General features: G+C 39.9%; 9 protein-coding genes and 1 non-coding gene across 37 annotated transcripts; 5 read left to right on the forward strand and 5 right to left on the reverse strand.

The window, feature by feature from the left end:
* Positions 1-9,478: 9,478 nt before the first annotated feature.
* Positions 9,479-11,615, forward strand: LOC107224627 (guanine nucleotide-binding protein subunit beta-like protein 1). Its single transcript, XM_015664763.2, has 4 exons — positions 9,479-10,091; positions 10,273-10,451; positions 10,552-10,885; positions 11,028-11,615. The coding sequence occupies exons 1-4, from the start codon at positions 9,945-9,947 to the stop codon at positions 11,331-11,333; spliced, it is 966 nt and encodes a 321-aa protein (XP_015520249.1). The 5' UTR covers positions 9,479-9,944; the 3' UTR covers positions 11,334-11,615.
* An 83-nt stretch (positions 11,616-11,698) lies between these two features.
* Positions 11,699-18,159, forward strand: LOC107224628 (coiled-coil domain-containing protein 149). 4 transcript variants are annotated; one of them, XM_046733971.1, is made up of 11 exons: positions 11,831-12,039; positions 12,144-12,322; positions 12,484-12,724; positions 12,991-13,157; positions 13,273-13,345; positions 13,452-13,536; positions 13,603-13,747; positions 13,849-13,949; positions 14,117-14,194; positions 15,890-15,895; positions 16,661-18,159. In XM_046733971.1, exons 1-11 carry the CDS (start codon positions 11,971-11,973, stop codon positions 16,795-16,797), a joined length of 1,281 nt encoding a protein of 426 aa, XP_046589927.1. In that variant the 5' UTR covers positions 11,831-11,970; the 3' UTR covers positions 16,798-18,159. The 4 variants fall into 4 exon arrangements, with proteins under 4 accessions (XP_046589926.1, XP_046589927.1, XP_015520250.1 ...); XM_046733970.1 differs by lacking the exons at positions 15,890-15,895; positions 16,661-18,159 and adding an exon at positions 11,699-11,824 and having other exon boundaries at positions 11,931-12,039; positions 14,117-14,806; XM_015664764.2 differs by lacking the exons at positions 15,890-15,895; positions 16,661-18,159 and having other exon boundaries at positions 14,117-14,806.
* On the reverse strand, positions 14,706-16,703 carry LOC107224621. 2 transcript variants are annotated; one of them, XM_046733969.1, is made up of 6 exons: positions 16,494-16,703; positions 16,131-16,403; positions 15,713-16,029; positions 15,447-15,612; positions 15,159-15,349; positions 14,706-15,061 (listed from the first exon to the last, which is right to left on the reverse strand). In XM_046733969.1, the coding sequence occupies exons 1-6, from the start codon at positions 16,701-16,703 to the stop codon at positions 14,860-14,862; spliced, it is 1,359 nt and encodes a 452-aa protein (XP_046589925.1). In that variant the 3' UTR covers positions 14,706-14,859. The 2 variants fall into 2 exon arrangements, with proteins under 2 accessions (XP_046589925.1, XP_046589924.1); XM_046733968.1 differs by having other exon boundaries at positions 16,131-16,703.
* On the reverse strand, positions 16,771-43,226 carry LOC107224625. 4 transcript variants are annotated; one of them, XM_015664761.2, is made up of 11 exons: positions 43,067-43,226; positions 42,507-42,906; positions 42,199-42,429; positions 41,717-42,132; positions 41,031-41,622; positions 40,810-40,957; positions 40,488-40,716; positions 40,094-40,395; positions 39,949-39,986; positions 20,126-20,129; positions 16,771-16,970 (listed from the first exon to the last, which is right to left on the reverse strand). In XM_015664761.2, the coding sequence occupies exons 1-11, from the start codon at positions 43,090-43,092 to the stop codon at positions 16,840-16,842; spliced, it is 2,517 nt and encodes an 838-aa protein (XP_015520247.2). In that variant the 5' UTR covers positions 43,093-43,226; the 3' UTR covers positions 16,771-16,839. The 4 variants fall into 4 exon arrangements, with proteins under 4 accessions (XP_015520247.2, XP_046589916.1, XP_046589917.1 ...); XM_046733960.1 differs by lacking the exon at positions 20,126-20,129 and adding an exon at positions 20,878-20,883; XM_046733961.1 differs by lacking the exon at positions 20,126-20,129 and adding an exon at positions 30,838-30,842.
* Positions 27,261-36,363, reverse strand: LOC107224624 (SAFB-like transcription modulator). Of its 4 annotated transcripts, none has more exons than XM_015664760.2 (15): positions 35,987-36,362; positions 35,398-35,485; positions 35,148-35,311; positions 34,693-35,037; positions 34,554-34,578; positions 33,358-33,505; positions 32,223-32,263; positions 31,824-32,092; positions 31,522-31,690; positions 31,157-31,410; positions 30,474-30,976; positions 30,204-30,380; positions 29,918-30,054; positions 28,580-28,736; positions 27,261-28,428 (listed from the first exon to the last, which is right to left on the reverse strand). In XM_015664760.2, exons 1-15 carry the CDS (start codon positions 36,107-36,109, stop codon positions 28,260-28,262), a joined length of 2,769 nt encoding a protein of 922 aa, XP_015520246.1. In that variant the 5' UTR covers positions 36,110-36,362; the 3' UTR covers positions 27,261-28,259. The 4 variants fall into 4 exon arrangements, with proteins under 4 accessions (XP_015520246.1, XP_046589912.1, XP_046589913.1 ...); XM_046733956.1 differs by having other exon boundaries at positions 30,204-30,383; XM_046733959.1 differs by lacking the exons at positions 27,261-28,428; positions 28,580-28,736 and adding an exon at positions 28,885-29,395 and having other exon boundaries at positions 30,204-30,383; positions 35,987-36,363.
* LOC107224629 (condensin complex subunit 2) lies at positions 36,458-46,075 on the forward strand. 3 transcript variants are annotated; one of them, XM_046733964.1, is made up of 2 exons: positions 36,458-36,727; positions 43,915-46,075. In XM_046733964.1, the coding sequence occupies exon 2, from the start codon at positions 43,924-43,926 to the stop codon at positions 45,982-45,984; it is 2,061 nt and encodes a 686-aa protein (XP_046589920.1). In that variant the 5' UTR covers positions 36,458-36,727; positions 43,915-43,923; the 3' UTR covers positions 45,985-46,075. The 3 variants fall into 3 exon arrangements, with proteins under 3 accessions (XP_046589920.1, XP_015520251.1, XP_046589919.1); XM_015664765.2 differs by lacking the exon at positions 36,458-36,727 and adding an exon at positions 43,574-43,724; XM_046733963.1 differs by lacking the exon at positions 36,458-36,727 and adding an exon at positions 43,578-43,728.
* Positions 37,334-39,696, reverse strand: LOC107224626 (CAAX prenyl protease 1 homolog). Its single transcript, XM_015664762.2, has 7 exons — positions 39,402-39,696; positions 39,081-39,227; positions 38,809-39,012; positions 38,186-38,701; positions 37,967-38,110; positions 37,570-37,855; positions 37,334-37,459 (listed from the first exon to the last, which is right to left on the reverse strand). The coding sequence occupies exons 1-6, from the start codon at positions 39,504-39,506 to the stop codon at positions 37,631-37,633; spliced, it is 1,341 nt and encodes a 446-aa protein (XP_015520248.1). The 5' UTR covers positions 39,507-39,696; the 3' UTR covers positions 37,334-37,459; positions 37,570-37,630.
* A 185-nt stretch (positions 46,076-46,260) lies between the features above and the next one.
* On the forward strand, positions 46,261-46,332 carry Trnae-uuc. Its single transcript has one exon. It is a non-coding gene; the product is annotated as a tRNA-Glu (tRNA).
* Positions 46,333-46,821: 489 nt separating this feature from the next.
* LOC107224622 (WD repeat-containing protein 7) lies at positions 46,822-64,610 on the forward strand. Of its 16 annotated transcripts, none has more exons than XM_015664749.2 (25): positions 46,822-46,972; positions 47,598-47,773; positions 48,152-48,384; positions 48,496-48,638; positions 50,603-50,793; positions 50,933-51,078; positions 53,561-53,587; positions 55,273-55,363; positions 55,427-55,838; positions 55,924-56,144; positions 56,231-56,450; positions 57,052-57,166; positions 57,252-57,457; positions 57,551-57,688; positions 57,897-57,965; positions 58,826-58,927; positions 59,499-59,711; positions 59,798-60,062; positions 60,151-60,370; positions 60,460-60,682; positions 60,816-61,153; positions 61,244-61,567; positions 61,666-61,758; positions 61,847-62,044; positions 62,127-64,610. In XM_015664749.2, exons 2-25 carry the CDS (start codon positions 47,609-47,611, stop codon positions 62,310-62,312), a joined length of 4,539 nt encoding a protein of 1,512 aa, XP_015520235.1. In that variant the 5' UTR covers positions 46,822-46,972; positions 47,598-47,608; the 3' UTR covers positions 62,313-64,610. The 16 variants fall into 16 exon arrangements, with proteins under 16 accessions (XP_015520235.1, XP_046589905.1, XP_015520237.1 ...); XM_046733949.1 differs by having other exon boundaries at positions 62,130-64,610; XM_015664751.2 differs by having other exon boundaries at positions 60,460-60,673.
* A 17,513-nt stretch (positions 64,611-82,123) lies between these two features.
* Positions 82,124-91,869, reverse strand: LOC107225896 (homeobox protein GBX-1). Its single transcript, XM_015666512.2, has 3 exons — positions 91,555-91,869; positions 90,540-90,842; positions 82,124-84,419 (listed from the first exon to the last, which is right to left on the reverse strand). Exons 1-3 carry the CDS (start codon positions 91,856-91,858, stop codon positions 83,812-83,814), a joined length of 1,215 nt encoding a protein of 404 aa, XP_015521998.1. The 5' UTR covers positions 91,859-91,869; the 3' UTR covers positions 82,124-83,811.
* Positions 91,870-104,116: the final 12,247 nt, after the last annotated feature.

Consider the following 104,116-nt stretch of genomic DNA (forward strand, 5'->3'; position numbering starts at 1 on the left):
AGAGAAAATATCCCGCAGGAAGTCGTTGCTAAATCGAGAGTTCTTCAAATCTGGTAATCAACACAAAGACCGAACTGTGCGGTGAAAGCTTCTTGACGCTGAAGGTACCAGTGCTTTTGCGATTAATCGATCAATTAATCGATCGTCTTACCGATTAATCAATTAATCAAAGCCGCCCCATAATAATTCTGCGGGTCAATTATTTACTCGTATCTGACCGACGTGAACAGAATCTGAGTCAGGACTCACATATGTATACGGAATTCGTTTACGTGGGTCAGATACGAGTACAGTTCGAAATAGAGTCCCTACAAAACAGAGTCCCGTTAATCGATTCCACCTTGGCCGCCATCTTCCTGCGAACCGAAATTTTGAGAAGTTTTAAACACGTTATAAGTAGCTAAAAACGCTGAAGTTAAACGACGAGCATATTACAATATTAGCTTATAATATGTTCAGTCATCAACATCAAAGTCTCTGCATACTTACGTGTGCTTGAAACTTGCCACAATTTCGGCTCGTCGGAAAATGGCGGCCAAGATGGAGGCGATTGGCCGGACTACGTATCGTAGGGGCTCTAGTTCGAACGTGGTAAACGAGCTGCGAATCGCGTACCGATTGACCTGCAGAGTTATCAGGAGAGAACTTGGACGAACCGATTGGTCGAAAAAGCGATTAATCGGTTAATCGATTGATTGATTGGAAAGCGGACAAAATTCGAGATGGTGAACGAAAATGAACCAAGAACGTGTAATTCCGGTTTTTCGACTTACAATCAGGTAAACTGCATATGCCGCCGCCGCCTTCGCTGCGTGGGCCGGAATGACAATGTTGAAACGGCTGGTTATGTACGGGGCGGAAAATGGGCCACCGGGTGAAGGTCGTCGGCATGGTTGCCCGGGAGGCAGCCACCCTGTAATACCCAAGGGCTTTCGCAGGGTTGGACCACGGGTAGGTGTATCACCTTATACCTTACCTCGGTGGAAAACAAGTTGTCGGGGGCTCGGCTGGGCAATCCGTCCGCATCTTCGGCCACGACTTACCGGCCTCTTTTTATCTCATCTTCCTTTTCCTTCATCCCTTTAGCCCGAAGTTCGCCTCTACAGCCGCCCTCTACCTCCCCCTTGGCTCCGCCGCGATGTCTCTTTTTCTCCTTAGCGACGACAACCCGGATGACCCGGGCGAAGAAGCTTAGCCGGGACCCTGCACCGCTGATTCAATTCAACGCCCGTTTCATCCCCGAGGACAAAAAAAAAAAAAAAAACAAAAGAAAAAATAATCACCCGACCATCCAACGTCCGGGATGATTTTTTTTAAATTTAGTTACCAACAGGTCCTCGGGGATATAAATTTTTATACATACAAATACGAGCTCTTCTCTTTTCAACCGTCTTCGTATTATATGTGACGAACTGGTACTTGCAATTATCAAATACTACGTACTTGAAAGCGAGAGGTAATTCGAAAAGTTAAAATTCTCAAGATTCTCGCTATGTTGGGATGTGTGAGGAAAAATTTGCGAAATTATATATTGTGAGTTTGGTAAAACAGGTCTCTCTCTCTCTCTTTCTCTCTCTCTCTACACGTTGACTGAGAAAAAAAAACCAAACAATCAGCGGTAGGTGTGACTACAATTTGTACCAATTCTCCCCGTGCAATGTATTTCATTTCATCCCCGGAGCGATGCAGGCCCTACGCTCACGTTTTTCACCAAATAAATCCTCGCGCTTGACATACAACCGAGGATATTATTATAAACGTACGAGATATATATATATATACATATATATATATTGATTGCATTACTTTACCTTTTCATTTCTCTCTACCGAGATTTCAAAGTGTTTTTACCCTCACGATAGTTAAAATTTCAATCCTATTATCGTAAGACAACCCAGTTATTTTTTATTTTTATTTTTATTAAATTTATTTCACACACTTCTTCGTACAGTAAAATCATCGGACGGTATTTTATTTGACAAGTGTATTATGAACAGTTTCGAAATTTGTCTAACAAAACAACGAGTTCAACCGTATGGAATTGTTTAAGTTTGTTTCAAATGTCTTCGCCATAACTTCCGCCGACTGCGAACGAGCAATTGAATTAGGTTTACGAACTGCACACAGTGAAAATAATATATCCATTACAAGCACAGAGACGTACGTCTAATCATCGATTGTCAGGGATGTCAGTTGTATTCCTCTGTACGCTCTGTTGATCCTTTGAATCGTGCGGCTTCCGTTCATCCATTCATCCATTCATCCATCCATCCATCCCTCGCTCGCTTATCGTTTCCCTTTCCCATCACTGTTTCCAATTACAGGACTGAGTCTATTACTGCGTTACATAATTTCCACCGCACAATATCCAGCTTATGTTAGAAAAGGGCGAGGGTTAGGTATACTGCTGAAGCGGGATATGTGTAATAAGGCCCTTACGCGGCGTTGTCATTTTTTTATCACAAATTTCAGAGAAAAAAGTCACGCAACGATTCGGAAAATTTAACGTTGCGCACGCAGCTGATCGTTTCTCGTCCATTCCGTGGTGTCATTTCGATTGCGAATTACTTTTTCATCGCTACGACTCTTGCTTTTCAGTTTTCTTTTTGTCTTTTTCAATTTCCTTTCTTTTCCTTTGCAATATAGCGACTGGAACGCGTCACCCAACCGCGAACGAGGCAAAAGGATAATTACGCGAAGGGGCGGGGGTGCAGGGAAAGGGCAATTATGAACCGCCGAGCACGACACACCCTCGAGACTGCTGCATGCACCCGTTGTATTAATCATATCTTTTTTAAAAATCGGCCGCTCGTTATAATTTATACACGTATATGTATACTCCTACGTCTCCGTGTATTATAAGCTATTTTATCCAGGGTATGCATGACGTATCGTAGCGCGGGTCTAATGGCGTAAGGTCGTAACCACCAGAAACGCGATCTTAGTGGCAGAAGGGCGGATAATTTGTTTATTTTTTTTATATATATATATATATATATATATTTTTGTTTTTTTGTCATTCTTTTTTACCATTCGCTCTCAAAATGGCCAAAACGTATGATTCAATTAAAACCAAGCGTTTGAGAATATACAGGGAAAAGGTTGTAGGATAGGCAGACACAACTTTTTTCCGTTAATCGTACGTGACAAAAAAAAATATATGAAACAGTTACAGCAGTTTTTTGTTTTACTTTTGCAAACGCTTTGAAAACCATTGAGACGAGTACGTCGATTTTCTGAGTGTCGATTATCCGAATCGTCAATTATCAAAATGATAGGAATAACAATAGTAATTTTTGTCGGTTACGCCCTTATGCAATTATCGTAGTAGACCATTTTTTCGATTTTTATCAGGACCAATAAGTCGTATCTACCAGCACATGCGACCCTTTGCTCCTAGTTGAAATTTTATTCAATTTCAACGTTCCTGACCATATTTTTATGTATTAAGCCTAGATACGATCAACAAAAAAAAAAAAGGAAAGAAAAGTATAAGCCCTTTTCCCTTTTTTCAACAGCGAAAGGTGGTAAGATAGCGCTTACGACCTTACGCCATTGGACACGCAAGAGTATACGTGTTAAAAGCAATACAATTTTCGAGAACAGTAATTAATTTTCGTTTTTTCATCATGGTATATTATATAAATTATGTATCTTTCTTTCAACAAAAACACGGACAGTCAAGTTTTAATACAGTGTTTAGTAAACGGAGAAGCAACGGAACAGGGCTTTCTCGAATTCTGGGATAATTATTTTGTACAACGATACGACAGCTGCAATTATACAATGTGCGTATTGTGATTTATAAAACGGCCGTTAATTCAAAAATTGACCGAGAATACGCGATGCGGGTAATATTATCACGCGTTAACTTCTCTCAAAATGTTTTCTCTTTCATTATATATTGCGCCTCAGCCCCAGCCGTCAAAGATTTGGTACGACGAAAGAAAAACGCAAAAGAAAATGAGTAAATAAAAATAAACTAAAATCACAACAACGCGAAAGCTTTGCGAGGATGATGAGGTGAAAGCATGAAAATGTAATCCGTTTACCCGTCGGAGGATATATACGGTTTTCTTTCATCCATTTTTTTTTCCTCTTCTCTTTTGGTGGAAAAAGTACGTACATGCACGTACAGGCTAGAATAGCGAAAGTATTTTAAAAATCCCTGTCACATCCCTCGCACGCAACAATTTTCTCATTTTACCGCTCACAGCATCTTTGTATATTATATATAAATTTTCAGGATTCGTTCCTACCGTTATAAGCAAAAACTCTGCCACATTTCAAATCGGTCTCTCAATTTATACCAAAGTCATGCAAAACGAAATAACTGATTATAAAAACTACGCGTACCTTACGTTTAAGACTTTCGGAGCTTTGAGGCACGTGTTCCAATTGACGCAGAGGCTTGAAACTTGGCACAAATTTTCTTTGAATGGTTTGGAACAGATCTGAGAGGCGCCGTCGAAATGAAAATTTTTCCGACCCCCAACTAAGGACCACCCTAAATTGTATAAATGTTTAACGTACGCACGTGTGCGAGTCTACCCGCCAGCCGCAGGTTTTACCGTTCAAAAATCTCATTTCCCAACTCCTCGCTCTCTGCTCTAACGTCATCCCTTTACGCTGTAAGAGCATCGGTGAAAATCCACTTATGCATACACACGTGAATACGCCATAGCGAAGATTTTATTACAGCTGTGCGTTGCAGCACGACGCATGGGAGATGAATTTTTGACGCGTCTCACGGCGAAGTTCCGATGAAAATTTCAATCCTTTGTTATTTACACTCAATTATTCAATATTCCACGGACGATGCGGGGGGCGAGGCATAATACGCTATGTATTATATACCTTATACAAGAAATTGGAAGAAGAAAAACTTTACCGTTCAACTATTACGGACTGTTACATCTACGGTATATACCTATAATAATATTTGCGAATTGCGTGGGATATTTATGGAAAATGTTGGTATACAATTGTAGTCAGAAATAGAGAACCTCCCCTTCCCGTCCCCGCCAGAGTTTCGGGAGGGTCGCGAAAACGAGGCTCGGTGGAAAACACGCGAGAATGACGTCAGTCGTAGGGTTTGAAAGTTTTCCTCTTTTCCTCATCTACCCATATACGACAGTCGTTGTTGCTGTTGTTATTATTAATAACGCAATAATCAAGTAGTGACAATAATCAACACGATCGCGAACCCGTTTTGTGTCTCTGACACGATTATAAAATTCGTCGACTTTTTTTTTCCAACAACTTTGTCACGTCACGTGCACCTTATACGTATTATATCCAAGTACGATTTGATTTGTTCCTCTAATTTTTATTTTTCATACACTTACGCTTCTACCGTTTTATCATTTTTCCTGGTAATTATTTAAGCCGAGCAGGAATGTTGAGGTCGTGCCTCAGGCTCGTTAATTTAACCTTTCCTCCCTCCCTTTACTCCGTATAACAACTACATATACATAAACGTGCCGTTTTACTTACTGTATTGTACCGTTATACCGTCAAAGCAGAACGAGTGAAACGACCGTCGTCGGTGCTTCTTTCCTTATTTTTCCGTTGTTCGGTAAGCGGAAAGAGTAAACATTTTTTTTTTTTTTTTCTTCTTCATTACCATTCATATTTGTCATTTTCGTTTCTCGTTTCGGTTTTCATTTTTCTCCCCACGACCGACTCGACTCGACGAGAAAAATAACAAATAAACATAACAGGAAAATCATTATTAACTTACGATATTGATATGAGTATGAGGAATTCCACGCGAATCCAACCAACGTCTGACCCTTGCCATTTTTTATATTTTTTCAAAGATATTTATTTTTCACCAATTGTTCCAATTCCGACACCGTACCCCGAGGTTCTTCCGATTTTTCATTCAACCGGCTAATTATTTATAAATATCGAAAGTCTTGTAAAAAATCTATTTTTCAAAATCACTCAAAGTATTTATAAATAATTGAGCGGTTGAAAAAAAAATTGTGAAAAAATTCAGGCTACTGTTTCACAGTTGTGACAATTGCATAAAAAATTTTAATCAATAACAGAAACGGCGAGGATCAGACGTTCCTCGGATTCGCACGGAATCCCCCATACGTATTAATTTTTTCTTCTTCTCAGGTCTCATCCTACGTGTATAATTGCGTTATTTTTCGTTCAACCTTACTCGCAATTTAGAACTTGACGCGTCGAAGATCTCTCGACAATTCGAAAGAAAAATATGGAATCACAAGTTGTTATAACGCGTGGCCGAACACGCGCCGTCGGAGTTGATAACACGCGGCGTATTTAACGAGCAGCCAGCAAGTAGACCGAGTCGACGCACGGTCAGCCCCGTTAGCTTCCTCTTATCAAGCAAAGGCGTCGAGGGTGCCACCAGGGCTGGTGCTACGCGCTCTGCGCTTCGGTAAATCTGTCGGGGTCCAGGTTGCAGAAATTATACACCACCGGGGGACGTGCGCGAATTTACACTCACCCCATTCTCCTCTACCCCTCGAATACGTCATCGTTAACCGTCATTAGCCACTACTTCGTCCTTAGACTGACCTCGAAACGAGCAACCATATACATATATATATGTGTATACATGTATACCCTCGTTTCACGCGGCAAACGGCAGGGATATACATCGTTGCAATCATTTTCTTCCCCATTTTCGCGATATCCGTAACAACAAAAAAAACAACAACATCAACGATCCCGTATCGGTTTCGAGTTGTTCTTATTATACACCGAGGTTTTGCGTTGCGAAGAGAAAGAAGAAAACATGTATATTACTCGATTCGATATTCAAAAATTGTATATGCATGTACAGTAAATGCGTTACAAGGTGATAAATTATCGAAGAAGAAAACCTCCGGAGAACCTTCTCCATTATCCATGGTACATGTGTATACGATTGTGTGTACGTATATACTTACGTACGTATATAAGGTCTGTGTTACTGCACTGTGTGCGGGAACGTATATTTATGTAAGTGTGTGCGTATAGCCTTACAAATGGACCGCGAAGAAGAGGATATCAGCATTCAACTCTAGGTCTTCGTACACCTGCAGAGCGGTTGTGCGCACGGCGTCGGATGATTAAGATAATTGATGACGCGCGTCATTATAGGCCCCGCTGGCCCGTGGACAAACATATTAATAACCACCCCCGCGGGGCGTCGCGACGCGCCGGGAGCGATGCTGTACCTGGTGTGTGTGCGTTTATATACGTATACATGTATACATATATATATATATACGCGCACCTACGCAGGTATACCGAACCGCAAGCATTATGCGATATGCGTTGCCCGATGCCTGCGTGGGTGGCACGGAGGCGAGGACGCGAGGAAGATGGGGTTTTCCTAAACCTGAAAGATGGAGCCTGCTCGGTGCGGGGGCGAATTGTAGATGAGGGGGATTAAGGTGGCCGAGGGGGGGATATAAAACCTAATTCTCTTATCTATTTTTCACAATTTTTATGCCAATGCTATATCCCGACCACGTCGCCCACCCGCTTTCTTCCTTGGCTTTATACTCTCTGAAGCTTTACGGGTATTTCCCTGTATACCGCGAGAATTCCATGTAATATATACGTTATAACAATAATGACTAAAGTAATTTTAGAGCTCCGCGTCTCAGGTCTTTTCGTTACAGTTGCAGCACTTTTGTGTATCCGTATGCGTTATAGTACCGAAGAAACGACATATATGTATACCTGTATATACTTAATCCACAATGAAAAATGAGTTTGGGTATATAAATTATATGCACACACAGAGTGTTTCGCAAGACAAGAATTGCGTGGTGAAGAAAATGGCCAGCTGCAAGTTTTATAGTGCGTAGCAGATGGTGGTTATTTATCTAGGCTTCTATGTTTTACTTTATTTCCCACTGTTTTTATTTATTTTCTTTTCTGTTTTTTTTTATGGCACTTTGATCGTTGAACAAGAAATACAGCAATGATAATACATAAGCTTTTGAAAATTCGTTGACGAAAATGCCATCCGAGAGACAATACAATAATATATTATGTGTAGTACTTCATATTTGGGTATGTATACGTATACATATAAGCGGGTAAAACTCTGCAGTCACGCGAGAAGTTTTCTCCTTCATTTCCATACGTATGTACGTATTATGCGTAGGATTATATACATATTGCGTAGTTTTCTGCGATTCGTTGCAAAAAGATTCGAGAACCGAGAATAGAGGTACTTTATAATGCTTACGAGACGCCTCTTCTACACAGCCGAAAATATATTCTTCGAAATTTGTGCCGCGGATGCAAGGTGTACCTACGTTTAAAAGAGATTTTTCTCTTCATTGTTTGAAATTTGTTTATACATTTTGTGCTGCTTGTAAGAAGTTTGCAATTCAGAGAGGTAAGAATTTAGTTGCGATAAATTGAAAGAAACATCTATATTTTTCATTTTTCGTACAAATTTCTTTCACCTTTCATCAAATCAATGTCACATGGTGCGATTCCTATTTTTCCTTTAATTCGTTGTACGTATTCGTATTGCCTCATTGCCTCAGGAAATTCGGCTCTTTCCTTTCCTCAATGGTCTAAAATCATACCTATTTTTAGGAGTTTTATTTAAAGAAAATGAAAACACTTGGAGCAATTTGAGTCTGAGGGCTTCATTGTTTATAGTTTCAAGAACATTTTAAAATTTTTTCATTGAAATTAATAACAAAATGGCGGTACGGCGCACATAAGTAACGAACGACTCCGAACTCGAGGGCTTTTGAGGTGGCGCATTCTAACAGATGGAAAGAACTTTTTCAGTTAAAAATCCCCTTTCGGGTTGCAGCTCGTAGTCCAAATGTTGAAATTTTTTTTTTCTCGACACACACAACTAAGGATAAAAAATTGTTCAAAAAATTTACATAAAAAAATTTCAGGATTGAAATTCAAAAATCTAGCAGCCACAAGCTCGAATCGATAGACAAGTTTTAAAGTTTGTGTCAAAATTTCGAGTCAATCGGATAGAAAATAAACTTGCGTCACCGGATTGAAAACGTGGTCGTTCGCTACTTATACGCCCCATGCCGCCATTTTGTTATTAATTTCAATAAAAAATTTCTGTAATGTTCTCTTGAAACTACAAATAATAAAGTCATAAAATTCAAATTGCTCCAAGTATTTTCGTTTTCTTTATGATCAAAAAAAACTCTCAAAAGTAGGTATCGTATTAGAGCGTCGAAGTTGCGACCCCCCCCCCCCCCCCCCCCCCCCCCAATAAATTTTTTGTTATCAAAAAATCTTATTGGATCGCGTGTCAAACGGCTCCGCCGACAAAGAAGCTACCGGACTGCTATCACGGCTTCCCACACGACCCCGGATCCAAACGTGGGACTCCGGCAAGCCTCCCGCTGCCTTTGTAAAATACTGATCGGCGGGTGTCGGGTCGTTGAGCGCCATCTGTCGATGTAATCGAGTACCACTCGGAGATCTGGTAGATAGAGGAGAGCCCAGCTGATCGCAGTTAAATGGCGTTTTGTAAATAGAAGACGGGAGGTCCTGCCGACGCGTCCATTACATCAAAAATAAAGAAGGACAACGGGGGAACGAAAACGGACGCAAAAAACAGGAAAAAATGGTTTGACAGTATTTCGAGTTGAAAAATTTGTGTTTATGTTACTCCCGGTTTATTCCTTGACAATTATACTTACGAACACCCGGCCTCCTCTCATCAATTATTGCGATCAACATGAACTGTTGACGAGTTTTCGATACAGCAGCTATTATTTCAACTCACGCACACCACGCATCCGTCAAGTCAACAACGGCGACGTCGAGTGCCTCCCGTCTTCTAAAATCACCTATTTCCACGACGCGCATTTCAACCAACCGTCCCCTCAATCCTTCGACGACACGTAGCTCTTTGGCTTTGTCGCAACGCAAACCCTCAACGCGGATCCGTCGCCTCCTCTGCGCCCTCTTCGATGGCCATTCTACCTCCGGACCCAGTTTTCCTTCTGCGGGGACCCGACACCGGACCCGTCCACTGTCTCCTCTTTCGGGTATCGCCCTACGTCGAGCATCTCTACGCCGGTGCCGAGTCCGGAACCGTACACATCTGGGATCTCAGGGTAACATTGTCGCCTTACTCACCTTTTGTTTGGACAATCGTCTCTTCTTTTTTGTTTTTTTCTACTCTCCGACATTCATCATTGCCGATGTTTTCACACTTGCCGCCAAGTGGCAAGACGAAACACTTGAATCTATCGCGTTACGTCTTTTTTTTTATATACAATGTTGGACCGCTTACAGAAAAGCAGAGAAACGTCGAGGCTAGTTGTCGGACCCGAGCCATGTCTGGCTCTTCGCTCTATTCTCGACGAAACTCTGGTTACGCAAGGGAAGAATGGGACATACAAAGTATGGAAGGCTGATGGTTCTAATTGGATCCATGAGGAGACTTTGGATAGCGGGCATATTAGCTTTTGCCGGTATTTGTTAATTGATTAGCTTCGTTTTTTATTGTTGAACAAAAAAGTCCCCAAGATGCAAAATAATGTGCTTTGTTTGTATTCCAATTTTATTTGGCAGGTGTCAAACGCTCTCGTCGGATCAAATATTAATACCTCTTGAAAATTCTGTGATTGGTGCTCTCTCTCTGAAGACCTTGGATGTAGCGTACAAGCTCGATCCTCATCAAGTTTCTTCTCCGAAAGCACTAGGCGAAGTGATGTCCTTCAAGCCTCTCGATGTTCAGGGAAAAAAATTAGTTATCGTCGCCTATGAAAGCGGACAGATAGCCGTGTGGGATTTGAACGCGAGAAACATTCTCAGCTGGTTTTCTATCGAAGAATGTCCACTCACCGTGGATTTCGACGTTAACCTAATGCGAGGAATAGTCGGTAGCGTTACCGACAAATTACAGGTAGACAAGAAATGGGGATGTTGAAAAGAATTGTAGCTTTAGCAGTAGCTTGCCAAATGAAAATTTTTTGTTGACCAGGGATCAGAGTTCACTCGTTCCGTATCAATGTTAACAAGTAATAATTCTCCCTTCCTCGTAACAGGCTTTTAATTTAACCAAGGCTCACACTATGAGTCTGAAATCAACAATTCCACTGAAGAACGCTGGAACCTCGGTAGCAGTTATAAGGCCGGATACAAAGGTGTTTGCAGCTGGTGGATGGGACGGCCGTCTGAGAATCTTCTCGTTCAAAACGTTGCGGCCCCTCGCGGTGCTGGATCAGCACAAAACGTCGGTCCACGACATCGCATATTCGGACTGTAAAGTCGAGGCATGGGGTAGTAAATGCCTCATGGCTGCGGCCGGGAAAGACGGCGCTGTGTCTCTCTGGGATCTCTATAACAATTGAAGGAAATTCGCCTGTATAATTTGCGAGTGTAATTGTTTCTATACAATTAAAATAATGAACGAAAAAGGAAAGAATATAGTTTTTCTTGAAGAATGTTTAGATATCACGGCAAAGGCATGACTGCATCGTTAATATCGAACTACTGACGACTACTTGAATATCTCGACGAAATACCTCCAATAATCCTAAGTACCTAATTGATGAAAGTTGTGAAGAGAGGAAAAAATTCAAAATTTATATTATCAATGCGAATTTTTGGAAAAATATATTAATCTTTCCTGATGCATTGTGTTTTCAATTTTGCTTTTTCTTCGTCGTCTAAATCTAATAATGCGCTTTACGCTTTAAGGTTTTGAAAAATGAGGATCCCTGTTATTGCTACTATAAGTTTTTTAAATTTTCAAGATCCAAAGCTGCTGTTCAAAATCCGGTCAGTAAAACAGGGTCGCTCACTCGATAACCGTGAGGGCACAGCGATAACAGGGATAACAGTAAGGCAAACAGCTCGAAACTTAACCTCAATGCGTTATTCCTCGATCTATGGTGCTTTGCAAAATAATCGCACGTGATAATCTTTCACATATCTTATTCCCTAAGGCTTATCGTGGAGGATCGTGGAATTATTAAATATTGAAAAATGTCATCTCTACTCGAAAGTCAGACGCAACTTGCCAGAGAAAGTGATGAGTCTCTTAACGAAGCTGACGTAAATATTCTTATACTGTTAAAAAGCTGTTAAAAGTACACATATGTCAAATCCATTGCAATTTTACTGACTTATCACATTATGAAATCGATTATGTATTGCAGGATTTCGCATTATCCAGAAAACTGAAAAGCAAAATTGAGGCATTTGCGGTGCTCAGTCAAGAATTAGATAAATGCAGAAAGCAGCGTGATCAATTCAAACTGATGGCTGAACAGATACAGGACAGATTTTTAAAACTCAAAACAGATTCCTTGTCTAAGACTGAGACTGCATCGAATGGGTTGGTATTAATTTAAAAAACAAGACAAGCCTACACTAAGAGCACGTGTTTAATGAAGACGACAGTATTGAATCTTGTGAAAAAAAAAAAAGTAAATTGGAAACTCATCGATCCACAGTAAAGTTCAGTTAGAATTATACAGTTTCTATTTCTAATCTTAGAACATTTAGAATTGATGACGATTCACGAGCAATCGAACTCTTGGCAGAAGTCAGAGAGCAAAACAAATGTCTGCGTCTTCAGGTGAAGACCTTACGACAAAAACTGGGGGATGCGCAAGGGGATATTAAAGTATTAAGAACAACTTCTCACTGCAGCATTGATCAGCCAGAGACGCAACTCGCCCCTGCCGTTCATCAGAGAGAAGAGATGATAGAGCAATTAGAAAAACTTAACATTAAAGTAAATCCTGCAAATTTTATAGTTACGATTTAGTAGGCTGGTAGCAAATCGCTTTTTGGCAATTCAGATGGTCTTTAGTTTTTGCTTCAACTCAGAAGCCGAATTATTTTTTCACTTATCGCGAATAACTCGAACGTTACCAGCCTGGAATTAAACACAAAATTGTAAAAGTCCCTCCTATGATCAAGTACCTACGTACCTAACATGACTTTGCAGCAACACGTTAAATATCTACTCGATGATCATATTTTTTCTATTCCCCGTAGTGCGCTCAACTACAGACTGATCTTCAAACTCTGCTCGACGAAAAGCATGAATTAGAAATAGAACGAGACGCGTTTAAATGCAAGTCACATCGCCTGAATCACGAATTGTCCAAAGCTCTGAATGCTACAAAGCCAGTCGATCTGGATTCTTTGATCAACGAGAATAGGTATATAGATGAAAAGTTATCGAAACATATTAAACGCTGATAGGACAATAGTGTTGGCACATTTCTTACAATAACACCGCAGTCACAAAATGTATAAAATATATAATTTTGGCAGGTATTTGCAAGAGAGATCGCAACAATTGCTAGAAGAAAGAGAACTTGCTCAACAATCTCTTGCCAAATATAAGGTACATCTTTTTGCAAATATAGCATTACATACTTTGTGCCTTATATATTTTCTGTTTCTAAAATCATTAGCTAATGTTCGCAATATTTTTTAATTACTATTTTCAGAGCATGTTGGATAGTAAAAGAATAAAAGGAACAATAAAACTGGGAGGAAATTCAGCTGCTGGAACTATCATGACTCACAAGCAAGGTGATTCGTGTTCCGTAAATAGACTAACCGCCCATACTGTTCTAATAACTGAATATCTCTTGTTAGTTGAACAATTACTGCAACAGGGATCTCAGCTACCCGCTCAAGCTTCGGCAGCAGCCGTGAACGATCTTCGACGGCTTTGCACAGCCTTACTCGAAGCCTTGAATGACAAAACGTTGGCTCTGGCTCATCAGAAGAAAGCAAACAAGTGAGTGACTAAAATTATAGTTCAGATAACTGTTGTTATCGGTTTACAACCACCAAATCGAATTCTTATCGTGTTACTTGAAAATCGTTGATATTGTTTAGGATTTTGGCGCTAAGAATATGCGAATTGGAAAATACAGTTCAATCGCCAACATCAAAATTGCTCGAAGGATACGCTGGCTCAGATGTGGATACAAGATTAGGTAGATCAATTATTTCGTGAATATTATTGGGCAAAAGAAATGTTTGCCAAAGTTGAAAAACTTGAAAGTACATCAAAGTCGATTTCGTGCATTTGAATGAAGAAATTCTATAACCCTTTGTAATATTATGCTTCGAATATTGCCACATTGTTTCTGAAATTTTTCAGGATTCGAGGGCTATGATGAATACAGTGAATGTACCAAAACGATGAGTTCAAAGATAGGAAAAGGCAGAGACGAAGAGCAAGATTTAGAAAGAAGCAATAACATACCAAAAGATAAGTTATCATACACAGAAACTCATTTTCCGTCTATAGACAGTCCGAGGGGAATAGAATTGCCAAAAAACCTAGATGCGCTGGTTCAGAAAGCTTTGATGAATTTAAATGGAGACACTAAAACGAATCTTGGTTCATGAAAACTATGGAAAGTTGACTGAAATTTTATGGAAAGTTTGAGATTGTTACAAAACCCATTCCATGCCAATTATTATCGATTCAATTTTATACGAAATTTGGTGCACTGGTTCGGAATTAGCATTCATCTCTTACGTCGTAAAGAGTGGAATTAACACTTCGACTATTCCGGGACTAGAGCCAGGAAAATTAGGTTTAGTTGAGAGAAATCGGGTGAGACAAACATTCATGAACTTTATTTACCACATCATCGATGAAGCGTTGCAACATTGCACATTTCAAAGCTGATTTGTATGTTTGTATTTCATTTGCTAGTCTGTTTTTTTTTTTTTTTAAAGTACTGTGTTACTTTACCAAAGATTTATGATTAGTTATAGAAGTGTAAATGAAACCAATGTTTTATCAAGATAGAAATAAAATAGGTGCGTCTTATTACAACTAGCAATGTCTGTCGGGTACATAAAGGTTTCTTCTTTATTAGTGGTGTGGATAGATTATCTCGTGCATAACGCCGCAGTGCCAAAATAAGCCGGCTGGCAGTAGAACGATCGAACAAGATAACGTCGTTCTCGCAAATACTTTTGATGCAACACACAGTCCAATTGATCCAACCACATATTGAAAGCAATATGGGCACCTGGTTTAGGTTTTTGGGGCTTTATCTGCTGTTCCGGCGTGTGTTGTTGACCATACGCCCTTGAGTGAGAAATTAAACGCGACTGAGCGAAGCTATTCTTTACTTACACCTTAGGCATGTCTGATTAACAAGCTCATACATAGAAAAACTACTTACATCATGTACGTTTTTCTTTCCCTCAGTTTGATGTCCTTCTGCCTTTTCCAGACTTTAAAAGCTTGGGAATTGGCAGAACGTTTCTCATTTGACTGAATTTTTTTGGATTCTATATGCGCCAACACCCGTTTCTTTGCATTAATCAATCGCCTCTGTCGAGCATCTTGCTGTCTTCGCCAGTATAGGTATGCCTGGGGGATGAAAAATTGAGAAATATCATTCGTACCTAGGCGAATAAAACAAAAATTTATCTGAGTTCAATTTTTACTCTAGATGAAGAGATTTCACCTGACTTGCAGCCTCCCTTTTTTCCATTTGCCTAGCCTCAGCGGCTTGCTTGAGCTGTTTTACCTTCTGTTCTTCTCTGATGATTTGCTGATAAGTGTTGGTCTTTGCTTTTTTCCAATTTTCGAAAGTTATTTCCCCCTTACTTTTCAACTGCACCAGAGTTTCCCTAAATTGATGAACGAGAATCAAACCGCTGGTAGAAAAATATCTCAAAGCATCTTAAAACCAGTTTGAGAATTAATTTAAATGGATTCGCTTTAGCTTACCTTGTTTTCTCTACTTTCTTCTCCATTTCACGTGGAACTTTTTTGCTCGGTGAGCTGTTCGGACGTTTGATTATTTCAATTATTTCTACGTTATTCCATGCGTCTCTCTTGGTGTTTATTTCTTCTTTGCTCTTTGTCTCAACACTGACAACTTTGCTCGAGGCTCGAGTTAGATCTGTCGTGGTATGATGATTGGTCAACCTCAGAGCGATATCTGATAAGCTGCCGATGTCTGATGATCGTTTGACTGCTTGTGAAACAGTCCGACTAGTGCATTTTGGTCTCCTCACAACACGCACCACTGGGGCCTCCAGAACCTGCAGTGTAAAGTTCAACATCGTGAAATGTAGATTATCACAGAGTGTTTTCAAAAACCATGGATTACAGCAGATCAATTAAGTGCAAAAGATACACATACATCACTAGAATCCTCTCCATGGGATTTGCGATCGACAATTTCATCCTGAACACTGTTTGCAGCTGCTTCGTGACCTTCATCTTCAATACCTGCAGCGCCAGACTCTAACGAGTGTGCAACGACGAATTCGTCATCCTGACATGTCTCTTCTGATTCAGAAACATCAAGTGTGCAAGAACACGTTTTGTAAGAACTTGTTTTTTTACACAAATCACTCTTGCAGAGAAAAGGATCGACAACATCGTCATTCGCAAAAATATTGACAGATTCAGTCTGTGGAATGAAATTTTTCCCGTAAGACTTGGTCCATGGTATACAGTTCTGCATCCTGTAAATAGTCGTACACTCATGGCTAAAACGAACCTGGGAAACCTTTGCTTCTTGGATAAGTTTATCAGTATCAATTTCAGCCTTTTCATCCTTCAAGTCTTCCATTCTCTTGCGATAATACTCCTCGAATACGGCTTGATGCAGTTTTGCGACATGGTCTGAAATATAGAACCACCCGTAAAATGTATCTTCTTTCGAAGTTGGGAAAGAGGAAAGTTTTACCGCTGTCTTCCAGGACTCCATCGATCATTTGCTTCACAATTTTTCCCAAATTTTCAACAGATACACTTCTCACTTTTTTCTTAATCGCCGGCATGCTTGCTATTGCTGGACTTGATCTACAATGGATCACCAAATAATGTACGTAAAACGATTTACTCTACTTTGTTCCCATGCCGCAACAATGTTCGAGTAGTCGATTTAATACACACACGGATTTCCTGACTGACTGACGTATCAGAGGTTTTTCTTTATTGGCTTTTCTTCTGACAAAGAGTGCGAAGCTCTTCCCTATAAGTTTTAACCGTCGCCTACACTTAACAAATCGAGACGTTTCTCCTTCAGATTTTAAGCGGCTTGTAGAACGGCGTCCCTGTACGTTACCCTGGATTACAGCAATAGAATAATATTTGACTAAAATGTTTGAGAAACTTCAAAAGCTTGCTTGGTTTCTCAATCTCTTGATGCAATTTGAGACGAAAAGCGTAACGGAGAATACCTCAAAAGTAATAAATGGTTAAAATAATCAAGACTTGAGGGTTTCATTGAGATTACTATACTGTACCTTATCTAATCGCTTGAGGCGGGTTTTATCCATGTGACCTACACCACATCTATCCAATAAGTTTTAGTTTGCTCATAATATTTGTCTATTTTCTACAGTTTTTCGTTTTTTATTTTTCTCAAATCCTTTTACTCATAATTATTTTATTGCGAGATTTAAATACTGTATTTGATTTCCTTACTTCAAAACTACTAACTTTAATTATGGGAATGTAAGTATATGCATGTAGATACGCGTCGAATGTAAACAACATCATTCTGCGTAATTCAATTTTTCTCAACTACTCGTTTGTTTAAAATTTTAATGATATATTCAGTTCGGCTAGTTGTATGTATATCAAATCAATAACTAAATGGAATAAATTAGATAACAGTATGTACTATATCGCTATGCGTGTCAAGTTGCAGCGTTGTAAATTTATATGGCGCACACTGAACTTTCGAATCAGCCTTATGTTACGTTCAAAAACCACCCTGCAGTTAGGATTAATATTACAGTAAAAAGTATTCATATATTACTCAAATTAACTTCTATGAAACATTTGAAACACTTCATCAAACACGTTTTATCGAGAGCACGAAAAACGATGCCTAATCCTATATATATGTACATATAATTAGTTACAGTACTTTCATGTGATTGTTTAGCCAGCATCAAATTAAATCAGCTGTACTTTACACGGTTGTCAAAAATGCAGGCTGCTTCTACTTGCGATCATTATTATAAAATCACATCGAAGCCGAATTATATTGTTGTCGATTGTTTAACAGATATAAAAATTAACTACAGTAGCGACACGTTTGATAATCGAAGCAATAAATTATATCTTCATTAATTTTCCGCAAGCACGATATTTCGTGGATAGAAGAGATCTTAAGTTTATTTCTCATCACGTCGCTTCGGCAAAACATAATTCTTCAACCAGAAAAATCTAGTTCGCCATGGAGGCTCTCTGACGAGGTTCAGAATATCCAACGATACTCAGAACATAGTAGATTTCAATAAATATTTTCCTTTATCCAGTCAATGTATTCGGTAACACGAGTATATACTCCTGGATATCCGGGCTCCCCGCATTTATTTCCAAATGAAACAATACCGACTTGCATCCAACGACCTTCGGTCCTGAGCATAAGTGGACCGCCAGAATCTCCCTGGCAAGCGTCTTTGCCTCCCTGACTGAATCCCGCGCAAAGAAAGTTGCTGGTTATCGGCTGGAAGTAGGCGGCATTGCAATCCTCGTTTCTCCAAACAGGCAACACAGCTTGACGCTGGACCGTGCTCTCCTTACCACCTGCCGAATGTTTTAGTGTTATTTCGAACAGTGGCAAAGTTTCTTTGAAAATTACCGTAATACGTTGTCCCCCAGCCCACCACGGTTGGTCTGGCACCGGCGAAAGGCTCTCCTTTGAATCGCGCAGGAGGCAGACAGAGCGGTGTTATATATGGAGTTTTCCTAACGGGTCTGTTCAGCTCCAGTATCGCTATGTCGTTGTAGAATCCAACCCTAGAGAATTTCGGGTGCGCTCGAATTTCCTTCACCTTGTAAGTCTCCGGTGTGGAGGGTTCGTCGTCACGTTCCAAGTCAATGTCACCGAGACGAACCGTAAATTGTCTCGCCGCAAACCTGTGGGAGGTAAAAAGTTATTCAGTTCCATACTTGTCGCGGACTTATACTTACAATCGGTCGAACATGAGGAATAATTGTAATTACGGTCGCTGCCGCTGATCCCTTGTGCAATGGGCGGCGGTCAAAATGTGTCGAGGACCCACCAACGACCCTCCGCACCAGAATTCTGTGCGCCTCGCACCGTGTAGGAATATGGCAGCCATCCATGGCCACCGCCCCGGCAGAGCTTCCTCTCCACCCACGACTCTGTACTTGCCGGCATTTCGTACTCCGCATTCTGAAAATATTGTCTAGTGAAGTAGGATCCTCGAGGAATTAATCACAAAGATTGCGTCTCCGTTGAAATATCAAACTTTGCAACTTTCTTCTATTCATCAATTTTTTATCGATTAGTCAGGGGTTTTCACTGTTCAACTACTACCTTCGTCGTCTTGGATATAGTTGTTATCTATTGTATCTATAATCTCAGAGCCAGTTGTATTACTCGACGGAAATGATTCGGGAGTAGAATCCGTTGTCAAAGGGGCCTCGGAAGTTACTGGGAGAAGAGGGATCGGCCTGGGAGTCGACGGTCTGGTTGGACGTTGATACGGTGGCCTCGTGGGGCGCGTACCACTACCGCTGCCAGGATAGGTGCCGTCGGTACTTGTAGGTCTGAAAATACGAAGCGGCGAATCAGTAACGGGCAAGTTCAACGGATACAGTATCGAGAAAAACTTTGTTCCCAACTTGCAGAGTATATTTTTACTTACCTTTCATCAGGCTGGGATCCGCCGTTCATAGGACAGCAGACTCCGGGCACAAATAAGCTTTTGAAGCACAAAGATTGCCTGAGTTTAGTGAGGTCCAAAAGAAGCTGAGGACAGTTACTCAAATCCTGACATTTCCCTGGCCCTCCCTCCGCAGTCGTGCATTCGGACGGATTCGAGGACGAGTCTTTGTTGGCGAGTTCTTCGCTTAGCGGGTGTAGCTGTGTAGTTGAGGAACCGCCAAGTCTTATAGGCATCGTCACACCACGAACCAGAGGAGCTATGCTGTCAGTTACGTTTCTGCCAAGAATGTTTTTCGATATCGTGTATATGGCTGACGGCAGCTCCTTGGGTGGATTGTCCGACGATTCTACCCCACGTGTCATGTTCACTATATAACTTCCTACTGTGTTTAGCGCGCCCAGAGTTTCAGATATCGTCACTAGGGGATCGCTCTGCTCCGTTTCTCTCGTCGCCTGGATGTAGTACGTAGACGGCGGACGATCCTGCGTGTCTCTTCGCAGGATTACTCCCCTCCTCGGTCCGCCGTCCCAGCCCGGAGAGTCTGGTGCCCATCGTCTGACCGGTGTCGAGTATCGGGATTCTTGAAATCTGTAGCCACCAGGTGCTGTTTATTGAAATTTATACACGCATTGGTCATTTTTCATCGATTGTCAGGTATTCGAAGGGTTGTTACAAATAACTTGTCGTTAACGAGAAGGATATTCTGAAAATAATGCTTGAAGTTGAAATCGTACAACCGTGTGAAATATTCTTAAAGTACAAAATTTTTAAGAGAACTTTTGAAAAAAAGTTTGAAAATGGCAAGATCTGTGCAGTATGTGATTGTTCGAATATTGTTGAAAGATTTTTCTCAATTTCTTTGAACAACTCTGATCTAATAGCGAATATTTTTTACTCACGTTGATTATAATAGTAGTTTAGATTTTCCTGAGCGTGTGTAATCGTCCCTGCAGTTACTACATTCCATATAATAAACAAATCTGAAATAGAAATATAAGCTTATTGTTAGATACACAGAAAACTTGCATTTCAAGATGATTCAACCACATACTAAGAATTTTTATAGAAATTGGGCCATTTCGTGTTATTTCGTAAAAAAAAGATATTGAAACGTTACGTATTTTCATAAAAAATTATAAAAATACATAATTTTTTTATAAGAAAATGTAGATATTCATAAAAAATTATAGACTTCCATAAAAACTAGTATTTTTTTAGTAAAATATGTACGATGTACTAAAATTTTTTAGGAGAATCTATGAAAAACTATGCGTATCTGCGATATTATACGAAAGGAAAAAAAAAAATACGAAACTGTTCCAATTTCTGTAAGAATTCGTTGTCATAGCAACTTTCATCGACATGAATGTGAGAATTATAGCCTGGTATAAAAGTTAAACAGATCGTTCGGTTCATTTTCGATTTAAACGAAAGGGAACGAAACTAAACAGCGATCCGAAATTGAAAATAGTCAGTTTTGCTTGAAAATCTGCAATTCGACCTTTCACTTCGAAATCTGAATATTTCCATCCGATTAATTCTGTTCAGTTTTAATTAATTGCGTACGAGGATCGTGAGGATTGATCAGCTGTGCGTGGAGAGAAAAAGTAGCGGCAACAAATAACTTATCGCTGTATTTATAATAATAATTACAGGCGGTTTCATACTACTTTCACGTTCGTTGTTGTTGTTGTTATTGTTGTTGGCTTACTGAACATACACGCGTTACGATATGATATTATAATACCGTGACCGTTTGAAATTGGAGCATTTTAGAAAACCAACTGATCTACGACTGCACCAGCTGTACAACCGTATTACAGGGTAAAAGTCTTTGTATGAATAAAAATAGGTAATGTATATTTTATTTAAAAATTTTTTCTAACGCACGCCATGCCGCGTGACAATTGTGTACAGACGCTAATCATATTTCCCTCGGGAAGTGGTATCGGCGAAAATAGGTCCGACACCGTGAATGGGTCTTTTTTAAAATAAAAAAAAAACGACGAGTTCGTTCTGCTTAATTCTTTCAAGTCTTTCGATACAGACTCGGGAAGAAAGAGAATAAAGGCGTTTCGGTATACGAGCACTTATTCGCGTGCACGCGTTTTATTATATTACAATCTATGCATCTATGTATATATTGATTCAGCGACGAGAAACTTCACCTTTGCGAATTGTGTAGCGAAACCGCAACTTTCCAGTCTTCCGAGCATTCATCGTCGAGCGTTACATTTGCTTCAATGAAAAACCCTTACGATTAGCTACAGGCATATTGTAATAATTCTTAGTACTGGAATAAATCGGTATATTTCTCAGGGACGCGTTTCGTGCCCGAAACCTCACTCGTATCATTGATATTGCGTATAAACATCTTTTTTACAGATCCGCGTTTGCATACGGATATAATAAGAAGTGATCGGAATGACAGCGAGTTTCATTGAAAGAATTAATAAAGTACACAGAATTTAATCGTCGGTGACGGGTGACGCATCATGCTTATTTTCGATCCGATGCACGGCATATAACGAGTAAACAGAAACACACGTACAGATACGTATGTACATAGATCGTACGACTTCATCGACGGTGAAAGTCCTGTGCCACGCTCGAGAAAGTGTGCCTCACGGTTCACTGTCGATGCCACGTTACTCCCGTCATTGACCATGCGAGGTACATCAGCGTAAGGCAGAAGCGACGAGAAACTATTGCTTTTTAACCGAGTGGCAAAAGATAACGAATAATCACTACCGAGTTGTACGTTGGGAGAGATGGATGTCGGGATAAGACTTTCAGAGGCGTTGTGAAAATTAAAGAGAGGAAAGAGAAACGCGGCGAAGCAAAAATCACACGCCTAAATGATAAAAATGCAGTGGTAAATAAGCGTTCGAGGAGATTCCGATGCGCCGAGAGCTTGCGGAAGGCACGATCGTGCTTGTAATTTTTAAATTTGTCACGCATTTGCATAAGTAACGATAATTGATCCGCAGCTCAAGGATCCGGCTGTAGCACTTACGTTGATTTATTTATTTGTTCATGTTTTCGTTTCTCTTTTTTTATTTTTATTTATTTTTTTTTCTTATCTTTATTATTACGAACCGCGCCATGAAACGCATCCTGTCGAAATTTTATACTCGGAACCGATTCAGATTGGTCAACGATCCGTGGTAATTTACAAGGATCCACGAACGTTGAAGTTGCTGTAAATGAGAATAATTCTCCAACCCGTCCGGATCTCTGACCCGATTATCGTATCCGGACACGGAACTACCGGGCTAAGAAATTTCGAACCCGGATGCACCGCATTGGCCGAAGCGTCTGCAGTATAGGTATAAGAATCGCCTTCGAATGACATCATCGCGGGAATGTGTCTTCTTACGCTCTCGTATACTTTTTACGTTCGAAGAAAATACTTTTCTTTCATCTTTTCAATCAGTTCAGCTCCGGTTCAATGGAATTCTTACGTTATTGGGAGTAGTCTCACATCTCAATGACTTTTTCTTATCGTAATAAAATTTGTTAGATAATTTCAAATTTTTTACACGTAAGAAAGGGGTTTACAAAGTAGGAGGGAAAATTTTTTTATTCGTTTTTCATAGTAAATCTCGCTGTTATGGCCGCCCGAACTTTTACCCTATCTAGCTGACACGATACCTCAACTTTCATGCATCAGAAACAAAAACAAAGAGATTGTCAAAAAGTACGCTTTGCGCCGTCGCCTGAAGCAAAATTATGCAAATTTGATTTTTTTTTTATTAAGAAAAGGGAATTTTAATACTGCTTCGGACGATAGCGACAAATGTACGTTCTTCGAACGAACAAAGAAAATTTTCCGCGTTACTTTATGGATTCCTCTTTAATGTTGAAAAAATTTAAAATTATCGAATGAATTTTTCTACGCAGAAAAAAATTATCAACAAAAGTTATCGAATGCATTGGGCTTACGGCTGGCGATCCAGCCAACGTGAGAGATCGGTAGTCATTATCACATTATTCGCATGGAATCGAACTCGCGTTTAATTTTGGTCCGAGAACAAGTTAGCCGGGGGTCCAAGGCATTAGTGAACTTATCCTACGTAAGCACGTCCATACATGCGCGAACTGCGTTTACGCAATGATTGCGATCAACGCGGCTCATGCGTTAATCATGAGGCCAACAAGAATTTGACGTATTATTATTGTATACTCACGCCGGTTGTATAACGTCAGCTCAAACCGTTACGAATAACCGGAATCATTGTTTCAGAATTGAAAGAAACGAGGAACTGCAACTGGGTATTAAAACTATGAGCATCTCTTCTTTTCAACGTTACGTGACGAATTCATCGTCTCGTTGCTGCGGTAGACAAAATTAATAAAATCCTTAGAAGCTATTGAAACCGTTCTTTTTTTTTTTATTCATACATGAAACGTCGTTTAAGTTATACGTTTACGCTGTTATGTTCTATTCAAACCGTTCGCGGAGTGTCTTACATAGAAAGTCTCGGGGCCTCGCCCCTAGATTGCGGAGAGAAAGATTACAACAGAGGACGCGTGAACCGCTCGATGAACTCCGAACTGCCCTGTTTTATTTTCTCCGTTTTAGTTTTTTACTCGTCACTTTTTCAAGTCTTTTTTATCCCTCGAGTTTAACGTTTCATGTGTTCTCAGAGGCCAGAGAGCCAATCTCAAACCAGAAGAGCACATTCCCAGAGAGAAATCCGAGTCTCTGGTTCAACCTCACTGGTGCAGGTACATCAGAACCACGGTTGACCGCGACTCGGTGAAGTTTGTACGGTACAATAGAATTTAGGTTTAATTAACCCAATTAACTCGCTTCTATTCTCATTTCTTTACCGATGTACGCGTACGATTTTCCTACGCGTGCAGCATGCGCGTGTGTAGAAAATGACCCGTCAAAGTTGAAACTCTTGTACACATTATACGTACACGACCACGTGTTTCGTTCGCTGTCTTTTTAAGATGGAACAAGTGTACGGGTGTATATATACGTATAACAATTAGTAACAATCGATCGATCGCAGGTTGTAATTATAAGTGAAATTTTAAATTAATGCAAAGTTCCGGGCTGCTGGTTTTTGCATATACGCGCGGAGAAAGTATTTTCACTGATAATTAATTATGTACGGTAACGGTATCGTAATATCGTGAGTAATAAAAGGAAATTAAGAGATAATTACATCCCGGTGATGAAAGACTAATCGGTCCAGCTGGATTCCTCTAACATTTTGGCCGATAAATAAACGATTCGTTTCAGATCGCGGTCTTAACGTTGTTACGTTAAAAGAGAACTTTGAATCAAATATTTACTTACCGATTATCACTGACGGTAAATCCTTCATTATTTCAAATTAACAACGATGATATCTCGTCACTGACATTCCCAGATCGATATCAAATAACGCACTTTTGTCACCGGTGAACCGCTCACTGTATCCTCCAGCAACGCGTGTGTTGTGCGTGTCTATTCGTATCGCACCAGTTGGACGTTTGATTAGATATATTGTATAACCCGGCTAGGTCTAATCTGTGAATGGATAGAAAATATCGTTCATAGTCGAATTACCTTTCGCGAATTTATTCTTAATCTTATATCGATATTGTCACCTTGCGTAGAAAAAAAAAAAAATGAAAAGAAACAGGTTTAATATACCGACTATTCGCGTAACACCGTTGCGTGCGGGAAATAATTAATAATTTTAACGTAATAAAGGCCTGCAGCAAAGCTCAATGCGATTTATAAATAAATATCCCACGGATGATCCTTACGTGCTAGGTACTATGCGACTATGACGACTGTCCGTGAAGAGACCTCGACATACTTACCAGTTTTACCACGGTTACTCTCTCTCCTTTCCTTCGAGCATCGAGGAGGTGCCATCCCTCACCTCTCTCGTTCAAATTTACCAAGGGAAAGTGTTCCCTTCTCCTCCTCCTCCTCCACCACCTTTGCCAGCATGCTTTTCGGATCGTCTGGCGATCGAAACTACTCTTCTTCAAAGAAGGGGGAGAACCCGCCGATTTGTCATACAGGCAAATATGCACTTTGACTATCGTTCTCTTTGTGAGTTGCAGAGGCAAACATCCTGCTGCTCGACGATTTTTCGCAATTGATATCCTCTTTCTTTCTTTCTTTCTTTCTTTAGTCCTTCTTGTAGTCGGTTTAGTACACAAGTATAGAATCAACTCTGTACCAATCACCTGTAAGCAAACTTCGGTTACAGAGATCGAGAACTCGTAAATCTTCACTTTCGAATTGGATCCTACAAGTTCCTGTGGATATAAGACCCTGAAGCTTTGCTTTAGCTTATCGCATCGGGTACGAGTGCGTAGCACAGATTATAACTTCGGAGATTTCACTCGTATTTTTTTTTTTTTTTTTTTGTCTTTTATTGACTACATTTAAATTCCGGCCGAGACGTTTCACCGTGTTACGGGGTAGAATGCGTAGGCTCCGATGAGCGGTAATCGGACCTTACTCCACGCCCAGCCAAGGTGTTATTTGGCTATTACAGGGTCCGTTCGCGTCGACTATGCACTCGCGTGCTACTACTACTCCCAATGCAGGAAGTGAATGGAATAGGAAGGGATCGGTTTTAAGGGAAGGCAAACGATTTGAAGTGGTTTTGGTTTAGAGGGACAGGTGTCTTGCTTGAGCGCTAGGATGGATCTGCGGAGTTTAGCGGGATGTAGAAAGCAAGCTAGCGGACAATAAGGACAGACTACAGAGCGTAAGGTAACTAAGAGTGTGGGAAAGGAATATGAAGTCTGGAGGACGTAACAACCGTTTCGAACTCTGGCGAATGGTAGTTAAAAAAAAAAGTTTAGAAAAACTGGGAAATCATCTATTTCCTTGGAAATTTCATGATATAGGATCTATTCGCTGTATAAGCGGTTTTACAAAAATATCTCATCCTAATTTGTTGGTCCTCGTTTCGTCGGAATTGAACACGCTAAATTGTTTAATGCGCATTATGCGCATATAACAAATATGAGGAAGGGTAGTTTTGTTGTTCAATTGAACAATATTTCGAAGGAATGTCGGATTTGTCATTAATTTAGGGAGAGACAAGTTATGCGTAATTTTAGTCTCAAATTATACCGTTGCATAACCACTGCAATGGCTCAAGAGAGAAAGAGGGAGGGGAAGAAATAATGAATGGAATGATAATCATGAGCTTGAAATCATTCGCTTCGGGTCGTTGAAGATTCCCCGAGACGGTGTGAAAGCAGGAAACGCGCTATATTAACGCGTTGAATAGAAATCCGCTAGCAATTGTATTGTGGGTGAAGGTCGCGGTTTAAAGAGAGTGAGACTCAAGTGCGTGAACGAGACCCTGTAAAAGAAAGGCAAATAAGGTACCCATTGACCTTTTAACGGCGGGGAAATATCAGTTCAAATCAACCTTTTATTAGACGGGAAATTTATAACTACGTTCAACGTGGTATTTCTTACGTGGAGTCCCCAGCCTGACTGCTGGGGAATATATCGACCAGCCCCACCGTTAACAGGTTAAAATGGGTAAGGAATTGAGCGTTATTGCTACAATCAGTGCACGTTCGAATTTCACCAGGAAAAGGAAATATAAATAAATCAATTCTTCAATCAATCGCTTGTTAGACAGTTCTACGTACTATAGATTTATTGAAGTTGTTTAATCTTAGTTATATGCGTTTATAGGTACTTTGCACGATTGATTCACACTGTAATGTGCCATCATCCGTTGCGTAAGTTCGTAACTCGATGGATTTCTTCTCTCTCTTATTAACTTAATTGCATATGATATACACTATTTTAAATCGATATCTAGATTTACCTATTATTATTGATATTATAGTGTTGTTATCATTATTATTCACAATTAATTAATCAATTACGAGGTCGGTAGCGAGACTATGATTTTCTTTTCAGTGTTTAGTAGAGTTATTTCATTTTCACTTCTTTACCTTCGTTCGCGTCTTCATTGCTCTTTTCTTTTCTTTTTAATTTTCAGTTTTCGACTCAATGCCAACTGTATTGCCCTAATTATTATTATTTGACTAATAATTGCATTTTGCGATCCCTGAGTACGTATCCATTATCGCGTGAAACATTTCTAACCACGTAACGATACCGATAATGGATGCAGACGACGGATACGCGTTCGTTAGTTTTTTCATCTTATAAAAAAAAAAAAAAGAAAGAAAAGAAAAGAAAAAAAAAAGAAAGAAGAGACAAATAGTCGGTAACACACTCTCGTATTCTAGGAATTTCGATAACTCCATCAGTTTGATAATTCGATGACTAGCTCAGCCGATTTCACATTTTATGAGTAAACGAGAATTAGATGTTAGCCTCGAAAACATAAAGTAAAATTAATTTGACGGCAGATGACATCGAAGTAAATACTGAAAAAAATAATAAAAACAAAAGAAAAGAAAAAAGAAAGTATTTTTTACTCTTCCCCACTGATAAACTATATTAGCATGACGATAACTCAAAGTTTGAAAACAAATGTGTATATCATGCCAATTAAACTGTGTCGTTCCGGGTTATCGTTTTAAAATGTTTGAATTCACTTAGGGTACGTGTACTATTATTATAGTATGTGTACACATGTATACTACTATTATTAATATTTTCGCATGCTTGGCATCGACGATTTGTAGGGATCAAATCTATCGTAGGATGGACCTGTTCCTGGGGGAGCCAAAGTCATTGACGGCATTGGCCCGCCACCCTGGTAGAGAGGCGGACCTGGGTGTCGCATCGTGCTGCTGATGCTTCCGGAGCTGCTCCATCTGTGAAAAGATTTGAAAGATGCTTTGGAAGAAGTGAATGGCAGAAAACGAAAAAAAAAAAAACAAAAAATAAATAAACAAAAATATCAAAGCGATACTACGAGATCGTGTTTTACATGAATATTTCAAGTCATCTTTTTACACAGCATACCTGTTTACATTTTCCGAAGAACGGCTACTCCAACCTGATATTTCGTTACGAGGATCGCGAGGTCCACTGCTTGGTACAGAATTGAAAGACTTAGTCGACGGGGGTCCTGCGTGCCATCCGGCAGCAGATCGACTACTTTCTGCATACCGACTCTCACCTATGGACAGGACGATAATTTTTCAATCAATCAATGTTACTGACCTAGACCGGTGCTAAATTCTACAGTTGTTTAGTAGGAATTACTATTCCAATTTTAGCTTAGAATCTGTCGAGCAAAAACGATGATTGATTTATCTTAATTATACCGATATAAACGCCAGTATGCTTTATTATATGCGTATGAATGTCAGGAAAAAAAATTACGGATCGCAATAACACGGAAGAAAAAGAGAATAGATGTGTGGCAAAGTGTAAGCTAACGGGACTCAAAAATGTATTCATCCGTAAATTGAACTTGGAAATTGGAAAAGGAGAAATGAGATATTGAGCGTGAATTTGTCGCCGGATCAATAATGAGAACTTGATTATTGAAACAATTCCAACGGAAAAGAGCTGAATCTTTTTTTCTTTGACTATAGTTAATTTTCGATAATCTCCTTCTTTGCCATAGGTAATTATCGCAAATCTAGACTGATGATGGGTGCAACATACTACAAGAAAAAGCAAAGCGTCACAGTATGAATGAGTTTTTTCTTTTCTTTTATTATTAATAAAGCATACATGGTCGTAATAATCCTGACACAACACGTCATCGTCGATTCAAAATAATCTTATGATGAGATTTCTTGTAAGGAGGTGAATTCCTCAGGATATAACCTGCGGTAAAAGAATTGTATTTTTTTTTTTTTCGTTTGTTCAAGTTTTTACATTTACGATGTATAATTCGACGACGATTTGACAGCGAAATTCTATCGTTATCTCTAATATATAATGTATGAATATATTTCACATATGTATATACGCTGTATGGATGATCAGCAAAAGTTTAAGACTTCTGTTTGTACAAATTGTATCAATGACTGCGTTAATCGATATCACAGGTACTGTAAATTTTTGAATTTGAAAAGTAGCGAATTATATTTTACCTGCAACTCACACAACGGATATTAATCAAAATTTGAGAAAGCATCGACAGGTAAAACTGCATCAAACATATTCAAATTACAAAAAAAAGAAAAAAAAAAATCGTATAATTAATAATTTCGTATGCTTTGCGACGAAAATAAACAGTACACAATGTTAATAGACATCTGGTGAAAGAGATCAAACGCAGTTTGATGTATTTTACGAAAGGCGAATGCACGGAACTCTTTTAGATATACAAATCCGAAAACTTACGAGGAGCGGTGGATCCGGGCGGTTTTGTACTCTCGGTGTAGCGTGTGTGACCGTCCCGGGTACTTCGGTGGGATTCTGTTTCAGACCTTCGAACCTCTCGCTCTCTGCCGTACGTGGTCGAAGTAGTTCTTTCATACCTATGAGAATTCATTGAAACTTAAACGAGTATAGCAGCTTCGTGTACTCAGGCTATTTTTGAAAAAGAGTCCGTGTTCTTTGATTAACGCCCGCATGAGACTGAAGAAGTTAGAGTTGACGCTTTTCTAACATATTCTCACATATTCACCTGTCTTTATTCACTTGTCGAGGATCAATGGATGATGACGGTGCAGGAATCGTTTCGCGACGCACGATTACTTCCCTCCCTCTCGTTACCTCAGGGAATACGTCTGGCCTGCTACTGCGGGACGGGAACTCGCTACTTCTCTTAAAATCCTTCTTCAACCCCAGATCCTGAGTTGATCTACTGCAACAGGAGCACAAGATTGAGCTTTGATCAACGTGTCCGAACTAGGATATGTAATTTCCTGCTACATATCCCAAGAAATATTTTCACCTGTTCGATTCGTATCTAGAAGGCGGCGAGGGATCTAATCGTCTATCTGAGACTCTTTCCAAGATCTCTGTGCGTCTGTCGGAAACTCTCTGGGGGCTGTGACGTCGGCTGTGTTCGGTAGTGATGCGTTTTCGTTCCGGTTCCGGGTACAGGTCTCTCGGATCCCTTCTATCGCTCGATGTTCTTTTGATAGAAGGTGGCGGCGGAGGTCTTCGGCTCTCTTCTAACCGCATCTGCTGCCTCTTCAGTTCCAGTCGTTCACGCTCCAGTTTTTCCCTCTCCAACTTTTGCCGCTCTCTTTCCAATCTAAGCAGCTCCGCCTTCTCTTGCTCGATCCTCTCTCTCTCCCTGCGTAGCTTTTCACGCTCTCTTTCGAGCCGTGCAGCCTCTTCTCTCTGCCTACGCTCGATCTCCCGCTGCCTTTCCATATCCTCTCGTCGCCTCCGTTCCTCCTCGCGTAATATTCTCTCCCTCTCTCGCAACCTCTGACGTTCCCGTTCTTCCTGTAGAATAAATCGATTGTCAATTAAATCAAGTCCAGGAAATTGGACCGTCTCTTTCCACTGTCGCAGGTCACTTTAACGCGGAGTTTGTAATGAAGCGAAACCCTAGAGTTTGATAACTCGAATAAACCAATTCCTATATCCGCGAAATCCGCCCTGCGTTATAATCTCTAGACTAACCCGAATCTTAGCAAATGTTAGTACATCGTCGCGCCTGCGCCGCTCCCTGCTCCGGGAGCGTGTATGAGATCTATGATGTTCCCAAGACCGAACGCGTTTGTCACTGCTGCGCTTCCCTCTTTCGCTCTCTGGCTTCTTGCTTGTAGATTTGGTCGAACGAGCGTCCGAGTCCTTGACAGGTTCATCCTTTTTCTCTGCCGCATCGCTTTTCTTTTCCTCTGTGGCGTCTGACTTTTCCTCTGCCTTCTTGGTAGCTGCAGAAACGAAAGAAGAATGGCTCGATGAAAGTGTTGTAAGCACAGAAGAATCGTTTTAAATTTTTTTCCAAGATCTGTATATAAAGATTTAGATAGAATACAACTCACTTGGATCAACAGTTTTCTCCTCGGAATCTTTTTTAACGTCCTTATTGTCATTCTTCTCGCAGATTTCAGAATTTTCCTTCGATGATTTCTCCTTGTCGTCTTTCTTATCGGACTTGACGCTGTTGGAGTCCCGTTTCCGCATATGGCTTTGTTGCGAGTCCCCCTTTGCCTGTTGAGGATAAAATTTCAAGTTTAACACAAGAATGTGTCAAGTTTCCGATTCTAACATGTAGCTCGTGGCAGCGCGTGATAGAACAATTGAGCTATAAACGATGTCAACCATTTTTCTCCAATTATCTTACCTTCTCAACGGAAATGACGCGGCCGTGAAGCTCCGTCCTGTGTAAATGTTGAATACATTTAGCCGCGTCTTCGCTAGTGGACATGGTAACATAGCCGTAACAACGAGCTCCAGGAGTCCTCGCATTAGTAACGACTTTAGCTCCAATAACTTTTCCATACTTAGAAAATACTTGCTTCAAGTCTGTGGCACGAGTAGTAGACGATAATCCGGAGACCCACAAGTTCCTACTGCTGGCGTTGATTGAACTAGAGGGTGATGTCTTCTTGTCTGAAAACGACCAACAGACATTTTACATTTAAAGAATATTCTTACATTTTTATTTGCAAGCAAACGATGGTAAAACTTCTGAGATTTTCGAGTAGGAAATTTTTTTATGTAAACAAAAATGTAAGAGTACCTTTGTCGTCCCTTTTCTGACCCTTGGCTGTAGAATCAGTACTGAAAATTAAGACCATATTTAAACATAATATAAACTAGTTACATGGTGTATTACGTAAGTTGAAAAAAATTTGAAAACGCGGTAGTGTTTTGCTTAGGCTTAATAAGTATCTCTGCAACTATGTTAAGCGAAAAAAATTTGGCTAGCAACTTTTATTTTAAAAACACTTTTCGCCATTACACAATGTCAATTAATCGGTGTCAAAGACTTTGTTTTCTTTTACTCTTCTGTTTTTACACCAGTATTATCACACATGTTCCGGATTTCGTTACGCCACCATCTTGGGTGCTCGATTGAGTACGACATTGTTGTTTATAGATTTATATTTGACACTGTGATTTTTAAATGCAGCAATAGTGGTGCAATCTTCCGCAGGCATATCAATTTGTACTCGCGCAACCGAGCACAATGCGAAATGTTTAGAGAGTCGATATCTCTTCTCAATTATTCTTTAGAGATATTTCTGGGCTGTTATTAAACATTTATCCAGAAAGCACAATGTCGCTTTGTGCAAATGCAATTTACACAAGATACCGTTACATGACGAAGCGTCATCTGCGGGCAGCATGGTAATAGTCTTCAATTGTCTTTCGATTATCACCTTCAGCGATTCTACCTTTGAGGGGTAAAATTCCACTTTTGGGATGCTGGCGAAGCTTATTTGGCGCAATTCAACACACGCACTGCACACATATTATAGGCAAGTTTTTAGTCGTATTTTGTTTTACTTTTTTTTTCTTTTACTTAAGAAAGTAAAAAATAACTTTTCGAAGCTTGCTAGCCAATTTCCAAATATCTTAACATATTTCCCAGAGCTAAGCATCAGCCTAATTATAAACTAAATTATACGTACGATAATATTACGGTCGATTGTAATAGGGAATATATTATATGTATATATGTATAGTAATTAATATTCTTGCGTGCGTGATACTGTCGGTATATTGAATATCTTGAAATAAATCATCGTGCGAATGCGGGTTGCGTAGCGGCATATCCAGCAGCAGATGAACACCAACGATAATATAGTCGTGTGTAACTTTAAGAGTGTCGAACCAATCCGAAGTTTTTTTTTAACCAATGCGAGACCAACCTCTTGCTTCCTCCTTCGCCTCCGTCTCCCTGCTTGCTCTTGAGCCCGTTGGCACTGGCTGCACCTTCCTTGCCGGCTCCACCTTCTGTTCTGCCACTCCCTTTAGAGTCTCCCTTCTTGTTCTCTTCGGTTCTCTTCTCACCTCCATCTGCAGGGACAATCAAGGTAGCAATGTGGTCACTCTATGACGCCCGACAATTCTCCTTCCCTCCCTAACGCGATCTCGTAGATAATCGCACACAATCCATTTCTCCTGTTTTTTTGGGTGGTTTTTTTTCCGCATCACTGTCAAATACTTTACACGAAACGTAGTGAGGTCAGGAAGCGCGAAAATTAGCAAAGACTTTGAGACTCGTTCTCTGCAACTTGACGTTACTGGTAAACCAACTTCAACTTGGAGCTTGGGTAACAAGAAGAGACACTAAAAAGGGCAAAGCAGCACTGCAGAATGCGTTTTTTTTTTTTTTTTTTTTTTTTTTTATATACGAAACGTAGGCGGGTATGTAGGCATTATTCCAGATATCTCAATGATCGTAAAAAATTTGCTCGACCAGAATTTCTAAGTTGTTGGCGGCTCCTTTGCACCATTTCACAGTAAATATCATCCGATCGGCTTGAAGGATGCAAAATGTCGTTCTTCTTGAATTCCGTGTAGCAAAGAGAATTAGCTGATAAATATCCAACGATGCTCTATGCGGCAGGGTATAAATAATGTAATTGTGTAAAATACTTAAAAGACTAGGGCAAACTTAGTTGCTATCACCTGCAGAGTAGGCAGAAAAAAAAAAAATATATTCGACTTCATATGCTAGATCATGATCCATATTATGAAAGCTGGTCGTTGGTTGATTTCCCATCAATAGAAGTTTCTTCTTTGCTGATCGGCTTGCAGGCGAAGAGTTCTTGCCAGCATCCCGTTGAGACAGTCTCAACCACCCAGATGATCGAAAGAACGTATGTATCCTCTCCAAATCCATAGGGCAATGTTGCAGGTTGTGCCATAAGCTTTTGCATCTCATGATGCTCGTCGCAGTTCCAGTAAGTTTCGGTGCAGGAATCTCAGTAACGAGATTTAGAGAGTTGGAAGAACGTCCGAATGATTTGATGATCGTAATTTTCTACGTCTTCGGAAGACTTATAACTAGTTCTCTTTACATTACAACTACTTAAATGTTACAACTGTGAATAAGACTTACCCTTGCGCCTGTCGTGAGTTTCCGTCTGAAAATAGAGCATGTCAAAATTTAGACTAGTCGATTGGAAATGTCAAAGAATTTGGATACAATTGTAAATGAATAACTACAGAAATCAACGAGGAGTAAACAGTAATCATACCTCTTCGGCAAGGAGATTCTCTTCGTCTTCGCCAATTGTCAGATTAATCGAGTCCTCGTTATCAATTCCGTTTGCTTCGACAGCGGTAGGATTGGACAGAACTGGTGGTGGGCTTGATTCAGTCTTAACAGTGTTATCGACATCATTTTTATCATTCTGATCCTCATCTGCTTCGTTTTCGATTTCTTCTTTTGGCTCTTCTTTTTTGACCTCTTCATTTTCAATATCTTCCTTCTTAGTAACCACTTTGTTCATGTCCTCCATCTTGATATCCTCTTTTTTGATATCTTCCTTCTTAATATCCACAGCCTTGACTCCTTCATTCACCTTGTCTTCTTCTTGTTCCTATTGAGTAAAATTGGTTATGCCAGTTTGCAGATGCGTTGAGGACTAAGATTGGCCAAAAATTATTTAAAGCATCAGTTTGAAAAATTCTATCTTGATTTCTATATCACCTTCTTAACTTCCTTCTTGACTACATTCTCAGAGATTTCTTCACTAGATGGGGGTGACGTCTCTTCTTTGATCTTCATTTCTGAGTTTGCTTGATTTTCCAAACTTTCATCTTTTCGATTATCAGACCCTTCCAAAGATTCTTCTTGGCCAGGTATGCCGGTTACTAAAAGTGCAAAGTGATCCCATGCAATAGTTACTTGAAATAAGGAAATAGACTGTAACAGCAGACATCAGGGCTAAAAATCTCACCACTGTTTTTTCTTGGTATAACCTTGTTAGGTCCACCACTCGGTACAATTAAATACTCGTCAGGTTTGCCTCCTTCCTCTGTGATCGCCTGTCAAAAATATCAAAGATACGTGATACAAACTATTTTGAAAAAAGGATAAACACCATTGTGTATCAACTTCGTCTCGAGGAGTGGGAAAATATTCAAGATAAACAGCACGTCGGGCCACGTGATGAACAAAATAATGACTCAACGAAGAGTGGGTAACAATCGTTGTTATTCAAATACGCGCTCATCGAGTGAAGAAACTGAGAAATCGAGGAGAAACACCGGGAACCATGGGAAAGTGGTTTATCTCTATAGGCGAAGACAGAAGTCCTGAGCAGAGGGAGTAAACGCCGGCTGTTATCGCGTTACGGCTGAAAATAGTTGAGGCAACACGAAAGGCGATAACGCATAATAACGAGACCGAGGTGACAAAAAAATCAATAGCATAAAAATGGCGTCTCACGCGTAACGTTTGCCGGACGATTCGTCATCCCACGCCCGATTTGATAATCGGTGTAGAGATTGGGGATCTTTATAATTTAATAGCAACTGTTCTTTTACCTTCGACAAGCGTTCGAGAAGAGCAGCTTTATTGCCAGTCTTGTCAAGCCCGCGTCTCTCCAGCTCGGTTTTCAGATCGATCACGCGTAGCTCGACCAACTTTTTCCCCTCTGTTTCGGCCATTGCTTGCAGCTATCCGTACAACTTTGAAAACGTACGCGGATGCTGATCTATACCGGAGTTTGATTAATGACGTGTCACGGTCTCGGATGTTGACGTTTCAACTTTTCTCTGTTATATCACCTAATTAATACTCTGTGCGGCATATCAATCTTGGCATATTACAATGGTGAGACACTTGTCGTTAACCCAAGATTGACACTGGCGGGCAGCGGTCACTAGTTCACGTAGTTCAGTGACAAACCGGAAACGGTGCCGTCGCCATTTAATACCTCGCGTTACGAACACGAGGCGTCACTAGTGCAGTGGAGTAGTATTTAACCTTGGAGCATGTACTATCTAGAGAGAGCAAACCATTCTCTCGACATCGCGAAAAATGCAGCCGAAGTGATGAGAGAGAGAGAAATATATATTAGGGTTACTCCGTCTCTTTCACTCTGCATTTGATGACTGAGAGAAAATGTATCGAGCAAACAAGAGTGGAGCAGGAGAAACAGATTGACATGTATGTCCACTGTATTTATGTAGAACTACATTTCAGTGAAAGCAACACGTACCTCTTTTTCTCACTTCTCCGCTGCACTTTCTGTACACGCGAAGCTACCTCCAGCAGCTCTAAAAGTAACGAAACAAAGTTTTTTGCTCGCTATTGGCATCCAATTTTCCAAACTGACATATAATCAATCTTTGAAAAAAGATAAGGAGAATTTCTCTTTACGTAATAAGATTAATTTATTGTACATACATACACAAAAAATATCGTACATTACGCAATAGAAGATATAATAATATAGGGTTCACAATGTAGATTTCACAATTCTAAGTCAAGAAATCTGACTACATCTGTATTTTGATTTTCGTAACAATGTACAAGATAGAACGTAAGTAAAAAAAGGGAATAGTGAGTGCTTCTTTCTGACGTTTATTAATTTATTTATCAAAAGTTTAATTTCTCTCGAATTGAATTTACTTCGCATATTGTGCGTGAAAAAAAGAAGAAAACACTTTTTGAAGAAATACAATATATCATGCATGCTGATCTCTTACATCTGGTAATCGTCTTCGGGTTATCGAAGCGTTTCATCCATTATTCATATTATTGGTACTAGTGCCCAGAGTTGCTTACTGGACGAACCAACACATGTTAAATATGTGAAGTAAAACTGAAACCTTATATTTTTTCGATGTATAAATCTAGGGTTGATTATCCTTTTGAAATTGTTTTTGACATTCTTATTATGATGCATGCTTTAAGCAACATGCGAGATGGTGTAAGTACAAATTCCTGTTCTTGCGATGCATTCGGCTATATCATTCCCATTGTCTCGTCTCGTTCCGCTTTTCTGCGATTGTCTGAAAAAAAAAAAAAAAACATTCTTTCACCTCCAGATTTAATTAAAAGAAATTTCAAAACTTTCCATTAAAATCTAAGGTTGAAAACTGTTTTGCTGTATTAAAAATACCTCGTGATTGATTCAGTGGCGGCAATAGCAGCAGCATGCTCAAGACGTGAAAGCGAATTATCTAGTTGGATTTTTTGTCATCCAGAGCTTCTAGTCGCTCAAGTAACGGGGGATGAGAGTGATGCCATCCTGAATAGAGCTTGTCAAATACAGGAAAACCCAGATTGTCTTTGTGCAATTTAACTAGTGCACTTTTCAGGGGGACAGTGTGTCCTAAGGTCTTTGCAAAATTATCTGCTTGAAATTCAAACTTCCGGCTGATCACAACGGAGACAAAGCCCATTAACTGAAAAAAGTACATTTGGACCAGGTGTGAATGAAGTCGGAAAAGAAAAAGGATTACGAGAGAGGTTAATGAGATTAATATCAAACGACAGAAAATAATCGAATTAGTTACCGTATTTAGCGGGATCAGGATGTACATCATTACGATAATTAATCCAATGAATATTGGCTGCGAATCGCTGAATCCGAATGCAGTGTACATTGGTTGATAGTTGAGCAGTTTAGCAAAGATAATGAATATTAATAGAATGTTGACCTGTAATCAAAGAATGCACGATCAAAATTAGAGCGAGCTGTGAAAGAGAAATACCTAAATACACTTTAGTCTTACCTGAGACAGTACAAGACACTTGAAGGTGTGATTCAACTTCCAGTGACCAAGTTCGTGGGCTAAAACGGCCACGACTTCGTCAGTTTCACAACCTTTGTCTTTATCGGTGTCATTGGCGTCTGGTTTATAATATTCTTTGACCAGGGTGTCGAATAGGACAATTCTCTTGTGCTTGTGAAAACCGTAAAGGTACGCATTGCTGTGAGAGGATCGTTTGGATCCTTCAACAATGTACAATTTGTACAAGGGAAAACCAAGGGATGATGCGAGCTCTTCAATTTTTGTTCTAAGCTCTCCTTCGGGCAACGGAGAGTACTTGTCAAACAATGGAGCTATAACCTCTGGGTATATAATCAGCATAAACAGAGTTACAATGCCGGTAAAGACCCACAGATATACAAAGAAATAATCTCCTCCTATTTGAACTATCCAAACTACTCCGCATTTCAGCGGAATCACAATTATTTGTAGCACGATAAATTTCTTTATCTGGTCCTTTATATAGAATGAAACAGTCTGAAAAAGGATAAATATTTTTATTGCTTGTGAATTCAGATGAAACGTAGCACAGCTTTTGGAGCACATTTGTCAAGCTTGACTAGTTATTTTATAAACATTCTTACCTGCTTATTGAACCCGTGCTTGTTTTCAAGCCAGAATGTATTGTAGACAGAAAATGGCAGGTCAACGATAGTGCTAAGGATGTTCATGATCAGCATGCAAGTACCGCCAATCAGTATTTCGTTATGCTTGCTAATTCCGCACGCGGTAGAAATTTTCACCGCCCAATCCCAAAAATGACGGAAGGCAAAAAACAGTATCATCCCCTGAAGATGATGAGTTTTAGATGCATGAACAACCAGAAGACAAATTAAAATTGCTTGCTTATACCCACCGTGGTGACGAATGTCGAAAACAGACTTTTGATGTTTGAAAAATAATTGCAATCGATGGCGTAGAGGCGTGCCTTATTATAAACCTCCGGCGTGATGAGGTCCTTCAGTTCGCCAGGGACGTCAACAAGTTTGTTCATTAACTTTGTCTGCAGGGAATAATCATGCAAATCATTTTAAGAGACTGAGGATCCAGTCACCCTTGGAATGCTTTGAAAAAACTGTTCCTAAGGGTGATGAATTTAATTTGAGGGTGGTACCGCATTGCGTGTCACTTAATAAGTCGAAAAATTGGGAGGTATAAACAGGGACTGAAAGCTAACCTGGCGAAGACTGAGATAAAACTTCCAGGACCAGAGAATCCATATTAACGCGAGCAGCTCGCATCTCAGGTTTTCTCCAACGAATTGTTCAATGGAAGATGACATGGCTGTTGTAGTCGTCTAAAAAATCTCTCCGAATTACTCTTGGCGTAAAAAGGACGACACACTGTGTTTCGCTGGTCTCATGTGTGTTCCCGGCCTATAGTCTCAAACACTAATATATATCAGTGTCAGTGGTCTCAAATCACAAATTGGAATGAATGATGCGACAGTAGACAGACTTGAAGTTGTCTCTCTCGATTTTCGATATATCCAACGTCTTGATCCAAAGATGTCGCGGGAAATTTGAATTCGACGTAGTCGCAACGTTTGGGCGGTCTGAATTCAATAATCTCGACATATTACAGGAAGTTAATGAACAAAAAAAACTGTAATGATGTTGTCTTTGTTTTTTTTTTAATTCGATGCAAAACACTTATCATAATATCATCCAAAATATACAATAGTACACATCTTTTCTTCTTTCATCGATTCATGATTGTTCTACCGGCGTTTCGTGTTGCACGTTAAACTTTTTTTGTTTACCTGGAAGCAAACGATCGGAAGCTGAGAATGTGGTCTGTGAAACACATCATACATGAAAACATTGGCTGCTTTAGTGTGAAGTGATTGAAAGAAAAATTGGTTTTTACCGCGCTTTGTGTCGACGTGGTTAATGCCTGCGGAACGCTCGATTGCAGCACTCTGCAAAGTCCTTCCACGGCCTGGCAAACCTCCTCTTCCGCGACCTCGTGCACGGCCCTTTCCACGTCCTCTTGGATAGTTAGACGCGGAGATTGAGACATGTTTTGAAGGATAATACGTAGCAGGCATTCTTTCCCTGAATGCGAAGGCCGGAGTTACAACCATTGTGTCAATGGGAGGCCAGGAGGGTTTGGGTATTATTTGAGGGTAATTCTGGGAGTAGACCGAGTGTAAGTCGAAGACATTTTTTCTGCAAGTAATTCAAAGTTAAAATCAAAAAACTGCAAAATGCAATGAGGAGCGGTAACAACATGTTTTGATGATGCAACAGTAACAGCTTACGCGGAAAATTCTGCTTCTTGGTAAATTGTTGCGAATGCACCATTACTCGGAGTATGCCTGAGAAGATAATTTCCAGGTTTAAGCTTTTTTAACTCATGAACAACGTTATGCAAAATGACTAGGCTGTCTTCGCCGTTAAGTCCGTAGAGCCTTTTCATTTCGTTGTTTATCGATCCTATTGTTCTCCTTTCTACTTGGATAATATCCGAGGATTTCGCAGATATTCTGACTGCAGACAATACCTGATTAGTTTCCTGAGAGAAGGGCTGCTTCAATTGCGTCCTTTAATTGAAATTTATTTCAAGTTCAAATTGCAACATACCTCGAACGAGTGATGTATTCGGTCTGTAGGTCAGCATTGTCCACTGTTTCAATGCTTCTTCTGCTGTAACAGCCTCAGCACCAAGACTGACTTGGTGCTCCAGTTTAGGCACCAACATTATGGGGTGAAGTAAATTTTTATTCATTCTCTGGAATTGTGTAAATCTAAAATTATGAAAGACGTATGCGCAGGCAGGTTTTCTGCCAACAAGCTACAATTACCTCAACCCCATCTATTTTAGCGCGAACCAATATTTTATACTTCTCAACCATAGTCTTTGAGGAATCGATATCGCAGTTTTCAGGTGGACCAAGTGAAAATATTTTGTACGTGACATTATTTCCAACAGGTGGAGATGCAGTAGCCGAAATATTTGTATTCGTCCAATTTTGAGTATGTGTTTCTGTATCTGGTGCATCATGCTGAACGCTTTCTACATTCATTTCATTTTCCTTATCGTCGTTATCGTTTATTGAGTCCAGTTTCATAGACTGGGCAATAGAAATAGCAGAGTGATCCTTTTCCTCTACACAAAAGTCACCAGAAGTGTATTGTTGCGATAATTCTTTACTTGTGAAAAGGTCAAATTCATCTTCCATTTCGTGACTACTTGGACCACCCATCGCTTGCTCATTTTTTATCACAGCTTTGTTTTCCATGGCTGTATTTTCGGATGTTTGAAACATATCTGATTTTGGACCTGCACTATAGATGTCACTGTTTTCGTCTTCTAATTTCAATAGATCGTCAGAATATATATCCCCAAAAAGACTGTGATCAGTCACCTCCTCCTCAGTTCCTTGTTTGGAAAAGCTGAAATTTAGGAATGAAATTCTCTTAATTAAAATTCAAAATCCGTTGAAACAACGGATCGAAGGAGTTTGGCCTTTTCAGGATCAATAATTACTTGACCGAAGTATGATGTTTTGGGTGAAGAATTTGTGACCGTAGAATATACTTGTAAATCCAAGAGTTTCTTTGAGGTATAGTCATACTTGTAGGTGGTAATGGCTTGTCGATGTAAATAATGTTTCCTTCCTCGCTCCCTTTCACAACAATTGGCAGAATCCAAGAACTTGTATAATGCGGGCCAAAATTAGTAGCCAAACAATTGAGTCCTCCTGACGAAATTACCACATCTACCCCATTAGACGTGGCAAGCTTCTCGCAGTTTGGATCCTGACTCACCGTTAATTTTTGAGATGTTTCATTGCTGTTGTCCAAATCGATGAACACCGGATATAGGGCATAGAGTTTGTGCAATTCAGTTGATAAATAATTTCGCTTGTTGCAAACTGGTATGAATGCCCTGGGAAGTTGACCCTGCAGAATAATTTTGACCCAGTAAAACGATAGCAATAATGCATCGACAACTAAGATATAAATTACCTTTTCCAAGAGTGTGGCCTCTAGTTCAGCAACAATTTTTTTCTTTTCCTTGAAAGCTATATTTCCTCCTGCTACGTAGTATCTAGGAAGCTTTCGAGCGTTTAAAAATTTAGATTTCCACCGTGCGTTAATGTATTCTTTTCCAATAACTTTTATTTCAGAACCATTCCAATTAGCCTTTGCTAAAGCTAAAAATTCCTCCTGCTCTTTGCGTATCACTGGTAACAGTTTCTGTAAGTAATTCAACACAGTTACAAAACACTAGTTAAACACTATAGAATTTGGATGTGTTTTTTATTTATTAATACCATATACTGTTCCAGTTCGCTTCTATTTTGTTGATTCATTTGCGGTTTTTCTGATCCTGAAAATTGCTTTAAAACTTTCAGACAGATGGCATGTTCTTCTTTGGTCAAGACTGACAATCTGGGAAATTGGAACGGAGGTTTTTCAAGGCCAGGTACCCATTCCCATTTTTTTTCAGTCAGCGGTGGCCGCTTAGATTCTTTGCCAGCTACCCGAACTCCATCGGAGTCGTTGTCACTTGAACTTCCATCGTCTTTATCCCTATCATCGTCATCGTCGCTTTCAAAGTCTGTAAAAGGATCGGTGAAAACACCCTGCATTATTCTATACATCGCACTTTCGTTCTTCAGTCTTTCTTCGTGGATGAACACGTCGTCTATCATATCTTCCAGTGGAGGGTACCTGAGAAATTTAAGGATGGTGAAAAGAAATCGAGCTATTCATCATTTCATTAAAAAACATAAAGCCCTTATATCAAGTGAGATTCTTTCGACACGTTGCAAATTCACCGGAAAGATGGAACTTGGAGGTTATCTCCATCATTTGCATGAATTCTACCTACCAATCAATGTTCAGAAATTCCTCCATGCTGATAGCTTTTGCGTAAAGACGACGTTGCGAAATTCTTGCAATATAGTTCCAAATTTTGTCTCCTCAACAACGGCTGACAGTGAGAGCCTTTCAACATTTTCAAATTCGGAGCCTAAAAAAACCTGAGAGAGAGAGAGAGAGAGAGAGAGAGAGAGAGAGAGAGCAACTTTTATCGTGTTCCCGATTTTGTAGCGGCCTCTGCCACTGAAATAGGTCTTTGGAACTAGGCAACACTGATTTACTTATAGTTAATTGTAACAGTTATTATAGTCAAAGAATTTTCGTTATCCATATTTTCATATTAATAATTAATCTTATGACGCCCTTACGACGGCACACGGTCATAACGTTTACGTAAGGATAAATAGTTAGATTCGCTGTGATGCCAGAAGTTAGGTGGAAAATTGGGCAAATTGTAAATTACGGAGCGTTTTGGAACACTTGGGACAGTATTTGAAATCCCGCTTTATGCACTAACTGACAGAATTTGTGTCAGTTCTAAGGGTTCTAAGGCCTGGAGTATCTTAATAAGTGATATGAAATTTTTTTCTCATTGTAAAGATTAAAATTTGGCTCTAGCTTGACTGGTTTACTTGACAGGGGCTGGAAAACAGTAGCATCAACTAAACGTAGGTAATCACCCGCAAAGTATATCAAGTAACGCATTCGTCAGCATTCTTTAAATTAACACCGCAAGCAGAGAGATGGTCGGCAAAATTCGTCCGAGTAGATTCTCAGTTATTTTCTACTCAACATAAACATCGGCGGAAGCTCACTATGCTTAACAGAATCATACACCTTTATTCGTGAAATTTGCAGGCAACAGTCATGGCACGCCGTAAGACGATCAATGCAGTTAGAATGGACGAATCATTCTCGTTACCTGCAGTCTCATCTCCGCTGCGACGAAGGTCACTCGCAGCTTCAGAATTCTCTAATGCACCGAAGCCCTTCACTCAAAATGACGACGAGAGTGAAAGATTGGCTCGTCGCGCGGTTCCTGTGTCGATGGACAGCTCGTCGCAGATCGATAACTCTGAAATACGTGCTTCTATAGGACTTGGCTCAGGGATCGGGGAGTTGTCAACGAATGCACTGATGGATCATTATAACAAGTGTATAAAATTATGCGCAGAGAACAAAATCACGACGAAAAATGCTTTTGCTCTTTCTGTCATCGACTACATGACTGTGCTCAATAAGCGAGATATAAATTCAAACAACATGCAGAGTGCTGGGACAACCCTGGATGTCAGTACAAAGATATATGGGGTTAGAGTAGATTGTGTTCACACAGACGTTTTTAAGATGGCAGGCGATCCTGGCAAACAGAATAAGGGCGAGGAGCAGAATCAGGGGGTAAACGACGCCAATGCCAGTACCGTTCAGGAGCCTGAATCTAAGAGAAAGAAAAAACCTCTCTCTCAGAAGATCCTCTGTTCATTGGAAAGTCTCGAAGGCACCCCTGAAACTATTAATCTGTGCTCGACTACTAACACCAGCGATTCTCAGACCACAGACATGCTCTTTCAAGTCACATTTCCCATTCATGCTACTAGTGGGCACAGATTGCACCTGCAAGAAGATGTTATACTTGAATTTGCCGCTAAGAAAAAAGCTGGGGCTGACACTGTCTATACAGGTATTAACGTTTCGGATATCGAAGATTTGGCCGACTCGAATATGTGTCCAATATTAGCTGATTTTCACATTCTTGGTTGGTCTGAGACTGATATACCTGATTCCCCACCTCCTGCATTCGGTCAGGAAGACAACAACTTGAGATTCGATTTGAATGCGTCTGTAGGTGACCTCTGTGACAATGAAAATGTGGGAATGAATTACTTTGATCTGGACGAGGCTAGTCAGGAGAATATTGATCGCTGTACAAGGAAGCCTGAGCATGTTGAACACATCGTAGATTTCAGCCAAGCGGTCTCAACCACAAACACAAACAAGAGTAACACTTTGGAGTACTCATACTTGCAAAAGAGCGTTCACAACTTGCATTGGGCAGGCCCGATTCATTGGAAACCAAAGATATTCTCTGGCAGAGTTGTTGGAGCTTGCGGTCAGGAGGCAGTCAGAAAAAAAAAGGAGGTGAATTTGAAGTTCACAGTCAAAGGGTCGGAAGATAATGTTGAGAAACTAGAAGGTAAAATTTCCCACAGACTTCAAACCAAAACCATGAGGCAGACCTGGCAGGATGATAAACTCACTTTACCGGAGGATATTCATTACGAAAGCACGAATCCTACCAAGTTTTATTATCATTCGTCAATGACTAAGCAACTACTCCCACTGGACAAACCTAACGGCGAAGCTGCGGGAGAGGAGGGCAATCTTGATGCTACAGTACTCGACGATGACGTGGACTATGATTATGACAATCAAAACGATACTCAGAATTATTGCTCACAGAATGATGATGGGGGCAGAGGGGATGCCAACTGTAACAGCAGTCCGGATATGTTTCACGATGAAGACGGAGACCCACATCCTGACGGGGAATTATGCACTCAGGCATTGACCGGCGAGAATCTTGTCATTGCTCCAAAATCAACCACTCAAGTTCAAATCAATTATTCGACTCGTGCCAAAAAGATAAACATGCGCCAATTGAAGAACAGTATTTGGAAGACGTTGTCGCATAAAAATACCTTGTACGAGAATGGCAATGGTGACACGAACGAAGAGGCATCAAAATTGAAAGACGAGCGTAGCTTTGGCAGTGTTTACAAAATATTACCAAACACCTTAGGCAAGGATAACGCTGCAGCTCTTAGCCCTGCTCTAGCTTTCGTATCTCTTCTTCATTTGGCCAATGAGAAAACACTTTGTATTACTACCACTCCGGATATGTCAGATCTCAAAATATCTCAGGGTTAACAGAGCGATTGCAATATTCGTAATCATCTTTTTATCCATGCGCATTCACACATTAATATAAATAAATACTTTATAATATTTTCTTTTTGTACTGAAAGAGTTTATTAATTTGTTGGACCATCGTCTTCACCGCTCCTCCCCTGTCTTCTTATCTTATATCTAATTTTATCGGAGGATATCTGATTTCACAGATATTATTTTATGGTTTATAACTTATTTTTAAATATTTTTCGTCTATGCGAATTATATAAAATAACGATGACATGATCTTCACAGTCCCATGTGGTCTAGTGGCTAGGATAGCTGGCTTTCACCCAGCAGGCCCGGGTTCGATTCCCGGCATGGGAAACTTTTTGCCTTATATTTCTTTTTGTAGCTAGCGCTACTCTATGCTTTGATAGTATCCGGATAATATGAATACATATTATATACTAGTGTCTATTGGGTCAAGTTATTGAAACAATCAGTTAATAATATCAATGTTTGGCATATTTTAAAATGAAGTGATATAATTTACAAATGTGGAACGAACGCTTTCGCCGAAAAGTCCGATAGACACATAAAATATTGAAATGAAAGATAAATTTTTACACGATAAGCTAAAAAATTCTAATAAATGGCTTGCATTAATAAAAGCAACATTTTAACGACATGATTATGAAAGGCAACTAAATGAACAAAGAGCAGCATTGCTCTAAACGTCTGTCCAGGCCTCCTCCACGTCTGTATGCAATGAGGGATTGTCTTGCTCACGCGGTAAAGCAGTTTCTTCCCTTATCCCCGTTCTGTCAAGAGAGCGGAGCAGCGTGAAGCTGCGCGCACGTGGTTCGCGCACACCACACTCAAAACAAATCAGCTGATTGACTTTGCCTAGTCAATTAGAAAATGGACGTTAGTGTGATATCAACGTAGAGAACAGCGTACGGCTCTGTGGGATAAGTGGGCTGTACTCGAGGCGTAACAGTATTCCCGAGGTTCGCTGTTCGCGGTAAGTTGATCGATAATAGTGCCGATCGTCCGACGATAATCGCGGCTCGCTAAAAGAGCCTCGCTGACTCGTGATTCGGAACGATAACATACCCGAGGAACAAAAAAGAGCGAACGTATTTCTCCTGGATCGCGGGGGAGCGGCGGAGCCAGCAGACGTGTTTGCTAAATTGATTTTAATCAGTTCGTGCCAATTGCTGCGACCACGAGCGTTGAAACAGTTTACTACCAGCCTGCGTCAACGTAATTCGGATCTGGAAAGTTGAAAAGATCAGGGAACGTCAGGCTTCGTTCGTCTCGGGATGCGGGAAACGCGACTCTGTGGCAGTGCAGCGGATCGTTTGACAGTTCTATTCTTGTTACGACTCGACTCGTATCGAAACTTCGTATAATTTGCCAATAGCGTATAACGATTATCTTTGCTCGTGACGTCTGACTCTCGTTTTATTATCATAACACTCCGAATGGATTAATAAACGATTCGATTCGTGACGTTCGCTTGACGGGCTCAACTTTACACAGTCGCAATTCCGCCAATTATTCAGGCTAGTTTTATCTGCTGCTTAATTTAGTCACGTCGGCGGTTAAATAGTTAATTACTTTCTATTATTCGCTCCCACGTTTAGGACGTTTCAAGATGACGGCAGGCAACAGTTTGGTCGTACCGATTGTGCTGTGGGGAAGAGTAGCTCCGACTCATTGTATCTCCTGCATATACTTGTCGAGGGATCAGAAAACTCTCGTGACAGGATGCTACGACGGGCAGATATGCTTGTGGCAAGTCGACCCCGAAACTCTGAAGGTAAAATCGAATCTCCGAGTATTGCGTCTTATCATTTTATCCCCGGCCAGTATCAATAATAGTTGTAAATCAGGCCCCTTAGGTGAGTCGTAAATTTTTGCACGCATCCTCCCGACCGTCCTTCATATTCTGTCCCAGTGATGCTGATTAAGACTGTTTGTTCTAACGTAATAATTGATAAGATGGGTAATCATTAAAATCGCAAACAATTTCTCAGGGTTCGGCTGTATTTTTTTCCTGAGACTTGTAGTTTATTAACATTACAACTCATTCGTAACACCAAGAATTTAGAATATTCACCTCGCTATTCAATCCGCGGCTCGATGTGGTGACAGATAACGACGCAGGATTAATGATGATGCTCTTTGATTTATCAAGATGACTCCACGTTGTCTGCTTGTTGGACATACGGCACCGATAATGTGTCTGAGCCGAGCAAGCGTGATAATGGAGCAAAACTATATAGTCAGCAGCAGCGAGAGCGGGGAAATGTGCACCTGGGATTTGATCGATGGAAAGTGTAGGGAAGCTGTCAAGCTCAATAACATTCACACTCAGATGCTTCCTTATGTTTCGGCTGGAGGCGAAGACATCAGGCTATTTTGCTCTGGGTGAGAGACAGAGTGATACCTACTAAGTGTCATAAGATTTCACAACTTTGCAGCTAGTCGTGCGAGTTTTATCTAGAAACCGTTGATCACGCTCTTGCTTCGATGTTTCAGTTATTATCCAGAAGTTTTGGTCATGGATCCCTTCAGCCTGGAAGTTTTGTTCACTCTAAGCTCCCGCGTTAATCCAGATTGGATTAGCGCTTTGCACGTCCTGCGACCGGCCAAACGGAAAGGTCGGTTCCTCGTGCATACAAGTTAGTTACACTTCATCACACATCTATGCTTACCATCCTAACCCGTATTATACTTTACCGATACCTATTTTTGTCTCTATCGGCCTTAGAGGATCTATTTGTTTTCTCAAACTTTCTCGCTGACCTGAGTTACCTGAGGTATAATTTTTCATTGATTTTCCCATGTAACAATCGATCGGCACTTCCTCTATTGTTTTAGTATTTCATCGAGCTTTCCAAGTTTGTCACTCCACGGTCTGATATTTTCGTTTTGTATATCGCTATCAAATCTGTAAATAGTTTTTAAACATTAGAAATATTAATAACTTGTGAATTTAATTTTCTGGTGATATCTTCTTTTTATTTGCAATAAACGTATTTGAGATTATGTATCTTGTTTGAGATAATAGTGCACTCAGCATTTTAGAATCTTGCAGATTATCTGCGGTCAACTTTTTTTGGTAGCACTGCAATACTTAAATCACGAGAAGGTTTGTTAGAAAATTTCATTCACATTGGGAATATCAGACGGAGGCTTGTTCAGTTATATATTTAATGATTTTTCGTTTTGGGTTTCAATTTATTAATTTTTGTATTCTCTTTTGCCTCTTTGAATAACTCGGTTTTAACTGAAAATTTTTTGCAACTTTTAACTTTTTGTTATTTTAAATAATACTACCAGAATATCTTCTTGGGAATTACTTGAAAGCTCTGTTTTTTGTTCAGTGTCAATTTGTTAAACAGGATCTTTGAATTTTATTTTGCTCTGGAAGAGCCGTGCAAACTCATAAATTAATGACTCACGTTCACGTTAATTAATTAGTTTTCAATGAATTAAGGTCAATGTAACAATATTTTACTTATACCGTGCATGTTCTTAATATTATAAATTCTACTGAAGGTTCGATTTAATTGTGTTGTCATGTTACAGCACGTAGAAAATCTGGATACAGGGTGGTTATAGCACATTGGTAGAGACTGTAGTACTTCTTTCATTTTAGCGTCACCGAAGTTTCGGAAGACAAAACAGAAAAGAACATACACTTCTGTCGCTCTATTTCTTATCAGTTTGTTGTATCGGTAGTTGTTGATCTTTGATTTACCAATTACTTTACTTTGATCCTACTTTTATCGATGAGTCTCTTTCAACATCAAGTCTGCTGAATCCTTTTACCCACTAACGCTCTAATCCTCTGTTCATACATCTATCATTTGTGCGATATCTCTAAGCTGTATACGCTCTAACGTAAGTATAAATATTAAACTACATATTATCCTAGGATCAGATTTTTCGTAATAAAATTATCTAATTAGGTATCCCTTGTTTGAACGCATGTTTTACATTTAAAAATTAACTAGGGCAATGTTTATTGCTAAATTTATTAACAACGATTTTAATGCTTTCAAATTAACAAAAAGCCTAGCTAAGATTTCGTAAAAAGTTGTTCAGTTTAACTTCAATTTCATAGGCATGCAAAAATTTTACCATCTCATTATACGCTGCTAATTTGTCACTGCAGAGTTTTAATCTGTGTATTCTTGAGCTTACTCTGCAGCGAGGAGAAATTTTCAATGCGCAGTAAAAAGACTTTATCTATTACCGTAACAGAATAATTGTATTTGGGATGAAAAGCTTTTTAGTTCTTGGTGTTATTTCAGTTAACAGAAATTGCGCGTAATTGGTAATCACTAACTTTTGGACAATAGCATTGTTCCGGAATTTGTACAGTTTTACAGTTGTGTGAATATTAATTGTCTGTAAAACATGAAAGAGCTGACGCTGATCGATCGTTGTGCGTATTTTAAATACATCAATGTTAATTTTCAAGACTGAGAAACGGAATTTGACAAAGTAATTCAAGTCCAGATGTGTCGATAAATGAAATTATCTATACATTTATTCGGCTTTGTTTAATATGCTGCTTTGAATGCTATTTTGTAAAATCTACTATTATCTTACAACAGCTAATTCGTTTTTATTAAAGACGACGTAGTCTTGGCATTGACTACAACGGGGACAGTGAAAGTCTGGACTCTACTGGGCCATGAGAACCGCCACAGCGAGCCGTTGTACGAGCACGAAAGCAAACAAATTCGCTGCCTCAACGCATTGGCGATGACGTGCTGCCCCTATAATCAGAGAACAGTACTGATAGTATGCTCCAAGTATTGGCAGGTGAGACGATCTTGCGACTCATTTTATCATCGTATCAATATTGAAGTTGTAACTATAGGATATTACGGTTTGGTTTGATACCACTTAGAGAAATCAGAATGTAATAACAGTAACATAACAACATCTTACTATGCGTTAGATATTTGACGCCGGAGATTTCTCAGTTCTCTGTTCTGTAACGGCGCCTCGCGGCGAACGCTGGATGGCGGGAGATTTTTTGGCCGCTGACAGGGTCGTTCTTTGGAGTGACGAAGGTCATGGTTATCTCTACAAATTACCCGCCAAGTACGTTTTTCCCATGTAGACGTAAATTATGGTCCAAAAGTAATAGCATCGAGCCAGTTTCTATAAAAATTCTGCTGAAATTAGTTAAATTTCACATTTCATTAGCAATTTCACAGGGTTTAGTGATTGTCTGATATCACATTGCCAGGTAATAATGATTTTCAAATTATTTTCTTCAAAAAATGTATGCAACGTTATTTTCAAAATACTTAAATTTATTCTTTATAACAAATTATACGAAATGGGAATAATTTTAATCATTTTTAAGACGTCGACTGCAATTTAGATCTTTGAGTTAAAGTGTGAAATGTAGATTTGATGAAATGTGTGAGAGTAAATTATAAAATCAGCGATATAGACTATCTATGTAAGATGTGCACTAAATTTTCGTTAGATAAAAATCGTGTCATTCAGTATGGCCTGCGACACCGTGATAGATGATTACAATTGCATTTGATTTACTGTGTTATTTACAGCAAGACGAATCCCAGAATTTAATGTTACCTTCAAATTTTGACTTTTCATTAAATTCGGTACCGCTGTCGAGTAGTAAGAAATATACACCATATGTGACGTTCAATCAAATTGTTTTCTACAGTTTTAATCTTTTACCAATAAGGTGCATCGCGCATGAATGTTTTTAAGATATGTATATCTTATGGCCCTGCAACTTATTTATTTATTTCATACCACTGGAACAAATATATAGGACACACGGTTCAAAGTATACTTCCTGACGGGAGTACTATAAGAAAGCTCTCGAATTCAGGAGTGGACTTAGAAACTAGTTTATTGCTAAACATAAAAGTATTTATTCATTATAAAATTATTTAACAGTTTATCTTTTCGCGAACAGCAAAGTCATAGAAAAAACAAAATATGCCATTTCAATTGATTCAAAAAAAATTTATAGCAATTTTTTTTTTCCTCTACTTATATTTAGTTCATTCCGTGTAATATTTTATAATCCATTGTTTCGGTTTTTTCTTAATAGTATGCAATTTTCTACTTTGGAAAATTTTAAATTTTTCTTCCTTCTCCGCCAACAAATTAAAAAACCCTTATTGTTATGTACTTATAACTTATTTTTGAGTGCGTATATTAAAACTCTTGGCATCAAAGTCACAAGTGCATGTTGATTGACTGAGATATGGTAACATTCATTCATTTATTTATTTATTTATTTATTTTCTCTATTTCACACATACGTAGAGAATCGCAATTTTTATACAATGTAAGACTATGCAAATTATACCAGATTTGTTGTGTGGAATGTTCCAAAAACTAGTATAGCGCTTTAATTAGAAAGTTTGTCATATCATATCAGCATTTCTGATTACAGTATGATTCCAATCATGTAGTCAACAGTTATTTATATCACTATTGTATCGCAATCCTGGATTGGACTGTCCAAATGGAAATAGCATGTAGCTTAAATTTACCTTCGTGTATCAATATATATTTTAGTGCATTTACTTTACAGTTCCACATTTTACATTTTACTCTTTACACGTTACATTGAAATATATATTCCACATTCAAGTAACAAGGTCTAATTTGCTGTTGCTACTTTATTTATTTTATTTACAGCTAGGATACAATAATAATAATATTAATAATAATACATGAATGAAAAATTTACGGTATAATTGATTGGTTACATTTATATTTAAGGAGTTGGAATAGTTTCAAATCACACACAACTAGCTGAAATTAGTTTGCAGTTTTTTTTTCCTTTATTGGTTTTATTTTGGTCTCAAAAAATAGCAACACTTTACAGGCACCTGCAAGCAAAGCACTGTTTTACGTTATCTTTTTTCAATGAATTCATTCGATACAGTTTGTGGCAGGTATTGCGAACCTTGTAAAAGATACAATTTCTCCTTTCTCGCTACAAATTTTCACGGGTTAACGAGCTCTCAAAACGGCCGAAGACAGTTCATTCACAGAGTCCGTAGAGTACGCATTTGTTGGAAAGCAAGTAGTTTTTCGACATGGTTTAGACAAACCGAGTGAGATTCGGCTCTTGTACTAACAGTTTTTATTTGATTCTCACTTAAATGAAGCTACATCTTGACAGTACTATCGCGTTTTAACGAGGAATTGTCAACGAAACATAAGCAAATTACAGTTTATCAATCATAATTAATCTCTAAGCGAGCTTTCGTTTTGCATAAAAACGTTCACGATTTGTTATATTTGTGCAGATTATGTGGCGACAAATTTCGTCAATGTCATTTTTATTTTTTTTTTCGAAGCGTTACTATCTATACCCTAACTTTATTTTTGTTTGTATTGTCGAATATCTTTTATCTCTGGATTTTTTTTTTCTTCTTCGACAATTGTTTTCACAAATTTATCAATTCACCGTTTACAAATCGTTACTGCACATTGATTAACACATTTATCTGTTTGATGGTGATGTTTCGTCTTACATAACATACCCTCTACCACATACTACGAGAGATCCGGTCTGTTCTAGCAAGCTGAAGGGCAAGGCTCTCAGCAGGTAACGCGAAAATATATTTTACCTTATTCATATTCATATACGTATATCTCAATTTTTTTTTTTTTAATTCTTTATATTTATTCATATTGATCACGCTTAGATATATTTTCTATATCACAATCATACAGACTTCAGTGTGCCTTTTGTTCATCATTTCTGCCTATACGTACAATACATATTTGTATTTATATGTATACTAACGAGCGGCTAAACAATAATTTGAATTCCATCTTACAAGCCTCATTAACTTCAACTTCTTGCGTCCTGATAATTTTTTATAACTGTTCAAACAATCCAGGTAACGCATGAGTTATTATACTTGTCATATAATATCATTCATATCGATAACGATCATAGACAGCACGTTAACTGCAGTTGCCTACAGTGCGAAATCAGCAGTTGGAAGGCATATGTTACTTGCTACCTTCAATTAGTAATCAATTCAGCTTTTTATTAACAAATTTTCATACGCCAGCTCTGTACATGGTTCACGAACCGTAGATTAGTGGCAGATTAGGCAATTCCATTGACTTATCTCATCACAATTTCACTTTATTTACTTCTCAGTACCGCAAGTCATGCTTGCTAATATATTGCTTTTGCTTAAAACTGCTTTCTAGCTATTGAACACAATTCAATCGGTGTAAAAAGTTACATTGATGAAAAATACAAAGTGGTACATTACTACGCACACACGTTGAAAGGTACAGACATCGTTAGCTCTTATTACATTGCCTGGTCTTCTTTCTTACATTCTTAGATATGACAACAAATTCGTAGCTGCAGCAACCGATTGGATCAGAATGATAAATCCTTTTGAATTTCTAATTCAAAGTTGAATTAGAATTTAAAATACGTCTCAAATCGATAGTTGAGTCTTCTCCTAATTTAATACGATTATTATATCTTATACATAGCCCGATGATATTTGTAGAATATGACTAAGTAAAGTCGGATTGTTTTCAGAATAGAGCTGTTTTGGTAAAATTGTTAATTTCGAAGAAATAAGTACTTTGTGCGTCTGTTGTTATTTTTATCAAACAATAGATCGAGCTTTCAGCTATGACGAAATACTGTTCCCAGAACTGGTAGCAACTTCTCGTTCATTACATTCTCATTTCGAGTGAAAAACTGTACACCTTTCAGTCATAAACTTTTTCCGCAGCTTGAAATACAATTTAACTATAATTAACACATGCAATTGACATTAGGTTTGAGATTTGATTATTTTCACTAATTCTAAGACGATTTGATGCTACTAGCTCTGTATTCTTCGCTTTAATGAAATCGATGTTCATACTTTATTTATGACTTCAGCATTTCTTAGCATTAATTTTGGCACATCTGTGTCTTTGCTCTCACACATAAATGTGTATGCAATACAAAGTTATTACGTCTTAATTATAATACTTATGGAATATTTGCAGTAATTGATAATGTTTAAAAATCATGATGTAGGGAATTAAATGCATCTTGCAGACATCAATGATTCTAGCAATTGACCAGTAGCTTCGTGAACAGTAACACTTGACTCTGTTCAACGCAAATATTAATCTGATATCCAGTTAAATGAAAGACGATAGAAAAACAGTATTCCATAATTATTGAGTATATGAAAGCAAATAATCTTATATTTGAATTGGAATTTGCGTTGTCGTAATACGTTTTTTTTCTCGGATCCATAGTAGCGTAGCTGACAACAAGGAGTTTCATACCCCTGCAGCTGAGTGTGATCAACCATATTTGTACTACACTCTGACGCAGCCAGGCGATAAGGTATAAAATTATTCGAACTGTTAATAAGGCAAGAAGGTTCTTATGCCAGAAAATTCATTTCAGCCATTATCGTGTCCTCCGGCGATGCGACTGGTCACAGTTCAGAAGCACAATAAAACTTCGAAATATTTACTCCGAGGCGATAGCGAAGGTGTCGTTGTCTTATGGACACTGCCCGAGATCTCATCTCAACAACTTACGCAAATCAATCAAAAAGATTATAAACCTACCAGTCTACCGCCGACTATAAAGACCAGTCTAACGGCTGCTTGGGAAGCAATGAAACCACCCCCAGTCGGAATTCTTGATCAGTTAGACTCCGGCGATGGTCACGGAATTAAATTGACTTCCAGCATTTACTTGCCGCAGCAAAGTCGGCTTGTTTTGGGCAGAGAAGACGGTAGCATAATCATTGTTCCTGCTACCCAAACCGTTATGCTGCAACTTTTGCACGGCAATCATCAGCAGTACGACGGTTAGTCGCCAAAATCCATTGTCAACGCTACACTGCAGGAAGTATCCTCGATTTACGTCGTTCAAACAATGTATTTTGGTTTTAGACTGGCCACCTCATCAAGTTTTACTCGGACATTCTGGCAGAGTAAATTGCCTGCTGTATCCGCACGGGGCTGCGCCGAGATACGATCGGACGCATTTGGTGTCCGGAGCAGTTGACTTTGCCGTATGCTTGTGGGATTTGTACGCGGGTACACTGATCCATCGCTTCTGTGTTCATGCTGGAGAAATTACTCAGCTAATGGTGCCTCCCGACAACTGCAGTGTGCGTAATTCAGCCGTTCACAATGTATTTGTTAATCAACGGACGGCGTAATACCTTTCGACTAATCGAACCAACTTATTCTGTAGCCTCGACTACAAAAATGTGTCTGCAGCGTTGCCTCGGACCACAGCGTTACGCTGCTCTCCCTGGCTGAGAGGAAATGCGTTGTTCTAGCTTCAAGGCACTTGTTCCCTGTCGTTACGATAAAGTGGCGTCCACTCGACGACTTCATGATCGTCGGGTGTTCCGACGGTGCCGTTTACGTCTGGCAAATGGAAACTGGACATTTGGACAGAGTTTTACATGGTAAGACTGGTAGTGTCGTACTACACTCGTGAGACAAATTAACGCTCCCCGTTTTTGACCGAAAAAAGGTCCAATTTTGAAACACCATAACTTTGCATAAATTGTTATTAGATGGTTGAATCAAAAACAATTTTGAAGCTAAGAATTTTTATATGTACTTTTTCTCGAGTAATCCTACATCCTATCTTTAAATCCACTCATGTCAAATTTGTTGTCAAAGTTGAACCTTCAACTTTGCGCGATCATATTCGATGAACAGAATTTTTGTTTAGATTTTTAAGACAGCCATTTTGTAGCTTGGAATTTTCCCTTCGACATTTTTTTTCTTAAAATTCTGTCTGCGATTTTTTCTTGTCAAGTAGTCCAATATCAATAGAAATAGTGTCTGAAAAAGTTTTATTCTGTGTAACAAGTGAATTTTGATTTAACCTTCTACTTGCAATCCACGCAAAGTTACAGCGTTTCAAGATTGGACCTTATTTAGTCAAAAACGTGAAAGCCCATTCATTTCTTCTTCCACAAGAGTATACAGATATGAAAAAAGATGGTATACATTATTTGGAAAATGATAAAAAAAAATTTTTAAAAAACATTCCATCAGGTATAATTGCCGAGGAGGTCCTTTATGCTTGCGACGAAAATACCATAGCAGCTACCGGAGGCACTGCAGCTGGAGGTGAACTGGGACTGGCAAATCCAGCCGTGCATTTCTTCCGGTAAATACAAAACGTCTCGTCGTTAAATTTACTTTCACCTATACCCATTCGCGCTAACCTGAATCGAAACGGCTTATTACTACAGGGGTCTGCGGCACCGGAATCTTTCGGCAATTAGACACGCTACTCAACGTGGATTACATCAGTTGCAACAGCTTCACGGAGGCGCTGGAAGCGATCATGGTAATCAGATAAAGGCAAAGGGTGCGCCGCTGATGATACAGGGACTCAGGACGAACCCAAAGGATCCTGAGAGCCACATACTCTTCTTTGACATCGAGGCACTCATTGGTGAGAAATTTCTTCCCTTAATCAATGTTGTTCATTCCGATCACGTGGTTGTCTACTAATTATTATCAAAGAAATATCTTTACCGTCGTTCAGTGCAACTGTTGAGCGACGAGTACGGATCCATGTCACCCGGATCACTCGAGGCTCAGGGTCTGATATCTGCGGCTGAATACCACAAGGTTGCCGCTCTTACGCAGTCAGCTAGTCCAGATGCTCACAAAAAAATAGCTGGTATGTCTTCCAAGAGTTCGATAAATTCTCGTTTCTGTCCTGGCGTTGTGTAATTAATCATTATTGAATGGTAGTGGGTTATTAAAAATAACACTTGATGAAGGTCCAATTTGCGAATTTCGAACAACAGTAGAGACCGGTGTATATTATTGAATAACAATACGAATTTTCTCAAATCTTTATGAACGTTGAAACTAATGGTTTGTAGATTTTTTCGGCCGTGTCAAGGATAAGGCCGGAGACGTTGAAAGAATTCTCAAGGAAAAGGATCGACACGGTACCGTTTACTGTTGTGTACTTTGTTTTAGCATTTGTCAATGAATCACTTATTTTTTTATTTCATATTATTATCGCTATTATTGTTTCTCTTGTTGTTGTTGTTATTATTACTATCATCATTGATATAGCACCGCTTTTGAACTACAATAGTTATTATTTGCACGGCCTTTAATCATTTTTTGTTTGTCGCTTTTATCGAACAGCTTGTGCAATCGTTGTCGTTGATTAAATATCTAATACTGTTTGAAAAATCAACGATATTAATGTCAATGAACAATTTTCACTTAGTTATATCTTCTCTATTTCAGCAAGACTGAACATGAAAATAGAGATCACTAATCTGCAGCTACTTGCGCTCGTTATTCACCCGCTTTTATTTACGTCAACTGTGTGTGCGCGCGATAGACTATAAAACGAGCAACTTTACTAAAGGACGGCAGCAATTTTAATCTTAATTTTTTTTTCAGAACTAATGAAATATTGCAAAGTACACACGTTTACGAACACCCCAACACAGAGTGATGAAACAATTCGTTGTCTGCCTAATAATAATCATTTCACCTTTATTTAGCAGTAATGATTTTTCTATCCGTTTCTTCGAGATCGCTACTTTGATTTATGTGAGCAAACTAGATGTGATTGTCCGATGTATTTGATACCGATGTTTGTCATATTTATTTCCACTAAATAGTTTTATTTTAATGCTTTCTCTAGGTTGATACGTAGATCTTGCGTAGGCTCGTTTTGTCGCCGTTTGATATCTAGCTCCAGTTCACTTGGCAATGCGCTTGCACCAAATAAATGTACATATTTATAATACGACAATGTTGTCTACAGAATAAGTATCTCTTTCTCTAGGTATATTGGCTAAAATGAAGGAGGGCGCCGAAAACGTCCAGACTAAGTTGCAGGCCAAGGTTGAAAGCGTTGGTTTAAAGCCGTCCACTCTTGACGGCAAAGGTTAGCGCAAACCTCCCCAGCGTAAACTGCAAGATTATTCGTTACTGCGCATGGATTTTTACTTTATTATTATTATTCCTTTTTTTTCTCTTATTTCGGACTTTACATTTGCGAGTTTTAATCTATCCACATAAATTCCATTTCTCACAGCTTTTAATCGAGTGTAATTTTATAATTTTTCTACCTTTCTGCTCTACCACTTCACCTTGTATTATAGCTCCAGATCCACGGTTTCCATTGAGCTGATTTTTTTTACAACTAATGTGCGATTGCGAGAACATTGCGACCGATAAATGAAAAGACATATTTTTATTTTATTACGCTATGCACTATTGGTAATTCGAACCACGCATCATATGTTTTTCTCATTATTTTCATGCTTCACTCCAGTCAGCAATGAGTTTGACGAAAAACTGATAATGTTCAGCCATTCATTTTTTCTTTTTATTCTCTCTAAAACATTGTTTTCTTATTGAGTATTTATTTATTTATTTATTTGTAATTTTTCAATTACACCGTAAAGAAATATTTTCTGCTGATATTTTATTAAAGAATCAATGTTTTTGCTCAGGTGAGGGTTGGAATAACAATGATTTACCGAAAAACAGTTTGAAGAGAAACGGAGCTTTCAGCGAGCCAAACGCTGCAATGGAAGTAGCTCAGTTACTGCTCAGCCTTCTTCACGCTTGGGGAATGGATCCTGATCTGGACAGAGTGTGCGAAGGAAAATTGGGTCTGCTCAGGCCCATGGTACCCGTTTCATTCGGCGTTTTATCCAAAGGAGGTTTGTAATGGTCGATAACTCAATTACGCAATATTCGCAGATTTGAAACACCGTGCAATTTAAACCACCATCATTATATTTCACAGGATACATGTCTCTGCTACTTCCAACCTGGCAAACTCAGTTGGAGCCAGCTGGTGAGCCTGCGACTCAATTAGAACAACGTTTGCCGGTTGAATTGGTGAGGCAAGAGCGCCTCACAAGAGCTTTCACCGCTCGAGCTCACTGGGAATTGTCTACAACTTTGACAAGTAATCATCTGCTCGCTGTCGTATCACTGGCAAACACCCTAATGTCCATGAACAATGCTACGTTTGTTCCCGAACAGGAAAGAAATCGTAAATTGCATAGGTGAATAACAGTACTTGATTCTGCATAACGATACTTGGTGAATGGTTAACTCATTGTCCACAATTTGCCAATCTTCCTTTTATTACAGACCGGGAAACAGAGTTGCAGTGAGCTGGAACAAAGCGGAGGAGGAAAACGAAGAAATGTACACCGTTCAGCAGGCTCAAATCAAACAAGGCTGGTCGCTTCTTGCTACTCTACATTGCGTTCTTTTACCTGATAAAGTTGCAGCCCAGGGAGGAGCGAAGAGCTTCAAGCGACCCCAAGTCGAAATGATGGCTAGACGATGGCAACACCAATGTCTGGAGGTGTGTAGATTGTATATTTACACTTACAATTCCGCTTGGGTTCAGGAATTAATTTTATTGTTTTCTTATAATCTTCAATTATTCTTCAGGTCAGAGAAGCGGCTCAGGCTCTTTTATTGGCAGAACTTGGCAGGATGGGGCCAAAAGGCAGAAAGGCACTTGTGGACAATTGGTCACAATATTTACCCCAGTACAGTACACAAGAACCCATTGCCCCACAGTCCCAAAACCACAGCCCTCCACCAGGCAGCCCAGTTCCTACGATAGAACAACAACAGGAAGAGGAAGAAGAGGATGAAGAAGGTGCGGAAGGTACAATTTACACCCAACTTGCTACAGTACAGACATATTTGTACCGTGTATTAGAATGTGTCAGACTTTTTAAGAACGGATATTTGTTCAGAAGTACTAAAAATATGAATATCCGAATTACTTCTTTTTCCAGAATTAAGTATAGCGAGAAAACCGTCGAGCATAGCGGAGCTGAAGCAAAAACAGACAACGGCAGTTGTACTGCTCGGTGTGATTGGGGCGGAGTTCGGACAGGATGTGACTAACGCCAGAGAACGAAGAGACAGTGAGCAAAGACGAAAGAGTTCTGTGGTCGAGGGATTCGGAATTGGGAATAACAATCTTGCCCGGCATACAAGCATGGCTCTGACGCATTTACTCCACGCGCCTCATTCCTCGAAACTACCGATGCACACAGCCTTGCGCAGAGCTGCGATAGACCTCATCGGCCGCGGCTTCACGGTCTGGGAGCCATACCTCGATGTTTCGAAGGTGAATTTCGACGCGAGATAAAAGTTTCTTGTTAAGATCGTCGAAGGATGAAGTGCAACAGTTTGTTATGCGTTTTTTAATTTTCGTCAGGTCCTGCTTGGGCTCCTAGAAATGTGTTGCGATGCCGACAAGCTAGTGCCCAGTATGACTTACGGCTTACCGCTAACGCCTCAAGCTGACAGCTGCAGAACCGCGAGGCACGCTTTGATGCTGATAGCAACGGCCAGACCAGCCGCATTTATCACAACTATGGCGAGAGAAGTTGCGCGATTTAATACTCTCCAGCAAAACGCACAGACGTTGAATGTCAATCTCGCTGCAAGCGTACTCGCCAGAGCCAAGCCTGAAATACTGAGAATAGTTGAACAATTGATTGACAAAATGCAGAGTGAAATGAGCGATTTACTGGTTGAGGTGAGATATTTAACCTTTCAATTATAGCTATTATACGAAACATTGTGTTTTTTTAAAATCATATTTCATCGCTACTTGGTTCTTCATACTATCTTCAGGTCATGGACATCATACTCCATTGTCTCGATCCTGGTCATCTTAAAATGAAACCACTGAACGACGTATTTCCTGCTGTCTGTAGGTTTAATCAAGTGAGTGTGGAAAAAAAGGTTTCATTTGCTCCAATTGATAAGTAAAATTTGTAAATTGTACTTACCAGATGAAAATATTTATTAAAAGGTAAGCCATTGTCCGACGACTCGGCGGATAGCAGTCGGAGGTCGAGGAGGGCAATTGGCGCTCTATGAACTACGAGGAAATGTAAAATGCCAAACGGTTACTGCTCATCAAGCCCCTGTAACTGCGCTGGCATTTTCGCCCGAGGGGAAATTTTTAGTTAGTTATTCATGTTCGGAAAACAAGCTGTGCTTTTGGCAGGTAACTGTCTTAAAATAAATTGTGTATATTATTCTTAAACTTATTTCACCGACTTCAACTGACTTTGTTTGTCTTTATCTAGCAGACAAGCAGCGGGATGTTCGGACTAGGAAATTCTCAAACCCGTTGCATCAAGTCGTACAGCACAGCACCTATCAATGATGTTTCACGTTTGAATCCAATGCGGCTGGCCCGTTTAATATGGATAAATAATCGTACCGTCACGTTAATGTTAGCCGATGGCTCGGAAACACGATTCAATGTTTAATTGATTGGAATTTTTCGTTGAGGTTGAGATCGAAATGTGACCATGCAGTAGTTACTCAAGCCGGAGGTATTAATCAGACCTTTCTTGTAAGTAGCATGCTTCGACACATCACTGCTGATTATCGCTGTAAGTTACATTGCGCCGTTACATATTCAACGATCATAATACGCGGTTTTGTTCCGTTTTTAAACGCACCCGATCAATTCCAATCCGCATTTTAATTGTTAATTAATTATTTAAATAAGCAGTATGAGTTGCACAAATCTTTTATTTTTTTCTATGTTTTAAACAAAAGAAATCCTACCATGCATGTTGTTATTTATTTTGTATTGAGCTTCAACATCCTCCGGCTTGATACATTGAGCCTAAACTGAGGTGAGTTATATTCGAAAATGAAGAGATAAACTATAAATTATTATCAGTTCAAGGTTTTTGAGAAAGTATCTCCTCGTTTCACAAAAGTAGCTGGGTAACAGTATTACTATCGTCTTCATAGTTCAACTTTTTGATTATCGCACATTCGTGGCTAACAATAAAATGCAAATAAAAAATAAAAAAAAAAGAATGGAGAAAATTGACTAATGAATGATACGGTGAGACCTCGGTAGGGTATAGTAATTGAAACTAAATAGTCAAGACTGAAATCAAACGCTTACCCGCCTGAGAATTGTAAAATGATGTGTATAAATCAATAGAAATCTTTCCACAAACTTTGAAACGACAATAGTTCTTCATTTTTAATCATTTGTAATAAAAGTATTAATCAGCCTCATCGTGAAAGTATATACCAAAATAACCGCCCAAGGATATAAATGTATATATTATATATTTCATAATCTAATTAGTTAATTAAATTTATCTATTTATTTCGGTGATTATAGTTCATGTCTTAAGCTATAATTTGGAATAGAATAATTGAAATCCCAGATTCTTAACGCAAGGTCGTCGATTAATAAGGCTAAAAGCAACATTAAGAAAAAAAGAAAAATTTGAAAAAAAAAAATTTGTTCAGGATCAAACTACTAATATTAGAGAACAGATAGTGATAGCGATATTTTTTTTTCATAAAGGATTTAATTCGCAACCGATATACAACAATATGATAACACTGTACATAGTGATACTTAACTTATAGAAAGAGTTGAAATTTCTGCAATCACTAGTCTATTTCTTTTCTGTTCTATTTCTTCAGTTCCATACGTCTTTGTTGAGAATTACCAAAAAAAAAGTAATCACCTAATAATTTTTTATATTCACGTTATCGGTTTGACATAAAGATTTGATTGAAAACAAACCGTCGTCAAACGCATAAATTTAATCTTGAGTCAGGATTGTATTTGAATGTTTTCAAATATGCTAAATATACTATAAAAATTATTCTGAAATAATCAGATCCAAACGCCGACATTGCAGAGCATCTAAACACACACACACACACACACATATACACAGAGTAAAAGCGTACAAATCCCAACAATATTCAGTTTTTAATATGGTAAATCATGTGGTTCAGTATCACATCCAGGTTGTAACTTATACGCTAAGTATAATTACGCAGCGGAAAGTCCCCTATAATACTGGCATAAGTTTTCTAAAATTTGTGCGCATTTTGTTTGGCCAACTTTCTGTAAAAGTACTTATTAGCAATTAATTGCACGTCATTCTATGCGTATTGAATTTAACGGCGAGAACAATGTATAGGGTAATTAAATCGCCTTTAAAAATGTTGGCGGTGTATCGCGTAGTGCAAATTTACAGACCGTTGAATAGTCTTTTATAAGATTTTTTCGTTAATTTATTGATAGCTTTATTTAATCCATCTCACCTGGAGCCCCATGCATGAAATAGTATTACATTTCAAAACTCTTAAATTAATTGCCATGAATAACAATTTATTGTTTATAATAAATGTAACGACGAAAGCTAATATGTTAGTACATTGCGGTAATCAATTCAAATGCATAGATATTCTTTGTCTTCGATGGTTACATTTATTAAATCAATAATAGATATGAAATGAAATTTGTTACATATTATTCCATGTTCTAACATTTTTTTCTTGCGAATCGTATGGTTTTTAAATCGCAGATTATTTGAAGTGCGTATAATATTGTGATAATCTCCGAAACCGTACGCCAGATTCTTATGATTGTTGCTGCAGTAATAATAAGTATACGCACTTTAATTGTAGAGAACAGAAATACGAAGAAAAGAATGAGAGAACAAAAATTTCCGGAATAATATATCATGGAACAAACTGTATTGTTGATATCATAATATATTGAATGTATTTGATGAGTCGATTTATTATCACTGTAATTCTATATGAAATAATATTCTTAATTATATTGAAAGGAAGAAAAGTTGAAAAAAAATACGTAATATTGATGGAATTATAAATGTATGTATGCTCAGAGAAGGTGTTATGTATGATATATTTCAATCTTGTTATTGTCAAAAAATGAAGAAAAGAAAACAGCCGACTGAGGTAACTTAATTAATTTATCGTTCATCCATCGTTCCATCTTCCTTGGTCATACCAATAATATTATTTTAGTTGTTTCACAATTCTAGAAATTTAATTTATAGACACTTTTATTGATTATTTTATAAAATTATTAAACATTAAGTATACCAATTACTTCTAAATTAACCGCGAGAAAACGGTAAAGAAGATTTCATATTGTAATTCTTCACCGTCTGTTGTTCAAAAATGGCGGCATAACTTTTCCACGTATGGTATGTAATTTTAGTTAACAATCACAGATGGCGCTTCCGACACGAATGTGGAAATCACCCATGAAGCACGTGCGGCTGCGAAGTTAGCCACTTGACAATCGCAACGTGAAAAAAAAACCTCGTTCGCGTCGGTGGCTACTATTCTGATGATTGTGTGTATTTTAGAATAAGAATATTGTTCAAAAACGATCATAAGCCGTTTCAGTATTCGGCTTTCAATCCAACGAGGAGATTAACGCTCAGAGCGTGGGTAATTATAGGTTTATAACAGATTATGTACCAGACAAAATGCATGAGAGCATCCTTGACGAGCATTCAAATCAATTGTTTACTCCTGCAGTCGATCTGAATGATCTTACGAGTATTATTTATTTAGTTTTCAGTTCGTTAGAACATCTTTTGAAAGTTGTCGAACTATCTGAAAACCTAGCTGCTCATTCATGTGCAACGCAATCGACGTCTGAAAATGTGTAACGGCATATAAGATTGGACAATTGCATGGTATAACGTAGTATTTTTTTTTCTATATTGCCGATAAAGGCGTGAAGTTGGCAAAAATTTTCACTCATCAGCGACAGATTAAACCAGTCGAAGGCCTGTCCGATACACGGCAGAGTTCAGAGCCGATGTTGATTCTCAGATGTTTGGTTGTGTTTGCACGATAAAGTAAGTGGACAAAGTTTCGACAACAGTTTTCGTTGTCAAAGTCCTCGCCACTCATGAATCGGTCAAAACCGTCGCGATATCCGATTCTTAGCGCAGTTCAGATTAGATCCGGTCGTGAACGGATCGTAATCGCATAAACTTCGGTCCTATGAACGTGGATTCAGTCTAATTTTGCCGGCCCAAAGCGGGGAACCGTTTACGTAGCTTGTGCGATCAAACAGCAGCTGTGTTTTCGTTCGAGTTAAGGAGTTGTAAACATCCGACTAATTATTACGCGAGCAGTTGTGTTCGGTATTCGACGATCTTTGCAATAGATTGAATTTGTTTTCTTTTGATCGTGCAAATTCCAAAATCGAGTATCATAGCTTTCGAATTAATCTTGTTTGGAACGCGATCGTTTTGTGTGGAAGTATTTTCCAGGTATTGTGACGTCACGTGATAAACAAGTGACGGACTATCGTCGTTGGACCAGCGGCCATCTTGAGAACATATCGCGAGTTAATCAGTTTTTCGCGACGCGACAATCAATCGTGTGCTAATTGCTCGCGGTATACGATGTGCGGCTTTAAAATTGAACGAATGTGCCAAGTGTACGTGGATACGTCGGTTCGTGTTAGTGTTTGTAACGTGTAGAGACAGTGACGCGTTCCAGTCGACGTAAATCACCGGATTTCGGCGTCGTCCCGTTCGATTTTCTGTTTTCATCACAATTGCGTGATGGACGCGAGTGAATTCGGGGAAGATCGTGTCAGTGTGGCAAACGTCGTTGATTCGAAGTTACAGGTTAGAGTCTTTTCACTTTATTATATACATTTATATCCATGTAACAACGGCAAACGTATATAAACTAGCCCTGTGAAAACTTTCACGACTTCATTTATACAACAATGTGTTTACTAAATTACAGTGAACAGTGAAACGCGGAAGAATTCGCGGAAGGATTCACGGAAGATTCTCGAAGCCGACGATCAGCCGAAGCCGAGGGGATGCAACGATGGGTGAGTCGCATAATTTTGAAAAATTGCCGTCTAACATTCTCTCTTCTTTTCTGTCGTGGGTGGCGTGACGACAAAATTTCCGTATGTAATATGTACAACATTTTATGATAGCGTTTGTTGAACTCATAAGATTTAAACTGCAAAGGGCATCGCTTACGATCTCCTCCCCTAATTGTAAGTTCTTCCGCAGACGCGAGATAATTGCAGTTTCATTGTTATTTTCTTTGTTCCAAAAAAGGGGAAAAAATATATCTATAGAAATCGGTGAGTTTAGTTAGCGATGTTCAATTGAACGGTGCGCATAAATGTATATCTTAGAAATTCATAGAGACTGAAAACGTGCTTCATAGTCAACTTGCGAAAAAATGTCGTGCGCTTAGATATTTTGCGAGTTGTTCATTTCGGATTCATCTACCGCGATTCGGTGACTATTTAAACGTATTCTGAATTACGCTGCATGCAATTCATGCACTTGCTACACTTTATCTACAGCTGCGTCGAACAATCGCAGTCCGTTTATATTCACACTTGGGTACGTTTTACTTTTAAATTTTCTCATCAAAGTTTTAAAATTGATTATACACGGGATGTGATTATCGCTCTTAATTGCTTATAAATGGATTCGTTTTATACATTGAATATTATTTTAAATCGCAAATCGAGGGGGTAGTTGCGTCCAAAGACGTAACGTAGAAGACAATTACCGGCAATCAGCTTTACTCCTTTTTACTCCACTTTTTCTATCTTGTACGGCTATCAGGACCATTCTGCTCTTTGCATTTTCCTCTTGAAACACTTTTTCCGTTTTTTTCGGTGTCCTTAGAGTTTCAGTTTTGCAGCTTCATTTCGCGACGCGTTAGAACATAACAAAATAGAATCCACACCAATTTCGTCACGGACTTCACCGTTTATCAATCCCAAAGTATGAAAAGGTACTAATTTAACCTTGTTTAATCATTTCTTACGCGGGTTGTTTTCTTTCCTTTTCTTTTTTTGTTTTATTTTCTAGCTGCTGTATTATTTTATAATACATGTTGCCTGGGTGTGCGTATACAATGTATACATGTCGGTATACCTATACATATATGCCTATACGTCCGAAGTGATGTACAATGAAGCGACGAGAGATAGTTTTTTCAATGAATTTACGGTAAAGCAAAGTTATTCCGGATTCAACGTGTTATTCGTTCCGCGCGTCAATATTTGACTCATACTGCATTAATGTGAATGGGAAGCGATACAGACGCTGACGAATAGACGCCGCCCGCGGCGCCAAGAGAGCGACCCGCGTACCTGCGTAACGCGAGGAACAAAACACAAGCGCGGTTTAAGAAAATAATACAATTTCCGAAACCGATTTATTCTTCGATATATATATACGACTCACGATCCTCGTATTTAGGTTTTTTTTTTTTTTTTTATCTTCCTTTCCTCATTTCGATTCATTCTTCTTTATCGGCATTCTCCACGCGCGGATTAAACGTTCAATTTGATACCCACGACGCCGTATATGTATAATACATGTATACATGGAAAAGGATAAAAATATCCGAACGTAAAGATCGACAAGTTAATTTTGTCTCATCTTATTCGATTTACTGTTTACAATTATTCGATCTAGATTAGAGTCGGGTCGTTGGTGATTTCACAGTTAAAAATCACCGCGAGAATTATGACGTTTTATCCTAATAATCACAACAATATTACAATAATAATAACAAGAATGCAATTTGAATAACTTCGTTATATTCAAATACGCGTATAACATACTTCAACACCGGTATAATATAGAGACGGGCACGGACGCGGAGAAAAATCTGTTTATAACTAGGCAACAATAATTCGGCGTGGGCGGGTGACTCGCCGCGATGTTTATCGCTTGTTTGCTTAGATAATGGAATATATCCCTGCGCATAGGAGAGGGATTGACCTATCTCCATAGCGGCATCTACGTCTATACACTTTTATATATATATATATATGGATATATAAAAACTCCCAGGCAATATGTATGATAATTTTAACATGCCCACACCTTATAATAACCCCCCCCCCCCCCACTCTATCGCATATTTTGTCTCTTCTTTTAAACTACGCGAGAATGCTTATATAATATTTTAATGTGATTTCTACTACTCGAAGAATGTATCGCGCGATAGATATACACATAGAAGAAACGATCTGTAGATATCCTAAATTGAACTCCGATTGATATTCGGAAATTCGTATACCGCGTAATTATACAAGGCGCTTTTCTTATTTACCGTATCATTTGGTCGTTTCATTTCGTTATTATTACTATCATTATTATACGGGTTCGGATTGCCTAATATCGTTCATGCAAGGGGCGAAGGGGGCTAACTGTGAAGTAACCATCAAGGGCTATTATTAACGATACAAGTCCGCATAATCGCCCTGTCCTCAGGCCCGATGTGCACTCTGCACTCCTCTGTGACCCTTCTCACACGATGCACGCCACCCCGTCTATCTCTTTCTCTCTTGGCCTTTTCATTATTCACGTGTGAATGAAAGCCCGAGTTTCGATTACCCTTCGTGTCGTTTTGCTTCCCCACCGTATGCGTACTATGATTGTAACCCCTTTTAACGTGCAGGTAATAACGCCATTGCCTGCGCATTCACGTAATACGCTGTAATATATCCGTAATGTAATCGGCGTTTGAATTACCACGGAAGGAGTACGTAAGAATAACAGAGAATGTAAGATAGCGAAAATAATGTGTCAGTTTATTTGCTCGAAAATGTGTGGTAAAATAAATGGTCGAAGATGCGAATTTGAAAACTTTTTTCCAATGCAAATGCAGGGATGTAAATTGAATTTCGTCGACGTATATTGCAGACAAAGTCTCTGTTTGACAATTTTTAGCTTTTCCGAGTCTCTCTTGATTATAATTTATAAATTCGAGTTACGACCGCGTGTATGTAACGTATATGCCTCGCAATATGACTATTCGTTTGCTGCGCGCCGCCGCGGGACACCCGAAACGCACTCCGTCTGCATACAAAAATATATCATGTAGGTAGGTAGGTAGGTAGGTACTCGTGATCACCGCAGTCCGCAGCTGAGATGATCGTTTAATGTCTTTATACGGATGTTAGAGATATATGCACTGCGTTTATTATAGGCCCTGAGGGATGCATCGCGCGTACTTACGTGCAATTGATTGTACTCGGTATACGATAACCGGTTGGGTGGTTTATTCAGAGAATGCAAGATAACTCACCGAATCATCGTATATCTGTCAACAAAAGTTGAAACAGGTATAGGTACAGTGTCGCGTTTGGATGCAGATTCCGTTACCGACGCCTCGATGCGCGAACGTTCTGGAAAAAGGTTTGTCTCTTGGCTAATTGTGGATGAATCGTCGGTAACGGAATCTGTAATCAAAACCGGTACCGTATTTCCAACAACAAATGTCATATTCGCGGTCTTTAAGTACAACGGAAAGTCTCAAGCGTAGGTATTACAGTATTAAAAATTCTCGAAAGTAACGAGGTTGTGAAGTTCCTAATTTTTCTTATTCCAACACTACCGGCAAATAGTCATAAACGAATCGCTAGCTCTCGGCCTTTGCCTCGTATCGTTGTGTGGGTAGGTTGTAGATGCATTTACGCCAGGTCACGGCGTTTCATTAAAAGGGAAACGCGATTATACCACCAGATAAAAAACCGTCCCGAGGACCTTATCGAAAGTTGGGTGGGCGGCCTGGCACCGGAGGGTCGATAGGGGGATGAATTCTTGGCAAATTGGAGTAACGCCCACCCGATGCTTACTTATGTACATGCGCATACGTAATGTTGTATATCCGATTCCGCTCGATATCGATGGATAAATATTTATGGCTAATGGGACGCTGTCTGCACGTACTACGCGTTGCATTATATTATTTAAAATACAGTTGCCAATGATTTTCATAGATTTTTTTCTTTGCACACCGTCGTACAGAATTTGTTTGATCGTTCGTTTGCCTGGACTTTAGATATATGTATTTGCAAAAATATGTATCTTACGATGCATAATTGTTTAACTTGAAGGCGTTTAACGAGTTTATTTACCAACGACATCGGGTGAGGTCATAATTCCGAGAAATATCTTCAATCTTGTATCTCGAACATAAGTTGTAAGTTTTATGCGCATGCGGTATATTTATATATCTATATACACAATCATGAATAACCATTCGCAACGTCTGCTGCGCAGTTCGAAAATTTATATACGTATATATATGTGTGTGTATGTCTACATAGGTATGTACACGTCAATTAATTATTCACTGCATAATGTTATCATTGCCAACGTCTCGTCTGCGTGCAGAAATTATCATTAGGATGCAAATTATCGAACCTCGGTACAATCGTATTATAAACACAGTTGTTGGTTAATCAAATTTTTTACAATACCCAATGTTATACCGCCAAGCGTATTTTCACGATTAGTTCGTTTCCAAATTAAAACGCGTACTTTCGTTGCAAAAAGTTAATTTCAAGTTTCGCTGAGACATTTGGTAGGAAGTTGGAGACATCGTTTCGCGTATAAAAAAAGGTTTCATTAATTGGATCGCCGATCGTGAGAGTCGCGACGATTAGAGACGACGAATTGTTGGCTCGGGTTGTTTGGGCTTGTTCAAATAGCTCGTGAATCGGTAATGGGTCGGGTCCGTTAAACGCTGGCTTCTCTCGTAATTCCAACCCACAAAAACGGGTGGTACTAAACAAGTGAACAGCTTTTTAACGAGGAAATAATCGCTGCTTACGTCTATCCGAACTGCTCTAATTACCGCAAAGTCGGTTCGACACAATTTTCGAGGTATAAATCTATTATGAAAAATATAAGCGAGCATGCTTGAGCCAATTAGAAACGAAGTTAAAACCCCGATCGTTTTGTCACTTCGAAATGAAACTCGGGTTGCTTGGAAATGAACTTTTTCGAAGCATTAGTCAATTTCACGTGGTTCAAAGTTGGGTAGAAAATATGATAGAAAATTCATACCACCTACAGGGACGTCGAATCCGAATGAAAAAGCTCTTCCTACTTTACTCCCTTAATTCGATCTTATCCCTCGCAGCTACCGAAAGCTCACAACTTTTGGGCCGCAACAATTTACCCTGCGGAGTAAAATCACCGAGTGTCCGATTCCCCCGTCGATTGCCATGCCATGCCATGCCGTGATTACAGTGGCAAGGTAAAACATTCCGGCTTCTCCGTCGGCGTCGGTTGGTCGACGCCCCGCTGACTGGACTCTTTTTTTATTACGTTTCGCGGGTTAAAATCGACGGAGATGAAATCGTCTCCGTTTTACGATAAGACCGCCATTTATCGAAGGTGACTATAGTTTCTCGGCACCAAATTGCGGTTGGTCTCATGTCACGTATATACGTATATATACATACATCCATACATACACACATGTATATAGATCAGGGAAGCACGCGGAGGAAGGAGGAGGATACTCGCCTCCTACGTTCCTTCGTCCTGCGGCTCGCGGACATCCCGCAAAGCTTGACTCAGCATCGCTCGCGGGATACGGCAAAATTGCTATCGGACCACGCCGGATAAATGTCGCATAAAGAGTTGTGCTGCACGGCAGTATTTTTTCGCCTATTTCTCGTTTTTTTCCACTCTTCTTCTTTTTCTTATCCTTCGTCTCGTCGCGTTAGCGCTTTGCGTTTTCATTCCCCAACTATCATCTCCGCCTGATCGTTAAATTTTAAATTGAGTTCCTCGTTCTTTTTCAATATTACTTTCCCCCGGTGTGAACCGATTTTTCAGGGTTTACGTATGTAACGTATCAGGGTACTGTATTTAGTCAAATTTCGGAGTTACGATTTATGTATGTAAAAAAAAAAAAAAAAAAAAACGAAAGCAAATTAAAGAAATCTTCGTCGCGTGCAGGGATGACGGATGGGATCGCGCCTATGACTGTGAAATTTGATTATCAAGAGGCGAGACATTCACGGACATCGCACCCTCCGTTGCACTATTTTGTGTATATATATATGTAAATAGTTTCCGGTCTCGTCGACGGGCTGTGGTATAGTATAATATGTATAGCTCCCCCTTTGCCATATACGAGCTGCTGATCAAATTTATCTTGTAAGTATATGTATTATAACGTCGTATTTGGGGTTGTTACTCGACTTATGCGGGTGTCAAGACAATTTAATCAGACTTGATCCTAAATTAAATCAACGATCTTCTACAGTTATCGCAAGTGTTCCTTTTTTTTTTTTTTTTTTCTTTCTAAATTCTTCCATAACTGCAAGTTGTCAATTTTTGAAAAAGAAAAAAAAAACGTACAGATGCGGAAGTAGCGTGCGAGAGATATTTTGCAAAAATGTTATACCGGCGATACTTAAATTCAGGCTGAAATTTTCTTTCTGTCGGAAAATAACCCCGCGGAGAAAGAATTACATGTTTTATTTTCGAGATAGTGGAAAATATGTGCAAAGAATATTGTATAAAACTATTTCGGAGAAGAGAAAACACTTCGTACGGATAAATCTTCTTTTCGCGGTTAGAAAAAAAATGTCCCAGCAGGTCGACTCGATCATTTTTAAATGTATTGAGTGGGAAAAAAAAGTACAAAGTACAAATTAAATGTTTACACGACGATTCAAACGTTAAAGTTACAATAATTTGTATCATATATATATACTAAAAGAAATGTAACAAGTAACCTAAACATAAATTGTACCCGCCGGTACTTTGTTGTTTAGTTAAACGTTTCTAACAGCGTAAACTTGCATATGAAAACACGATCGTCGTTACAGTTACATGCATACGTAAATATCGTAGTTTTGCCTACCTGCGGTAAAAAATGATCGCGATCGTGACTAGCAGACGACGTGATTCTGAAATCTTTTTCATTGCGCGGACTCGTGCAAATTGCGCCGTATCCTTCCTCCGTTTCGTCGAGGATCGAAGTCCCACCGTCATTGGTATAACAATAATATTAGGGTTAGGTTGGATTCGTCGCGGCGGCGGCGGCGGCGGTGGCGGGGGAGGAGGAGGGTTGGTTAGCGGCCGGGTCGTCGTTCTTGATCGTCGAGTTAGCCAACTCTGCTGTTTCAGCTTCGCGGACAGCTTATGTAGCACAGCGGCAGCGGCAGCGGCAGCGGCAGCGGCACTAGGCGGCAGGATATTCGGCACCGCGGGCAGGCACAGCGTAGCAGATATCACCGCGGTATAATCAGACAACCACGCCTCTCGGCACGAAGCTTTGCCCGGGTCCGCCTACCGCGGCAATTACATCCAGGGTTCCTCCCTCCCTCCCCCGCCGAAACTCGTCCCTCGTCCATCCGCCAGACCTGCGCCTTCCTCTTCCTCCGTTTTCCCTTCACCTCCACCTCCACCTCCCACTTTCATCTCCTCGGCTCAGCTCCGTTATACCCTCGACTCTGTCGGGTCCAACCTCTGTAATCTCCCTTCTTTCTCTTATACTCACTCGTACGTCTCTAATAACACCACGGATCCCCTTTCTCAATTAGAACTCGGCGACACCGATTAGACCCGGATCTCGATTTGTTCCGAAACTTGATGAAATACTCATCGTTTTCGTTGAGGTTTTTAGTTACATCGAATATTGGGTGATTTTATGAATACGGTAGGAATCGAGGACATTGTTTTTTTTTTTTTTTTTTCTTTGCCACTTGGATTAAGTATCGCGACGGTTTGCGTGGGCGGGACACGAGATCCGGAGGCATTACCTTACGGTGTATGGATTTTCGTAGGCTTAATTTTGTATGTAGGTATAGTCCAGCGGGCTGTTGCTTTCAGAATTTGGAGTTCGCGTGTGTATATATATATATATATATATATCGGTTCGTGCAGACGATGCGGAGTGGCGAATAGCGGAGGACTTTAATTAATATTCAGCAAGTGGCGCGGAACGATCATTCCAGTGTGTACGCGAGTGTGGCGGTATTATTCTGTAGCAACTTGGATACTAAGGGAGTCGGTGTCTGTGTGTGCAGCGAGTCCAGGATCCTTCTTTGCGTTTTAACTAACCGAGCGACCCGTTTACCACTCTCCGTTGCGTCGATACGCATGCAGGACGCGTGCGTGCAGATATTGCACGATAGCGAATGCCCGATACTCACCTGCTGCTGCTGCTGCTGCTGCTGCTTTGCCTCTCGCACGATGATATTGCGATGATGCGTGATGCGTGATGCCAATGTGCGATACAGAGGCCCGACAAATCATCGCTGAACGGATTCCCGTGAGGACACGTCGGGACTCGAATCGTTCGGTATTCGAATAACAAACGAGCGAATATTATACATCCCAATCATGCCTGTACACACGTAATTTTTTTTAATTATGCGATCGGGAGAAGGAATAAAAAAATTATAACATTCATTAGTAACGCGAAACTGCGTCGCGATGTCGCGGCTGCTCCTTTTATTTATTTATTTTTTTCTTTTTCTTTTTCTTTTCCTTTTTTTATTCCTCCTCGTCGTGTATCTTATATGTCGCGGTACGTTATATATACATACTGTGATATTAATGACGAGACTGGACTGTGAGAATATATATCTTATGTGTCTACCGTTAACGCGCTGCGAGGATCGGGAGGTCCAGAAGTTATTACGGCTCTTCCGACCACAAAGCCACGCTAAGTGGAAAAACTAGCCGCGTATATAGTTTGAGAGTCACGTGACCTTTATAGGTCCGGAGGGATGTTTCCGGGGTTAACCGTTAACCCCTCATTTTCCGTACATATGTGACGCTAAGTAACGTATATGTACTCTGCGGATCGTTCCGTCCCGCGTCGATCCCGCCAACGATCCCTGACATACCTACTTTTTACAATGTATAATATAATAACGTGTCTCGGCGGGTGAAGCGTAAGGGGTGTCTGATTGTGGTTTAATCTTTTAATAAAATTAAACAACGTCCTCTTTTCAATCTCACCCCCAATCCGCACCATCGGGGCCAAGTCTAGAGAAGATTGAATCACGGTCTAAGCGTTATGCTCTTGTAACCATAGTCATTTTAGGTATAAACTTTTTGGGTGGGGGTGAAATTTACGAAAGACGAAAAAGTCGATTGGACGAGAACTAAAAATTTTTTAAGATACGAACTCTAAAATAACCCAAGATCGGTGAGATGAAAATTTTACTTTTCATAAATTACTAACAATAAGTCGAGCAACTGTTTTACCGAACGGTCGTTTATCCGAAAAAGGTTTTTCAGAATAGTTTGCATACCGAATGAACGATATTTATGAATTTGAAGTTAAGAACGGACAATACTTTGAAAAGACAGTGAACCTAAAAAAATGTGCCGAAAATAAATGTTCGAAAGAAGTAGAACGACCAAAATCCCCGAGTGCCATAGCTCCGAATGACAGGGTGTACTTGTTCCTGGTACAGTGCTAACAGTCATCAAAGCCGTGAATGAATTTTCTTAAAAAGTACGACTCTGAAAGTTGAATGCTCGACTTTTCCAGCCTACTCGATACTTGTGTCAAATCGATATTTTGCCCTTCGTAATCTTGCTTATTCTTAAGTGTTATATTCGGTATGAATTTACTTCTACATACCTGTTCGCGTTCTCAATTTTTATTCTTTTACAATGCAGCTTTGCCTATTGAGCTTTCGGACATTTTACCTCCACCCAATTTCATGACAGAAACGCCTCTCGTGACTGCGTCGGCTTATAATCAGAGACGTGAGCATAAGCTGATGATCGTACATCAGTCTCTCGGTGAAAGTATGTACTCGTACAGCCGGTAGTATATGTATAATAGTTATGATATTATATGTGTAGCATACGTAATACCGCACGTGACGTTTGTCCGTAAAACATGAATTGGGTGGTCGTCTGGAGGAGATGTACCGGGAATCGGATATATATATATATATATATCAGCGGCAACGTACATAAGTGAATTAGCTAAACGATCATGCAGGGGACGGATATCTGCACTTTGCGTTATACTTGGGAATAATAAGTTGAGGTCGATTTCAGTCGGCGGTTGTCGACGTGCGGATGCTGCGAACAATGCACAGCGTTGTGTCACTCGGCTGAAAATGTATCCGGGATTTTGGTGGGGAGGGCGAGGAAGAGTAGCGGAAAGTTTACACCGAGTATTGTAGCCGCTTCTTCCTCTTCCGTTTGCAACTTCCACTCGCTTCGATTCTTGAATTATAATACTTAATGTATTATACAACAGTCGGCGGTTTCAGCCAACCATTCGTCATCCAAGGTTTTCGGGTGCCGACAATGAATTTGGCCAGATTTCTCTTCCTCAGACGTCGCCAAAAACCCTTCTTCGGATCGTTGGTTCTTCGCTTTTCCAAGTTCGTCTTTTATGCATGGCACGCTCTCGTTTCATCCCGGTGTGGAAAATTTATTTTCACGTAATGTCGGACAGTCGAGAACAATCCCGAACTAGTTGTTAACATGTACTTGTAACATCGCGTCTTTGCGTTCTCAATATGAGATGTTAATCGAACTTGTCGCGCAGGGTTGAAAACAATGCTTTCTCGTTACACGTGTAACCTATCTTATGTCACAACGGCTGAAAAGTTTTTCACCGAAATTTGTCGGAGGTTTTTTAGTGGACACCGTGAATTTGGGACGGTTAATTCATCGTCGATCGATCATCTCGACGTAACGTAGGTACGCGTGTATGGTCACTGTACGCGAATACAGACGGTGAAGAAGAGAAGGGTTAGAAAGAGAAGAAGTTGAGGTTGCTCACCGCGGGATGTACGGAATATTCGATGCTGCACATGTGTGCGAAGAAGACGAAGAAGACGACAAAGTCACGCGATGCTTGCTTGCGTCTATATATCTATAATAAGTGTACACGGAATATATACGCGCGGTATTGTTTTATTCATTAATTGTAAGAAGGCTGGGTTGAGTAGGTGCCCATACAGCACATAACGAAACGGCGCGAGTCTAGGCACGCCTCGTAAATCACGGCTTGATGGTGCTGGGATATCGTACACGGGTACATGTAGTGTGGGCAAGGCAGTAAGGCAGACAGTTGTGCCCGGAGGTTACGAATTCGTCGTGCTCTTGAACCGTTTGCCCGATTTCACGGCCACTAGAAAGCAAATCGGGGGAAAAATTTTCATCCTCCTTCTCCTTCTCCTTCTCCTTCTCGCGACGATCGTTACGAAAGCCCTCTCAAATCCAAACACTCGCGCTTCGTATCGTTGTCAGTCACGGTCAACAATCTGCAATTTCGGATCTGGAACCGCCTATACCTATATGTATAATGGATACAACTGTGGGAAAGACTCGACGATATGCTTGTACGTGTATTAGCGATGTGCTTGTAGAATGTAAAGTTTTTAAGCATTCTCGAATGCGGATAAACATTTTCAAATCTGGCGCCATTTCTCTGTACGGCTAAATGCTGACGATCGATCGAGACAGACAGAGAGGGTACACCGTGTTCGAAACAAGCAGATTGGTTGTTTGACTATTTAACGACAGATTGACAAAGGAATTGACAGAGATTCGAACGTGAAGACAAACTTTTATCTAATAAAAGTTCATGGTCGAGCTAATGTTTTGTACATAAGGAAAATGTCGCATGATTTTTGCGAATGCGAATATTCGTCACACACACACACACACACACACACTAATTACAGGTATACCAACTCACATTTCCTTACCGGTGTAAAAATTTGATAATCTTGTATAATCGTCCATCCTTGATACCCGAGTGTTGTTTCGTCCTTTGGAGCTTTACGTTACATCATAGACACGACATCACAGCAGAGTAGTTCATGTTACGTTTTTGTGCAGCTTCGGCCGTATATGCTCTGTCGGTATATGTATAACCGGAGGTATATATGCAATACATCCCTACGTATAACGCACAATGGATCCGCAGTGCATTATGATCAATCCGCAACCGTGGTCGTTTACAGTAGATCTCAGCAGTTACGACTCCCGGTAAGAAATAAATCATCTCCTCGTTCTGCCACGCCCACTAGGGGACACCGAACGAATCTGCCCCCTGGTTCTTCTTCTCCCTCTCTCCCTCCCTCCCTCCCTCCTCGAACCCCTCTACTCTTCGCTCTCTGCTTCCTCCTTCTCTATCTCCTTCTACTCGTCGTTCCGTCACGCTTTCATCCCTCGTTCTCTGGTACCAACAAGCCAAGTTATACGCGTACAAGTTATTCGGGCTACAACTAAATGTTTCAGAGATTTTTCACTCACTCTTGCAGTATGTACGGTAATGATATAACGAACGGACAGTTTTCTGACTGATTCGTTGGTAAACGGATACTTTCGAAAATGATTGTAAGATTATATTTTTGCGAGTAATCGAAGCATCGGTAATGATAAAATCGACAAGTTGTTTAGCTACGGTTTGACGTTCGGTTCTTCACTGTATTATTGTGTACAGGGTGTCTCTGCTACTCCTTAAATATCTTTATATCCTGGAATTATCCTGGAAAACAAAAATTTCTCCTCAAGTCCTGGGAAAGTTGACACGATACATTTTTTTTAATTACAAACAGCGATATTTCCATTTTTAAAACGACGGACCGTGCAGTCGTTAGCGATTCACTCCGTGTATAAACTCCTGTATAAATTTTTGAATTCAACATCCAACCAACTTATCCTATCGTTGAAAACTCATAGGAAAACGAAATTAAGGTCCTAGAATTTTTCAACCAAGTGTCTCGGAAATTCCTGGAATAGTCGTGGAATCGAAATTCTCGATTGCAGTAGGACACCCTGTATGTAACAGATGCACATTAACTTTTGCCGCATATCATGCCGACTTGCTCCGCGACGTGGAAGTGACGACACGTTAACAGTCGTATGCACGGCTTTTCGGGACGCGAGTGCAATGAGAATAAATCGAGGACACCTTTGCGAAGATTAATGAACGGGATTTCATATTATTGGTAAATCGATCATCGAAATCTTGGAATGCATACGTTTAACGCACCTGATGTAAAAACATTTCTAATCACAGAACCGTACAAAATTAGTTGGAGGAAGAATATATCGAGTTTCTAGAAAATTCATCAGGACTATTATTATTCGAAGTTTATTGTTAGGCCAATAACAATCTAGCGTCAAATCGTGTTTGCATCTTACAGTCACGCTTGATTTTATTTATTTATTTTTTTTTTGGTTTTTGTTTTTAAAGGGAAGGATTAAGTTTCAATGCCCGCATCTCATCTCACGTGAAGTTAAACTTACCGTTCCAACGACTTGGATAACAGTATATATAATGTATAACCGTTGTGCGGCAGCATTGCAGCAACAGCAACGGATTGCAGGGTATAAAATTTCTGCGTGGATACCCTTTTGTGCACCGTTTAGGCGGAACAGTAGCGTGCGTACAAACCTAATTCGGGCCTAGCCGAGCTGCGCGATGGTTCCTAAGGCTGCAAATTTTCACTCCGACCAACCGCACCTGGCTTGCATTTTGCGTGAATGCAAACCAGCGAACTGCCGTGCACAGTGCGATAATGCAGGGTTACCAGCTTCCACGAGCCCCCCCCCCCCCCCCCCCCCCCCCCTCTTATGTGGGTATATCGCTTCGGAAGCTTTGTTATTATACGTATTAGATGAATTAGGCATTGCACGTCATCACGCTTCAACCCGCAGTCAGCCCTTATTATTTATTATGCACACATTTCACGTGTGTAGGTACATGCAGGTTCGTGCGTATCTGCACGCATCGCGTAGCTACTACACAAACCCGTAACTATAATCTATACCGGCTAGCGAGGGCGGATCGCTTCCATCGGGTACCCCGCAGTCAAGGGGTCCCATGGTGACGCGTTATGGAAAGCATGGAAAATAACGGGGAACGAAAAGATCACTCACTGCGCGATTCACGAATTCAATTGATATCTTTGAGCAGGAATTTGGAATTAATCATTTTTACCACGAATATCGGGGTGTCTCTGTAGAATCTTGATGACCCGGAATAAACCTTGGAATTTTTTTTCAGAGCCTTGAGAACTTGTATGTAGCCTGGAATTTCAATACTGACCTTGTATTTTTTTCTATAAATATTTGAAACGACAAGAAATAAAAAAAAAAATATTCACGAATGAAAATTGTTTGGCACGAAAATTCTTCAATTCCTTATCGTTAACGCGACTGTAAAATTTTAATTTCTATGTCACGTGTCATCTGGGATCAGACCGCGAATTTTTTTCTTCGTTACACTTACGATTAGTCGTGTATTTTATGGGGGGTGCACCGTGAGACACACACGGTAGGTGTATACATACGCTTGTATCGTAGGTATACCTATAAGCTCGGCGTCAGGCGCGCATTGCGCGCATAAAGTGGCATATGGGTGTCACGCCCACGGTGCATTGGATAGCTGAGAGAAGGCCTTATGTCAGGGAGCCAGCCCGAATAGTTTTTTTTTTTTTTTTTTTTTCCTTCGGTACGATCCCTTTGAAACGGGACACGGATGGACCCGTGCGCCTTTTTTGGGAGGGGGGGCATTATATACCACTGGCGGGAAAAGGTGCGTCGGGCCCCGAAGAGAAAGAGAGAAAGAGAGAGAGAGAGAGAGAGAGAGAGAGGGATTCCCCGGGGAATTACGAAAGTGCGACGCGATCCACGCGCCCGAAACAGAGAGAAAAGTTAAGGGAGGAGGGAGTCCGGCAAAGTCGAAAGTCAAAATTGACGGCGCGACAAAAGTCGCCTATGCACCGTTGAACCCTGCACAATTGGGATTTGAGGGATCGACGGCGATGCTTTCGTTCGTAGAAGAGGATCCGTTTTGTACCTTCCTTTCTATGATCTATGATACATAGTTGCCTGGCTGTCGCCGATGTATCTATGTATACAATTACACCCTTACCTTATTCGGACAAATTGTCAAAATATACGAATTGTTTGGCCCGATTTGAAAACGGCCGATGCGCCGCCCACTTCACGCCCCGTGCAGTTCTTCTTCTTCTTATACTCCTTGCGCCTTACTGTAAACCGATTTTTCGTCGCACTTTTCACTTCACGTTCGACCGTTTTTTTTTTTTTTTCCTTTTTTCAGATTTGCTTCTTTTTTATATTTTTTATTTTCTTTTTTTTTTTTTTTACTCACATCGTCGGTCCTAAATAGAGAATTATTCAACAGCCCTCTCTTTCCGACCTGATACAAGTTCAGAGTTTATAGTTCGGGTTGTACTGAACAAGGGAGGAGTGATTGATCATTAAATAAACACCGCTATACATATATAAGCATTATTTATATGTAGTAACATAGTGTTTTATTGCATGTATACATAATATCACGTAAGGTATTTTTCGGTTTCTTATTACAATACTAATGTAGGTAATAATAATTATCATCGTCGATATAATGGTAATAATAATAGTAATAATAATAATAATAATAATAATAATAGCAATGATGATTATTATTATTTATTATTATATTAATCAATAGAAATATATTAAATCAATTATATCGTACATAAACTCGTTCGTTATAACAAATTATTACCACTATTATTCGCCATTCGTTAATATCTATTTTAGAAATTATTACATATAACTGTACAATAATATTGTTTGATTGCGTTATCATTTGCCAGTATACGATTGGCTGTAACGGTTATTGTACATACGTTTCAAATTTTTACCTCTGCAGTAATTTTCAAGCGCAGACTCGAAATGTTCGGACAATTTACTGACTGATAGTTTCTTTAATTTTTCAAGGATTATAAACGGCCGGAATTGTTTTTATCATTATATGCAAGCTCGTGCGTGTATAATAGGCAGGTTATGTACAGTCTCGGCTTGAGGATATATATATATATATATATATAAGTTCTCTTTTCTCCAGCTCGCGTCGAATCTAAATTGGTTTTTTTCTAAATCCTCTTACCGCGCGGAGAGATTATATCGGACACCGATCTTTGGGTGTGTCTTCCTTTGAATATATTCATGTTCTTCCCTTTGTTCATCATCGTCTAATACCTTTGAGGTAACAATAGTACCTTTAATATACAATGTTCGGATTATATTATATGTATAATATACATACTTTGTTTATTTAATTAACTTTAGACGGGCTCGCGTACAATATCGTACGTGTATAATAGAGGTAAATTAATCCGTCTCTTGGTAATGTGTTGTACCTAAAGCTTTCCACGCTGTAAATTCTCAGCGATTATAGAAAGACATTTTTTCAATCCCCGTTACGTTCAACTCGCTGCAAGCAGATAATCATTTTCGTCGTTGAATTTACCGCATTATAGGTTTACAAACAATTTTATTTCAGACTGTAGTTGACAAAAATTTCTGTCTATATCGTGCAACAAACGTCATTCTTTGCCAACATCTGCGTTCAGGATTATATACATTATAATGATCGTAATAATTGCGCAACAAATTTGATCGTACCAATTTTATTACATATTTTCGCGAGACGAGTTATCATTTATCGTAATATTTATTATATCGTCGCGGATGTAAATTTATTTTTTATTATTGTACCGGGATTTTTCTTTTTCTACAGTAATATATATATATATATATATATATATATATATATATATATATATATATAAAAGAAATTGTAGTATTGTCCACCGAGATATGTACAAAGGTTATATACACGTACACATGATACTGTACGCACGATAATTTGAGAGTGTCTGTACAACGGAACAACGTCTTGCGTTAAAGGATTTGAATTTGTAAAATGAGAATAAAAAAACCTATACACGATCGTACGATCGATTAATTGGCACAACGCTATTATTAATTGGCCATGATTCAATTATACGATAAGTTGGAAAGCTATAAATTATAATCGGCTTCTCAGTTATTCCTCTCCGCAGATTCAGTAGAAAAGCAACGCCGGTTCTGCTCCGAGGGATACGTCCGACCCTCGATCATTTTAGATAAAAGGTTTGCGTCTCGGCTGAGGGTCGGTAATATGTCGGTAAGGGAATCTCTCTCCAGAACCGGTATCGCTAGTCTACCGGATTGTAACAATACGAAGGAAAAAAATGGGATAACCGTGGTAGGTATACATCATTTTCTTTCTTCTTCCATTGTGTCGAAATATCGGGAAAAAACGCACCTGTAACGTCGGTAACGACATTTTCCGCGACTACCTTGCCGACGGCTCGCCGTGTTGGCTGGCCGAAAAGACCCTGCGAAGTCCGCCGAGCGGTCCCCCCGGGGCCTGAATATTCGCGTTGAGGCAATTCGCGAGGCTCGGACCGAGGCCGCCGGCCGATCCCGGTGTCGCCGGCTGCGAACACTTCTCCATGTGATGATGGTGCGATCGGACGGCGAGTCGGCTGACGTGCACGGGGATCGGGACGACGATTCGGGGCCCGTTTCCGGCGTGCTGACCGGCCGAGTTCCGGCCCGCGGAACCTGCGCCGCTCGTCGTTAGGCCAGCCTTGACCCTCTTCCACTTTGCGCGCCGGTTCTGGAACCAAATTTTCACCTGGACCTCGGAGAGCTTCAGGGCGTGAGCAATGTGCGAACGTTCCGTAAGGCTGAGGTACTTTTTCGCGTGGAATTCACGCTCAAGCTCCAAAAGCTGTTCCGAGGTGAACGCCGTTCTTCGACGCCGCGCTTTGCTGCCGTTTCCGCCGCCTCCCCCCGATCCTCCGCTTCCGCTTCCTCGCTCTCCGGAACCGTTTCCTCCAACCTCGTTTCCCATTGAATCGTCCTCGCTATCCGCCGACACTCGGCCGCTCTCCGATTCTGCAATTTCAATTCAGAGGCTCGGGGGTAAAATAAATTTGCATTGCCCGTCGACGGTGTAGAAGGAGGAAAAAATATCGAATCTTCGATTGAACGCTGATCTAATTAGTATAGAATTATTTATTAAATCGTGACCAATTCTGACGACTCTATATTTTGGCATTTTATACTTTGACATTTCTATTCTTTTACTTCGCCTTACTTTGATTTTCCACATTTTTAAACTCTGTGAATTAAGTTTTCGCTTGGTAAAAATATTCGATATCGTGGTCGTTCTGTTTCTTGATCTTTCTATATTTTTACCTCTACCGCAATTCAGACGCATACATCGTTCGACATCTTTTTTTATAGATTATATTTTCGGGGATCGGATTGTTGGATCCGTGTAGAGTTGTTGTAGAGTTTTACAAGAGGTTTCGGTATACGTGAAAAGAAACAAATTTCAGAAACCTAAAGCATCTAACCGTCAGAATAAATAGAACAATAGCCAGGCTCAACACGGCGCGGATTGTATATTTTACAACGTTGAAAATGGCGCGCCGTCTTCGACTAATAAACAAAAATTATACGGTGTGGATTACTGTGTAGAAAAAGCTTTTTGCAGATCGAGTCGTGAATTAAAAGTCGGATAGTTTCGGATTGACAATGTCAGGTGTAGTGTGGGACTGACGGTAATTTATTATGATCTGTGAAAAAAAAAAAAAATGTAGCGTAACTCTCACCATATTCGAATTTTCCTGCTTGATTGTCTACATTATCAAATTTTCTGACATCGTGATTCGTATATATTACAACGTACCAGTTTATCCTTTTCAACTCCACAGTCCAAAACCGTAATAATAATTCTACGATATCGAAGAATAATATAATCACAGACAGTACGATTAATTTGATTTCTTCGCATGATTCATTTGCGAGAAAAATAGGCCCAATTGCTTTTCGAGAATCATTTCCTTCGGCGTGACGCTTCGATCCTTCGCGATAAATGATAGTCAATGAAATTCAAGTATCAATTTGCCGGACTACCGTTTTATCGACGTTCGATTTCATCACGTCGGTGATCCTCGCTTTTATACACAGGGGCGAGTGGCTTTTTTTTCTTTTTTCTTTTTTTTTTTTCTCCTGTTTTTTTCTACGCCCCTTCGCCGCCTGACCCCCGGGATGATAAAGTTTAGTCTAATTTTCCCTACGACGGTCTCCTCTATTCATTGGTCTGCCCCACGTGGCCGACACGGTAAAGGCGGGTCGTTATATCCTCTGGTAAAAAGCAAAGAAATTGAAGAAAAAAAAAATAAACAATCCCCTCGTACGATCAAGTCCGCGTTCTTGTCCACGCGTACCATCCTCTGGTGCATCTTTTCGTGTATGAATTTGGCGAAAAGTTGACGCGTCGAACCAGCTATCGGTGTTACAAATTTGTTATTATACGTGTTAACGTATAGTTAAAGTTAGCAACGTTACGCCGCACGTACGAAATTCGAAAGCACGGATTCTTTTACCGAGCCTCCGTCACGTTAACGTTACCAATTTCAACCTCGTTCATATTAGCTTCTGCATGAAAATTGGAGAAGCCGTTAAGTCCTCAACGATAGTTCTGATAAGTTTCTCTCTCCTCGCGTGTTTCAGGGATCTACCGTGAGACACTTGCCGTTTAAGCTCGAATTCAAGGTAAGAGGCAAGCAACTCGAAGTCTCCTCTCGTATATGAGACATTTTTTTGTACGCCTACTAAGATTGACGACATCCCTGATCGGTTATGCAGGCACTAGCATTATCGGTCCGCATTAACAGCTACTTTATTACACTTGTGCTTTTTCATATGCGAATCGCATACCTATACAACTCAGCTATCCTACGGTCACGTAATTATAATTAAATACGCTTATAGCTTCATGAGAGTATTTATCCCCCTCCCACGTCGCAACGGCCGACAATTGAATCGTTGCCTATATGCAGTACGTGTTGCAGTTATATCGTCTGGAGTCGCGGTGTTTATGTAATGACAATCATTTCGTGCGCGCTCCGCGTCCGAGGGGATTGAAAATATATTTTTATCGAGCCGATCGTGGATTCGGTGAAACTTGAAATTTTGTATAAAATTAAAATTATCACTTTGAAAGTTGTTATCTCGGTTAGGTTTACATTTTTGAGTTCGTTACTGACCTTCCCCGACGAAACACAAAGTTGTATACGTAGAGGGGTTAACTTTATCGAAAATAAATTATTCCTTCAATTTTCACGATTTTCTTCGATTAAATTTATTTTTTAACAATAATAATTTTCATCCCATCACAACAATTACTCTCGAGTATTGAAAATCTCTCAGTGCGCTGTCAGAAATAGCAAAAAAAAGGGCAAAGAATTGCGTCTTCAAAGTTGTCTATAAATATACAAAAAATGGACGTAAAATCGGCGGTAAGAATACTCACCGCTACGGCTCAAAGATGGTTAATTAAGCCCTTTTTCGACTTCGATATTCGGTGATATATACGTCAACGTCGAAATCGACCATCGGGGCAACCCCGTTGTGGCATCGAATTAGTCGTCCAGCCCCCCCCCCACCTCCTCCACCTTGACCCCTCGCGATCGGGACGATGCGATAATCGATAGGCACAAATACCGACGTGGAAAGGGAGGAGGAGGAGGGCCTCTTTATACGTACCCGCCGCGTTGCGTGCGTGTGCCTAGGAGCAAAGAGCTTCGGCTATATGTGTAATAATATTAGCCCTGTGCATCGCGCAAGTATCAAGCAGTTGGCGCGCTTTGGTATATCATAAATGAATGATAGGTTCTCAGAACGATTCCGACATTGAATACAAAATAGTTGCGGCAACGGCGGCGGGACATCAATTGCAGCCGGTCGGTAAGAGACGACACCGGCCGTTTCGTTTCGTTTCGTTTCGTTTCGTTTCGTTTACGTTTCGTTTCTCGACGTGAAGCTGTTCGCAGGCGTCGCGTCGTATATATACACCTTACGTACCTTTCTCCCTTCGAATGACAATATCTCACTCACACCGACGGTAGTACCCCGAAAATACGTGACCGATGATCAACGTCTTATAATCCCTGATCGTGTAACACTTTCTTTCTTTTCTTCTTTTCACTTATTTCTCTTTTTATTCATCACTCTTATTCATTTCGATTTTAATTTGCATTAATACCTTACCCTCGTAGGCGTCAGCTTGAGAAATCATGAGGTTGACGATGCATGTTCAGAAAAAATCGTGACTCGAACCCTTTAGGATTTTTTGAAATTGAGATGGTGAATAAGTAATGAGAGAGAAAATGTGTAGTTATTTTGAAAAGTGAAAACTACTTGAAAGTCGTTTTAAAATTTTACAATAATTATTTTTTTGTTTTCACGATGTTTCGTTACGTTAACGTTACCAACTTCAGCCTTCAGCGAAGGAATCATTTTTTCCTAACGTAGATCTTTCGCTCTCGTTGATTAATTGTTGTCGGTGTCAGGCATGTTGTACAGATCTACTTGAATCTCGAGTTGTCGGGTCGGGTATCGATAGTTGAATACTCCGTGAAATTTCGTAACTATCGAATTATACGGATGCAGATTTCTTTTTTTTACTTTACTTTACACGTCAAGATCTTCAGACTTTCACCCTATCTCTCTCTCTCTCTCTCTCACTCTTTGACCCCTGTCATACTCCGCGCGCTTTCGAAATTTTGTAAATCTATCGTACCTTTGTTACCTTTGTTTTCGTCTATTGATCGTCGTTATTCAAGCATGTATTATTTGTCTATCCATTGTTTCGTCTATAATTACAATTACATACTTATATGTTCTTTCCTTTGCCTCAAGACCCGGAATCAGGTTACGGTCTAAACAAACGTTATCTATCCATCTACCCTTCCGCAGAATTGAACGACAACATCGGCTTAAGATATCGAAGGTATTCCTTACAATTTCAAGTCCCGATACATAAAAGTCAACGATTTCGAAGACGGTCCTAAATTCTGCCGTAATTAATATCGTTGTCAGTTGTCCGCACGCGTCTCTTGCATCAGGCGAATTTCCACGTCTCGATCGAAGGTCATCAAACCCTCCGCAAGGGCTTCGTTGCATTCCAAGGCGATGCGTCGTCGGCCGGTTAGTTACGCCTCCGTATACCTATGCACGCGTACGGTCAGCTGGTTATTTGGGCGGTTAGACCGCAAGCTGCTGCAGCGTGTGTGCAGGCATGCTGGTTGTGGGTGTAGGTACGGGTACATGCACCCGTGCTTCATTCACCATTTAAATTGTTTATGCTTCCGGTTGTAGATGATGACGTTTAGCCACCTAGGTGCGCACAGTTTCCTACACTTACTATAGACAATATATGTCGTGCAGCTTTTTCCGTATGTCCGTCCGGTCGGTCGTCGTCGATTATTTCGAGTTACGCGGTGTTTTTCTCGAGAGAGAAATAACGAGATGCGTCGATGCGTCGATTGGTTTTTCAATTCGTGATAATTCGCATGCACGAATGAGTGTTGGGCAAATTATTAAAAATTGACCGAAAACGTGAGAATTGATTGAGAAATAAATGAGTTGTGGAAAATTGATCCGATTCGTTGGAAATTTGTTACTCGGGGTCGCTGCAAAACGAATCCGACCTCAGAAATGTGTAATTTCAAAATTCAAAAATGTATGCCTCGAAGGGTTAAGTAACTCCTGTATCTAAAATTCCCGGAATGTATGCGTGTACACTTTTCCAACACCTAAGTGAAAATCTCCCGAATTTCAGGCACATGCAATTGTAATTGTAATTACAATCGCGTCCCTTTGAACATCGCGCCGTCGCTTATAACAATTACACCGTACCTACATTATTATACGAGTATCTAACGCCGATCCGTAGCTGAGCTTATAAGGTTCTGCATCGGCAGTTAAATTACGCGCTGTATGTATAAGACGTCGATGTATAATTATTCAGTTGCTTACAGTCGGGCGCCAATCCATAATTGCATTTTAATTGCGATTGATTAACCGACTGCCAATCGTGAACACAGACATCTAATATAAGATTCTAATTCGCGATTAACATTGTCTAATCGAATTGTACAGGTAAATTTTTTGTCGAGAAACTATTCAAAAATCAATTGTCGGTTGTACCGATAATGACGTGATTATTAAGGGGACTTCAGCGTCGAAGAATCATCTTCTTCTTTTTTTTTTTTTTCTTTGTTCGAAACTGGCATTCTTTCTGCGTAGTTTGGCGACTGAATTTTGGAAAAATTCGAAAAATTGCGTATCTTGCAACCGAAGATGTGAATCATTGCGCGAACTCGATACTGATATGGTCAAAAACGATCAAAAGAATGCTGGATTAGACAAAAAAAAAAAAAATGAATGCTGCATTAGAAACTTCGTATTACAGGGAATGCAAGGAACTTTTAATCGTTATAAAAACTCGTAATCGTTTTGAAAAGGCATCGAAAACTATGAGAGCGTTTTTTCTCATTTAATTTTTTTTTTCTGCGTTTTTGCACGATTTCTTAAAAACTGATCTTCCGATCGACTTGAAATTTAAACAGCATCTTCGTTACCGTGCGTTATTTTCGGGCCATGCTCGGAAATTGTCGGGATAATTTTAGTATCTCGATTATTAATCAGCAGAGCTTCAAGTTGTGGTAAAAAATCTAATGTTCTTACGAATATGGTCTAATTTTATTAAAATAAATTTAAATACCAAATATAGAGTCATAGAAATTGACATTGAAAATTTATACTTCTACGTATACAACACATATGCAATATATTTTTATTACCAAAAACTTTTATCGCCTGTTTCAACCGTTGAACCCTCGACTCGACAAAACATTTTCTTGATCAAAAATTCATATTATCGCTAGGAACTCGTTCCGTGTTATCTCGAATTCATAACAAGCACGGATCATTCAAAGGCTTGATTCAATTCTCTAATCAAGTCACCGCAAGTATTTCGACCGACAAAGGTATTTCATTGACTCTAGAGGATTTACGAATATCGCTTGACTCGAACAATCCTCCCCCCCAAGCATATCGATGATCGGACGAACTCGATTCTCTCCGTGGAATCGCGCGATCAGCGTGAAAGCTAATCGAAATTACGTAGGCAGAACTCGAAGGACTCGATGATCGGCTTACCGAGCTGGGACTTTGAGAGGTCGTGGACCGGGGATGCCGGGGAAAGGCTCCTGTCATCCTCGCTCTCGTCGGTCAGGACTCGTCCCGGTTGATTGACGTGTTGACTAGGGAATCCACCTCCGGCCTGCAGATGGTTCAGGCTCAGGTTCAGATTGGCCAGCTGCTGGCTCTGGTGGCTCGGCTGGGAGGAAAATGTTGTCCCCGTAAGGTGCGGCGGCAATCCTATCGAACTCCCCGAGGCTCCGCCGCCGTACATTCGCATCGGCAGCCAAGCGCCGTACAAACTCAACGGCATCGCGAATCCTGGTTGCGGGATAAAGCAATCGTCAATTCGCGGTCGAGTGTCGACTTTTTTTTTTTTTCTCTTTCTCGAATTGTATCGCAACGAAGTCGCGAGTTGGGTGAGGAAAATTATAACGGATTGGCTACAATTGCAATCGCAATCAAATGCAAAATGCAATTTCAATGACGGAAGTATAGGATGATTGGCTGTTTTTTCTCTGGACGGTTTGAATTGTAATTGTTAATTTCAATTGTTGCGATTGTAAATAAAGCAATTACAGTTTTTTAGGAGCACCCCCCGCAAAGGGCCGAAACGTTAATGAAACACCGATAAAACATTACTGGAATAGTGGAACGGCTGGACCAACCCTCCGGATTTTATACCTATAACAACCTTTTAAAAATTTCTCTACGGAACTTCTTACACCGTATCGAAAGTTTCATCCGTCGTACGTTTAATGTTTGTTCAATTTTCAGATACTGTAGATTTTTACTACACAATTTAGTGCAAGTTCAAGTTACGTTTTTTTTTTTCTTTTTCGTTGTCTTTTCCTTACAAATTTTGGTCAAATAAATAACTTACACTGTAAATTTACGACGAATACCTAAAATCTAAGCAAATTCAAGAAACCGAATTTCGTAAATCGACAAATCTTTTATCCTAAATTGACAATAATTTTCAACAGCGTATTTCCTTATCGTTTCACCAAAATCGATCGATCGATCGAATTACCTGGCAGGGCGTTCGTGGCCGTCGCGAGGCAGTGCTGCTGATACATGATTTCCCTTTCTCTGCCCTCGAGGTCCTCCTGATTACCCGATCGATTAATCGCAACGCCGCCGTTGCTCTCCGATCCGCCTCGGTTTTTAATCTGACAAATACCGCCCCCGACGCTCTGATCCAGATCACTTTTACAGTAATTATTGCCGATCAGGCTCTCGATCGTAAAAGGTCTCGGTACCGGCCTTATTCGCGCCGGTTCGACGGACTCGATCTCGTCGCTAGCCGAGCCGACGTCCAGCTCGGTTTCCTCCATTTCTGATTATCTCACACTCCCCTCCCTCCCCACCCTCCCCTGGCCCCCCAGCCTCAAAGAATTCGATGAGAATTAACACGTTCCCGTACGATTCTCACTGTCTCGTCTCACCCTTTTCTTGGTTGTTTCGTTTTGTTTTTTTATTTTATTTATTTTTTCTCTCGCTCCTTTTCGTCAAAAATTCTTTTCACTGCCGCACGTTCGTCGATCGGTATAAATTATATCGCCGCGGTAGATGGTGTTCAAAAAAACACGTATCGCGATAATTGAATTATAATCATCGTTCGAGTTTATTTCACACCGCATTCACAATTTTTTGTATAATATACGTCGACAGTTTTATTCCTCGATTTTATTCTCAGGCTTATACGGTTGCAGTTTACTTTTCTTTTTTTTTTTCTTTTTTTTTTTCTACCGTACCTAATGTAATCAATTGTTATTTAACGAGCAATTTCATCATGTTTCACCCACCCTCCCCCCCACCCGCCCCGCACACAGTTCAACTCGCGCGGTGTCAACAATATTCGCACACTGAAATCTTCGGCACAACAATTTCAGATGTTAATTCATCTCACTGTCCGCACTGTAATTGCGCGTGTATAAATTTTCGTAAAAACGTTCATTTCCATGTTTCCGACACTACCACGCACTCGATCACGTCAGTTCCGCACACTGCATAATACGAGACAAATAATTCATAATATGCGTATTGTTACAGTTACCATCGAACGATCACGATACACGATAAAATATAATTTCATTTTAGTAACTAGAGGCTTTATATCCGTCGGTGTTTCTATTTTCGAATTTCCTTTTCTTCTCTCCAAATTTAGCCAGTTTTTTTTCTAGGTTATTTTATCGCTTCGTTTGCACACATGCACGTATACACACGCACGCACACACACGCGCACACCGCACGCGTCACAAACGGAATTGATAAAGAGGATAATCGGCGTATCGTCGGTTCCCGGGATTATCGCATCTTTGGCGAATTAACGCCGCCGCAGCAACTCGACTCGACGCAAGGTTTACGGCAAACTGCACCGGCTTTCGTTACACGCTTTTAAATCCGTTTCTTTTCCACCTCCTCCCCCCTCCCCGTAAAGAATTTTTCCCTCCACCGCGAAACCCCCTCTAATTTAGTCTCTCGGTCGTGTGGGCGTCGCTCTGATCGATAACGGAGTCCCGGGATTCGTCGGAAAGCAGCCAATCCGTATGACGGAAAGTTTTACCCCCACCCAGAAGTCGCCATCTTTATAAATCGCCGACCACTCTTGTCACTATCTCTCCCACTCCACGATAATCGTATCGTTCAACTATGCGGGCTACAAATTCCTGTCGATGTACGCAAGGCGTAATTATAGGCTCGTTTTATACGTCACGTGTGTAAAGAAATCATCCCCCTACGATCGTCTATATTTTTCGAACGTAATATAACGAATGCCTGGCAATTATTTGGCGCCGTTTGCTGTACGACGGTTCGTTCCACGGTCTATATTTATAGGTCGTGTTGTACGGTATTGATTTTGAATCACTTGCAATCACGTTGGCAATTATTGCGACGATATTCGCTTGTGGGAGTAAATTTTTGCTGACGGAAAAAGAAGGGACCGCAATTTTTTAAAGTAAAAAAAAAAAAAAAAAAAAAAAATAATAACAATTTGTTTCGGGGTTTCGGATTTGTAAAGCTTCGTTGGATAATGTTGTGTTATATGGATTTGTGGGGTTCGGGTTGGCGATAAATTGCAGAAATTGAATTTTTAAAGGAGGGAAAATCTAACTTATAAAGGTAGAATTTTAAAATGTAGGAAATCTTGCGATACATTAATGCCAAAATGTAGAAAGGTTAGAGCGGCGGAGAAAGCCAAATGTTCTGAATCTGACGATTCCGTGGTTTTACTTTTCATACTCAATTTTTTTTTTATATTTCACTTTTCTAGAGGTATTTTGAAATTCTGTATGAATTAGATTTTGATATCTTTGAAAATTCGATCTCACGACCCTTCTAGTTTTTTGTTTTTTCTCCATTTTTTCCCTCTAATACAGCCCCATCGGTTTATATTTTCATCACTAAATTACAACGTTACAATGAAAACCCTAAATGTATAATAGTATATGGGGAATTCCATCCAAACCCAACCGACCTCTGACCCTCGCAATTTCCGATTTTGTTTAATAAAAGGTCTGAAACGGTACCCTTAATTTTGAAAATTTTTTTACTCGACAGGTCAATTATTTATATATATTGATTTATACTCAAAACTTAAATTTTTCACGCCGATTATTTATAGACCGGTTTCATCGATAATCTAGCACTCGGATAAAAAAAAAAAATGTTTCAGAGCTGGGAGAATTGTAGAATATTTTGGATAAAATCGCGTTGCGTTTGCATACAACACGCCATGGAACTACTCCTTGTACATATAATAGAAATTATCGTCTCATTTCTTCGCATTTTGGTATACGGTATTAGATACAACGCACTGTATACAACGATACATAACATACCAATACAGGTACAGGTAAACGCATGTCGCGCTCCGTTCTTTGTCGCACCGCGGGACCTTTTTCGAATAACTGCAGACCCCGGTATTAAATAGAGATTAGCAATTACATTACACAGTTTCGCTTCGCGTTCCTGCTTCCATCGAGGATACACGGGCCATGTGCAGTTGCACATATAATAGATGGATAAATTTACGAGAGATCGGACGATGCTACGCTTACGGGTATCCTATACGTACAACATAGTATCCTATGTATGCAATACGCCTCTTGACGATTTCCTCAACTAGCAGCAGCCGCAGTTTCACGTCGCTCGATATAATGGGAAACACATTGCCCCTGCCGCGTGTATATATATATATATATATATATATATATATATATATATATATACATAGAACATCCTCTTTCGCGACTCGTTAACTACGACGCTGCAAGGTGTAGGCGTGTTATACGTGCAACGACGATCACCTAGCGTAATTTTTTCTTTTTTTTTTTTTTTTTTCTTTCATCTTTTATATATACACGAAACCGCAACAATACCTCGTTAGCGTAGGTATATATAACTAGGTATAATTCAACGACGATCTGTCAGCACATTATGCCAGTGTTTCAACGGAAATTATTATCATATTTACGAACGTGTTTTGTCACGTATGTATATCTGTTTCTTTTTCGTGTTCCTTTCTCTACGGTTGTCGTTTATCTTTCGATTCGAACATATACGTACGTATCGTGTATCTGAATATTATTGTGCAGTGTAACGACAAAGTATACGAACGATTCGACAAATTTTTATTACTAACTACAGTCTGAAAATCTTGATTTTTGTTTTTTTTTTCTACGAGTCTCACGATATATACTGGATATTAAATAATTGTCAAGTATTAGGTGTATGAAAGTAGGGGTGGTAAATTTTTACCGACAAATCGATTGCCGATATTTATTTCGTAGAATTAATCTCACGTTGCGAGCAAAAATGCGAATTTTGAGAGAGAAAAGAAAAACAAAAAAAAAAAAAAAACCATCAATTTCTGAAACATTTGCAAAACGTCTGAAAATCTTTTAAAAAATGTTTCTTTACTCATATGAACGCACGTCGAGTCAATATTTGCATATTCTAAACGGTGAACGGGTTAGTACTCGATGTTTTAGTAAAAGAAACGATGAAAGAAATATTTACCGTACAGGCGTATGGGAATAAATAAATTTTTTCTTTCTTTTTTTTTCTTTATTCATCCGTGATTGTTGCACCAGCTAATTCACGTACATTCAACTGACGCCACGTGGCGTAAGAGAGAGACGGTGAACATTAAGTTACACACACGCACGCACACACATATATATATAGAGTAGTCATCTGTGATATAATTGCACGTAGAGCGAAGCAATTAGTCGGAGTCGCAGAGCCAATCACTGTCGCGTTATTTCGGCAGCTCGTTACACACGGTTTAATTAGACTCTCGTTAGTTTGTACTTTATAAGTCGACCGTGCTGCTGCTGCTGCTGCTGATGATGATGTCTTATTATACCTACGTATATGCGCGTAATCTACCAGATACGAGACGACGAGTTACGGCGCTAGTCGCGAGGAGAAGTCGTTGAATGCCTGCCAAAAATTTGTAAATCACCGTCATTATAGACATCACGGAAAATTAGTGATATATTTATAGAGACGTTTAACAAACGGTTTGAAATAATTGCTGAATTTATCGTATCGGTGGATATTTTCAATACCTTTATACCTATAAACTATAATTAATTTATTCCGGTTGATTATACCTGGTTGTAATGTGAAAATTAATTCGTCATCGATAATTGTATATTGATATATTTGTTAACGTGGGTACCTGCTTGTTATTTTTGGCAAGAGTTTCTTTTCCCACGATTTTCAAACGATTCAACAGCGTCGTATCGTAAGTTATGTATTTATAAGATGCGAATCACATTTCAAGGAAATTGGGCGGCCGTTCGGTATTCAAGAATATACGACGTGCGAATTGCATCGTCGACTCAACCCGCGTTGCAACCGCAGTACGAAATACGAAATGCGAAATACACGTAGGTACACGTATGAGGGAAACATCGATCGCAGAGAAGACGTAATTCTGAGAGTCGCTTCGGTTCACCGAACGTAATTCACGGCTTGTCGCAACGTCCCGTCGATTAAGTAAATCGCGCGAAAGTTTCGCCCGCGTGCATCAGTTTTATTTATCGAATAAAATATACCGAACTCTCTCTCCGTAACAATTTCACCGCTTCGTTTAACCTCTGTAACAAGGTAAAACGACTGTGTAATGCAGAAATTACGATGGCACGGGTCGGGATCTGTAAATCCCGTTCGATTTTGGCGATAGTTCCCAAAAAGCGGGAAGTTACGCAGAGTGACGGTTTTTTTACCATTACCACGAGTCGCGGACCTTGTATACCGACCGATTTCGGCGACAGCCCCGATAGCGGGAAGTTACGGAGAGTTTCGGTTCGAGCCCGTTTCCTCGGCTTCGAAGAAAAATCGAGTGGTTCGTGGGGCGGCTGGGTGGTCGAATGTAATGAATAACGAGTAACAAGGGAGCAGAACCGACGCGGCTGCACCCGCGAGGACGTAAAACGTCTCTTTTCTCGGCTCATAAAGTAGCAGGCAATTAAAAGCACGCCGACGACGTTTTCCGAGTATAACCACGCTCCGGGGTTAAAGGCGGGACAAAAAGCCCTCCTTTGGGAAGAGAGAAAAATCACGATCCATGTGTCGTACGCACCTAACCGAGAAGATGCAGCTTGCTTATCTTCACACGTGCGTAACGCTTAAATATCGCCCTCGCTGCTCGGATCGACGCCTCTTGGTTTCGGTTTATTATTTTTACCATTATCGTTGTTATTGTTAATCGTTATTTTTATTATCACAGCTTCAACGCGCTTGACGAATCAGTCACGAGCGAAATAATTTCACCGCGTACGTAAGCGGATGATTTATTATTGCAGTTTTACCGCAGCCGTGGAAACGTTGCATATTTTTGCGGATTTGAAAAAAAAAAAAATTTAACACGCGTACGGTAACGTGTGTTGTAAAATGTTGCGTGAAAAAATTGCTGTCAACTTTACCGATTATTTACATCGTTGAATTTTAATTATTTTTCGCACCGAGTAGATTGATAATATACGGATACAGATATAAATGCGTATCGTACAACCTTTTTTCATCGTTAAGTATACACGAACTACAAAGCGATCGATACAGAAGGTTGCAACCTACCATTTTTTTCTTTCTTTCGTTGCACACGTTCTCAAAACCGTTGAAACGCATGGATGTGTCGAAATGTTTAAAAATTTTGTAATCTAGGAAAAAAAGTTCCCGAAGATAAAAAACAAAAGGTCGTAACCGTGAATATTTGTCGAGTAATTAAAATTTGGTGTAAAAATATTTTGACAATCGATCGACAAAGTTTATAAATCGTCTTCGTCGATATTTGAAAATAAGTTTTGCTCATAGTGGGAAAATTTTTCGACATATTTTTGTAATCCTTGTACGGAATTTTCGTGAAAAATAGCGTGCAGAAATATTTAACGTCCGAGCATTCGTCGGCCACGATTCTACGCGCATCCTACCTACTACGGATTTTCTCTTTTTACGAAACTCGCGACTATCGCGCCTCGTTTGCCGCACGCAATTCGCGTACATATGTATAAATACATATGTTTATATATAACACGTGGCGTACTCTCTTTGAATGGATTGACCAATTTGTTAAGTCGCCACTCGGATTCTCAACACGCTTTTCCGTCGGTATATTTGTAATGGGTTTCGAAGTTCTTAAACGCGCGTTATTTTCATTAGCATAAGATTCTCATTTTTCATTTGTCGGATTAAATTTAGTTTTTGTTAAATAAAGAACAACTCTTCGAATCGCAAAAAGATATCGCACGTACAGGGTGTCTCGTTGTTGAAGAACATACTGAAATATATCGCAAACTGCGCATTAAATAGAAAAATGTTGTCGAAATGTCGAAAACGAAAACCAAAACACGACTGGGACTAAAACTTACTCACTCTTCGATGATAAATAAGAAAATACAATAAAAAATAGGAGGTTCGGTACGAAAAACAAAAGTCGGGCCTCAATGGACCCAGCAGTAGGTCCTAGACCCAAAAACTGGGATGCTCAACCGATGAGCCCGTCCTTCGTACGAAGAAACTTTTGACCGACATTTTTTGTTTTTTGTTTTTAAATTCAACGTCCGGTTTTCGATTTATTCGAGCATATTTCTTAAAATCGGACACCCCGTATATTATATTAAACGACTAGAGATTAATCAAGATTCAAATCTAATAAAATCTAAGAAGTTTGAAAATTGAGAGGAGGCAAAGCAGCGATCGTTGTCTGAATGTCATTTACCGTATAATATAGCCGATTAATATTTATACCAGAGATAAAAAAAAAAAAAAAAAATAGAGAGAGAGAATATACAACGATAAATTAACCTAGGCGCCGGAGTTTCCGACAAGCGTGCGCGTTTGCATTGCACGTGTGTGTGCATGCACGCGTACAGGCATCGGTATCGTAGAGATGCGTAAAAGCGCAAGGTATACATAAAAGCAGACGTTGAATTCAATAAGTCTGGTCGTCGCGTGGCCTTTGTCGGCGCCACACGTGTTCCCGTGTAGAGACTCTGCACTACGATGATACGATATGATACGGACGGAATATTGTGGGAAACTTGCAGGCGGGGGATGCGTACTTTTGCCGCGTCTTCGTCTTCTTCCATTTCCTTCTCTATTTCTTCACCGTAATCATCTTCTTCCCGTTTCGTCCGATGCCGAGCCGCCTCGCTTTAAACGCATCGCCGCCTTCATTTCACGCACAATTGAAACCCCGACCCGTTTCGTTTAGTCCTCTTGCACAAGGGACTTCTCAACCTTCTCTTGATCTTCTTCGGATTTTTGTCAGAAGACACAGCCAGAAGTTCGGTCCCGAGTTTAACACGCGATTAACCCTTCGAGGCATAGTGGTGGTGGGTGTTCTTACCACCTATTTTGTATCCATTTTTTTTTTTTGTAACTTTGGAGAAGTTTGAGAATATATTTCTTTGCCGTTTCAATTTACGGAAAATAACTATCGATCGAGTTTAGCGCGTTGGCATTTGCGAAGCGATAAAATCGACATTGTATCTCATTTGTTCCGTTTCTTTTTTCGCCCCCCTTCTTCTACTTTCTTATTCACCCCTGCTTGGCTTCTACCTTTGATTTATTTTTCTCTTTTACCAATTCATAAAAACTCCGGCTACCGCGTACACGCGCGGGTCACTTCAAAGCGAGTCCCGCAAAGCTCATTCTCATTCAGAAACTGACTTCTTCTCTTCTCGTCCTGCGCTCCTCTCGTCGTCGGGTAATTCGTGTCTCTCTTTTCCTCTTCTTATTCTCTTTTTCTCTCTACCATCGCCCGGAGATGGATTCACCAGATTATTTCGTGACTTCTCGTCGAGAGAGGAAGAAATTTCGGAGGGTTTGCTGCCGAGGGAAAAGTAGAGAGAGAGAGAGAGATGCGGAGTTTCTTCGACAGAAATGAAGATAGGCATTCTTCTAATTTGTCGGCGGGAACCTTTGGCGGCGAATCAATTACACTCGTGATTAAAATACCATTTTAGTCGTAACAGCACGCGTATCTTATACCACTCTTGGAGCTCTTTATATACGTTTCTACGCGCCGCTCATTGCGTCCCAAATCTCACTTCGATCCTTGCTTGTGACATTTGAAATTTTTTTTCCTCCTCCCTTTTCTTCCATCCCTTATTTCCTTTCGCTAACTAGCTGTACATGTATACATACAAGCAAGTTCCGGCTCAGATTTTTTTTTCTCCTCACTCGAGATTGCCGACAAGACGAAGAAATAAAACACGTGAACGTTGCTGTAATTTTGCAAAATTATAATCATAATTCTATGTTTTTATTATACTCAACAAGCTGTATAATAATACAATTCTCTCGCGGTTTAATGGAAAGAGTATCTTACCATTTTATACGTACAATTTACATTATACCGACTTTACGCTTGTGCTTACGACTTATATATACTTGATCGAATGCGTTAAAAAGGAAGGAACAAAACACACTCGACGCGACGTCGTCACGTATAAAGAATTAAATTCAAAATGCCATCGTTTATTTGGTGCGACGATGCTGTTTCGTCCTTTGAAGCTCCGATGCAACGTCGTGATCTGTGCTGCGTACATGCATACCTATACATATAAAAACTATCCGTGCACTTATATATATTTATACGTGTATACATGCCGAGTTGGACGGCAGCGGAAGTGGTAACCAACCGTGAATATCACGCGTACAAGGTGTATGTACGTGTATGTAATATAGCTTGTAACTTCTCTTCGCATCTCTCGCACATGTTCAGTTTCTTCAATTTCTTCCCCTTGTTATGTCTTAATTTAATTTCACGGAGTATGTAATACTCGCCTACGTAAATCTTGTTTTTTTTTTACACTCGCGTTGAATCCGTTTTATCTGAAATTTCAATCCCGTTCGGTATACGCAAAGTGAAAAATACGTTGTTCCGTGAGGAAGGAACTCTGCATCTTTCGGACGAAGTGAAATAAATATCATTCATAGCTGCATGTATAATGTACGTACATTCGATTCTTCGATCGCTGTTTATACGTATGGTACGATTTATGATAAGGTACCTCGCCTTAACTCTTGTACGCCCATGGTTACACATTTTTCGCGATGTTATAATCGCGTAGGGAAATTTACATTGTCGTTATTCTTGCGGTGGACGGTGTTGTACACATGCGTGTTATATCACGCGAAGCAGGGGGATTCGTGTCGTCGCGCTTCATTGGGCACATAAATGCGAAGCCTGGTCGAGCGTGTGCGTGTTTGCTGGTCGCGTCAAATATATACATATATATATATATATATATACAGGCATATACGTCTCTTTCATAAATCCATATAATATATTATATATATATATATGTATCGAAACGAGAAAGTCGGAGTCGAAATTTTGTTCGCAAAATGTTGATGTTGGTCCGAAGGAATGATTTGAAAGAGGGAACGATAGACCGAGAAAAAAAAGCGAGTTGGTATAATATTATGAATATTTTTTTCATCTCTCTTCTCTCTCGGTCCCCCCTTTCACGCCTGATTACCCGCTTACAGATGGGGTAGGCGCTCAAGTTATACAGCCTACATTTCGACGTTTACGCATCTATACTTTTACGCGTGTACGTGTGACGTATGCCCTAGATCTGTATCGTATTCAATTTTCAAATGTAATACATTTTAACGCTCGGTAACCGGTATTCCCCACTTTCTCAGATCTGCATAAATTATTATCGATATATATGTATATATATATGGCGGCCGATTACATGAATATCCGATCCTCTGGAAAATGGTATTCACGTATCCACTTTTTTTTTTTTTTTTTTTTTTAAACTCGAAGACGATCGAAGCGTGTATCGTCGGGTTAACTTTGGAACACAGCACGTTTATGGATTCACAAAAATTCTACGGTATGTTGTAACGTTGAAACGAATTATTCTTTTGCATAATTGCGGCAGAATACGAGTACAATCAGCATAGAAATGGAATTGGAAACGGGTGGTATTTTACACAAATTTCAGTTTCCTGAACGTAGAAATGTCCGCAGAGCGGTTGCGTTGATGACTTTTCCATCGGGGTGCCAATCTGTCGCTATGGCAATGACTCTGTAACGGATGTTCTCGTCTTTTGGCAAATGATTGCAGTTTTACCCTGAGTTCGTTAGGCCGAGTCAATTACAAACCGTTTTGACCTGCTGTTTTTAACCTCCGAACGAAGGAATTGGTCGATTGATCGCAAGCACATATCGGCACGAAATTTCAACATTTTCGTAACGCGTATTGGAAAAGTTGACGATTCAACAACGATACATAAACTTTTTCACACACCGTCGAACGAACTCTGCATCAGAGCGACGAAGATACGTGCGAAGACGACGCTTCTCTTCATTTTCCTCTTTCCTCTCTTATTTCTCGTTCAATTCCGATGCTGACAGCTCTTCAAAGTATCACACCCTCACGACTTGATATTCCACCGCTTGTGCAGCCCCGGAGATCTTCTTATATAGCTTTTCTCACCCTCGGCTGGGCTTCGCGTCGTTCTCGCACAAACACGCGATATTCTTTTTCGTCTTTCGGCTGGTTTGATTTATAAACAACTGAATATTCCTGGTTCAATGAAATTGCTAGAGCATCGCAATAATAATTGTCCCTCTACCGATTGTAGAATCATTGAGTCATACATGTATATTAATTCGTGTGTCGACAAAAATTTTTTTTTTTAATTTCTTTCCGCGTATACTTGCTAGAAATACTCCTTGGGGTTTTTCGGCCACTTGTCTCTGTCGACAATCGCGTGACATCAAAAGCCGTCATCTTGACGGCGGAAAGTCTCTTTCCTATATATCAGCGGCAGGAACAGAGAGGGAAAAAAAGTTTTCGCAAGAAATGGCCGCCTATTCCCGCGTTTATTCTCGCTTATGTACGAAAGTGCGAAAGTGCGGTATATCATGTATACATAATATTATAACACGAATCGAATTGACGGATTTTTTTTACCCGTTCAATCGTAAATGTTTCATTACACTGACGCAGAAGGTTTTTTTTTCTCCTTCGCGTCTAAAATTTTGTAATTTTCCGTAAGAATCGAAGTCCAATGTGACTTTTGTCGAATATGAAAAAAAAAAAAAAAACTGTCAAACAATTTTCGTAGACAATAATTTTAGTATTTCGGGAATCTGCGCGTGGCATAATAAAGGGAATGATAATGAGGAAAATCGAGGCGAACTAACGGCGCCTTCAGGATTGTTTTCTCTCCCTTTTCTCCCAAGTAAACAGGGTGAAAACACAATGGAATAACTCCGGGAGAAGGATAAGCAGCGGCAAAGCATCCTTCGTTAACATAATCGCATCAAAAATCGAGTTCTTATTTCCCCTCGGATCCTTTTACGCTCGGTGGTTTCAGCCCCGCGGTTTTTTAAAAATTTTTTTCGCGGGGCGTGTCGAGTCGCTGTTACCGTTTTACACCATTTAAATTTCAACACGGAAGCCATTAGGCTCCGCGTGTATACCTCGGACGTACAACGATCGTATAATCACGCGTAAGGTACGATACGTACGCGCACATACACTGGCTTAGTTTCGCTTCAACCTAAATACGAAATTATAAAGTAAGAAGAGACGAGTAACGGCCAACGAAAGGAAATATATCAGCTTTAAGTGATATTCGAATCATCAGCGTAAGTAATTGGTATGACGAGAGTTGACAGTGGATCTCGAGGGGTTCTCTTCGTCTGTCTGGCTTTGCGACTCGAGAGTGAGTCCATTGTGCGTTCGGGGTGCGTGCGATATGAGTGACGTCAGTGGAGACTTACATTCAGCTTTTAACAAGTGACGAGCGGCGTGGCGAACAACTGACAAGCGTTGCGAATCGGCCCTAGGCCCTATTTTTCCCTCCTCTCTCTCTCTCTCACTCTCTCTATCACTCGACGCACGTCGGATTCAACTCGGTAACTTTTCTCGATCGATTCATAGGTACGGTGCGATTGATTTGCAAGTATGCCGAGCGATTCGAAGAATAGACTTGCGGAAGGGTCGAGTCTGGTTTTATTTATTTTTTTCATTTGGGTTCAGTTCTATAGCCGTGGATTCAAAGAAGCAGACTCGTAAGGTTGACTTAGTTCGGTGGTTGAAGCGAGA

Source organism: Neodiprion lecontei, chromosome 3, assembly GCF_021901455.1.
Source record: "Neodiprion lecontei isolate iyNeoLeco1 chromosome 3, iyNeoLeco1.1, whole genome shotgun sequence".
NCBI lineage: Eukaryota > Metazoa > Arthropoda > Insecta > Hymenoptera > Diprionidae > Neodiprion > Neodiprion lecontei.

Bases quoted from the DNA above. Each gene is read 5' to 3' on its own strand.
- LOC107225896 (XM_015666512.2), bottom strand. From the start codon at position 91,858: ATGGAGGAAACCGAGCTGGACGTCGGCTCGGCTAGCGACGAGATCGAG. The intron at 90,843-91,554 runs GTAATTCGATCG...TCCCGCAACCAG, and splicing joins GGCCACGAACGCCCTGCCAG to GATTCGCGATGCCGTTGAGT. The intron at 84,420-90,539 runs GTAAGCCGATCA...TTGAAATTGCAG, and splicing joins CCTCTCAAAGTCCCAGCTCG to AATCGGAGAGCGGCCGAGTG.
- LOC107224629 (XM_046733964.1), top strand. From the start codon at position 43,924: ATGGCACGCCGTAAGACGATCAATGCAGTTAGAATGGACGAATCATTC.
- LOC107224625 (XM_015664761.2), bottom strand. From the start codon at position 43,092: ATGGAGGAATTTCTGAACATTGATTG. The intron at 42,430-42,506 runs GTATTAATAAAT...AATTACTTACAG, and splicing joins GCGAACTGGAACAGTATATG to AAACTGTTACCAGTGATACG. The intron at 40,396-40,487 runs GTAAGCTGTTAC...AATTACTTGCAG, and splicing joins CAAGAAGCAGAATTTTCCGC to AAAAAATGTCTTCGACTTAC.
- LOC107224624 (XM_046733956.1), bottom strand. From the start codon at position 36,109: ATGGCCGAAACAGAGGGGAAAAAGTTGGTCGAGCTACGCGTGATCGAT. The intron at 30,384-30,473 runs GTGAAAATATTT...CTCCTGTTGCAG, and splicing joins TCTAGATACGAATCGAACAG to TAGATCAACTCAGGATCTGG. The intron at 28,429-28,579 runs GTATGCTGTGTA...ATCTTTTCACAG, and splicing joins TCTTCGGAAAATGTAAACAG to ATGGAGCAGCTCCGGAAGCA.
- LOC107224622 (XM_015664749.2), top strand. From the start codon at position 47,609: ATGACGGCAGGCAACAGTTTGGTCGTACCGATTGTGCTGTGGGGAAGA. The intron at 57,458-57,550 runs GTGAGAAATTTC...ACCGTCGTTCAG, and splicing joins TGACATCGAGGCACTCATTG to TGCAACTGTTGAGCGACGAG. The intron at 62,045-62,126 runs GTAACTGTCTTA...GTCTTTATCTAG, and splicing joins ACAAGCTGTGCTTTTGGCAG to CAGACAAGCAGCGGGATGTT.
- LOC107224621 (XM_046733968.1), bottom strand. From the start codon at position 16,703: ATGGAGTCCTGGAAGACAGCGGTAAAACTTTCCTCTTTCCCAACTTCG. The intron at 15,613-15,712 runs GTAAGCTAAAGC...TCATCAATTTAG, and splicing joins AAGAAAGTAGAGAAAACAAG to GGAAACTCTGGTGCAGTTGA. The intron at 15,062-15,158 runs GTAAGTAGTTTT...TTCTCACTCAAG, and splicing joins GAAAGAAAAACGTACATGAT to GGCGTATGGTCAACAACACA.
- LOC107224627 (XM_015664763.2), top strand. From the start codon at position 9,945: ATGGCCATTCTACCTCCGGACCCAGTTTTCCTTCTGCGGGGACCCGAC. The intron at 10,452-10,551 runs GTATTTGTTAAT...TTTATTTGGCAG, and splicing joins GGGCATATTAGCTTTTGCCG to GTGTCAAACGCTCTCGTCGG. The intron at 10,886-11,027 runs GTAGACAAGAAA...TCCTCGTAACAG, and splicing joins GCGTTACCGACAAATTACAG to GCTTTTAATTTAACCAAGGC.
- LOC107224628 (XM_046733970.1), top strand. From the start codon at position 11,971: ATGTCATCTCTACTCGAAAGTCAGACGCAACTTGCCAGAGAAAGTGAT. The intron at 12,040-12,143 runs GTAAATATTCTT...TATGTATTGCAG, and splicing joins AGTCTCTTAACGAAGCTGAC to GATTTCGCATTATCCAGAAA. The intron at 13,537-13,602 runs GTGATTCGTGTT...ATCTCTTGTTAG, and splicing joins TATCATGACTCACAAGCAAG to TTGAACAATTACTGCAACAG.
- LOC107224626 (XM_015664762.2), bottom strand. From the start codon at position 39,506: ATGTCATCTTCCATTGAACAATTCGTTGGAGAAAACCTGAGATGCGAG. The intron at 39,013-39,080 runs GTGGGTATAAGC...CATCATCTTCAG, and splicing joins TTTCGACATTCGTCACCACG to GGGATGATACTGTTTTTTGC. The intron at 38,702-38,808 runs GTAAGAATGTTT...ATCCTTTTTCAG, and splicing joins AGCACGGGTTCAATAAGCAG to ACTGTTTCATTCTATATAAA.